The sequence below is a fragment of the Arvicanthis niloticus genome, chromosome 30, assembly GCF_011762505.2.
Source record: "Arvicanthis niloticus isolate mArvNil1 chromosome 30, mArvNil1.pat.X, whole genome shotgun sequence".
Lineage (NCBI taxonomy): Eukaryota > Metazoa > Chordata > Mammalia > Rodentia > Muridae > Arvicanthis > Arvicanthis niloticus.
Genome location: NC_133438.1, coordinates 7,985,584 through 8,101,615, shown reverse-complemented (window position 1 = coordinate 8,101,615; position 116,032 = coordinate 7,985,584). Strand labels below are relative to the sequence as shown.

Here is a 116,032-nt window from a genome sequence, read left to right as displayed (position 1 = left end):
AAAAAATGTCCGGGGCCAGATGGTTTCAGTGCAGAATTCTTTCAGACCTTCAAGGAAGACCTAATACCAATCCTCTTCAAGCTATTCCATCTAATAGAAAAAGAAGGAACACTAACAATTCATTCTATGAAGCTACCATTATGCTCATACCTAAACCACAGAAAGACGCAACAAAGAAAGAGAACTACAGACCAATCTCTCTTATGAATATTGATGCAAAAATGCTCAATAAAATTCTCACAAACCGAATCCAACAACACATCAAAACAATTATCCATCAAGATCAAGTAGGCTTTATGCCAGGAATGCAGGGATGATTCAATATTCGGATATCCATCAATGTAATCCACTACATAAATAAACTCAAAGAGAAAAACCACATGGTCATCTCACTAGACACTGAGAAAGCATTTGACAAAATTCAACATCCCTTCATGTTAAAAGTCTTGGAAAGATCAGGAATTCAAGGCCCATATGAAAACATAGTAAAAGCAATATACAGCAAGCCAGTAGCCAACATCAAACTAAATGGAGAGAAACTTGAAGCAATCCCACTAAGATCAGGGTCTAGACAAGGGTGCCCACTCTCTCTCTACCTATTCAATATAGTACTGGAAGTTTTATCTAGAGCAATTAGACAACAAAAGGAAGTCAAAGGGATACAGATAGGAAAGGAAGAAGTTAAAATTTCACTATTTGCAGATGATATGATAGTATACTTAAGTGAACCTAAAACTTCCACCAGAGAACTCCTAAGCCTGATAAACAACTTTAGCAATGTGGCTGGATATAAAATCAACTCAAACAAATCAGTAGCCTTCCTCTACTCAAAGGATAAACAGGCAGAGAAAGAAATAAGGGGAATGACACCCTTCACAATAGCCACAAATAAAATAAATTATCTTGAAGTGAATCTAACCAAACAAGTGAAAGATCTGTATGACAAGAACTTCAAGTCTCTGAAGAAAGAAATTGAAGAAGATCTCAGAAGATGGAAAGATCTCCCATGCTCCTGGATAGGCAGGATTAACTTAGTAAAAATGGCTATCCTGCCAAAAGCAATCTACAGATTCAATGCAATACCCATCAAAATTCCAAATCAATTCTTCATACAGATAGAAAGAGCAATTTACAAATTCATTTGGAATAACAAAAAACCTAGGATACCAAGAACTATCCTCAACAGTAAAGGAACCTCTGGGGGAATCACCATTCCGGACCTCAAACTGTACTACAGAGCAGTAGTGATAAAAACTGCATGGTATTGGTACAGAGACAGGCAGAAAGATCAGTGGAATAGAATTGAAGACCCAGAAATGAAGCTGCACACCTATGGTCACTTGATCTTTGACAAGGGAGCTAAATCCATCCAGTGGAAAAAAGGACAGCATTTTCAACAAGTGGTGCTGGCTCAACTGGAGGTCAGCATGTAGAAGAATGCAAATTAATCCATTCTTATCCCCTTGCACAAAGCTCAACTCCAAGTGGATAAAGGACCTTCACATAAAGCCAGATACACTGAAACTAATAAAAGATAAGTTGGGGAAGACCCTCGAATACCTAGGCACAGGGGAAAAGTTCCTGAACAGAACACCAATGGCTTATGCTCTAAGATCAAGAATCGACAAATGGGACCTCATCAAGTTGCAAAGCTTCTGTAAGGCAAAGGACACTGTCAACATGACAAAACGGCAACCAACAGATTGGGAAAAGATCATTACCAATCCTACATCCAATAGGGGGCTAATATCGAATATATACAAAGATCTCAAGAAATTAGACGCCAAACAACAAAATAACCCCATTAAAAATGGGGTACAGAGCTAAACAAAGAATTCTCAACTGAGGAAACTCGAATGGCTGAGAAGCACCTTAAGAAATGCTCAACATCCTTAGTCATCAGGGAAATGCAAATCAAAACAACACTGAGATACTACCTCACACCAGTCAGAATGCCTAAGATCAAAAACTCAGGTGATAGTAGATGCTGGCGAGGATGTGAAGAAAGAGGAACACTCCTGCATTGTTGGTGGTGTTGCAAACTGGTACAACCACTTTGGAAGTCAGTCTGGCGGTTCCTCAGAAAATTGGACATAGCACTACCTGAGGACCCAGCTATACCACTCCTGGGCATATACCCAAAAAATGCCCCAACAAATAACAAAGACATATGCTCCACTATGTTCATAGCAGCCTTATTTATAATAGCCAGAAGCTGGAAAGAACCCAGATGCCCTTCAACAGAGGAATGGATACAAAAAATGTGGTACATTTACACAATGGAATATTACTTAGCTATTAAAAATAATGAATTTGGAAGATTCTTAGGTAAATGGATGGAACTAGAAAATATCATCCTGAGTGAGGTAACCCAATCACAAAAGAACACACATGGTATTTACTCACTGATAAGCGGAGATTAGCCCAAAAATCTGAAACAACAAAGATTCAACTACCAGACAACATGAAGCTCATGAAGAAGAAAGAACAAGTGAGGATGCCTAGGTCTTTCTTAGAAGGAGTAACTAAATATCCAAGGGAGCAAATATGGAGACAAAGTGTGGGACAGAATCTGAAGGGGGGGGGTTGTAGGGAGACCATTCCATCTGGGTATTCATTCCATGGGCAGTCACCAAAAATAGACGCTGATAGGGATGTCAGGATGGGAAAGCTGACAGCAGCCTGATAAGGCTGTCTCCTTAGAGGTACCCCAGAGTCGGACATACCCAGAGACAGATACCCACAGCTGTCCATTAATCTGATCAAAGGTTCCCAATGGAGGAGTTAGAGAGTAAATTGAAGGAACCTTAAGGCCTGGTGGCCCCATGAGGAGAGCAACAATACCAACCAGCCAGAGCTCCCCAGGGTCTAAACCACCAGCCTAGGAGCACATAGGGAGAGACACATGACTCCAGCTGTATATGTAGGGGAGGATGGACCTGTTGGGCATAGGTGGGAGACAAGATCATTGGTACCCTGAAGGCTGAGCACTGAGGAGGGGGGGGAATCTGAGGGGGGGAGGGGGCCTGGGGGTAGGTGGGTAAACACCTTCATAGAGGCAGGAAGAGGGGGGATGGGATAAGGGGTTCCTGGGTGGTGGGGGAAATATGGTAAGGGGATAAAATTTGAAATGTAAATATTATATCCAATAAAAGAGGGGAAAAAATAGAAAAGCAGTTAGAACCAACATTCTTAATAAAATGTCAGCCCTCTTGAAAAAAAAACTATCTTGATACTAAAATTTGTTTTGAGAATTGTATATTGCAGAATGATCAGCCTTGGTGTATCTACTCAACAAGCAAGCTGGGCAGACCTGCTCAAACCTCTGAGGTCCGGGAATTCCATCTGGAGGCAGCAAAGACACAGCATCAGAGGATTATCAATTTCCTCTCCCCCCCCATTCCTCTTCTAATATCTCAACACCCATAATCAGCTTGAAGAAGCTAATGATGAGTCAGCGCCCCTATTCCCTGGGCATGGGGACTAAGGTGGTAAATGTTGGGCTGTTTCTCTAGGGAAAAGTAGTGGTTTTGTCAGAATAGAGAGGATTAGCTAGGGTTTATTGCATAGCCATAACCTAGTAGTAGAAATCTGTATAATTAATATCAAGATGAAGATATAAATTCTTAAATGGCACCAATTTACTTTGTTTACAAATTTTAAGGTTTTCATTGGCATGAGCTTCTTAGTGATATAAGAGTGAGATGAATATTGTTACTCTCATAGGCATTGTACCAGTATAACACAGTTAGGAATACAAAGCTTAGACCCAGTCCTTCTTTAACTTTTTTAACTGATTTGAGATGGTAAGCCTGTGAGTTAAGGGACTATAGCAAATTCATGACTTGGAGTTTATTATAAGGGTGTTCTCTATGTTTTATTTAGAAATAGCTGAGTGGAGTTAACAGGCAACAGTCCAGATTAGCTTACATGGATAGCTGGTTTTCAAAACATCAGAAATCCTTAGAATTGACATGACAAACATTTCAGTATTAATGTTCATTTTCATTAGAGACCTGTCTGCTCCGGACAGCTTCCTGTATTGAATTCTAAGAAGAAATTGAGCATCCTTGGAGTTACTCCAGTTGTGGTGAGACAGCCACTAGGCAAGAATTGCCACTTTCCTTCTACAGACAAATTACTGTCCAGAAAAGGACACACTTGCAGAATAGTCGACTGATTATATCTGCCTAGACAGAGTAATCAGCCCTTAATAATTCTGCAGCACTAAGGTCTGTCAGATGATCCTGGGCCAGAATGCAGAAGAACAGATGCTCCAACGTCTTGAAGTAGAGCGAGTGTCCAGGTGTTCAGAGGTCTCTACAAATTGGCTAAGTTTTAGAAACTATGATTTGTGCTTCCCACAATTATAGTTAACTCAGTCATTCTGGATTTCTGATGGCGTTGAAAACATATAGCTATTGACCTTAAGAGAAAAGATTTGAGTGGATGGTCGTCAGCTGACATTCATCCTAAAACCAGGTTCAGAACTAAATGTTTTAGTTAGAATAGATGACAGAGGAGCTGGTTAGTCAACAAAAGGATGGACTGGGTATTAGGACTATCCTGTACCTCACTGGTACAAATTGACATAATTATACTCTAATTTTATTTTGAGAGAAAAGTTTCATTTTAACAGGAAGGGTGATGTGTAGGAGGAGCTAAGGTAGGAGGAGTACTGAGAGGAAGAAAAGGAGTAAGAAGAGGAGAAGAAGAAAGAGAGGAGAAGCTAGGTGATGAAAGAGAGAAAGAGGGGATACAGGGAGCCAGATGTTCAAGTATCTCCACCAGTCAAAGATAGTTGTTATATCTAGGTTGGTAAGTGGGTTACACCTCTGATTGAACAATTCCAAACTTATAAAGCCTATGATTAACATTATTTTAAAAAAATGTATAAATGCAAAAAGGAAAAGGGGGCATGGGATAAGGGTTTCCTAAGGGGGGTGGGGGGAGTATGGGGAAAGGGGATGCCATCTGAAGTGCAAATAAAATATCTAATAAAAAAAAAGAAAAATCTGACATAACAGGTGAAACTAAAGGCAGTACTGAGCCTGGACTTTAATGTCAACCTCCTCAAAAGAAAACAGAGAAATTAACATTTTCTTGTAATTTAATATCTGAAAGTATAACTATCACATGATCCATGTATTTATCATATTATAAAGGAAGCATCTTTGTTCTTTCTTCAAGAATACATTGTCCTTCATTGCAATGATATGTTCCTATTTAGCCAGAATCCACTCATGGAATATATAATTGTGAATAAAACCTGAAAGCAAGTGTCAATAATTGTGGCTGAAGATGTAACCCAAGAATGTGTAGCACGTGTCTTACATTCCCACAACACTAGACACAACATTGTCTAACACTGAAAAAAATGAAGAAGAAATTCAAGGAAGGCCACATAGGCAGTTAATTTAGCCACCACACATTGGTCAATATCTGTACAGTAAAGTACTTGCCTAATATACATGTAATGATGAATTAAAGACCACTAAACCACAAAAATGGAGTGAAAAAATGAGATAGTAGATATTACCCAAATATATTTATATATTATACACAAGATGTGCTCAGATATTTATGTCAAGATATGTTGGAAATATATATATATATATATATGTTTCAAGCAAGACTAAGCACTTCTTTTCTCACTGATGCCCAGTCAGTAAATTACATTAGAGGATGGTGATCCAATGTCAGTCAAAAGAGTCAGAGACAGCCACCCACCACAATGTTAAGAGACACAAGTGAAGACTAAGCTGTATATTTGCTACAAATTTGGGTAAACTTAGGTCCAGCCACCGAATGCTCTTTGTTTAGTGGTTCAGTCTTTGTGAGCCCCAGGGAGAGTTGACTCCATAGGTCTCTTTGTGGTGTCCTTTACTCCACTGACTCCCAAAGTTTTATCCCACACTCCTCATAATCACCCAAAGTTCCACCCAATATTTACACATGGCTTTCTGCATCTGACTACCTATAGGAGGTAACTACTTTAGTCTTTTTTTCTCATGCTGGTAAGAATTACTGCTAGCATCAATCCTATATATTTTCTCTAGTATGGTCCAATCCAAGTCTCTAGCTAGTCTCAAAGATGCCCTTTACTGATTTCCATTTTTCATTCCCAGCCTTATCCAGCTTCTTCTTCCCCTAACACCTAGTTGCCCCCTCACACATCTTCACTCCATCTCCAATTCAGTTTCCTCTAATTTTCTAGGTCTGGAATAAGATATTATAGAAAATATTTTTATGTCATTGAGCTAGGGTTCTGTTTCTGCTTTTCATATAATTCATAGGTTTAGCTTTTGTATAGTGTCCCCGACTTCCTCAATATTTTTCATTACAAACATTGTAGATAAAATATTTTTGGACAGATGTTTAAAATTCTTATACTGTATTTCCAATGACTTAGATTCTACATTCCACTTCTTGTATAGTGTTCATGATGTTTTGTAGATACTGTTCCCTATTCTACATTTTCAAACATTTCTGGAATTCTCTCAATTTTTGTTGCTTTTGTTTTTTTCTATTTGCATTTTGAGGTCATGAACATTTTTACTCATTTTTTTCAATTATTTGTATTTTTTTGGTTTTAAGGGATTTATTTATATCATTTTGTCTGTCATTTTCTCTATTTTTGATGATGTATTTATTCCTTTTTTGCACTTTGTTATCTTTTATCTTCAAAAAATTAATTTTAGAGTCTTTTTGTGCTTCAAATTTGATGCAATATGCAGAGATTGTAGAAGAAAGATAGCTGGCCTCAATCTATGATATACTAAATTGGCTGACTTTGGTTGTGTTTTCACACAGGTGTGGAGGCATCACAGCTTGTGGTTATAATAATTCTAGGTGAAATTTTTGAAGCTCAGCTTCTTTTGTTTTAATTTTTGTTTGTTTGTTTTTGATTTTTTGATAGGTGTTTCAATTCATCCTTTTGTTTTCTCCCTGGTCTTCTGATTGGTGTGGCTTGCTGTTGCTCAAGGAATCTCCATTGTAGTTAGAGGCTGGATTTCTTGTGGCTGGCATGGCCTCATCTACAGCATGGGGTCTTCACCCAAACTCAGATCTGGGAAATGGTGATACAGAGACAGAGGAGTTTGGTTGAAGATGTGAAGGTGGAGGCACTGAGAAAGTGGAGTAGGAATATGGGCAGGCTTCCTATCTAGACTTCTGGTGCCCTGTGTATCCTCTGGGAGAGCAGGGAATTTCCCACAGGTAGAGCATATGATCGCTCCCAGATTCATGGGTCTTGTACACTGTGATATGAAGTGAAGAGGATTGGACATAGTATTTTTGAGTAGACACAGACAGTTTAGGAGGTCAATGGCAGGAATCTGGAGGTCAGTGTGGTCTTTGGTTCCACAGGAAGTTTATGCCACTGTTGGAGGCTTAGAATCTGTGAAGAGAAGTTAGGTCAGTAGGGATATGTTGGGTGATTATCTACAGAGTGAAAGAGTAGGGGAGTTAGGCTTAAAGTGGCAAATCTGGACTTCTGGTTACTTGCATAGTCTCTGGTAGACTTTTGATTTGGCCATGTAAATTTGTGGGGGTTTGTCACTTGTGCTTTATATTGTAAGTAGTCATTTCATTACCTTTCACAATGTTTTTTTCAATGTTTATAAAACATGGCAAGAGTAAACACTTCTAACCTAGTAATTAACACAAACTAATTGAAAATTGTTTTAAAACACTGCCATATATCTGATAATGTTTCCAAGTTGCAACATGGGGCTGTGTTTTACCCTTGGTTATGAAAATGTCAGGTGAACTTTGCACAATGTGTCACATAATGACTTTCAAGTGTTTAGGGTAACTATAGCTTTTACTTTCCCATCCACCTCATGAAATCCAATCCCAATATCTCTTCTCTATCTCAGCAAGAAATGACCACGAGTAGCCTCCATTGTCTTTTCCTGGTCCTGTTGACAGTAGAATAATTAAGTCTACACCTTTTAACTTCTCTTTCCCTACTCATTGCTTTATCATAACCTTTAACTCCAGGAGACATTCTCTGAGAAAAAACAGGCCTGTTCATTCAATGAAGCATTAAAATGTACTCCAGATGTTCACTTCTCCTTTATCTCCTTCAAAAGCAATACCCTGGTCCTATCTTCAGCTCTGTGGGAAATCATCAGCCTCAGCTACACATCTCAACTTCTCCAGTGGATGGTACAAGTCTTCCTCTATCTTTTTTTTTTTTTTGCCACATGCATTTCTTTATCCCAAACAACTGAATAGAGAAGGTATTTCAATCGAATATTCAGGGTATTATGGCCAGAGAAGTAAATAAGCTCCAAACTGATTATCACTTTCCCTCCTTTCCTCTAAGTATAATTTTTCATTATCATTCTTAGCTTTGCAGCATTCCTTATAGTGTGGCCTTTCCTCTCTCTTTACTACCATTCTTAGAAGATTAATGCCGTCTTATTTCTCTAGTTACTTGAGCCCTTTAAACCCCCTTCACTCCTAAAGGTTAGCTACCATAACCTAAAAAGACATTTTTTTTTCAGAGATCTCTATGAACACTGTTGGATTTGCTGAACAATCATTCAAAGATAGAGAGCAACTAGAGGGTAAATTTAGGCCTCTTAGCAACAGGAGAGATCAGGAGTGAACCCTGACTGCCTCATTGAAGATCTTTTTATTTTTACACACAAGATTCTTTACCAAATTAGTTTCTCCACAACAAAACTTCTTATCTGGTATAGGGCTAACTTGTAAGATCCATCAGCTAAGTGATTTTCAGACACAGGACACTTCCTGGGATGCCAGGCCCCTCTCTTGAACTAAGGTATGCAAATGTTCTGAGAAACCTTCAGTTAAGTAGCCCCATATGATCTCAGATTATAATAACTGTCAAAAAGAAAGGCTACTTCAAAGTTTAGATGTCAACACTCTAGATTTCTGCCAAATATAGAGGATCTGCTATAACTCTGCAACAAGACATGCTTTTCAAGTTGGTAAAATTTTTCTACAATGTAATGTAAAGACAGGAACAAAAACAATTTTTGCAAAAAAATTAAAAGAATTAACAATGATTAGTCATTGCTATGTCTCAATATCAATGGTTTCAATACCTCAATAATAAAAAGACACAGAATAACAGACTGGATATGAAAATGGAATTCACCCTTTTATAGCAATGAATGAACATACCTCAGTGACAATATGGATATTATCTTTGGGTACAGTGTTGGAAAATGATATTCTAAGCAAATCTTACTAAGAAGAAAGTTAGTGTATTTACATCAATGTGAAACAAAATAGATTTCAAATAAGAACCCAACTGAAAGTATAAGGGTATATACTATGCACTTACCAAAAGATAAAAAAGCAAGATGTCTTTCAGTCTCTTCTTCTGTGTCTCCAAAACAGGGGCAACCTGGTTATTAAAAAATACTATAACAGTTTCTTTTTCTATGTGAAAATCTTTATTGAATATTTACATTTCACATGCCATCCCCTTTCCCCATTTCCCCTCCTTAGAAAACCCCTATTCCATGCCCCCTTTGCCCTTTTGCTTTTATACATTAAAAAAAATGTTAATCAAAGGCTTTATAAGTTTGGTAATGCTCAGTATTAATCAGAAGTGTAACCCAATACCAAACCTAGATATATCAACTAACTATCTTTGACTGGCGGGGACATGCAAACATCCACCTCCATGCCCCACCTCTTGTAACCTAGCTCTTCCTTTCCTTACTCCTTATCTTCCTCTCCCTACGCCTCCCACCTTAGCTTCTCCTACATATCACCCTTCCTGTTAAAATAAAACTTTTCTCTTAAAATACAATTAGAGCATAACTATACCAATTTGTGTCAGTAAGATACAAGATACTAATACCCAGTCTAAGGACTAATACCCAGTCTGTCATTTTGTTGACTAAACAGAACCTCTGTCGTCCCTTCTAAATAAAAGACTTAATTTTGAACCTGGCTTTTTTTTTTCTTGGCTTTCGAATGAATGTCAGCTGAAAACCTTCCTCTTAAATTTTTTCTCCCAAAGTAAATAGCCAGGATTGGCTATGAGACTATAAGTCTTCAACCCCATCAGAAATCCAGAATGACTGAGTTAACTAAAATTATGGGAAGCACAAAGCATAGCTTCTAAAACTTAGCCAAATTATAGAGACCACTGAGCACCTGGACAGTCCCTATACTACAAAATGTTGGAGCATTCGATCTTCAGCCTTCTGTCCCAGGATCATCTGACAGACCAAGTGATGCAGAATTATTAAGGGCTGATTACTCTGTCTTGGCAGATATAATCAGTCGACTATTCCACAAGTGTGTCCTTTTCTAGACAGTGATTTGTCTGTAGATGAAAAGAGGCAATTCTTGCCTAGTGGCTGTCTTACCACAACTGGGGTAACCCCAAAGATGCTCAATTTCTTCTTAGAATCCAAGACAGGAAGCTGTCAGGAGCAGACAGGTCTCTAATCAAAATAGACATTAATACACAAACGTTTGTAATGTCAATTTAATGGACTTCTGATGTTTTGAAAACCAACTATCCATGTAAGGGAATCTGGTCTATTGTTTGTTAACTCCTCTCAGCTAAATAAAATATAGAAAACACCCTAACAATAAACTTAGAACCATGAATTTGCCATAGGCTCTTAACTCACAGGCTAACCATCTCAAATCAGTTAAAAAAGTTAAAGAAGGACTGGGTCTAAGCCTTGTATTCCTAAATGTGTTATATAGGCACAATGCCTATGAGAGTAACAATATTAATCTCACTTTATATCAATAAGAAGCTCATACCAATGAAAACCTTAAATTTGAAATCAAAGTAAATTTAGTACCATTTAAGAAATTATAACTTCATCTTAATAACAATTATATATATATATATATATATATATATATATATATATATATATATATATATTTCTACGAATAGGTTATGGCTATGCAATAAATTCTAGCTAATCCTCCCTGTTCCAACAAAACCACTGCTTTTCCCTAGAAAGACAGCCCAATATTAACCACCTCAGTCCCCAAGCCCAGGGAATAGGGGCGCTGACTCTTCATTAACTTCTTCAAGCTGATTATTGGTGTTGAGATATTAGAAGAAGAGTGGGGGGAAGAGTAAACTGATAAGCCTCTGACACTGTGTCTTAACTACATCCAGCTGCAAATCCAGGACATCAGAGGTTTAAACAGGTCTGCTCAGCTCACTTGATGAGTAGATATACTGAGACTGTGTATTCTGCAATATACAATTCTCAAAACAAATTTTAGTATCAAGATAATTTTTTTGTTTGAATTGAGGGTGTGCTCCCTCCATTGTCTCATTCTTACCTCCCTGCTCTTGAAATTCCCCAACACTAGGGAATCTGAACTTTCAGGTATCAAGGCTGTCCACTTCCACTGATGCCTGGCAAGGCCACCCTCAACTACCTATACAGGTGGAGCCATGATTTCCTCCCTTTGTGTTCTGGAGATTTTAGAATGGCTACTCCAGCTTGTTTCTTAGGGCCTTTTGCTTGAAAAATTGTTTTCCAGCCTTTTACTTTAATGTAGAGTCTGTCTTTGTCACTGAGGTGGGTTTCCTGTATGCAGCAAAATGCTGGACCCTGTTTATTTATCCAGTCCCTTAGCCTATGTGTTTTAATTGGGAGATTGAGTCCATTGATGTTAAGAAATGTTAAGGAACAGTGATTGTTGCTTCTTGTTATTTAGAAAATATTTTCAAAATACAAATATTTTTTACTGCAAAAGTAAATCTAGATGTTGGTATAAAAAATCTAATGTTAAGGGAATGTATTGGAAATCATACTCTTTCAATGTAGTATATAATTTTGTAATTATGTAGTCTATAATTTTGATACAGATTACCGAATATCATTATACATGTCAGAATATGGAAAACATAGAGTCCATCCACAAGAGTCCATTCAATGATGAGTCCTTGTTCATTAATTCTAAAATATGTTCTTATCATTGAAGATGATAGCTTTAACTAGAGATCCTGCACTTGCTGTTCTTCATCTAGGCTAGTGGAATCACTTGGTGCTGTGAGAGAACTTACACAAACAATAGTGCCAGAATTCAGTTCATTACATTTATTTGTGGTCATGTGTGTGAATGTATAATCTTACTGCTTACTTCTATGTGGGGAGGCTACAGAAGGTGGCTATCATCCTTGCAGCCATCTTGAGCCATATACCCTGACCAGGGACTTGATTGCATTAGCCTACAACAGCTGAGCACACTCTGATAACATCTTGCTTTAGATACCCAGAATTTTCCCTTGGGTGTGTGAGACTAAAAGGTGTGTGACTTAAGGGCATGACTTAGAGATCAGATTTAGAGAGAAGACCTAAGGGCATGATTAAAGGCATGACTTAGAGGCATGGCTTAGAAGTGAGACATATAAAAGGCAAGAAGCATACAGAAGAGAAGAACAGAGAATCAGACACTTCAGAAGAGTACAACTTGGAGTACAACTTGGAAGTAGGAATTAGGCATTAGGTAGCAGGCACCTGGAAGAGAACTTAGAACTGGAAACTTGGAGAAAGAACTTGGAGGCACTAGGGACTAGGAACTCAAGACTTGGGACTTAGAGAAGAAGAGAGACTGAAGAATAAATAGGATTGACTCACACTCTGTCTAGTCTCCATTCCTCATGTCCGTCCTCACTGTCTCTCTTGCTGAACTCTGACCCGTGGACTGGAGCAGCTTGGGGCAGTGCAAGCTCTAACAGTTTAGCCCCCAAGGTTTTGGCAGTGTGGGTCCCAACATTGACAGAACAGTCTGAGACATTTTGCCCCCCAAACGTGGGGTAGTGCAGTTCTCAACATTTCTGGCCCCCAAACGTGGGCCAGCTCAGTTCTCAACACTTCTATGTTTCTGTGGTTCTTTATATCCATATATATATATATATATATGTATATATATATATATATATATACATATATATATATATATATATTCATACCTATATGTAGATATATTTGATACAGATATAGACATAGTGGGAAATACATAGAGATAGAGACAGAGATTGGTGGGTTATTTATAAGTAGTTTATCCTTTCTGTCAATCTATTTGTCTATGGCCTTTAATACAAATCTGTTTCCATTTCTTTCTGCATGCTGGATTTTGTCAATATGTATATTCCTATGCTTAAGTATTAATGCATGTTCCTGTGTGTTTTGTGTATGATTTTTTAATTTTTGCATGTTGGTTTATGTTTGGGATTATAAATTTTCTGTGTGTCAGTATAACACTTGTCAGTACATATCTGTGTCTACCTAAGAATATTCCTCTGTGTTTGTGTTTCTTTGTGTGTGTTCCTGAGTATATGTTTTGTGTATATCTGTTTCTGTTTGATGTTTAGATGCATATTTTGTCTATGTGTGTACCTTTATTTTCATATATGTGTTTGGGAATAATGATATATGTTTTGTAAATAAGTGTTTGTTTCTACTATGTGTGTTCTCTATATGGACGAAAGTTTCTCTATTTTATGTGTCTGCATGTTTCATATTACAAATATATATTTGCTGTATACATGCATGCTTGGTAATCTCGCCTTAGAGACTAAAATTAAAAGACCATCATAATTTTGTACATCCCTTTACTTAGAAATTTTTCACTTGTATCTTGCCAATAAATTTACCTTTAAGGTGAACTTGAATATATTTTCTTACTTTAAGAAAAAGAGTATCCTCTATAGTATGTTGCCTGTATTTCAGCTGTGTTCCTTTCTGAGGAAGACCCCCTTCACTAATCCTGTTGGAGACAGAGTGAATATGAACCGAAGAGACAAATTGAAGGACAAGTATGACATTTTCTACATTTGGAATTTCCCACAGGGTCTTGGACTTAAAGTTAAAATAGGAATGTTTGGTTCATATTTTTTAAATGGTTGACAGATACATTTATCTGAAAATATGATAGAGTGGGTAACAGAAAGTACACAGGTGAGTTCAGCCTAATTGTACTAATTTAAATTACACTGTCAATCGTGTGCAACAATCCTTCCTTGAAACTGGTGAAATGGAATTGATTGTCATGTGAGAAACTAATTAGCATCCTATAATATGTTTATTTTTCATGTTTTGTGTGATTTTTAGTAATTTATTAAGCATTCCCAACATTCATACAATGTATTTGTATCATACCAGAAACTGTTTCATGCCTTTACTATTAACGTAAGTATTTTAGACAACATATTTATATTATTTCCAGAAAAATGAGCAATATTCTATTATTCCCATTATTACCACTACATAGTTATTTCCAATCTTACGATGACCTTTTTAAAAGGATGTTTAAAGACTCTGGTTCTTTGTAAGGACAAAATAAATTCAGCATAACCAAGTCATAAATATTTATTGTATAATTTTAAGCCTGTTTAACCACTAGTCCTAAATTTCCAATACCTCTAACTAACCATAAATTGAGTGTTTATAACAAATTTAGATAGTATATGAAGTAGACATTGCTTTTTTTCTTGTTTTTTTTTTTCTGTTGTTCTTTGTATGGGTGTTTTGTCTGCATGTATATCTGTGCAACACCTGCATGTGTAGTATATATGGATAGGTGAAGAGTTATTTAAATCTCAGAGCATTTGCAAGACTTTCAACCTACTCAGTGAGTGTTAGAAATCAAACATGGGTCCTCTTCATGAGTAACATTTGTTCTTGAGAACTTGGCCATATTTTCATGCCTGAATCATAACTTCTAAAAAATAATGCTCATTAAAGAAAACATCTCTGTCCCCATTCATTCTTGCATATGTCATTTAAACAAAGAAGTCTGTACATAGTTGCCCTCTCTATATGTAGAGATATTGTTAGTAATAAAAATTTGCTTTTGAGGCAATTTGAAACTTAAATATCTCATATGCTTACTGTCTACAGCATAGGTATGAATTCTCATTTGATTAGCTTTAATGTGTCATATTCAAACTGCCCTGTTTCATTTGAAGTAATATCTCAGGTTGCTCAGATAGTATGAAATTCAAAGTTACTATTCTTCTGCAATGTGATTACGAATGCCATTTTTAGTGAAAAATATAAGCACTGAAAATTAAGTTACAGAACTGAGTATCTATTTAGAGGATAGAATTGAACACTTATATGTGTTCAAGCCAGGCCTCATATGGACCTTATAAACACATTAACTGGAAGAATATAGATTTTTAAAAATGTAAACAGTGTTCTACTTGTATATATTATAATCCTAATATCGAACCTAATAAATAAAAATGTGAAAACATCAAGGTATTATTTTAAACATTAGAATCATAGATTTAAATGAATGTATGTTCAAAGATATACTAAACAATAAGTCAAAGAATACTTGAAAGAATAAAAAACAAAAACAAACAAGAAACAAGAAACAAACAGAAAATAAACAAAGAGGGCAATAGTCACAACTTGGAGAATACAATGAAATGAAATTGTGAAAACTATAATATAATGAGAAACTTTTAAATTATTTTCTGGTAAATTATAAAATAATAGAATTTCAAATACACACACACGTTTGTGTGTGTGTGTGTGTGTGTGTGTGTGTGTATGTATGTATAGGAAAAACAGAATAAACCAAGTAAATATTTCACAAAAGGCATGCTCCAAGTTGAGGACAGTATGGCCAAATATGAAGAAAAAGGCATAACTTGTAGACAAATCAAACTCTGATAAAAATAAGAGAACAAGGAAAAAGGAAACTCATAGGAGAACAAGGAAGTATGATTAAAGGTTCAAATTTAAAGCCAATGGGAACTAGACAAAGAAGAACACACTCTAGGTACCAGCTGTCTATCAATAATATTCCAGCTGCACATATGCAAAATAATGTGGGAAGGGTAGACATCTGTCTAGTAGAAGCATATATATAGCAGCTTTGAAATAGCAAATACTCAGCTTTTGAAATAAAATAGTCCTTGACAAATTTTTCTTAAAATTTATTGTGGAGAAATGATCAGATATGAAGGCTGCAGGAGAGAACCTTATCCACAGAAAGTCTCGCTCTGAATTACAGTAGGTTCTACCAGCTTCAATCATTTTTAAATGTAGTTAATACTTTCATTCATCCATTCAATTTACATACTGATAAACATTTACAGACCCTTCTCTGCTCATACTCTTTCTCCTAACTTTCTCATTCACTACTTTTTTTTTCTTCAGAAAAGAGGAGCCCTCTAACCACTCCCCTCTGATAGGATATCAACATGTAAAATCAGCATGTTGTACAACAACTATGCACAGAGTTGTGTTGAACTATTGGAGTCATGTGAGGCAGTCCATTGGGGTAAAGTATCCCAGAGAAATGCAACAGAGTAAGACACATAACCTGGTATTGCTAAGAGTCCCAGAAGAAGGACAAGCTGTATAGTGGTAAAACAAAACAAAACAAAACAAAACCAACCAAAAAAAAACCCCAACAACACAAAAACCGTTTAGAGTGCCTAGGTCAGTACCATGCATTATTCATGATAGTTTGGTTCAGTCTCTGGGAGCCCTTATGGCTGATGATTGGTTGATTATGTAGGTTTTCTTCTGGTTTCCTTGACCTGTCTTGCTCCTACATTTCTTCTTTTCTCTCTTGCTCAAGAATCCAGGACCTCAAACTATTGTTTGGGTGTGGATCTCCATATCTGCATCCTTCAGTTCCTGAGGGATGCCTCTTTCATTATGGATATATTAGACTCTTTCTTTCAAGTATAACAGAATATTATTGCCAGCATCAGGAGTAATCTTTTTCTTATGGGAAGTCTCTCAACCTGGACCAGTAGTTGGTTAACTATTCCATCTTCCTCTCCTCAATCTTTGCTCCCAAACAGCTTTAAGCAGGATAAAATATAAGTCAAAGGTTTTGTGGATGGGACGTTATCTCAGTTCCTACCCTGGAAAACTTGCCTGATACTTGGTGATGGATATTATGATTTTCTATGTCCCTTTGCTAGGAGATTTATCTAAAGTTACCCTCATGTATTTCTGGGAGTTTCTATTGCCTTAGCTTTCTTATTCAACTGATACCACCCCTATACTAATAGTCTCTCCAAATATTATATACTCTACCCCCTCTATCTTTCCCATCTGTTCTCATCCGCACCCCACTCCTTTCAGTGCACAACCCCATTCACCAATGAGGTCTATGGTATTTCTCCTTTTCAGGGAAATACATTGTTTTAATATTGTACTATCTTTTCTACTTATGGTTTTTTTTTTTTTTGAAGATTTTAGCACAACATGGACATTCTTAAATGAGAACTATAAAAATTATGTCTTTCATGGAGGCGGATATTCACATGTCTCTGCCAGTCAAAGATAGTTGATATATCTAGATTGGGTATTAGGTTACACTTCTGATTGATATTGAGAATTACCAAACTTATAAAGCCTTTGGTTGACATTAAAAAAATTGTATAAAAGCAAAAAGGAGAAGGGGGTATGGGATAGGGGTTTTCTAGGGAGGGGAAATTGGGAAAGAGGATGGCATCTGAAATGTAAATAAAATATCCAATAAAAATAAATTAAAATGAAAAAAATAAAAAATTATGTCTTTCAAAAATTAAGAGATATAATTGCCAAATTAGTTACTATATCCAGTGAGTGCCTTTTTTATAACAAAAAAGGACAAAAAATTTTAAGGATGAACATAATTATAATAACTAATAACTGATAATTGAGTAATATGAAGTTCTTTAAAAAGAACTTCATTGTATATAAAAAAAGATGAACACAAGAGGTCAAAATAACATTATATACAAAATGCAAATACTTGACAGAACAACATCTGATAAAAAGGTACATATATTTAAATAACAATAACTGAACAATATTAGCAAATAATTTTAGAAGTATTTGAGTGTTAGTGGTTGTCTTCTCTAATCAAATATCACAGACAATGAATTTGGTATATTTTTTACCATAACATTTTTTTTTTGATTCCTTCAGAATTTCACATAATGCAGCCCAATTATTCTCAGTTCCCAGTTCTTCCATGTCTGCCTTGTCAGGACAGCACCCTTCAATAAATTAAAGTGAAAGAGTCCACATTCTGATATTTATGAACCCATAGAGCACGGCAAATTTCTGAGTCCTGCACTCAAAAGAGAACTTAATTGTTTCCTCCCAAAGTTCTTCAAGAATTCCCAAAGTGTGGCTAGCTAACATCAGATTCTTTACCATATATTTTAAGCATTCTTTGTTTCTTCCTGTTTATGCTGCTTCTCTTTATTGGATGGTGGAAAAAGTATAGGGGTGGGGATGGCAACAGTAGTTTTTACATAAAAATTTCTTATGCCTCCTTTGCATTTATGAATTTACAATCATTCAAATCAATGCAAAAGTTGTTTCCTAATATTTTAGAGCATCAGGAGCAAAGACAATTGGTTTCTACCTAGATTATAGTGTTAGCAGGGACAAAAACCTCAAACCTAAATGCATCAGGGCCACAAACACAGGCAAGGCCCTCCTGCTCAGTACAGTCAATGCATGTCAATACTGTTTCATGTTGCCATCCAGATCATGAGAATTCCCAAGTCATGTGCCACCAAAATCAACATAGATATTGGTGTAGTAAGATTGTGTATCAGACATAGCCATCAGAAGCAGCATGGATCCTGATATCCCCCTTGCCCCTTGTGGCAGTAAAGTTCACTCAGATCAGTGTGGCTCCAGGTGACAGCAGAACCCATGGACCACAACATGATTTAAGGTAACAACCCAATCTATGGGCATCCACATGGCCTTTTGTGGTGTCACAGTTCATGGATACCAATATAAATAGCATTGGCTGCAGCACCTCAGGTCTTGTGAAATTAGTGACCCCATATATCTGTAGAGATGTTGGTAAGAACACAAACCATAAATATCAGCAAAGACTCTGGGTGCCATAGGTGTACAGGCCCTGATTTGGACCTTGTTAGTAGTAATGTCCTAAAAGGCACCATGGCTAAAATAGCATAGACCACTCACATCAATATGGCCACTGGGGGAACAAATAGTTTATTAAAAATGATATTTTAATTATTTGTCCTGCAGAGGCTTGATGCCCCAGGAAAAGGAGATGATATAGGGTTTAGGTGGGAGAGAAATGATAGATGAAGGAGTACTATCTTTGAGGGAAAGGGGAGGCTAATGAAGAGCAGGGTTTAGAAAGAGGAGACTGGGAAGGTGTATAACATTTGAAATATAAACAAATAAAATGATTAACAACAAAAATAGACCTCTTATTATGGTCTCCTTGGGGGGGGGTAAAAATACTCCCTTATATACATGAATTGAGCACATCTTTAAAAATGGGAGGGGGAGCAACATAGTGAAATAGAACAGAAGAAACATAATTACTACATCATTGATCTTACAGATATGCCTGAAATAATTCTTGACTAAATATCTACCAATAGTTGTCAACAGCACAGGTAATAAATCAGCCTCTGTGCCCAAATGATTCTATTCCATGAATGCAAGTGTGATTATTCATATGCATATCAGCATGCCAGTTACATGTAAAACATCACACAAATAAACTAAAGGATAGAACTATACGGATGTTTAAAAAGACAAAATGACCCTCTGACAATCTAGAAGAACACATGTTGCAATAATGTAGATTTCTATGTCAAACCTATAAATGACATCGTACCACATGGACAGGAGAATCCTATAATTTCTATTAAAATCAGAAATGAGACCAAGTTTTTGTAGTGGCACTTGACTTTAATCTACATTGTTTGAATTATGAGTTAGGAGAATCTCTCTGTGTTTGTGGCCAGTCAGACATTTGCATTGATTCTGCTCAAAACCAGGCTGAAATGGATACTCTACATTAAATGAAATGAGTAGAATAAGGACAAGGAAACGCATGTTCTTAACTTGTCCTAAAAATTGTCTTTAAAACCTTAGTTAGTGTTAAAATGAATAACAAAAATAAATACAGTAAACACAGAAAAATTGTGTGCCCTGGACTATAAAGGTAGCTGGGATTACAAATACTCCAAAGGGAGACCTTTTTTCAACAAAGAAAAAAAAAAAAACAACCGAAAACGAAAGAGTTGTGGTTAACCATATTTCTAGAGAACATGAGATGAATCTGTGGATACTAGACTCTGTGATGGCAATAGGAACCTAACAAAAACAAGGGATGCAAATTCAGCATGCATATAGCAGCAAAACTCAAACGCAACATTTATATCCTCATTATGAGATTCTTTGTAAACTCACGATTTTCTTAATTTAGAAATACAGGAATTAACTTTAAGCAATCTATATCTTCCTTGTGTTTTCACATCATTTGCTGGCTCTGTAACACGTCTTCCTGCTCACTATACAGCAACTCACCACCAGCTAAGTACAAATGCAGTAAAGCTGGTCATATGCTGCTCTTGTCTGATTTCACTTAGTTTGTTGAGGTTTACTGTTCTAATGTTGTTGTGGTTATTTTGGTTATCTGATACTTGAGGCCTTATTTCCCCCTGTTATTTTATGTACTTTACTTCTAATTTGCTACTATGTTGAAGCTATTAAACAGCAACTATAAGCAAAGTGAGGAGAAAAATGTTGATTTGACTCAAGCTTTACTTTCAAGGGAAGAAAAGGTAGGGGTTAGGTAATGTGAGTGAAATATGGTCACTCAAAAAACTCTGTATACTGGCTTGTTCTGCTTGCTTTGTAATGTACCACTCGCTACAAACAACACTGCTCACAATGGTCTGGAGATTCCTACATCAATTAACATTTTAACATATGCCTCACATATTTGATGACAGGATAGTCTGACAGAGATAATTTCTCAACTCAATTAGGCTTCTCTGTGCCCTTACACTGTATTATGTCTCTCAGTGACAATAAACTAGAGTAACCATCTTGAAACCTCTGGAGTGTTTCACACATGATGCTAGTAGCTTTTCTTCCTTAATTTCTAGGAATTCATAAACAAATCAGCTTTTCCTCATTTTTCCCATATAATGATGTCTGTCATCATACAGTGCAGTAGATAACATCTGGTAATTTTGTTGGTGCATATCAAATTAGTTTACTAATATAACATGCTATCATATAATTATGTGAGACATATATAAAACTCCTATTAGCACAATATGTCTACTTTCCCTTAGATTCCTACTTCTGTGTGCAGTGCTGATTGTGGTCCTGCATTTAGAAAATCTGTGGAGGAAGGAATGGCAACATGCTATTTTCATTGCAAACCCTGTCCAGAAAATAAAATTTCTGATGAGACAAGTGAGTATGTCCTGCTAGAATAATTTCTTCAAATGTATTACCATCTTGCTCTCATGTTGGAATGCAGAGTGGTATAAAATCGAAATATAAAAATTAAATATATCTCAGTCTAGAGTTAGTCATATAGGAATACAATATTTTAAAATGTCTTATTAAGGACAAAAAATGTACCTATGTCTTTAAAACCTTAAAAATTATAATACATAGCATACTCTCAAGAAAATACACTCTGAAAATCAGTCTGGTGGTTCTTCAGAAAATTGGACATAGCATTACCTGAGGACCCAGCTATACCACTCCTGGGCACATACCCAGAAGATGCTCCAACATATAACAAAGACAAATGGTCCACTATGTTCAAAGCAGCCATATTTTTAATAGCTATAAGCTGGAAAGAACCCAGCTGTCCTTCAACAGAGAAATGGATACAGAAAACCTGGTACATTTACATAACAGAATATTACTCAGCTATTAAAAACATTGAATTTGAGAAATTCTTAGGTAAATGGTGGAGCTAGAAAATATCATCCTGAGTGAGGTAACCCAATCACAAAAGAACACACATGGTATGCACTCACTGATAATTGGATCATAGCCCCAAAGCTTGCAATATCTAAGATACAACTCACAGACCACATGAAGCTCATTAACAAAAAAGACCAAAGTGTGGGTGCTTTGGCCCTTCTTAGTGGGAGTAACAAAATACTAATGAAAGCAAATATGGAAACATAGCCTGGGACAGAAACTGAAGGAGGGGCCATCCAGAGACTGCTCTACCTAGGTATCCATCTCATGTGCAGTCACCAAAGGTAGACGCTGATATGGATGTCAGGAAGTGCATGCTGACAGGAGCCTGATCTAGCTGTCTCCTTAGAGGTCTGCCAGATCCTGAAATGTACAGAGGCAGATGCTCACAGCTAACCATTGAACTGATCATGGGGCTCCCAATGAAGGAGTGAGAAAGAAGACTGAATTTCCTGAAAGGGTTTGTGGCCCCATGGGGAGAGCAACAATACCAACCAACCAGAGACACCAGGGTCTAAACCACCACCCTGGGAGCACATAGGGAGGGACCCATGTCCCTTTATACATAGGGGAGGATGACATTGTCAGGCATAGGTGGGTGAGGAAGTCCTTGGTCTAGTGAAGGCTGGAAGCTCCAGTGTGGGAAAATTGATGGGTGGAAGGGTAGGAGTGGGAGGGTGGGTAGGGGTATATCCTCATAGAAGCAGGAAGAGACGGGATGCAACTGGGGGTTCTTAGGTGGGGAGGCATATGGGGAAAGGGGATTACATCTGAAATGTAAATAAAATATCCAATAAAAAAAAGAAAAAACAAGAAATCTTCCATGCCAGTGTACTCTAGACAAGATTTTTTAGTATTTAACGCTCTCTAAAATATATATAGATCATGAATTTTGAAAGCATTTATTTATTTTGCCTTGATATATGTGCTCTTACATATGCCTATGCATAAATAAGACATATGTATATGGGTAAGCAAATCTGAATCTTTTGTAAGATGAATGAAGAGAGCAAATAATAGCTTCTAAAATTATCAGATATTCAAGTGAGTATTTCCTTCTCTTAGAGGATATTTTGCATAATAAAAACATACTTTCTTACTTCAAAAATTCAATGTTACTTGAAATTTAGAAAACTAAGGATCAATCTTGACACATTCTCTGAAAATATGAGGGGTCCTCTATTCAGTGCTATTATACATAATGCCCAGTTAAAATTTACCACAATAGAAGACATTAAAATTGCTTTGTCCTGAAAAAAAAATAGCCACAAATTTCAAATGTCATTGGCACTAGCATAACCCATGTTAGTCAAAATAGTATTTAGTCAGGATGAAATAAATAAAAATGGCAGGCATGTAGTTTTTTCTGGTTCTTTTGTTGCTAAGCTATATAATTAAATTGACATCATAGGATATTTATTGGCAGTAAGATGGTTTAACAGTTAAATCTTTTCCCAAAACAATGTTGTTGTAGATTCATCTCCAGAATTCATGAAATAGTAGGAGACAACCCACTCCTACATATTACTTTTTAATATTCATGCATTGCTACATTAAACATACACAAATAATTTAACAAGGCTGGTTGGAGTCACATGATTTTGGTGTTGTGAATGGAACTCAAGAATTCTCCAAGAGCAATACATTCTGCTTACAACCAAGATGAATTTCTAAGCCCTCAAACAAATAAAATAATAGCAGCTCTCCACAAATCTATTGTTCCATGTAAAATATTTCTAATATTGAAAGAACATTATTCTTTATTGTAGTCATTCAATGACTCAGTGGATTGGGAATCAGTTTTTCTCTACAGAAAAGGTGGGAATTATGGAGCTTTTTACATTCCTTAATAGAGTCAGAGCCTTTCTATGAAAATGCCCAGGGATGTGGTGTTGCTACAATTATAAGAGGACAAAATGGAATGATTTTTAAAATTATTTTTGAAGTTACAAACATCAATATTATATTTGTATGAATTTCGGGTCTCATTCTCACACTTATGCTTGCCCTATATAAACCCAATCATTCTCAAGTTAATGATACCTTCTATTATTTTATATGTAAACTTGCTCATGAATATATACACCCATGATACATGATCACAAACATATAGCACAATAGAAAAAACTGTTACTTATTCCAAGGATGATCAACATTAAAAAATGGAATCATTTTTTTTTTTCATGTAGCAGTGACCTTCAATGAACTCTCAGCACACAGACTCATGTATTGTAATACTTCTCTATACTTAAATGACATATACTGTCAATAAAATTGCTGAAGCTGAACTAACAATACCTTCATTTCTCCATTAGATATGGATATCTGTGTCCAGTGTCCAGAGGACCAATATGCTAACACAGAGAAGAATCACTGTATTTCTAAAGCTGTTGTATTTCTGAGCTATGAAGTATCACTGGGGATGGCACATTCTTTAATCTCCTTGTGCTTCTCTACATTCACCATTGTAGTTCTTGTGGTCATTGTAAAAAAAAAATCTCTAAAGTTTGTGAGGGCAATCTATAGAAATTGCTTAATAAGGAGGAAGACACATATGCATGTCTTCTTGGAGAGTTTTAGCAGATTCCCTATATCTGGCAGGAATCCAGAGTGTTGACTTAGCCTTTCTTTTGTCACTGATTGTAATCTGAATCTTATGGAGCTACTCCAGGAAAGGTTTCTCAGAATCTTTGTATATCTTAGTCCAAGAGAAGAGCCTGGCAATCCAAGTAGTATCCTGTGGCTGAAATTTGATTAGGTGATAAGTCTTAAACATTGGCCCCTATATCAGATAAGAAGTTTTGTTATGCAAAAAGTAATTAGGTAAATAGTCTTGTGTGTAAAAATAAAAAGATCTTCAATGAGGCTGTCAGAGTTGACTCCTTCAGAACCTGATCTCTCCTGCTGCTGAGAAGTCTAAATTGACCCTCTAGTTGCTCTTTTTCATTAATTGATGGTTCTGTAAAACTCAACAGCACCAACAGTGTCCAAAGAGATTTCTAATAAAAATATCTTTTAGGTATTGGTATCTGACCTTAATAATGAAGATAAACTAAGAAGGGGTTTTAAAGGGATCAGGAAGGGAGCAAAAAAGAGAGATTAGCATTCTTAGAATGGGAATGGGGAGTGAGGAAAGGCCACACAATAAGGTCTGGTGCAAAGCTTAGAATGATAGTGGGAAATTAGACTGAGAAGGATGGAGGGAAAGGTTATGATCAAGTTTCAACCTGTTTCTATGGCCATAATTATTCCAGGCCTCTTCCGTGTCCCCTTCGCCCACGAAAGAGACACGTGAGGCAGTGTTCGGGTGGTTACTACAGCGAGGCTTTATTCTTGTATCAGCAGAAGCGGAAAGACCCCAAGCCTGGGAAAGGCACTGCTATATATACCCTAGAGTGGTGTGTTCACTTCTGATTGGTTGTTCACTCATTACCCATATTATGCCCCGAGATGGGCAGTGACTTTGGCACGCTTTTGCCTTTTGCACCTGTGCAGTTAGTTGTTTACTTGTGGGAGCACAGGATGCCAGTGCCATCTTGTAATGGCGGATGCTATCACTGCTAACCGTGGCTCCCTACACATAATGTCTTGAGGATTCCCTGGGAATATCTGCTTTTTACAGTTGGGTATAATAAGAAAAATTATGTGGGGAAAAACTTGGGAGAAAAATTGTGTCAACCACTAGAGAATTTGAGATGTGTGGCTGAGGCTGTTGATTTGCCACAGAGCTGTAGAGAGGACCAGAAAGTTATTTTTGAAGAAGGTGAAGGAGATATTAACATCTGGAGGGTATTTTTATGCTTCTTTTGCTGGACTAGTCTATCTGTTCTCAGAGAATGTCTCCTGGTGTTTTGGGCAATGATAAAACAATGAGTAAAAAAATAGAAATTAAGAAGTACAGACTTAATTATTCTACTGTCAACAGGACCAGGGGAAGAGAATGGAGGCCACACATGGTCATATTTTACTGAAATTGAGAAGTGATTTTGGAATTGGGTTTAATGGACTGGATGGGAAAGTAAAATTTATAGTGAACCTAAATACTTGCCAGTCATCATAGGACACCTTGTGCAAAGTACACTTGCTGTGTTTTTATAATCAAGGATGAAACACAGCCCCATGTTGCAACTTGATAACATTGTTAGAAATATGGCAGAGATTTTAAATGCTAAATTTTCAATTACTTTGTGGTAATCACCATGTCAGAAGTGCTCACGGTTGCCACTTTTTTGAACACTGTGTAAACAGTATGGAACATAAGAAAATGACTACTTACAACATAGAGCACCAGTGACAAACCAACATAAATCTACATGGTCAAATCAAGGATCAACCAGAGACCATGCAAGTAAGCAGAAGTCCAGATTTGCCATTGCAAGACTAACTCCCCTACTTTTCACTCTGTAGGTGATCACCTAACTTATCTCTATTTACCTACCTTCTCTTCATGTATCTAAGCCTCCAGCAGTGGCATAGAAGCCTTAAGGTTCCAGATACCACACTGGCCTCCAGTATTCCTATCATGGACCTCCCAAACTAGCTCTGTGTCCAACCACAAAGATTACCTTCAATCTTCTCCATTTCACATCACAGTGTGCAAGCCCAATGAATCTGGGAGGGACTTTCTGATCTACTTGTGGGAGATTCATTGATCCTCCAGAGAATAAACAGGGACCAGAAATCCAGGTAGAAAGCCTGACCATGTTCTTACTTCACTATCTCAGTGCTCACATCATCACAACTATAACCAAATACTTCCATTTCTGTATCATCATTTTCCAGTTCTTGAGCTTGGTGAAGACCCCATTATGTACACAATGCCATGCCAGCCACAAGAAATTCAGCCTGTAACTAGAATTGAGATCCCTTGTGCAAAAACAAGTCACATTAATCAGAAGAACAAAAAGAATACAAAAGGATGAAACGAAACATCTATCAAAAAGGTTGAAAAAAAAACAAAACAAAACAAGCTTTGACAATTTCACTGAGACATAACTACTAACTAAGATGCTTCTATACCATATGAAAACAAAACCAAAGTCAGGCAAGGTAATATGTCATAGCTTGAGGTCAGCTATCTTTCTTCTACAATCTTCCAATAATTTATCACATGTGCAAAACAAAAAGTCCTTGAAATCAATTTTATGAAAATAAACATGCTCAAAGGGTAAAAAATAATAACCATATCATCAAATAATAGAGAAAAAGACACACAAAATTAAAAAGAAATGAATAATTCCCTTAAAGAAAACCAAAACAAATACAAGCAAAGAATTGAAAAAAATGAATAAAAATGTTCATGATCTCAAAATTCAAATAGTAAACACAAAGAAAATAAAAACTGAGAGAGTTTAAAAAATGTTTAAAAATCTAGCATAAGAAACAATATTTACAAAGCATCACAAACACTATACAAGAAATGGAAAGCAGAATCTAAGTCATTAAATATATAGTAGAAGAATTAAAAAGATCTTTCAAAAAATTAATCTACAAAGTTTGTAACACAAAACACTGAGAAAGTCTGAGACACTATAAAAGGACCAAACCTATGAATTACAAAAATAGCAGAAAGAGAAGAATTCTAGCTCAATGGTATAAAAATATTCTCACCAAAATGACAGAAGAACCTATTCCAAACCTAGAAATATAGAGGCAAATGAGTTGGAGACTGAGTGAAGATGTGTATAGAGATCTAACCATGTATAGGGGAATGGAGGAGTTGGAGAAGTCTGAGAGTGAGAACTGAAATTAATATGGGGCATCTTGAGACTAGCTGGAGACCTACGTTGGACAATGCTATAGAGAATATATAGAATGGATCCTAGCAGAAATTTCAACCAGCATGAGATAGAGAGACAGAATTGGTTACTTCCTGTTGCTAGTCCAGACTTCAAGTTAAAAAAAAGGTGTTATCAACCCACCTATAAAACTTTCAACCCCAAGTTTTTACTACCTAAAAGATTCATGGAGATGATTATGAAGCCAAAACAGAGATCACAGCCAAACAATGACTGTCTAACATGAGGTCAATCCAATCAGAGTGAACCAACCCTTGACACTATTAATGATACTCTTCTATGCTTCAGACAGAGAATGTAGCACAATTGTCTCTTGAGAGGCTTCATCCAACAGCAGCTGGAAGCAGATGTAGAAATCTATATCTAAACATCATGTGGAGTTTTGGGGATCTAGGGAGGAGTGCAGGATAGAATTGAAGGAGTCAGTGGGGTCAAGGATACAACCAAAACACCTACATAGTCAAGTATACTAGGAGTTCACAGAAACTGAACCACCAAACAAGGAGATTCAGTGGCTGGACCTAAGTTCACCCACATTTGTAACAGATATGCATCTTAGTCTTTACCTGTGTCTCCTAATAATGTAGTGGGTAGCTGTTTCTGACTCTTTTGACTGCCATTGCATCATTATCTCCTAATGTAACTTACTGATTTGGTATCAATGGGAAAAGAAGTGGTTAGTCCTGCTAGGACTAGATGTCACAACATGGGGTGGTACCCAAAAAATCTTCCTTTTGTTGAGAAGTAAAGTAGTGATAGTAGGAGGAATTTCTAAGGGCAAAACTGAGAGGAGAGGAGAAAGGGGGAATGTGACTAGAATGTAATGTGAATTAAAATAAATTAATAAATTATGGATATAAAATAAAAAATAATTTTTATCCTCATACTGTACTTTGTTTATGGTTTTACCTCCATCTAATCCATTCAGTCTCTTCCAACACTCACTTTTATCTGGATTCACCAAATTCAGATTATATAATTATATCTCTTTTTAGAAAACAATCTGGCTTCTGTTGGATAATAATATATATTAATATAAAATATAGTAAAACAAATAAATATTGACTTATATGAACTGGGAAAAAACATTGGGAAATGACTCCACGAGTAGGCATGAAAGTCAGACTTTTATATGCTCACACTACCAGAAATATAATTAAGAACTCTAATCTTAAAGCCAAAATATATATGCAAAGAACCTTTTGATCAAAATGAGAAAAGAACAATATTTCACATTAAAGAAATAAGAGTTGAGGAGAGAGCCATGACAAAAAAAAATTGAGACACAGACCTTCAGTTGACTTCATTTTCTGTTTTAAGTGTTTACTTGGCATGCAGTCTATCCTGATTGAGAATCCTTAAAATAAACTAAATTTTGATTGGCAAGTGGCTATTAATTAAAGATTCCTTGTAGTTTATTAATGGGGCATGTTTGCACTTCTAATTTCAGTGCTAGGACCCATGGGGACAGACCAATGTAGGCTCCTTATCAGTTGTTTCTGTATCTGTGTTTCTATTGTGTATTATTTCTGTTGACATAGAAAGCCTTGTTTCCTTGGTGACCTAAATCACTTCTGATTCTCTCAATTTCTCTACTTCCTTTTCCATCATCTTTTCTAAAGATGGGAGGGAGATATTTTAAGGAGACATCACTTTTAGATTTAAGATTCTCACTCTGAGAATTCTGTCTGGGTGTAAATGTCAGGGTTTTTCCCTTCTGCTACAGAAGAAAGATTTTCTGATGATGGCTAAGCAAGGAATTGTTTTATGATTATAACATAATGTTATTAAAATTATGTCATTGTTATTTTTTACAAAAGAAATAGCATTTGTTTTCAGTGATACTTGGTCTACCTATTCTCTACTTTTGGTCACAAAAGCAGTGTTTAGTTGAGTTCAATCTCATGGAGTGGGTGTTTCCACCAGTCAGATATTCATTGGTTACTTACTCCTCCAACAAATTTTGTGCAGCCTGTACCCTAGCAATCTTGTACACAGGACACTATTGTATATCAATAGTTTATATGTTGGCATTTTCATTTCTCTTTTGCTAATATGCACTGTACCTTCCAATACAAAAATACTGGAATACCTGGTGAAAGCTCTGATAAGGTACCATGTCATTAAGTTCTGTAGGTGTTGTCTTTATCGATGATGCGCTGCAATACCTTTGGCAATATCTTACTATGGTGTCCATTCATCCAAAAACTTAATTAGATGTAACCCATTCACTATAATAGAAGAATTACTTGTTTAGCTCTGTACCCCATTTTTGATAGGATTATTTGGTTGTCTGTAGTATAATTTCTTGAGTTCTTTGTATATCTTGGATATTAGCCCTTTATCGGATATAGGATTGCTTAAGAATTGTATATTGCAGAATACAAAGCCTTGGTGTATCTACTCATCAAGCAAACTGAGCAGACCTGCTCAAACCTCTGATGTTCTGGAATTCCATCTGGATGCAATGAAGACACAGCATCAGAGGCTTATCAACTTACTCTTCCCCCCACCCCTCTTCTAATATCTCAACACCTGTAACCAGCTTGAAGAAGTTAATGAAGAGTTAGTGCCCCTATTCCCTGGGCTTGGGGACTAAGGTAGTTAATATCGGTCTGTCTTTCTAGGGAAAAGTAGTGGTTTTGTTGGAACAGGGAGGATTAGCTAGGACTTATTACATAGCCATAACCTATTGGTAGAAATTTGTATAATTAGTATCAAAATGAAGTTATAATTTCTTAAATTATAACTAAATTTATACTAAATTTACTTTGATTTCAAATTTAAGGTTTTCATTGGTACAAGCTTCTTATTGATATAAAAAGTGACATGAATATTGACACTTTCAAGGGCATTGTGCCTGTATAACACATTTAGGAATACAAGGCTTAGACCCAGTCCTTCTTTAACTTTTTTAACTGATTTGAGATGGTTAGCCTGTGAGTTAAGTGACTATAGCAAATTCATGGCTTAGAGTTTATTGTTAGGGTGCTTTCCATATTTTATTTAGAAATTGATGAGAGGAGTTAACAGACAACAGTCCAGGTTACCTTACATGGATAGTTGGTTTTCAAAATGTCAGAAGTCCATAGAATTGACGTTACACAATTTCTATATTAATGTTCATTTTGATTAAAGACCTGTCTGCTCCTGACAGCTTCCTGTCTTGGATTCTAAGAAGAAATTGAGCATCTTTGGAGTTACTCCAGTTGTGGAAAGACAACCACTAGGCAAGAATTGCCACTTTCCATCTACAGACATATTACTGTCCAGAAAAGGACAAACTTGCAGAATAGTTGACTGATTATATCTGCCTAGACAGAGTAATTAGGCCTCAATAATTCTGCATCACTAAGGTTTGTCAGATGATCCTGGGCCAGAAGGCTGAAGATTTGATGTTCCAACGTTGTGTAGTATAGGGACTGTCCAGGTGTTCAGCGGTCTCTATAAATTGGCTAAGCCTTAGAAGCTATGCTTTGTGCTTCCCATAATTTCAGTTAACTCAGTCATTCTGGATTTCCTACGGGGTTGAAAACCTATAGTCTCATAGCCAATCCTGGCTATTTACTTTGAGAGAAAAGATCTGAGTGGATGGTTTTAAGCTGGCATTCATTCTAAAGCCAAGAAAAAAAGCCAGGTTCAGAACTAAGTGTCTTATTTAGCAGAGATGACAGAAATTCTGGTTAGTCAACAAAATGATGAACTGGGTATTAGGACTATCTTGTACCTCACTGGTACAAATAGGCATAATTAGGCTCTAATTGTGTTTTGAGAGAAAAGCTTTATTTTAACAGGAAGGGTGATATGTAGGAGGAGCTAAGGTGGTAGGAGTACTGAGAGGAAGAGAAGGAATAGGGAGAAGAGGAGAAGAAGGAGAGGAGAAGCTAGTTGATGAGAGAGAAAAAGAGAGAGTAAGAGATGGGGGGCATGGAGGCAGATGTTCACGTGTCTCCACCAGTTAAAGATAGTTGATATATCTAGGTTGGTTGTTGGTTTACACTTCTGATTGAGCATTGGCAAACTTATAAAGCCTTTGATTAACATTTTTAAAAAATTGTATAAAAGCAAAAAGGAAAAGGGGGTATGGTATAGGGGTTTTCTAGGGAGGGGAAATGGGGAAAGGGGATGGCATCTGAAATGTAAATAAGATATCCAATAAAAATGAAATGAGCACACAAATTTAGCATTTTTTCTGAATCCTGTTGAATATTTAAAATGCAAGAGGATATAGAAGGAGCTTGTTGAATGGAATGTAAATAAAAAAATAGTTAAAATTGAAAAATTCATATCAACATTCATAGCATATGAATTCATAGCATTGAACCAAAGAAAATGAAATTCTAACTATATAGGAGAGTATTATTAATGTATTTAAAATTATTATAAATGATGAGTTTAATAAAAATGAAAATATATGCAAGTACATTGTGATTCTGTTTTGATCTGGATAGTTTTGGATACAGCAGGATTCAGGACATTTCTATGTTTGTCATAATTTTTAACTCTCAAGACAATGTAAGTATTAGATATTCTGTGCTTGTCAGTGCTGTAGCACTGTTCATACTGCATTTTCAGTGGATAAAAAAATGCTTTAAACATGATGCTGCTTTTCACTCTCTGTGGAATTGTGACACAATGGCCAGTATGTAACCATGACCTCATATCTCACAAATCCTACTTGAACCATTAATGCATGTCTCATTGTAGATCATATAACAAAATCCATTGACATTATTTAAGGTGTTTACATAAACAGATTTTGAGCCATTCCTGGGAAAAATTTTCACAAAGCGGAATCTTTCCAGAGACTATAATTTCCACAAACATGTGTGATGTCATTTACCTAGCTATAAAATTATCATATATATTTATCAACCACTTTTTTGCATGCACTGTGGACTTCAGATGAGGCTTCCCAGGAGATGGTGTCAATGATTCCTCCAGGGGTGATGAAACTCCTCTAAAATAGGAAATATGATTACATATGTAGCATCTCCCTGGACAACTTTGAAAATAGTACATGGTGATATATTGGTACCTGTTTGATTTTCTGATATGTTTGGCACTTCATAATCCATATTGCCCAAATTCAGAGCAGGAAAAATATGTACACCATGGTTTTATTTTTCTTGCTCCTGAACATTCCACTTCTTGAGGCTAATTTTATTAATCCCAGGTGCTTTTGGAGAATGAAGCAGGATGAAGACAATGATGCAAACCTGGATACAGGTTGTACCTTCTTTATTTTACCAGTAAGACGGCCTGTGGAGAAAGAGTATTTCAGTCATATTTCGAATATCCAGTAAGTGCTTTCATGTTTTCCAGGTATAAGTCATCACGTATATTTTCCAACACTACTGAGGATGAAGAGCAAAGCAAAGCTTGAGATGTTTGTACTTTATTTGAACCTGCAAAAAAGAAATAGCTAAAAATTATATTAGAGTCTTAATTATATATTACCACTTTAATTTTTTTAAAGTGGTAATATATAATTTTTTTTGCACAGAGTATGTTTAATTCTTTCAGCCTCACAATTACAGGGCTATAAGCTAAGCAAACATGGACCTTTATCTACCATGTAAACCTTTGTCCTAGACAGTTTCCTGGCCACAGTATCCAATAGTATCTTATCATAAGATCCTTATAAATTTTCTATGACTTTATCCATTTATGCAAATGGCCATAAAGTCAGGTGATGGTCCTTTTATCAGAGTGTAGTTTCTAGTGCATGTGCTGGGGACATTAATGTTCCAGACACACTTGGCTGTGTGGAGCTTTCATATAGATATCAGTTATTTTCTTAAATTTTCTCTATGTTGTGGCTGTTTATGTACTGAGGATGCAACAAAAATTTAACTAAGATATCTGTCCCCTGGGAGCTTCATATTTTGATCTATAAAACTTCACTTGAGTTTAAGGTCTTAAAATGTCACGTTCTTTACTCTTTCTTAGAAGCAAAGTGTGGACCTGAAGTGATACATTGCATTCATTGAAAAGTGATATAATTACTAAGAGTGGTGACATCTCAATTATGAAAGATGACATTGCATGAAAAGTTCAAGGTTTTATGAACTTACAGCTTCCTTTGTCATCTCAACCACATTGCACAGATTATTTTGATCTTTACAGGGTGGCACAGTACAATCCAGTGCAGAATTGTCCATTTTTTAGATTGCAAATTATATCTGTAAATATCTTTCAATTATAAACACTGTAACCTTTTGCAGAACACATACTGAAAACCACAAATATGCCCTGGCTTTGGCCTTTTCCATATATGAAATCAACAGGAACCCTGATCTTTTGCCAAATATCTCTCTAGTTTTTGCATTCTCTGAAGACACTTGTAATTGGGAATCCCAGTTAAATAATCTCATTCATAGGAGTTTAAAAATGGATGATGCTCGCCCTAATTATACGTGTAAAGAACTCAACCAGTGTCCAATGGCAGTTACAGAACTAAGATTGGCAACAACTCTTAAACTTCATGTAATCCTAAACAACTTTATATCTCAGCAGGTAAGGCTTCTCAGTTTTCTGTCTCTCACTCTGTCTCTCTGTCTCTGTGTGTTTGTGTTTGTGTGTGTGTGTGTGTGTGTGTGTGTGTGTGTGAGAGAGAGAGAGAGAGAGAGAGAGAGAGAGAGAGAGAGAGAGAGAGAGAGAGTATTGGAAGCAGGATGGAAATTCAATCATGAAATCATATATTTGTTAGTGCCAGCATGACCTTCCTAGGCCTGGGGCTTCTTATGTAGATCCTGAGTACTATTCAGAGACATGATGGAGCTCCACATTTCCTTATATCAAATAGAGATGAAGGAGGGAATAAAAGATAGATGAAATTTCTAGAATGTGCAGAAAAATGTGTTATCAAGTTCTAGGAATTCATTGTACCTCATGCTTCTACCTGTGTTCTAGTTTCTTCATGTTACTTATGGACCGTTTCATCCTGTCTTGAGTGATAATGAAAAATTTCCTCATCTATATCAGATGTCCTCTGATGATAGAGCTCTAGCCCTTGCTCTGGTCTCCTTCATAATTCATTTCAGTTGGAACTGGGTAGGCTTGGCTGTCTCAGACAATGATCAAGGTATCCAATTTCTCTCTTATTTGGGAGAAGAGATGGAAAAAAGTACAGTCTGCTTTGCCTTTATCAACATGATTCCAGTCAATATGCATTTATACATGTCAAGAGCTGAGATGTATTACAACCAAATCATGACATCATCAACAAATGTTGTTATCATTTATGGTGACACAGACAGTACTTTAGCTGTGAGCTTTAGAATGTGGGAATCTCAAGGCATACATAGAATATGGCTCACCACCTCAAAATGGGCTGCTATTCCTAGTAAGAAAGACTTCACATTTGATAACTTATATGGGACTTTTGCTTTTGGACAACACCACAGTGAGATTTCTGGTTTTAAAAATTTTGTCCAGACATTGAACCCTTTAAAATACTCAGATGAATTTCTGGTAAAGCTGGAATGGATGCACTCAAACTGTGAAGCTTCTATGTGTAAGACACTGAAAAATTGCTCATACAATTACTCTTCAGAATGGCTAAAGATGCATACTTTTGACATGGCCTTCACTGAATGGAGTTATGACATATACAATGCTGTGTATGCTTTTGCTCATGCACTCCATAAGATGACTTTTCAACAGTTTGATACTCTGCCCAATGACATGTTCACAGAAAACAACTATAGGTGCAAAAAGGTAGTGCTTCTACTGTTAGATGATGCTTATAGTTATCAATGACATAGTTTTAAAAGACTGTAAAATGCCCAAAAAAAGTATACTAGAAAATTTTTCCAAAATACAAATACTTTTACAGAGAAAGTAAATTCAGATATTAGTATAAAAAGTCTAATATTAAGGGACTGGATTAGAAGTCACAATGTTTGAATATAGTCTGTAATTTTGACACAGATTACCTGAATATCATCATACATATTATAATATGGAAAACATAGAGTCCATCTATAAGAGTCCACTCAATAATGAGTTCTTGTTTGTTAATTCAAAATTATCTTCTTATCAGTAAAGGGGATAGCTTTATTAGAGATCCCAAACTTGCTATTTCTAATCTATGCTGTAGAATTACTTCATGCTGTGAGAGTACTTACACAAAAAGTAGTGATAGAATTAAGTTCATTACATTCATTTGTGATCATGTGTGTGAAAGTATATTTCTTACTGCTTACTTGTATGTTTCTGTGTTTCTTTATATCTGTCTTAATATCTATACCTATATGTAGGTATATATGATACAGATACAGATATAGTGGGAAGTATGTAGAGATAGAGAGAGAGATTGATGGGTAATTTAAAAGTAGTTTTCCCTTCTGTCTATCTATCTGTCTATGGCTGTTAATACCAGTTTGTCTGTTTTCATTTTTTTTCTGCATGCTGTATTTTGTCAATATGTATATTCCTATGCATAATTATCAATGAATATGCCTGTGTGTTTTGTTTCTGTTCTTTCAATTTTTTGCCTGTTTGTTTACATTTGGGATTATAGATTTTTCCTGTAGCAGTGTAACACTGTATGGGTGTCAGTACATGTCTGTGTCTACCTAAGAATATTCCTCTGTGTGAGTTTCTGTGAGTGTGTACCTGAGTATGTTTTATGTATATTTGTGTCTGTTTGATATTTAGATGCATATTTTGTCTGTGGGTGTGTAACTGTATTTTCACATGTGTGTTTGGGAATATAGGTGTATATTTGTGTAAATAAGTGTGTAGTTCTAATATGTGTGTTCTCTACATAAACAAAATTCACTCCATTTTATGTGTCTGAATGTTTCATATTGCAAATACATATTTGCTGTCTACATGCATGCTTGGTAATCTGGTCTTAGAGAACTAAAATTAAAAGAACATCATAATTTTGTACATCACTTTACTTTCATTGAAAAATTTCACTTGCATCTTGCCAATAAATTTGCCTTTAAAATAAATATGAATATATTTTCTTACTTTAAGATAAAGAGTATCTACTATAGTATATTGCCTGTATTTTAGCTGTGTTCCATTCTGAGGAAGACCCCCTTCACCAATCCTGTTGGAGACAGAGTGAATATGAACCAAAGAGTCAAACTGAAGGATGAGTATGACATTTTCTACATTTGGAATTTCCCACAGGGTCTTGGACTTAAAGTTAAAATAGGAATGTTTAGTTCATATTTTTCAAATGGTCAACAGATACATTTATCTGAAGATATGATAGAGTGGGTAACAGAAAGTACACAGGTGAGTTCAGCCTAATTGTACTAATTTAAATTACACTGTCAATCGTGTGCAACAATCCTTCCTTGAGACTTGTGAAATGGAATTGATTGTTATGTGAGAGACTAATTATTAGCATCCTATAATATGTTTATTTTTTTATGTTTTAGGTGATTTTTAGTAATTCAATGAGAATTTTCAACATGCATACAATGTATTTGTATCATATCAGAAACTGTTTCATGCCTTTAATATTAACTTAAGTATTTTAGACAACACTTTTATATTATTTCCAGTAAAATGAGCAATATTCTAATAGCCCCATTATTAACACTACATAGTTATTTTCAATCTTACAATGATCTTTTTACAAGGATGTTTAAAGACTCTGGTTCTTTGTAAGGACAGGGTAAATTCAGCATAACCAAGTCACCATTTTTTATTATATAATTTGTAAGCCTGTTTAACCATTAGTCCTAAATTTCAAAAAAAATCTGGCTAACCGTAAATTGAGATTTTATAATAAATTCAGATAGTATATGATGTAGGCATATCTTTTTTCTTGTTTTTTCTGTTGTTCTTTGTATGTGTGTTTTGTCTGCATGTATATCTGTGCAACACCTGCGTGTGTAGTATATATGGATAAGTGAAGAGTTATTTAAATCTCAGAGCATTTGCAAGACCTTCAACCAACTCAGTGAGTGTTAGAAATCAAACATGGGTCCTCTTCATGAGTAACATTTGTTCTTGAGAACTCGGCCATATTTTCATGCCTGAATCATAACTTTTAAAAAATAATGCTCATTAAAGAAAACATCTCTGGCCCCATTCATTCTTGCATATGTCATTTAAACAAAGTATTTTGTGCATAGTTGCCCTCTCTATATGTTGAGATATTGGTAGTAATAAAAATTTGCTTTTGAGGCAGTTTGAAACTTAAATATCTCATATGCTTGCTGTGTACAGAATAGGTATGAATTCTGATGTGATTAGTTCTAATGTGTCATATTCAAACTGCCCTGTTTCTTTTGAAGTAATACTTCAGTTTGCTCTGATAGTATGAAATTTAAAGTTACTATTCTTCCTCAATGTGATTAAGAATGCCATCTTTAAGGAAAAAATATAAACACTGAAAATGAAGTTATACAATTGAGTATCCGTTTAGAGGATAGAACTGAAGACTAAAGTGTGTTGTAACCAGGCATAATATGAACCTTATAAACATATTCACTGGAACAATATAGATTTTTAAAAATGCAAACAGTGTTCTACTTGTATATATTATAATCCTAATAGGGAATCTAAGAAATGAAAATGTGAAAATATCAAGGAAATATTCTAAACATTAGAATAGATTTAAGTGAATGTATGTTCAGAGATATACTAAACAATTAGTCAGAGAATGTTTATAAGAATAAAAAAAAAAAACAAAACAAAAAAGAAACAAGAAAACCAAAGGGGGCAGTAGTTACTGCTTGGATAATACAATAAAATGAAATTGTGAAAACTTTAATATAATGAGACACTGAGTGTGGAAATTACAAAGTGTTTCTGGTAAATTATAAAATGATAAAAGAATTTCAAACACACACATATTTAAAGAAAAAACAAGATAAACCAAATAAATATCTCACAAGAGGTATGCTCCACGTTGAGGAGAGTATGGCCAGACATGAAGAAAAAGGCATAATCTGTAGACATTTCAAACTATGACAAAAATAAAAGAACAAGGAAAACATGAAACTCATAGGAGAACAAGAAAGTATGATTAAAGGTTCAAATTTAAAACCAATGGGAACAATATAAATCTGGACACACCTTAGGTATCATTTGTCTATCAATTATATTCCAACTGCACATATACAAAATAACGTGGGAAGGGTAGACATCTGTCTCTTAGAAGCATATTAATAACAACTTCGAAGTAGCAAATACTCAGCTTTTGAAATGAAATAGTCCTTCACAAATTTTTCTTAAAATTTACTATGGAACAATGATCAGATATGAAGGCTGCAGGAGAGAACCTGATCCACAGAAAGTCTCGCTCTGAATAACAGTAGGTCCTACCAGCTTTAATCATTTTTAAATGTAGTTAATACATTAATTCATCAATTCAATTTATATACTGATAAACATTTACAGACACTCCTCTGATCCTACTCCTTCTCCTATCTTTTCTATCTAATATTCTTTCCTTCTTCAGAAAAGAGGGGCCTTCAAACCACTCCCCCAGATTGGATATGAACATGTAAAATCATGATCTTGTACAACAACTGTGCACAGAGTTGTGTTCTCTTATTGGAGTCAGGTGAGGCAGTCCATTAGGGGTTAAGTATCCCAGAGAAGGGCAACAGAGTAAGACACATAACCTGGTATTGCTCAGAGTCCCAGATAAACAACAAGCTGCACAGTGGTAGAACAAAACAAAACAACAACCAACAACAACAACAAGAAACAACTGTTTAGAGTGCCTAGGTCAGTACCCCATGCACTACTCATGGAGGTTGGTTCAGTGTCTGTGAGCCCTTATGGCTGACGATTGTTTGATTATGTAGGTTTTCTTCTGGTTTCCTTGATGTGTCTTGCTCCTATATTCCTTCTTTCTCCTATTGCTCAGGATTTCAGGAGCTCAACCTATTCTTTGGGTGTGGATCTCCACATCTGCTGTTCCTGAGTGATGCCTCTCTCATCATGATATGTTAGACTCTTGACTTCAAGTATAACAGAATATTATTGCCAGCATTGGGGGTAATCATTTTCTTATGGGATGTCTCTCAAGCTGGACCCAGAATTTGTTAACTATTCCATCTTCCTCTGCTCAGTCTTTACTCCCAAACATCTTTAAGTAGAATAAAGTATAAGACAAAGGTTATCTCATTTCCTGCCCTGGAGAACTTGCCTGGTGCATGGCGATGGATATTATAGCTCCCTATCCCCCTTTCCTAGGAGATTTATCTAAAGTTACCCTTATATATTTCTGGGAGTTTCTATTGCCTCAGCTTTCTTATTCAACTCAGACATGACACCCCTATACTAATAGTCTCTCCAAATATCACAAACTCTACCCACCTTCTATCATTTCCATGTATTCTCATCCTAATTCCCACTCCTTTTGGTGTATAGCCCCATTCACCAATGATGTCTATGGTATTTTCCCTTTTCAGGGAAATACATCATTTTAATCTTGTACTATCTTCTCTACTTATGGGGTTTTTTTTTGATGATTTTAGTATACAATGAACATTCTTAAATGAGAAGTATAAAAAGTATGTCTTTCAAAAATAAAGAAATATAATAGCCAATCTAGTTACTATATCCTTTGAGTCTCTTTTTTTCTAACAAAAGAAGACAAAAAATTTTCAGGATGAACATAATTATAATAACTAATAACTGATAAATAAGCACTATGAAGAACTTTAAAAGAACTCTACTGTATATAACAAAAGATGAACACAAGAGGTCAAAATAACATTATATAAAAAATTCAAATATTTGACAGAACAGATGCTAAAAATGTGTCACATATTAAAATAACAACAACTAAACAACATTAGCAAATAATATTAGTAGTAATTGAGTGTTAGTGCTTGTTGTCTCTAATCAAATATTATCTATGATGAGTTTGGTGTATTTTCTACCATAATTTTTTTTGATTCTTTCAGACTTTCACATACTGCAGCCTGATCATTCTCAATTCCCAGTTCTTTTATGTCTGCCTTGTCAGGACAGCATCCTTCAATAAATTAAGTGAGAAAGTCCATGTTCTGATATTTATGAACCCACTAGAGCACAGCAAAAATCTGAGTTCCTTCCCTAAAAGGAGAACTTAGTTGTTCCCTCCCAACGTCCCTCTGGAATTTCAAAACTGTGGCTAGCTAACATTAGATTCTTTACCATATATTTAAAGCATTCTTTTTCCCTCCCTGTTTATGCTGCTTCTCTTTCCTGGATGGTACGAAAATGGTAGGGGTGGGGATGTTAGTAGGAGTTTTTACAAAAAAACTTTCTCATGGCTCCTCTGCATCTATATTTTTACAATCAGTTAAATCAATGAAAAATCATTTCCTATCATTTTTAGAGCATCAGGAGCAAAGACAATGGGTTTCTACATAGATTATAGTGTTATCAGAGACAAAATCCTGGATCCTAAATGCATCAGGGCCACAGACACAGACAAGGCCCTCCTGCTCAGTACAGTCAATGCATATCATCATGGTTTCATGCTGCTGTCCAGATCATGAGAATTCCCAATTCTTCAGTTATAACATGTGCCACAAAAATGAACATAGACACTGGTGTAGTAGGATTGTGGATCAGACATAGCCATCAGAAGTAGCATGGATCCTGATATCCCCCTTGTCTCTTGTGGCAGTAAAGTTCACTCAGATCAGTATGGCTCCAGGTGACAGCAGAAGCAATTGACCGCAACATGATTTAAGGTAACAACCCAGTCTATGGGCATTCCCCTTAGCCTTTGGTGGTATCACAGTTCATTGATACCAATGTAGATAGCATTGGTTGAAGGACCTCAAGTCTAGACATGTACACTGTGAAATTAATGGTGCTATATAACTGTAGAGATGATGTGGTTAACAAACCACAAATATCAGCAAAGACTCTGGATGCCATAGGTCTACAGGCCTGATTAGGACCTTGCCAGTAGTAATTACCTAAAAGGCACCATGGCTAAAGGTAATATCATAGTCCACTCACATCAATATGGCCACTATGGAAACAAATATTTTATTTAAAATTGACATTTTAATTGTTTGTACTGCAGAGGCTTAATGCTCTAGGAAAGGGAAATGATAAAGGGTTTAGGTGGGAGAGGGATGATAGATGGGGGAGTACTCTCTTATAGGGAAAGGGGAGGCAGATGAGGAGCAGGGTTTAGAAAGAGGAGACTGGGAAGGGGCATAACATTTGAAATATAAACAAAGAAAATGATTAACAACAAAAATTAGACATCTTATTATGGTCTCCTTGGGGAATAAAAAATATTCCCTTATATATATGAATTGAGCACATCTTTAAAAATGGGAGGGGGAGCAATATAGTGAAATAGAACAGAAGAAACAAGAGGAGAGCAACAGTGCCAGCCAAACAGAGCTCCCTAGGGTCTAAACCACCAGCCTGGAAGCACAAAGGGAAGCACCCATGACTTCAGTTGTATACTTAGGAGAGGATGGCCTTGTTGGGAATGGGTGTGAGAGGAGATCCCTGGTCTCATGAAGGCTGAACACCGAGCAGGGAGGAATTTGAAGAAGGGAGCAGGGGTTGAGGGTAGGTGGGGGCACACTCTTGTGGAGGCAGGAGAAGGGATGGGATAAGGGGTTCCTGTGTGGTGGGGGGAATGGGGTGAGGGGATAAAATCTGAAATGTATTTTAAAGAAGTAAAAATTTAGAAAAATGTGAGGGGTAGCAACATAGTGAAATAGAACAGAAGAAAAAAAAATTACTACATCATTGATCTTAAAGATACGCCTGAAATAATTCTTGACTAAATATCTACCAATAGTTGTCAACAGCACAAGTAATAAATCAGCCTCTGCACCCAAATGACTTTATTCCATTAATGCAATTGTGATTAATCATATGCATGTCAAGCATGTCAGTTACATGTAAAACATCACACAAATAAACTAAAAAATAGAACTATATGAATGTTAAAAAAGACAAAAAGAACCTCTGACAATCTAGAAAAACACATGTTGCAATAATGCAGATTTCTACGTCAAACCTGTAAGTGATATGGTGCCACATGGACAAGAGAATCCTATAATTTTCAGTAAAATCAGAAATGAGACCAAGTTTTTGTAGTGGCAAACAACTTTAATCTATATTCTTTGAATTATGAATTAGGAGAATCTCTCTGCATTTTTGGCAAGTCAGACATTTGCATTGATTCTGCTCAAAACCAGGTGGAAATGGATACTCTACATTAAATGAAATGAGTAGAATAAGAACAAGGAACCCATGTTCTTAATGTGTCCTAAAAATAGTCTTTAAAATTTAGTTAGTGTTAAAATGAATAACAAAAAACAAATACAGTAAACAAAGAAAAATTGTGTGCCCTGATCTGTAAAGCTAGCTGAGTTCTAGAAATACTCTAAAGAGAGACCTTTTTTCAACAAAGAAATAAAAAGAAAGAGTTGTAGTTAACCATATGTCTAGAGAACATGAAATGAATCTGTGGATAATAGACTCTGTGATGGCAATAGGAACCTAACAAAACATGGGACACAATTTCAGCATGCATATAGCAGGAAAATTCAAATGCAACATATATATCCTTATTATGGGATTCCTTGTAAACTCAAGATTTTCTTTATTTCAGAAATACGTGAATTAACTTTAAGCAATCCATATCTTCCTTGTGTTTTCTGATTTCACTTAGTTTGTTGAGGTTTACTGTTCTAATGTTCTTGTGGTTATTTTGGTTATCTGATATTTGAGGCCGTATTTCCCTCTGTTATTTTATTCCCTTTACTTCTAATTTGCTACTATGTTGAAACTATTAAACAGTAACTATAAGCAAAGTGAGGAGAAAAATACTGATTTGACTCAAGGGTGACTTTCAGGGGAAGAGGTAGGGATCTAGATAATGTGAGTGAAATGTAGTTACTAAAAAACTCTGCATACTGGCCTGTTCTGCTTGTTTTCTAATGTACCACTGGCTACAAACAACACTGCTCACAATGGGTTGGGGATTCCTACATCAATTAACATTTTAACATATGCCTCACATATATGATGACAGGATAATCTGACAGAGATAATTTCTCAATTCAATAGGATTCTCTGTGCCTCTATACTGTATTATTTGTCTAGGTGATAATAATTAACTAGAGTAACCATCTTGTAATCTCTGTACTGCTTCACAAACAATGTTAACAGCTTTCCTTCCTTAATTTCTAGGAATTCAGAAACAAATCAACTTTTCCTCAATTATTCCATATAATGATGTCTGTCATAGTACAATGCAATAGATAAAATCTGGTAATTTTGTTGGTGCATATAAAATTAGTTTAGTAACATTACATACTACCATATAATTATGTAAGCTGTAAGTAAAAGTCTTATTAGCAGCATGTCTACTTTCCCTTAGATTCCTACTTCTGTGTGCAGTGTTGATTGTGGTCCTGGATTTAGAAAATCTGTGAAGGAAAGAATGGCAACATGCTGTTTTCATTGCAAACCCTGTCCAGACAATAAAATTTCTAATGAGACAAGTGAGTATATCCTGCTGGAATAATTTCTTCAAATGTATTATCATCTTGCTCTCATGTTGGAATGCAGAAGTGGTATAAAATTGAATTTAAAAATAAAATATATCTTAGTCCAAAGTTAGTCATTATAGAAATACAATAATTTAAAATATCTTTATAAAGGACAAAAAATTTACCTATATCTTTAAAACCTTGAAAAATAATAATAGATAGCATATTCTCAAGAAAATCGTTTGGTAAGAAATCTTCACTGTCAGTGTACTCTAGATAATATCTTTTCTAGTATTTAATGCTGTCTAATATGTCATGTCATTTAAAGATTCATGTCATGAATTTTTAAAGCATTTATTTATTTTGCCTTGATATCTGTGCACTTACATATGCCTATGCATAAATAAGACATACATGTATGGGTAAACAAATCTGAATCCTTTGTAAGATGAATGAAGAGAGCTAACAATAACTTGTAAAATTATCAGATATTCAAGTGAGTATTTCCATCTCTTAGAGGATTTTTGCATAATAAAAACATTATTTTTAAAAAATTCAATGTTACTTCAAATTTAGAAAACTGTAGATCAATTTTGGCACATTATCTGAAAACATGAGGGGTCTTCTACTCATTACTATTATATATAATGCCTTGTTAAAATTTACCACAAGAAAAAATATTAAAATTGCTTTGTCCTAAAAAAAATTAGCCAAAGATTTCAAATATCATTGGCACTAGCATAGACCATGTTAGTCAAAAAAAAATTTAGTCAGGATGAAATAAATACAAATGGCAGGCATGTTGTTTTTTCTGGTCCTTTTGTTGCCAAGCTATATAATTGAATTGACATCATAAGACATTTATTGGAAGTAAGATGCTTTAGCAGTTGAATCCTCTCCCAAAATGATGTTGTAGACTTATCATCAGAACTCATGAAATAGTAGGAGGCAACCAACTCCTACATATTACTTTGTAATATTCATTCAGTACTACATTAATCATACACAAAATAATTTAACAAGACTATTTTGGGGCACATGACCTTGGTGCTGTGAACCAAACTCAAGTATTCTCCAAGAGCAATACATTCTGCTATCAACCAAGATAAATTCCTAAGACCTTAAACAAATAAAACAATAATGGCTCTTCACAAATCCATTGTTCCATGTAAAATATTTCTAATCTTGGAAGAACATTATACTTTATTGCAGTCATTCAATGACCAAGTGGATTGGCAATCAGATTTTCTCTACACAAAAAGGTAGAAATTATGAAGCTTTTTACCTTCAGTAATAGATTTACAGCCTTTTTATGAAACGGTCTAGGGATATGGTGTTGCTACAATCATAAGAGGACAAAATGGAATGATTTTTAAAATTATTTTTGAAGTTACAAACAACATTATGTTTGTATGAATTTCAGGTCTCATTCTCACACTTATGCTTGCCCTATATAAACCCAATCATTCTCAAGTTAATTATACCTTCTGTTATTTTACATGTAAACATGCTCATGAATATATATACCTATAATATATGATCACAAACATATAGTACAATAGAAAAAATGCTTTACTTATCCCAAGGATGATCAACATTATAAAATGAAACCAATTATTTCATGTAGCAGTGAATGCATTCTCATGCATTTCAGGTAGCACCTTTAATGCATTCTCAGCACACAGACTCATGTATTGCAATACTTCTATATACTTAAATGTCATATACTGTCAATAAAGTTGCTAAAGCTGAGCTAACAATACCTTCATTTCTCCATTAGATGTGGATTTCTGTGTCCAGTGTCCAGAAGACCAATATGCTAACACAGAGAAGAATCACTGCATTGCTAAAGCTGTTGTATTTCTGAGCTATGAAGAACCACTGGGGATGGCACTTTCCTTAATCTCCTTGTGCTTCTCTGCATTCACCATTGTAGTTCTTGGGGTCATTGTAAAGCACCACAGTACTCCCATTGTTAAGGCCAATAATCGCACTCTCACCTACATCTTGCTTATCTCACTCATCTTTTGTTTCCTCTGCCCCTTGCTCTTCATTGGCCACCCAAACTCAGCCACCTGCATCCTGCAACAATTCACATTTGGAATTGTATTTACTGTTTCTGTTTCCACAGTGTTGGCCAAAACAATTACTGTCATTCTGGCATTCAAAGTCACAGCCTCACGAAGAATGATGAAGTACTTTCTTGTTTCACGGGTATCTAACTACATCATTCCCATCTGTACTCTAATTCAAGTGATTGTATGTGCAGTATGGCTGGGAACTTCTCCTCCTTCTGTGGATATTGATGCACAATCTGAGCATGGCCACATCATCATTGTTTGCCACAAGGGTTCAGTCAATGCCTTTTACTGTGTACTGGGATACTTGGCTTTCTTGGCCTTTGGGAGCTTCACTCTGGCTTTCTTTTCCAGAAAACTTCCTGGTACCTTTAATGAAGCCAAATCCATAACATTCAGCATGCTGGTGTTCTGTAGTGTCTGGGTCACTTTCATTCCTGTTTACCACAGCACCAAAGGCAAGATCATGGTGGCTGTGGAAATTTTCTCCACTTTGGCTTCCAGTGCAGGGATGCTGGGCTGCATCTTTGTTCCCAAATGTTACATAATATTGTTTAGACCAGACCAAAATACTTTTGAAGTGATTAGGGTGAAGTCATCTTCCCATTCTCTGATTTCATAAATTCTGAAAAATATATAATTGGTTTGTAATCACCATATATTGTGTTATATTGCCATCTCTATCTGGTTTTGGAATGACTCTCAATATTTGCTCTAATGATATTGCCTAACAAAACCATGTCTACTTGCATTCCAATTGTCTCCTATAATCCTCCTTAACTTTCTTTTTTTTTTCTTTTTAGAAGAAATTTTATTTTTTTATTTTTTATTAGATATTTTATTTACACTTCAGATGGCATCCCCTCTCCCCATTCCCCCCCACCCCCCTTAGGAAACCCCTATCCCATGCCCCCTTTTCCTTTTTGCATTTATACATTTTTTTTTAAAAATAATGTTAATCATAGGCTTTATAAGTTTGATATTGTTCAATCAGAGGTGTAACCCACTGACCAACCTAGATATAACAACTATCTTTGACTGGTGGAGATACATGAATATCTGCCTCCCTGTCTCTCCCCTCTTTCTCTCTTTTATCACCTAGCTTCTCCTCTCCTTCTTCTTCTCCTCTTCTTACTCCTTTTCTTCCTCTCAGTACTCCTCCTACCTTAACTCCTCCTACACATCACCCTTCCTGTTAAAATGAAACTTTTCTCTCAAAATACAATTAAAGCATAATTATGCCAATTTGCACCAGTGAGGTACAGGATACTCCTAATACCCAGTCCATCCTTTTGTTGACTAACCAGCTCCTCTGTCATCTATTCTAACTAAAACATTTAGTTCTGAACCTGGCTTTAGGATGAATGTCAGCTGACGACCATCCACTCAAATCTTTTCTCTTAAGGTAAATAGATATATGTTTTCAACCCCATCAGAAATCCAGAATGACTGAGTTAACTATAATTGTGGGAAGCACAAATCGTAGTTTCTAAAACTTAGCCAATTTATAGAGACCTCTGAACACCTGGACACTTGCTCTACTTCAAAACGTTGGAGCATCTGTTCTGCCTTCTGGCCCAGGATCATCTGACAGACCTTAGTGCTGCAGAATTATTAAGGGCTGATTACTCTGTCTAGGCAGATATAATCAGTCAACTATTCTGCAAGTGTGTCCTTTTATGGACAATAATTTGTCTGTAGAAGGAAAGTGGCAATTCTTGCCTAGTGGCTGTCTCACCACAACTGGAGTAACCTCCTTAACTTTCTTAAGCAATCTTCTTCTTTGAAAGAAGGAGATAATAGAATCTTGATCCACTCTAGTATTTAGAGGAGTTCATCTATGAGCCTAGAGGATAGAGGAATAATTTTATCAACAGGTTGTTAGGGTATATCTGAAGATAAACTGATGTCTCAGATATAATTCTGACCTGCTCTGGTAGAGAAACTGATTCTTATAGAAACCCAACATCTGTTGTTACCAAACACCTGTAACAAGAGCTACAAAAAACCAGATGCTCTCTTTTGGGCTCCATATTTACCTTAAGCTATTTATGAACATAATGAGATACACACACACACAAGTAACATTACATAAAATTTGAAAAGGTATGGAGAATGTTGTATAAACTTTGAAGTGGATGTCTGCTTTTTAATGTTCTCCTAATGTGGGAGAATTGGAACCTACAGAGAAATATCAGATATGGTTAAAGGAGACTCAGTTTATTTTCATATACTTTACATAAGAACACTCAACTTATATATATATACACTAGGCCTTTCCTTCAGTCTCTGCTCCTTTTTTGCCCATGCATTTTCTTTAGACATGAAACAATTATGGGTCAAAAAATTTGAAGATGGATGTGTGGCCCCATTCCACCCCTGGAAACCCTGTCTAATTACTAGAGGCAGTCTACTCAGGTTCCATCTCCACATTGTTGGGCATTTTGGCTAAGCTCATTCAAATTGAGTTCTGAAAGGCTCTCACATCTCAGATATATGGGACTTTCTAGAAGTCCCACCACCCTTTGCATACATGTTCCCCAGCTTCATATTTCTGTTCATTCTCCCTGCCCTCTGGGATTCTGTCCTATTTTCCCACATATCTGATCCTGTTTCCCTTTTCCACTCTCCCTCCAATGTCTCACACAAGCTCTTCAGTCTCACACTGCTGTCTCCCATAATGGTTTTGTTTCCCTTTCTAAGTAGGATTGAAGTATGCTGACTTGGGCTTTCCTTCTTCTTAAACTTCATATGGCCTGTGAGTTGTATCATGGAGCTTCTTTATATTCTGATAATATGTACTTTTAAGTGAGTTTATACCATGTATGTCCAATTAGGTCTGGGTTACCTTGCTCAGCATGTTTTCTAGTTCCATACATTTTCTGGCAAATGTCACACCCATGTCTTGGTTTTTAATAGCTGAATGGTATTACATTTTGTAATTGAACCAAAAGTTCTGTAGCCATTCTTCCATTGAGAGACATCTGTGTGGTTTCCAGTTTCTGTAAGTATTATGAATAAGTCTTCTATGAACAGGGTGACACATGTGTCCTTATAGTATACTCGATTTTCTTTTGGCTATGTGCCCAAGAGTGGTACAGCTAGGCCTTTAGGTAGAACTATTTCCAGTTTTCTGAAGAACAACCAGATTGATTTTGAGAGTGGTTCTACCAGTTTAAAATCCCACCAGAAATGGAGGAGTACTTCTCTTGCTCTTTATCCTAGCCAGATATTGCTGTCAATTGTGTTATCTTTAAAAATAACCTTAAAAGATAAAAAACCTTTAAATTTATGTAAAAATCAATCATACTTACTTCAAATGCTTTGAATGCTAAGAATCAGCAATTCGTATTAAATCATATCAGAAACCTGAGGGTAAAATGGGTATGAGAAATCAATCATCACTAGTCAGTCCCTGTTAGAGTTACATCAGACAGTGCTGCCATTTTTCTTGTCCTGAGACCTTTTAAATCCCTGGATTTACTGAAAAATATATGCCTTTCTGAACTTCATATTGTTCCCTTAGATTTTTTACACCAGAGCCAGTAGCAGAATCATTTATAACTGGCTTTAGTAACAAGTTTAGTTTTCCAAATGCTTTCTAAGTGTGGTGACTATTGGTGACAATCTACATCTCTAAGTTCTTTCCTTTAGTGGTGATTGGATCATTCCTGGGCTCCAGAAGCAATGCCTGAAAAAGATTAAGCAAGATTATTGTTAGTGCCAGAGATACTGCCCACTGATGTGTTGGAAGCCCATTTTGAGCATTCATCCAACTCTGAGATTAAGAGGGAAATGGTGAGATTAACCAGAGCAGAATTCCATAACAGCCTGAAATCTTCAGGACACATTCCTTGGGACCTTGCCTTAACCAAGATGTACTGATTGTATTTGTGCTAACTTGTAGGCCATATTCCATGAGTTCTAAGTCTATTTGTCCCTCCTCCTGCATGGCCCTGTGCAACTCTGGCCATCAACACTCTCTGCATTTGCCACATTACTCTGAAATAAAACATTGGTTACAATATTTCTATATTATATAGGAACTATCAGTAATGAAGAATTTATTGTTTAAATATCCCTGGTCCTAGGTTATAAATAGTAAATCTTTTGTAAAAATATTTTATTAGCAATCCCACTAAGATCAGGGACTAGGCAAGGCTGCCCACTCTCACCTTACCTATTCAATATAATACTGGAAGTCTTAGCTAGAGCAATTAGACAACAAAAGGAAGTCAAAGGAATACAGATAGGAAAGGAAGAAGTCAAAATTTCACTATTTGCAGATGATATGATAGTATACTTAAGTGAACCTAAAACTTCCACCAGAGAACTCCTAAACCTGATAAACAACTTTAGCAATGTGGCTGGATATAAAATCAACTCAAACAAATCAGTAGCCTTCCTCTACTCAAAGGATAAACAGGCAGAGAAAGAAATCAGGGAAATGACACCCTTCACAATAGCCACGAATAAAATAAATTATCTTGGAGTGAATCTAACCAAGCAAGTGAAAGATCTGTATGACAAGAACTTCAAGTCTCTGAAGAAAGAAATTGAAGAAGATCTCAGAAGATGGAAAGATCTCCCATGCTCCTGGATTGGCAGGATTAATTTAGTAAAAATGGCTATCCTGCCAAAAGCAATCTATAGATTCAATGCAATACCCATCAAAATTCCAAATCAATTCTTCATACAGATAGAAAGAGCAATTTACAAATTCATTTGGAATAACAAAAAACCTAGGATAGCGAGAACTATTCTCAACCATAAAAGAACCTCTGGGGGAATCACCATTCCGGACCTCAAACTGTACTACAGAGCAGTAGTGATAAAAACTGCTTGGTATTGGTACAGAGACAGAAAGGACGATCAATGGAACGGAATTGAAGACCCAGAAATGAACCCGCATACCTATGGTCACTTGATATTTGACAAGGGAGCTAAATTCATCCAGTGGAAAAAGGACAGCATTTTCAACAAGTGGTGCTGGCTCAACTGGAGGTCAACATGTAGAAGAATGCAAATTAATCCATTCTTATCCCCTTGCACAAAGCTCAATTCCAAGTGGATAAAGGACCTTCACATAAAGCCAGGTACACTGAAAATATTAGAAGAGAAGTTGGGGAAGACCCTCGAATACCTAGGCACAGGGGAAAAGTTCCTGAACAGAACACCAATGGCTTATGCTCTAAGATCAAGAATCGACGAATGGGACCTCATCAAATTGCAAAGCTTCTGTAAGGCAAAGGACACTGTCAACAAGACAAAACGGCAACCAACAGATTGGGAAAAGATCATTACCAATTCTACATCTGATAGGGGGCTAATATCGAATATTTACAAAGAACTCAAGAAATTAGATGCCAAACAACAAAATAACCCCATTAAAAATGGGGTACAGAGCTAAACAAAGAATTCTCAACTGAGGAAACTCGAATGGCTGAGAAACACCTCAAGAAATGCTCAACATCCTTAGTCATCAGGGATATTCAAAATAAAACAACACTGACATTCTACCTCACACCAGTCAGAATGGCTAAGATCAAAACTCAGGTGATAGTAGATGCTGGCGAGGATGTGAAGAAAGAGGAACACTCCTGCATTGTTGTTGGGGTTGCAAGCTGGTACAACCACTTTGGAAGTCAGTCTGGCGGTTCCTCAGAAAATTGGACATAGCACTACCTGAGGACCCAGCTATACCACTTCTGGGTATATACCCAGAAAATGCCTCAACAAATAACAAAGACATATGCTCCACTATGTTCATAGCAGCCCTATTTATAATAGCCAGAAGCTGGAAAGAACCCAGATGCCCTTCAACAGAGGAATGGATACAAAAAATGTGGTACATTTACACAATGGAATATTACTCAGCTATTAAAAATAATGAATTCAGAAATTCTTAGGTAAATGGATGGAACTAGAAAATATCATCCTGAGTGAGGTAACCCAATCACAAAAGAACACACATGGTATTTACTCACTGATAAGCGGAGATTAGCCCAAAAAATTTGAAACAACAAAGATTCAACTACCAGACGACATGAAGCTCATGAAGAAGAAAGAACAAGTGAGGATACCTAGGTCTTTCTTAGGAGGAGTAACTAAATAACCAAGGGAGCAAATATGGAGACAAAGTGTGGGTCAGAATCTGAAGGGGGGGTTGTAGGGAGACCATTGCGTCTGGGTATTCATTCCATAAGCAGTCACCAAAAATAGACGCTGATAGGGATGTCAGGATGGGAAAGCTGACAGCAGCTGGATAAGGCTGTCTCCTTAGAGGTCTCTCAGAGTCGGACATACCCAGAGACAGATACCCACAGCTATCCATTAATCTGATCAAAGTTCCCAATGGAGGAGTTAGAGAGTAAATTGAAGGAACCGTGAACCGTAAGCGCTGGTGGTCCCGTGAGGAAAGCAACAATACCAACCAGCCAGAGCTCCCCAGGGTCTAAACCACCAGCCTAGGAGCACATAGGGAGAGACACATGACTCCAGCTGTATATGTAGGGGAGGATGGCCCTGTTGGGCATAGGTGGGAGACAAGATAATTAGTACCCTGAAGGCTGAGCACTGAGGGGGGGGAATCTGAGGGTGGGGAGGGAGGCTGGGGGTAGGTGGGTAAACATCTCCATAGAGGCAGGAGGAGGGGGGATGGGATAAGGGGTTCCTGGGTGGTGGGGGAAATATGGTAAGGGGATAAAATTTGAAATGTAAATATTATATCCAATAAAAGAGGGGAAAAATAGAAAAGCGGTTAGAACCAACATTCTTAATAAAATGTCAGCCCTCTTCTAAAAAAAAAAAAACTATCTTGATACTAAAATTTGTTTTGAGAATTGTATATTGCAGAATGATCAGCCTTGGTTTATCTACTCAACAAGCAAGCTGGGCAGACCTGCTCAAACCTCTGAGGTCCATGAATTCCTTCTGGAGGCAGCGAAGACACAGCATCAGAGGATTATCAATTTGCTCTCCCCCCCACTCCTCTTCTAATATCTCAACACCCATAATCAGCTTGAAGAAGCTAATGATGAGTCAGCGCCCCTATTCCCTGGGCATGGGGACTAAGGTGGTAAATGTTGGGCTGTCTCTCTAGGGAAAAGTAGTGGTTTTGTCGGAATAGAGAGGATTAGCTAGGGTTTATTGCATAGCCATAACCTATTAGTAGAAATCTGTATAATTAATATCAAGATGAAGATATAAATTCTTAAATGGCACCAATTTACTTTGTTTACAAATTTTAAGGTTTTCATTGGCATGAGCTTCTTAGTGATATAAGAGTGAGATGAATATTGTTACTCTCATAGGCATTGTACCAGTATAACACACTTAGGAATACAAATTTAGACCCAGTCCTTCTTTAACTTTTTTAACTGATTTGAGATGGTCAGCCTGTGAGTTAAGGGACTATAGCAAATTCATGGCTTGGAGTTTATTATAAGGGTGTTCTCTATGTTTTATTTAGAAATAGCTGAGTGGAGTTAACAGGCAACAGTCCAGATTACCTTACATGGATAGCTGGTTTTCAAAACATCAGAAATCCTTAGAATTGACATGACAAACATTTCAGTATTAATGTTCATTTTCATTAGAGACCTGTCTGCTCCGGACAGCTTCCTATGTTAAATTCTAAGAAGAAATTGAGCATCCTTGGAGTTACTCCAGTTGTGGTGAGACAGCCACTAGGCAAGAATTGCCACTTTCCTTCTACAGACAAATTACTGTACAGAAAAGGACACACTTGCAGAATAGTCGACTGATTATATCTCCCTAGACAGAGTAATCAGCCTTAATAATTCTGCAGCACTAAGGTCTGTCAGATGATCCTGGGCCAGAAGGCAGAAGAACAGATGCTCCAACGTTTTGAAGTAGAGCGAGTGTCCAGGTGTTCAGAGGTCTCTATAAATTGGCTAAGTTTTAGAAGCTATGCTTTGTGCTTCCCACAATTATAGTCAAGTCAGTCATTCTGGATTTCTGACAGAGTTGAAAACTTATAGCTATTTACCTTGAGAGAAAACATCTGAGTGTATGGTCTTCAGCTGGCATTCATCCTAAAGCCATGTTCAGAACTAAATGTTTTAGTTAGGAGAGATGACTGAGGTGCTCGTAGGTCAACAAAAGGATGGACTGGGTATTAGGACTATCTTGTACCTCACTGGTACAAATTGGCATAATTATGCTCTAATTGTATTTTGAGAGAAAAGTTTCCTTTTAACAGGAAGGGTGATGTGTAGGAGGAGCTAAGGTGGGAGGAGTACTGAGAGGAAGAAAAGGAGTAAGAAGAGGAGAAGAAGAAGGGGAGGAGAAGCTAGGTGATGAAAGAGAGATAAAGGGAGGAGACAGGGAAGCAGATGTTCATGTATCTCCACCAGTCAAAGATAGTAGATATAGGTTGGGTAGTGGGTTACACCTCTGATTGAACAATACCAAACTTATAAAGCCTATGATTAACATTTTTTTAAAAATGTATAAATGCAAAAAGGAAAAGGGGGCATGGGATAGGGGTTTTCTAAGGGGGGGAATGGGGAAAGGGGATGGCATCTGAAGTGTAAATGAAAGATCTAATAAAAAAAAATAAATAAATATTTTATTAACTTTCCTCCTTAAAATTCTTTAATAATATGCATGTAGGCACTACAGAGTCAACAGTGACGATTTGAATCATAATACCTAGTATTGAGATAATTTTTAGCTGCCATGTGGATGCTGGGAACTGAACTCAGATCCTCTCAATGAATAGCCAGTTTCCTTAAGTGTCCTTCATTAGAACTCACTTGTACCTCAAAGTGTGTTGTCTGCATAATTGCATCTTTATATGACTGTTCTGAAAATGTGGGACCACTGAAGTAAACTCTAGTAAGTGAATGTTAACTTCTTCTCTAGTCATTCTTAATCTTTTCCACTAATATTTCTTCACACATGTACTCACACAAAAAAAAACTCATACAGTATATGATCTGAAACAACATTTGTGAAATTGTATTTTTATTTTGATTTTTATACTGTTCTTTTGGAAATACTAAGATGTCTTAGCATTTAACAACACATGCCCTTCTTGTTGAAAAACTAAGCTTGATTTCCAGCACCTGGATGTGCAAGAAAGCCTGCGGAGTCAAGCTTCAGCTGATGTGTTCTGTGATCCTGGATGCTTCAGAATACCTTGGGAGTTGAGCTACAAATGGAGTGTGTTCTGTGAGGGTTTGGATCCAGAGCAGAAGCTCTGCTCCATAAACTGTTGCAAACTGGAAGATGCACAGGTCCCTGGCTGTGAGGGAAACAGACAAATATTTCAATACACACACACACACACACACACACACACACACAAACACACTCACACACACACAATTTTTAGAAATTTACATTCTCTTCCTAGAGTTCGCTTTAATAGCTCAACATATTCTGCACAGTCATACAAAAATACAAGAATCTAGAAGATAAATCTTGAAAGACAAATGACTTCAAAGCAAAGGAAGTTAAGAAGACTGACTGTTCTTCAAGAGGACCTTACTTCACTTTTCAAAACCTACATGGCAGCTAGAAGTCATATCAAATACATGTATATAAATTTATATGCATATATATGCATGTGAAACTCTCATTAACATTCAAATACATATATGGTTAAGGAATGTTTGATCACTACCTTAGCTGTATGAAATACTTAATAATTCATATGAAAACTTTGGTGAATCAAGAACCAGAGATCTAGTTGTAGATTTACTTGGAAAATTTACAACTTTTATTGAAAATGTGTTTTCAGACAATATATATATAGATCAATAGTTAAATACAAACAATCAACTACTCATACATTTAAGAGATAAAAAGAAACAGAGAAAGAGAACTAAAGTGAGAACAAGAGAGAGAGAGTGAAAGAGAAAGAAAGAGAGGTAGAGAGAGAGATGTGGAGTGCATATGGGAAGTATTCAAGAAAATTAAAGAAAAATTATGTAGTTTTTTCTAACTTCTAAAGTAAAAAATGATTGAAAGAACAAAAGAAAGTTGAAAAACAAATAAGACATTTTAAGCATATTAACTCTTAATTATAGCAACAGTGACACAAAGTAGAATGGCTTTGCATGTGAGCATGAGGTGTAGGACTTTCAAACAAAATAAAACTGCCCAAGTCACCAAAGATAGATAGAACACTGACAAACAATGTCTAGACAGTCTCTAAAGAACCATGGAGATCATCAATGTGTCAGTAACTGTCCATTAGAAAAATCTAATTTGCATTTCCCTGATAACTGAGACATTGAACATTACTTTAGGTGTTTCTCAGACATTCACTATTCCTCAGTTGAGAATTCATGGTTTTTCTCTGTACCATACTTTGAATAAGTTTAATTGGTTGTCTGGAGTATAACTTGTTGAGTTCTTTGTATATTCTGGATAGTAGCCTTCTATCAGGTAGAGGGCTGGTAAAGTACTTTTCCCAATCTGTTGGTTGCTGTTTTGTCCTATTGACAGTGTCCTTTGCCTTATAGAAGCTTTGCAAGTTTATGAGGTCCCTTTTGTTGATTCTTGATTTTAGAGCATAAGACATTGATGTTCTGTTCAGGAAGTTTTATACCCATGTATCCAAAGCTCTTCCCTACTTTCTCACCTATTTGTTTCAGTGTATCTGGTTTTATGTGGAAGTCCTTGATTCACTTGGACTTGACCTTTTTACATGGAGATAAGAACATATCAATTTGCATTCTTCTACATGCTTACCTCCAGTTGAACCAACACCATTTGTTAAAAATGCAGTACTTTTTCTGCTAGATGGATGTAGCTTCTTTGTCAAAAGCAAGTGACCCTAGGAGTGTAAGTTCATTTCTGTGAGTTCAGTTCTGATTCTTTGATCTACCTGCCTGTTTATGTACCAATATCATACAGTCTTTATCATTATTGCTCTGTAATGCATCTTGAAGTCAGTGATGTTTATTTCCCAAGAATGTCTAATTTTGTTGAGAATAGTTTTCACTCTCCTGGGGTTCTTGTTATTCAAAATGAATTTGCAAATTGCTCTTTCAAACTCTAAAAAATTGAGTTGGAATTTTGATGGGGATTGCATTGAATCTGTAGATTACTGTTGCAAAGATGGCCATTTTTACTGTGTTAATCCTGCCAAACTATGAGCACTGGTGATTTGTTCATCTTCAGAGATCTTTGATTACATGCTTTCTTCAGAGACTCGAAGTTGTTGTCATACAGATCTTTCAGTTAGTTGATTAGAGTTACACCAAGCTATTTTATATTATTTGTGACTATTGTGAATGTTGTCATTTCCCTAATTTCTTTGTCAGTCTGTTTATACTTTGAATACAGGAAATCTATTTGTTTGAATTAATTTTATATCCTGCAGCTTTGTTGAAGTTTTTTTTTCCAGGTTCAGGAGTTCTCTGGTGAAATTTTTATCCTGAGATTCCCTCTCATAACAGTCAGAATGGCTAATATCAATAACTCAGGTGACAGCAGATTCTGGCAAGGATGTGAAGAAAGAGAAACACACCTCCATTGTTGGTAGAAGTGCATGCTGGTACCACCACTGTGGGAATCAGTCTGGTAGTTCCTCAGAAAACTGGACATAGTACTAAATGATGACAGACCTATACCACTCCTGGGCATATATACAAAAGATGCTATAACAGATAAAAAGGACACATGCAATACTATGTTCATAGCAGCCATATTTATAATAGGCAGAAGCTGGAAAGAACACAGACATCCTTCAACAAAAGAATGAATACAGAAAGTGGGGTACATTTACTCAATGGAGTGCTACCTTGCTATTAAATCAATGACTTCATGAAGTTCCTATGCAAATGTGTGGGACTAGAAAATATCACCCAGAGTAACCCAATCACAAAAGAACATTCATGATATGTACTCACTGATAAGCAGATATTAGCCAAAATGCTCAGAATAACCACAATACAATTCATAGACTGTATGAAGCTCACAAAGAAAGTAAACCAAAGTGTAGATGCTTTCATCCTACTTAGAAGGGGCATCAAAATAATCATGGGAGGTAGTGTGTGAGTGAAAGTTAGGAGAAAGAGAGGAGGGGGAAGGAAAAAAGGGGGCCAGAATCAGGTAAAGAGAGATGGGGAGGAATACAGATGTTCAGGAAATTGTACAAAGATTTGTAGCAATGGGCGAGGGTAACTGGGGTAGCCCCCAGAAAGTCCCACAAGCCAGGAAAGCAAGAGGCTCCCAGGACCCAATGGGGATGACATTTGATGAAATATCCAATAAATGGGTAATTGAATCTATAGAGACAATATCCAGAGGTTAGGCACAGGCCTTGATTGAGAGATGGGTCCACACACCCTTTTTCAAAATTTTATCCTAGAATTGCTCCTGTCTATAAGAAATACAGGGATAAAGAGTGGAGAAGAGACTTAAGGAAAAGCCATCCAGAGATTGCCCCACATGGAGATCCAACCCATATTCAGACACCAAACCCATACATTATTGCTGATGCCAAGAAGTGCTTCATGACAGGATCTTGATATAGCTGTCTCCTTAGAGGCTCTACTAGACCCTGACCAATACAGATGTGGATGCTTGTTGCCAGCCATCAGCATAAGCATGGAGACCCCAATATAGGGCTTAAGGCAATGAATGTAGGAGCTGAAGGAAATTGTAACCCCATAGGAAAAACAACAATATCAATAACCATACCTCTCCAGAGTTACCAGAGACTAAACCATTAACCAAAATGTACACCTTGATGGGCCCATAGCTCCAGATGCATTTGTATCAGAGGATGATCCTATTTGGTCCTGTGAAGGCTTAATTCCTCATTTTAGGGGAGTGCTAGGACAGTGATGTGGTAGATCATGGGTGAGTAAAGAGCACTCTCATAGAAGCAGGGTGAGGAGTGTGGGACGTGGGATTTGCAAGGTGGGGGAACTGGTAAAAAGAATAACATTTAAAATGTAAATAAATAAAATATCTAATAAAAATTCATTACAAAGCTCTATGTGCATATATTGATTCTTGGATTTGAAAACTGAGACTGGTCTGGATGTCATAATTTTTAAATGACTGTTCCTGTGCATGTTTCCATGTGATAAAGTAGAAAAATAGGGTGTAACTTCATAGAAGAGTGATCTTTAGGTATATTTCATTGAAACTCCTCAGGTATAGAGTCATAACATACACAGAATATGAGGCCTAAATAAAAAGTTAAGTGCATTCTACTTAAAAATCATTGTGAAATATGCATTAGTGAAAATGGAAAGACAATAGGAGATACAAGATGATTTAAACAATAACAGCAACCTTGAAGTTACTCTTGCATGATTTTGTCTGTATGGAACACAATGCAGAGGTCTGAAGTTACATTATATTGATATGAATAAACACTGATAATGGAGCCTGTGACTGAAAGTTAATAATGGACAGGTGTAATTATGCTGTCTTCTCTCAGTTTCCAGGGATATAATTTTAATATTCACTGGAGCAAAACTCCAATACTATCTAGACTCATTGAAGGTGGAAAATAGTTCCCCTTAAAAATCAAACAGCAATTTCTTTTGGTTTTGTAGAGGAGTGTGGGAATAGAGGAAATAAAACTCTTCAAGTTCTGCCTATCTCAGTGATTATATTCAATTTGTGATGAAATTCACATGAGAAATATGAATGTATTTATGGGATATTTATAATAAAGTTGAAAGAGTTTTTATATAGGCCTCCACATTGCAGCAATGAAGAGAGCACAATTTTTAGGTTGTATCCTTTCTTGTGTTACTTTTGCCTCATTCTTTAAAAGCATCTGTCTTCAAGGAAACTCAACATGAAGAAGTAAATGATCACCAGAATGAAGAAGAAAAATAAAGTGAGTATCTTCATTTGCATACTGAGCTCTAAGCCTGGTATAAAATGCTGTAGATTCAGAACATCATATCAAATATATGCCCCTGTTTTTTTAAATTGTTTTGTAACCACCAGTCATTGTAGAGTTTACTTACAAATCTAAGATTGTTTTCTTTTCAGCTTGCTCTACTCTTCTACTGGAATATGTGACCATCTTTTCATTGCAATTTGCCTCTGAAATTCATTATTGTGGTAAAAACTGTAAGTTGAAAAATATACTGGAAGACATCAAGAACTCCTGTGCTATCACATCAGTTATGTACCTGGAAATTGATGGCCCTCTGGAAAAGCATCATTAGGCAATGCTGTACCAGGCCTATGCCAACAAGTTGTGTGTGTGTGTGTGTGTGTGTGTGTGTGTGTGTGTGTATGTGTGTGTGTGTGTGTGTGTGTGTGTGTGTGTGTGTGTGTGAACACCTTTAGATATGATGTCAGCGCAATGTAACAGAATCTCTACAGTTAGAGGTAAAGGTAAAGTTTTGTAAGTATCTGTGACAATAACTCGTGTAGAATCACAGCATTTTCTATTCAAATTAAAGTTTGAAAAGTATTGGCCTCATGTGTCCACTATATTCCATTGACAAAGCAGTGTGGCAAATGTTACACTAGTCACTGTGACCAAGTAAACAACCAGTACCTCTGGTCTCTTGTGTTGGGCTCCATTAGTCAAGCTGAATAGAGAAATTTCCTGCCTCCTCCTGAGTTCAGAAACCCTAAGTCTGCCACTATCCATGAGAAATTAAGCTGAGAGTTTCAGCTATTAAACATTAACTTCTCTGAAATTTGTTTCCACAAATTGATATTGACTGATGCCAGATTTCTCTGACTTAACACAGCATTCCATGAATTGCTTCAACTTATCACAGAACAGAGTTGTGACTAAGATTCAGAATTATTTAAATGGAAAGAAAATTTGAGACCTATATAAATGGCTAATTTTTCTCATAATATAGACTTAAAATAATTGTTTTTCATAGTCATGGTGTTATTATTGTTAAATATTTTAACATAAAAATTAGAAATTATATGATTTCAATGTTAGAACAGAATGAAAATAAACATAATCCTTTCTCTGTTCTGAGTCACAGCAAGTACATGGACTTTTCTCCACATACGTATGCATATGTCAGTTAAAAATTAATAGATATACAAAGCATGGTGGTATATGATTTTAACCTCCATAATTTAGAGACCAGAGAACAAAAAGATCAATAAGTTCTAGACCATGTGTATATGTATATATACACATGTGTGCGTGTGTGTGTGTGTGTCTGTGCGTGTGTGTGTGTGTGCGTGTGTGTGTGTGTATCTGCGTGTGTGTGTTTGGATGTCTCTATTCACCACTAGATGAAAGGACACTATGATGAATTACATTCTTATGTGATCCATTTAACTTTGATAAAAGATAAAAATGTTTCATTATTTTTTTTGTTTTTATTTAAATTAGAATGAGCTAATTCCAGGATAGGCAAAGCTATACAGAAATACCCTGTCTTAAAAGAACTTCTGAATACAACTTTAATACTTTAGTACATCAACATATCAAGAAAAATATATACTGTTCCAAATTAAGAGACATCATGTACATTATAAAAATTAAATATCTAGATTTTACTAGAAATGTCTTAAAGATTGGTTTGAAAGAAAGGACAGAGTTTTGGGTTTCCAAAAGCTTATTTCATTAATTTTTTTGCTTTTGTTAAAATTAGAATTTATTTCATACACTTTATTCTGATTAAACTTTCTCATCTTTCTACTCCTCTCATTCTGTTCCCAAATACCCTCCCATCCAGATCTATTCCCTTTCAGTCTCCCATTATAAAACAGGATATAAAAGTGTGAAGACATTTCTGAGATGATCCCAGTTCACTCTGTGACATATCAGGTACAAGGAAATAAATAGATGGTGTTATGAAGGGAGGTGAAGAAATGAGAAAATAAGTGGTAGAAAAGTGGGAGACTATGGAATGTCAAATGCTTTCTGCACTGTGAAAAGAGGCACAACTGAAGAGGTGAAGGTATTTGCTATGATTGCCTCTTTCAAAATGGTACATTACAATGTCAAACAAAAAAGGTAGAAAAATGCAAGAGTAAGTGGCCATATGCCTTTCTCCTTTGAGAAAATCACATACTGTGCCAGCTATTCTGACTTAGACAGCTGCAAGCTAGGCACTGAAAAAAGTGTGATATCTGCACAGTGAAGATCCCCAACTGATATGACTTATCCTGATGTGTTTACTTCTCATCATTCCACCATTTGTTAATCTCTCTAGGTTTTTGAAGTGTCTATTCTCCACTAGACGCCAGGACAGTATGATGAATTACATTCTTATGTGTTTCATTTAACTTTGAATGGGAATTTATTGCATTTTAATTGTTGATTAAGTGAATATTTAGTAATCCTACTTTTCAGAAGAAGATGTCATTGTTCAGCTGATCCATACTGTCAGAATAAACTCAGAGATTTACCTACCATTATGTAGCAAATGTGGGCTATAGACCCAACAATGAGTAAGTATGTGATTGAAATTGGGAGAGCAAGATGCAGAATGGTTTGTTCACCATGAAGAAATGTAGACCTGGAGATTGGAGTGTAGAAAGAATAGCCTGCTTTGAGTAGTCTGTCCTGCCCCTGAGGACAAATAATGGCCTGGATCTTGTTGCTCCCAAGAGCCATGGTGAATCCAAGCTTCTGCATATGTAGGTATCTGTGTGAATACACTTTTCCCATGATATTAACAAAAGCTAAATGAACATCCCTGGTATGAGCCTTGTGGTCATTCTGATGTCTCAGGGCTGAGTAGAACAAGTGGTACTGTCCTGGACAGCATGGGAGAAACAGCCCCCAGGAGACTTGTTTCTGCTTCTAACAAGTTGCAGTATTCAGAGGAGAGGGTCCTCCTGTATCTCTTCTTGGTATCCCAGTAGAACTGGCCCTAATGGCAATGAAACTTATGAGCCAGGCACTAGAACATGATATCTAGAGAGGTGGCCCTGCCAGTTCCTCAATTTTGCCCTCATCATAATTCTGAAGGGAGAATTTTATGAAATCAAAGTGTATAGGTCTATGTGTAATATCTCGCCATGGGACAATGTTTGTTCACATCTGAGCAGGGGAGTGCTTCCCTGATGATTGCTGAAAAAAGTACTGACCTATGGACTTAGCAGAATGTAACTATAAGTCATTTTGATCACTAATTTACTTTTTAAAGACCAATAATATGTGGTTTATCTTAGGTCTCTGGAATATCAACTGTCTGGTTCTTTATCATTTAAGCAGTATAAAACATGGGTTCCTGTTGTGGGTGATATTTAAAAAAAAAGGTGGCATTCAATCTGGATTTTCTTAATCAGTTCCCTACTAGCCTAGGCCTGGGGGCACAAGAGGTGGCAAGAGTACCTCCTCTGCTCAACTTAGGCAGTCAGCTCAGATGGCCAGAGACCCAGCCCTGCCACCCATGAGATGCCAGCGTGGGAGATATCTCTGCCAATCTTCCAAACTGTCTCCACAAGGCTTAGCTGTGCCCAGACCATCCTGCCATCCACGTGGTACCCAGTATGAATAAAACTCTAATGCTTAAAAATTAATCAAAGGTTTTATATGTTTGGTAATGTTCAATAATAATATACCCATACAATTAGAGGTGTTTCCCAATTAGCTAACCTAAATATAAGCTTTTACACATGACTACTCTCCATACCTGTGTGGCTCTTTCTACTCCTACATTTCTGCTCTCTCCCCCTTGACTTGCTCCTCCTCTTCCTTTTCTTCATCATCATGTTACTCCTCCCACCTTAGCTCCTCCTACAGGTGCCATGGATAGATCATCAGATCATTGAGTAAGTATATTTTGCAGTCAGGAGACCATTGTAGATAACAGATTTTAGGGCTGGTTTGAATAATACATTTTAATTTTCCTAGTCTGCATATTATATCCTGTATCAAAGGCACTAGACTTTTGAGGTAATTGTTCTGTGTAGGAACCAGCTGGACTTCCCATGTTCAATACTGTAATTGGGTGACATCTTCACCAATAGGGACTTTCTGTCAGTTTGTGGAGAGCAACTTGTTTTATGGTAAACAGCTTAGATTGTTGAAGAAATTCCATGGGAACAGTTTAGAAAATAGTTCAATTGCATATAAGCCAAATTCATTTTCAAAAGCTTCATTTGATGACAAGAGATGACTCATTGCATACCTGTCTTTCTCCTTATTAAGCAATTTCTATATAATTGCCCTCACAAATTTCGGGATTTTCCACAATTATTGTCAAGTCTACTTACCTTCCCCATCTTGATATTTTCCTCCATTTTTGTCTTCTCTTTTCTCCCATTCTACCGCTAAAATCTACTTTATTTACCCCTCCAACTGAAATCCACTGTAAGTTAGTTTATTTTACAATATCTCCCTTATTTGGTTTTACTGATTGCATCTTGTGTATCATTTGTTTAATGGCTAAGATCTGTAGTCAAGTCAATGCATACCCACTCAGGATGATTCATTTCTAAGTCTATAATGCTTCACTTTGTAAATACCACATTTTCTTAGTAAATTCTTCTGTTGGAGGGCTTCTATGTTGTTTCAAAATTTGAGATATTATAAAATAAGCAGCAGTAAATAGGGCTGAGCAAATTTCCTAGAAGTAAGATGAAGCATCATTTGGGGATATGTGTTGTTTAGCAGGATCTGAGATCGACTGAATCCCATCAATTGTTTACGAACATCCACATTGATTTTCATAGTATCCATATACTTTTCCACTCCCCCTATTGATGGATACAAGTTCCTCTGATTTCATGTCCTCTCCCATGTGACCTCATTCTTTTGTTCTTGATGTGAGTACTACTGGCAGTTACAAGAAGTAGTTTTAATTTTCATTTCTCTGATGTCTGAGGATGCTGAACATTTCTATTTCATTGAACAAAGATTCCTCTCTCATACTATACTTTGCAAACCACAGCTCCCCCTGTCTCAATTGCTTCTATCTGCACCACACCTTTTCCTACAGATCCAGTATGCCTCCTTTACTTGGAAAACTGCAGGCATCCAAAAGACAATAAACAGTGCAAAAGAGCATGTAAAAAGATGAGGCAAACAATATTTCTTTACATGTTGGGAGCCGCAGTGAGCGCGTGAGCATTCGCCATTCCAAGATGGTGTGGGCATCCTGTCCTCCCACTAGTAAACAACTGACTGCGCAGGTGCAAAAGGCAAAAAGCGCGTCAAAGTCACTGCCCATCCTGGGGCGTATTATGGGTAATGAGTGAACAACCAATCAGAAGTGTAGGGTGTATATAAGCAGTGCCTTTTCCAGTCTTTCCATCTTTCCACTTCTGCTTATACAAGAAGTAAAGCCTCATTGTAGTAACCACCCGAACACTGCCTCACATGTCTTTTTCGTGGGCGAAGGGGACACAGAGGGTCTCGGAACATTTACATGTTTCTCAACCATTTGAGATTCTACTTTTTGGAATTACCTGTGTAGATTTATAATCCATTTTGTAAATTGGATTATTTGTTTTTATTTGATAACTAGTCTCTTGAGTGTTTCATATATTTTGTGAAAATAAATCCTTTATCAGATATGGAGTTGCTAAAAATACTCTTATATTCTGTAGACTGCTGGGGGTTTTTGAATGATACAGTGTTTTCCCTTAAAGAAGACTTTCTGTTATATGAGGCCTCATTTATTAATTGTTGCTATTAAATACCTGCACATATGTTATTCTATTCAGAAAGTATTCATTGGTTCCAGTGAGTTCAATGTCATTCCTCACTTTCTCTATCATCAGGTTCAGGTACCTTGCTTTATGTAGAGAATTTTCAGAAATGTAGCCTTGAGTTTTTATGCAGAGTGATCAGTATGGATCTACTTTTCATCATTCTACATTCAGACAACAAATTTCAAAAGTACCAATATTTGAAGATGCTCTCTATACTCAAGTGTGTATTTCTGGCTATGTTATCAAGGGATCAAGCATCCATAGGTGTGTAGATGGATATGGTAGTCTTTAGTTTGATTGCATTGATCAGCTGGTTTATTCATGCAAATATTATGTTTTTATTATTGCAACTTTGTAGTACAATATGAAGTCCAGAATTGTGAGACATTCAGGATTTCTTTTCCTGTTGTATATTTTATTAGAAATTCTGGATTTTGTTTGTTTGTTTTATTTTTTATATGTAGTTGATTACTTTTCTTTTGAGATTCTTGGAGTATTGAATTGAAATACCTTTTCTCATGGTAATGTCTAACTTTGTATTTTCTGTTTGAATTCATAACTTTACCATATTCAAAAACCTTACATTATCTTTTGTTTCTTTTTTGTTTGTATTTTATTTTTATAAAACAGTTTTATTCATATACTTCCCATGATTGTTTGACATTTCCAGGATTTCTTTAATGATTTTTTAATGATTAAGATATTTAAAGATTCAGATAATATGTAATGTTTGTAAATTCTGTTTTGAAGTTGTGTTCCTGTGCTTTATCTATATGAAAATATTCAAGGACTTCTGTGTTTGGGTTGCTGTGCTCAATCTGTGACCTATTATTCTGGTAATATTTTACTGTGTTTTTTCCCCACTAGTATGCTGGTATATGATTAAAAAAATAGAGTTCTTTGTGATATTTTTCTCTTTGTTTTTTTGATTGGGTACTTTTTCTTGGTTTCTGTTTGTCTTCTGGATTTTAAGATAACTCAATAAATGTTTGTTGTTGGAAAGAATATTTTCTGTTGTCATTATTGGTGAAGAAACTAGGTTTTCCAGTGAAAATCTTCTTATAAGTCCAGAACCTGAAACTCAGCAATGGGTTATAGGGTAGGTATCTGGAGATGCTCAAAGGATGGAGAGCTGAGTGTTCTACCTCTAGTTTAACCTTTTATGCCAGATTTTTCTTTCTTTTTTTGTAGTTTTTTTCCCACATATATATTGGATAATTTAGTTATTTACATTGGAAATTCTATTTCCTTCCACTCTTCTTCTCCAGAAACCCCCAATTTCATCCTCACCCCCCTGATTCTATGAGGGTGCTCACCCACCCACCCACTCCACACTCCCTCACTGACCTTCCCCTACAATGGGTCATCAAGCCTTCCCAGGACCAAGAGTCTCTCCTCCAACTGATATATGACAATGCCATCCTCTAAAACATATGCAGCCCGAGTCATGGGTTCCCCCATGTGTACTCTTTGGTTGGTGGTTTAGTTCCTGGGATCTCTGGGGCATCTGGTTGGTTGCTATTGTTGTTTCTTTGGGTTGCATACCCCTTCAGTTCTTTTATTCCTTTTTTTAACTCCTCTAATGATGGAGACCCTATGTGCAGACAATGATTGACTGTGAGCATCTGCCTGTGTATTTGCAAGGCTATGGCAGACCCTCTCAGGAGATAGCTATATTAAGGTCAGGTCAGCAAGCACTTCTTGAAATCCAAAATAGTGTCTGGGTTTGGTGTCTATATATGGGATGGATCCCCAAGTGGGGCAGTCTCTGGATGGCCTTTTCTTTAGTCTCTGTTCTATAATTTGTCTCTGTATTTCCTCCCTTCAGCATTTTGTTACCCCTTCTAAGAAGAACTGAAACATCCACACTTTGGTCTTCCTTCTTCTTGACCTTTATGTGGTCTGTGAATTGTATTTTGGGTATTCTGAGCTTTGGAGCTAATATCCACCTATCAGTGAGTGTATGCCATGTGTATTCTTTTGTGGCTGGGTTATCTTACTGAGGATATTTTTTAGTTCCATTCATTTGCCTAATAATTTCAAGAATTCATTATTTTTAGTAACTGAATAACACTCCATTGTGTAGATGTACACTTTCTGTATTCATTCTTCTGTTGAAGGACATTTGGGTTCTTTCCAGCTTCTGCCTATTATAAATAATGCTACTATGAACATAGTATTGCATGTGTCCTTGTTATATGTCAGAGCATCTTTTGGATATATGCCCAGGAATGATATAGGGCTGTCATCATATAGTACTATGTCCAGATTTCTGAAGAACTTCCAGGCTAATTCCCACAGTGCTGGTACCAGCTTGCACTTCCACCAACAATGGAGGAGTGTTCCTCTTTCTCACATCCTAGCCAGAATCTGCTGTCACCTGAGATTTTGGTATTAGCCATGTAGACTGATATAAGTGGGAATCTCAGGGTAAAAATTCGACCACAGAACTCCTGAACATGATGAAAAAAACTTCAGCAAATTTGCAGGATATAAAATTAACTCAATCAAATAGCTTTCCTCTAATCAAAGTATAAACAGACTAAGAAAGAAATTAGGGAAAGGACAACATTTAAAATAATCACAAGTAATGTAAAATATCTTGGTGCAACTCTAATCAAGCAAGTAAAAGATCTGTATGACAACAACTTCAAGTCTCTGAAGAAATAAATCAAAGATCTCCAAAGATGGATAAATAACCAATGCTCATGGATTGGCAGGATTAACTTAATAAAAATGTCCATATTTGCAAAAGCAAACTATGTAGAGTGAAAAATTATAAAGGCCATTTTACGAAATATATGTAGATTTTTCACCTTAGACCTGAGCAGGAAAAGTGCAGATTCCAGAATGCGGAACTGAAAATAAGATTTCAGGCCTTCACATTCCGGTGAAGGACATTGCCCCTGAATCAGAGGACACTTGCTGGATTACATTTCTCAAGCCTCAGGCAACGGGCCCACCTGTGTGTGGGGGGGGTGGGGGGAAAGGAAGACGCATTCCTGACCATAAAAAATACAAGCCATCTAGGTGGGGCTGTGACTGGAGGAAGTGAGAAACATTTTGTAATGATGGTATAGGGGACAGTGACTTGGTAAGACTACATTTTTGAGAAAAATGATTGTACTGAGTAATTTTCATGGCCATTAACTTTTCAGGGTGGGTTTCTCTGGAATGTTTCACTATTCTTATGTTATGTATCCTTGGCAACCCCCACCCCCTTCCCACTCCCCTGGTTTGTGGTTTTTCCCTTTAAAACCCTCCATGGACTGGATGTTGGGGTCGGACCCTACTCCTGCACAAGTACGTGGTCAGACCGCTGGCTGCCAGCTCTTTTCCCTAATAAACCTCTGCTGATTGCATCCAGGTATGGTTTCTTGTGATCTTTGGGTGGTCGTGATTTCCTGAGACTTGAGGAAGTGTCTCCCGAGTATGGGAGTCTTCAACTACAGATTCAATGCAATACCCATCAAAATTCCAACTCAATTTTTATAGAGTTGGAAAGAGCAATTTACCAATTCATTTTTGTATAACAAAAACTCCAGGAGAGTGAAAACTATTCTCAACAATAAAAGACCTTCTGGGAGAATCACCATCCCTGACTTCAAGCTTCATTACAGAGCAATAGTGATGAAAACTGCATAGTATTATTACAGAGACAGGTAGGTAGATCAAAGGAACAGAACTGAACACACAGAAATGAACCTACACTCCTAGGGTCACTTGTTTTTGACAAAGAAGCTACATTCTTCTAGTGGAAAAAGGAGAGCATTATTAACAAATGATGCTGGTTCAACTGGAGGTAAGCACTTAGAAGAATGCAAATTGGTATGTTTTTATCTCTATGTAAAAAGCTCAAGTCCAAGTGGATCAAGAACCTCCACATAAAACCAGATACACTGAAACAAATGAATGAGAAAGTGGGGAAGAGCCTCGAACAATGGGCATAGAGAAAACTTCCTGAACAGAACATCAATGGCTTATGCTCTAAAATCAAGAATCAACAAATGGGACCTCAGAAACTTGCAAAGCTTCTATAAGGCAAAGGACACTGTAAATAGGACAAAACAGCAACCAACAAATTGGGAAAAGTTCTTTACCAACCCTACACCTGATAGAGGGCTAATATCCAATATATACAAAGAAGTCAAGCAGTTAGACTCCAGACAACCAATTAAACCTATTAAAAGTGAGGTACAGAGTGAAACTAACAATTGTCAACTTAGGAATAGTGAATGGCTAATTAGAAGCACCTAAAAAAATGCTCAACATCTTAGTTATCAGGGAAATGCAAATTGGATTTTTCTAATGGACATTTACTGACACATTCATGATCTCCATGGTTCTTTAGAGACTGCCTAGGCATTGTTTGTCAGTGTTTCATCTATCTTTGGTGACTTAAACCATTTTATTTTGTTGGAAATACCTACACCTCATGCTCAGGTTCACAGACATTTTACTTTGGGTCATTGTTGCTATAAATAAGAATTAATATTTTTAAAATTTCTTATCTGATTTTCAACTCTCTTTTGTTCTTTCAATTATTTTGCTTGAGAAGTTATAATAAAACTACACAATTTTTCTTTAAGTTTTTTGAATAGCCCCCGTATGCACTTCACATTTCTCTCTTTCTCACAATCTTTCTCACAATATCTCACTCTCCCTAGCGTTTGCTTTCACTCCCTTTCTAGCTCTCTTACTCTCTTTGTTTGTCTTTTTCTCTCTCTTAAATTCATGTAGTTCATTGTTTTTATTTAACTCTTGATCTGCATATATTGTCTGAAAACACATTTTCAATAAAAGTTTTAAATTTTTCAAGTAAATCTACAGCTAGATCTCTGGTTCCTGATTCACCAGAGTTTTCATATGAATTATTACGTATTTTATACAGCTAATGTAGTGATCAAAGGTTCCCTAATCATATGTGTATTTGAATGTTAATGAGAATTTTGTATGCATATATATGCATATATATTTATGTACACGCATATGATATGACTTCTAGCTGCCATGTAGGTTTTGAAAAGTGAAGTTTCTCTCGAAGAACAGTCAGTCTTCTTAACTTCCCCTGCTTTGAAGTCATTTGTCCTTCAAGTTTTGTCTTCTAGATTCTTATATATTTGTATGACTGTGCAGAATATGTTGAGCTACTAAAGTGAATGCTAGGAAAAGAATGTAAATTTCTAAAAATTATGTGTGTGTCTGTGTTAAAATATGTGTGTGTTTCCATCCCAGCAAGAGACCTATGTACCTTCCAGTTTGAAAAATGCATGGTACAGAGCCCCAGTTCTGGATCCCAACCCTCACAGCACACATTCCAGTTGCAGCTCAAATACCAAGGTATTCTGACACATTCAGGATAATAGCCCACATACAAGCTGAAGCTTGACACCCCAGGCTTTCTTGCACATCCAGGATAACAGGGGAGACCCCCAAACCCCACCCAAGTACACAGCAGAACAGGACCCTGGGACCCCGGCACTCAGATACCCTGCTGAGGCAAAACTCAAATGCTTTCTGGTTGGCAAATTTTCCTAGAGCAGAGCCCCTGAACTGCTTCCAAACTCAAACACCCCACACCCCAGTTGCATGTCTATTCCCCAGAGGTTCTATTAAATTCAAGATTACAGGATCACATGTTCCCAGACTCACAAAAAGGACAGGCTCTAGTCAGAGACAGTGAGGCCAGAAAACACTAGAGATAACAAAATGATAAGACCCAAGCACAAGAACATAAGCAACAGAAAACAATACTACTTAGAAACATCAAAATTACATTCTCCCAAAACAGCAAGCCTGGGATACCACAACACACCTTTAAGGCACGATTTAGATCAAAAGTATCAGTTCATGAAGATGATAGAAGAACTGAGGGGGGGGTTGTAATCCCTAGGAAAAACAATATCAACCAACCAGACACCCAAGAGCTCCTAGGGACTAAATCACCAACCAAAGAGTACACATGCAGGGACCCATGGCTCCAGCCATATATGAAGCAGAGGATGGCCTTAGCAGACATCAATGAATGGACTCTACAAGAATCAGTTCCTCTACAAGAGCAGGGCATACATCTGAGACGTCAGATCATCTTCAGATATACTCTAACAACCTGTTGATAAAAATATTCATATTTTCTCTAGGCTCCTAGAATAACTCCTCTAAATCTTAGAGTGGATTAAGATTCTATTGTCTCCATCTTTAAAAAAGAATATTGTTTACGAACATTGAGGAAGAGTATAGGAGACAATTGGACTGCAAGTAGACATGGTGAAGAGTGAAAAATTATATATATATATATATATATATATACATATATATGTATGTATACACACACACAGATATATATATATATATATATATATATATATATATATATATATATATATATATATACTTTTTCACTCTTCACCATATATATATATATATATATTTGTCTTTAGGTTTTTCTTTAAAGTACATGGAAAACTTCACTCTGAAATGAGCCAAGAATGTAGATTGGCCAGTTCCAGAACCAGCTGCCCACAAGGAAAAAGATGTAAGTCATTTAGGTAGCCACCACAATGACACAATGACCGGGCAGGGCTTTGTTTAGAACAAGGGAGAAATAGTTAATGAGAAATAGTTGAGTAAAAGACAGGGTAGGGCACAGTGACATGGTAAAACTACATTTTTGAGAAGAATGAGTATACAGAGTGTTTTTCACATGACTTTGAATCATTTAGGATGGGTCCCTTTGGAATTTTCCACTATTTTTATGTTATGTATCCTTGACAACCCCTAATCCCCTCCTCACTCCCCTGGTTTGTGGTTTTCCTCTTTAAAAAGCCCCTTAGCCCACCACTCTGAGTCAAACTCACTCCTGCATGAGTGAGTAGTTTGACCGTTGGCTGCCAATTCTCCCTAATGTACCTCTGGTGATTGTATCCAGGTATGGTGTCTTGAGAGATTATGGGTGGCCGTGACTTCCCAAGACCTGAGTAAGGGTCCCCCGAGTTTGGGGGTCTTCAATGGTATTGTTAGGGTATATCGTTAGAGGAAATATTGAGAGTCCTTCCAAAACACCAGATAGGGATGGCAATATAACCCAATATATGTTGATTATGAACCAACTATATATTTTTCAGAATTTATGAAATCAGAGAATGGGAAGATGACTTCACCCTAATCATTTCAGAAGAATTTTGGTCTGGTCTAAACAATATTATGTAACATTTGGGAACAAAGATGCATCCCAGCATCCCTGCACTGGAAGCCAAAGTGGAGAAGATTTCCACAGCCACCATGATCTTGCCTTTGGTGCTGTGGTAAACAGGAATGAAAGTGACCCAGACACTACAGAACACCAGCATGCTGAATGTTATGGATTTGGCTTCATTAAAGGCACCAGGAAGGTTTCTGGAAAAAAAAGCCAGAGTGAAGCTCCCAAAGGCCAAGAAAGCCAAGTATCCTAGAACACAGTAAAAGGCATTGACTGAACCCTTGTGGCAAACAATGATGATGTGGCCATGCTCAGATTGTGCATCAATATCCACAGAAGGAGAAGTTCCCAGCCATACTGCACATACAATCACTTGAATTAGAGTACAGATGGGAATGATGTAGTTAGAGACTCGTGAAACAAGAAAGTACTTCATCATTCTTCGTGAGGCTGTGACTTTGAATGCCAGAATGACAGTAATTGTTTTGGCCAACACTGTGGAAACAGAAACAGTGAATACAACTCCAAATGTGAATTGTTGCAGGATGCAGGTGGCTGAGGTTGGATGGCCAATGAAGAGCAAGGGGCAGAGGAAACAAAAGATGAGTGAGATAAGCAAGATGTAGGTGAGAGTGCGATTATTGGCCTTAACAATGGGAGTACTGTGGTGCTTTACAATGACCCCAAGAACCACAATGGTGAATGCAGAGAAGCACAAGGAGATTAAGGAAAGTGCCATCCCCAGTGGTTCTTCATAGCTCAGAAATACAACAGCTTTAGGAATGCAGTGATTCTTCTCTGTGTTAGCATATTGGTCTTCTGGACACTGGACACAGAAATCCATATCTAATGGAGAAATGAAGGTATTGTTAGCTCAGCTTCAGCAATTTTATTGACAGTATATTACATTTAAGTATAGAGAAGTATTGCAATACATGAGTCTGTGTGCTGAGAATGCATTGAAGGTGCTACCTGAAATGCATGAGAATGTATTCACTGCCACATGAAATAATTGGTTTCATTTTATAATGTTGATCATACTTGGGATAAGTAAAGCAATTTTTTCTATTGTACTATATGTTTGTGATCATATATTATAGGTGTATATATTCATGAGCAAATTTACATATAAAATAACAGATGGTATCCTTAACTTGAGAATGATTGGGTTTATATAGGGCAAACATAAGTGTGAGAATGAGACCTGAAATTCATACAAACATTGTTGTTTGTAACTTTAAAAATAATTTTAAAAATTATTCCATTTTGTCCTCTTATGATTGTAGCAACACCACATTCCTCAGCCTTTTAATAAAAAGGCTGTAATTCTATAACTGAAGGTAAAAAGCTCCATAATTCCCACCTTTTTGTGTAGAGAAAATCTGATTGCCAATCTACTTGGTCATTGAATGACTGCAATAAAGTATAATGTTCTTCCAAGATTAGAAATATTTTACATGGAACAATGGATTTGTGGAGAGACGCTATTATTTTATTTGTTTAAAGGTTTAGGGATTTATCTTGGTTGATAGCAGAATGTATTGTTCTTGGAGAATACTTCAGCTTGGTTCCGAGCACCAAGGTCATGTGCCTCCAATGAACCTTGTTAAATTATTTTGTGTATATTTAATGTAGCACTGCATGAATATTACAAAGTAATCTGTAGGAGTTGGTTGCCTCTTATTATTTCATGAGTTCTGGAAATAAATATAAAACAACATTTTGGGCAAGGATTCAACTGCTAAACCATCTTACTTCCAATAAATGTCTTATGATGTCAATTCAATTATATAGCTTGGCAACAAAAAAATTAGAAAAAAACTATATGCCTCTCATTTGTATTTATTTCATCCTGACTAAATATTATTTTGACAAACATAGGTTATGCTAGTGCCAATGACATTTGAAATCTTTGGTAATTCTTTTCAGGGCAAAACAATTTTAATGTGTTCTATTGTGGTAAATTTTAAGTGGCCATTATGGATAATAGCAATGAAGAGAGGACCTCTCATATTTTCAGATAATGTGTCAAGATTGATCCTCATTTTCTAAATTTCAAGTAACATTAAATTTTTTGGAAAATAGATTGTTTTATTATGCAAAATTTCCTCTAAGAGAAGGAAATACTCACTCAAATATCTGATAATTTTACAAGTTATTGTTTGCTCTCTCCATTCATCTTACAAAGAATTCAGATTTGCTTACCCATACAAATATGTCTTATTTATGCATAGGCATATGTAAGGGCACATATATGAAGGCAAAATAGATAAATGCTTTAAAAATTCATTATATATATATATATATATATATATATATATATATATATATATATATCAAATACTAAAAAGAAAGTGTCCAGGGTACATTGACACTGAGGAACTCTTACCAAAACTATTTACTTAAGAATATGCTATCTATTATTATTTTTCAAGGTTTCAAATATATAGTTCAATTAGGTTTTTGTCCTTAATAATATATTTTAAAATATTGTATTCCTATAATGACTAGCTTTGGACTGAAACATATTTTATTTTTAAATTTCCATTTTATACTACTTCTGCTTTTCAACATGAGAGCAAGATGACAATACATTTGAAGAAATTATTCCAGCAGGATATACTCACTAGTCTCATTAGAAATTTCATTTTCTTGACAGGGTTTGCAATGAAAACAGCATGTTGCCATTCCTTCCTTCACAGATTTTCAAAATCCAGGACCACAATCAGCACTGCACACAGAAGTAGGAATCTAAGGGAAAGTAGATATATGGTGCCAATATGAGTTTTACTTATGTCTTACATAATTATATGGTAGCATGTAATATTACTAATCTAATTTTATATGCACCAACAAAATTACCGTATGTTATCTACTGCACTGTATGATGACAGACATCATTATATGGAAAAAATGAGGAAAAGTTGATTTGTTTCTGAATTCCTAGAAATTAAGGAAGAAAAGCTACTAGCATATGTGTGAAACACTCCAGAGGTTTCAAGTTGGTTACTCTAGTTTATTGTCATTGAGAGACATAATACAGTGTAAAGGCACAAAGAAGCCTAATTGAATTGAGAGATTATATCTGTCAGACTATCCTGTCATCATATTTGTGAGGCATATGTTAAAATGTTAATTGATGAAGGAATCTCCAACCCATTGTGAGCAGTGTTGTCTGTAACCAGTGGTACATTAGAAAACAAGCAGAACAAGCCAGTATGCAGAGTTTTTTGAGTGACTACGTTTCACTCACATTATCCAGATCCCTACCTTTTTTTCCCTTGAAAGTCACCCTTGAATGAAATCAACATTTTTTTCTTTTCACTTATAGCTTATAGCTGTTGTTTAATAGCTTCAATATAGTAGCAAATTAAAAGTAAAGAACATAAAATAACAGGGGGAAATAAGGCCTCAAGTATCAGATAACCAAAATAACCACAACAACATTAGAACAGTCAACCTCAACAAAGTGAAATTAGAAAACAGCAGCATATGACCAGCTTTACTGCATTTGTACTTAGCTGGTGGTGAGTTGCTGTATAGTGAGCAGGAAGAAGTGTTACAGAGCCTGCAAATGATGTGAAAACATGAGGAAGATTTAGATTGCTTAAAGTTAATTCCTGTATTTCTGAAATAAAGAAACTCTTGACTTTATAAGGAATCTTGTGATGAGGATATAAATGTTGCATTTGAATTTTCCTGCTATATTCTTGCTAAATTTGTATCCCTTGCTTTTGGTATGTTCCTATTGCCATCACAGAGTCTATTATCCACAGATTCATCTCATGTTCTCTAGAAATATGCTTAATTACAACTCTTTCTTTCTTTCTCTTTCTTTCTTTCTTTCTTTCTTTCTTTCTTTCTTTTTTTTTTTTTGAGAAAGGTTTCCCTTTGTAGTATTTCAAGATCTCAACTAGATGTATAGATCAGGGCACACAATTTTCTTTGTTTACTCTATTTATTTTTGTTATTCATTTTAACACTAATTAAGGTTTTAAACACTATTTTTACAAGTTAAGAACATGCGTTTCCTTGTCCTTATTCTACTCATTCTATTTAATGTAGAATATCCATTTCAGCCTGGTTTTGAGCAGAATCAGTGCAGGTGTGTGACTGGCCACAAATGGAGAGAGTTTTTCCTGACTCATAATTCAAAGAATGTAGATTAAAGTCAAGTGCCACTACAAAAACTTGGTCTCATTTCTGATTTTAATAGAAATTATAGTACAATGTCATCTATAGGTTTGACATAGAAATCTGCATTATTGCAACATGTATTCTCCCAGATTGTCAGAGGTTTTTTTTGTCTTTTTTAACATTCATATAGTTCTATTCTTTAGTTTATTTGTGTGATATTTTACATGTAACTGACATGCTGATATGCATATGATTAGTCTTGCATTCATAGAATAAAATCATTTGGGCACAGAGGCTGATTTTTTAATTGTGCCATTCACAACTATTTGTAGATATTTAGTCAAGAATTATTTCTGGCATGTCTGTAAAGATCAATTACATAGTAATTATGTTTCTTCTCTTATATTTCACAATGTTGCTCTTCTTCCCATTTTTAAAGGTGTAGCTTGTTCAAGTATATAATGGAGTATTTTTAACATGCCAAGGAGGACACAAAGGGATGTCTATTTTTTGGTTGTTAATCATTTTATTTGTGTATATTTCAAATGTTATGCCACTTCCCAGTCTTCTCTTTCTATACCCTGCTACTCATCTGCCTCCCCTTTTCCTATAAGAGAGTACTTCTCCATCTATCATCCGTCTCCTACCTAAACCCTTTATCATCTCCCTTTCCTGCGGCATCAAGCCTTTGCAGGACAAATGAGTAAAATTTCAATTTTTAATAAACTATTTGTTCCCCAAGTGGCCATATTGATTTCAGTGGACTATGCTATTATCTTTAGTATGGTGCCTTTTAGGTCATTACTACTACCAAGGTCCAAATCAGAGCCTGTAGTCCTATGGCTCTGAGAGTCTTTGCTCATATTTGAGGTTTTTCTTCTTACTAATGTCTCTACAGGTATATGAGGTCACTAATTTCACAATGTACATTTCTAGACCTGAGGTTCTGCAACCAATGCTATCTGTATTGGTATCCATGAACTGTAATACCATCAAAGGCCATGTGGATGCCCTTAGACTGGGTTGTTACCTTACATCATGTTGTAGTCCATGTGTTCTACTGTCACTTGGAGGATACAGATCAGAGTGAACTTTACTGCTCCTGATGGCTATGTCTGATCCATAATCCTAATACACCAGTGTCTATGTTGATTTTCATGGCACATGTTATAACTGAAGACTTCATATTCTCATGATCAGGATGACAGCATAAAACAGTGTTGACATGCATTGACTGTACAGAGCAGGAGGGCCTTGTCTGTTTGTGGCCCTGATGCATTTAAGGATCCAGGTTTTTGTCTTTGCTAACACTATAATCTATGTAGAACCAGCCCTATTATCTTTGCTCCTGATGCTCTAAAAATTATAGGAAACAAATTTTGCATTGATTTGAATGATTGTAAATTCATAGATGCAAAGGAGGCATAAGAAAGTTTATTTACTCTCCTGGATCTGTGGCCTGGTCCAGACCTGCACCCATCCACTCCTGTGTGGACACTGGACTCCTCGCAAGACAATCTAGAAGGTCCACTGAACCCAGAGTGATAGATTGTCCACTGAATCCAGAGCAGCAGAGGTACTACTGAACCCAGAGTGGCAGAGGAACAACTGAACTCAGAGCAACAGACAACATATCCCGAGACATCCTAGAGGAACCACTGCACTCAGAGCAGTGGGCACCTGATCCTGAGACATCCTAGAGGAGACACTGCACCCAGAACAGAAGACACCTAGCTGGTCTGCTACCTTGGAGGCACCATATTCTGAGGCATGCTAGAGGTACCGCTATACTCAGAGCAGCTGGAAAAGATCACAGAGACATCTGGACCCCGGGCAGATCAGACACAAGCAAGATAACTGGAAAGGCAGGCTTCATTCAAGTACAGGCAGCACAAGAGTTAACTAAATGGTGAAAGGCAAGGGCAAGAACATAAGCAACAGAATCCAAAGTTACATGGCATCATCAGAACCCAGTTCTCCCATCATAGCAAGCCCTGAACACCCTATCACACTGGAAAAGCAGGATTCAGAATTGAAATCACTTCTCATGATGATGATAGAGGACTTTAAGAAGGACATAAATAACACTCTTAAAGAATTTAAGGAGAACACTGGTAGACAGATAGAAGCCCTTAAACAGGCAACACAAAAATCCTTTAAGGAATTGCAAGAAAACACAACCAAACAGAAGATGGAATTAAACAAAACCATCCAAGATCTAAAAATGGAAGTAGAAACAATAAAGAAATCACATAGGGAGACTACCCTGGAGATAGAAAACCTAAAAAAAAAAAAAAAAAAAAGATCAGGAGTCATAGACACAAGTATCACCAACAGAATACAAGAGATAGGAGAGAGAATCTGATGTGCAGAAGATGCCATGGAAAACATTGACACAACTGTCAAAGAAAATGCAAAATGCAAAAAACTACTAAACCAAAACATACAAGAAATTCAAGACACAATGAGAAGGCCAAACCTAAGGATAATAGGTATAGATGAGGGTGAAGACTCCCAACTTAAAGGGCCAGTAAATATCCTCAACAAAATTATAGAGGAAAACTTCCCTAACCTAAAGAAAGAGATGTCCATAAATATACAAGAAGCCTACTGAACTCCAAATAGTTTAGACCAGAAAAGAAATACTTCCCGCCATATAATAGTCAAAACATCAAATGTACAAAACAAAGAAAAAATACTAAAAGCAGTAAGGGAAAAAGGCAAAGTAACATATAAAGGCAGACCTATAAGAATTACACCAGACTTCTCACCAGAGACCATAAAAGCCAGAAGATCCTGGACTGATATCATACAGACCCTAAGAGAACACAAATTCTAGCCCAGACTACTATACCCAGCAAAACTCTCAATCAATATTGATGGAGAAACCAAAATATTCCATGACAAATCCAAATTTACACAATATCTTACCACAAATCCACCACTTCAAATGATAATTGGTGGAAAACTCCAACACAAGGATGGAAACTACAATCTAGATAAAGCAAGAAAGCAATCTTCCAACAACCCTAAAAGAAGGTAGCTGCTAATAACAAAAATAACAGAAAACAACACTATTATTTTAAATGTCTCTTAATATCAATGGACTCAATTCTCCAATATAAAGACAAAGACTATCAGACTGGATACATAAACAGGACCCAACATTATGCATACAGGAAATGCACCTTTGCGAAAAAGACAGACTCTACCTCAGAGTAAAAGGTTGGAAAACAATCTTCCAAGAAAATGATCCCAAGAAACAAGCTGGAGTAGCGATTCTAATATCAAATAAAATCATTTTTCAATCAAAAGTAATCAAAAAAGATAAAGAAGGACACTTCATATTCATCAAAAGAAAAATGTACCAAGAGGGACTCGCAATTCTGAACATCTATGCCTCAAATGTAAGGGCACCCACATACATAAAAGAAACTTTATTAAAGCTTAAAGTATACATTGTACCTCACACAATAATAGTGGGAGATTTCAACTCCCCACTCTTAGCTATGGACAGATCATGGAAACAGAAACTAAACTGAGACACAATGAAACTCACAGAAGTTGTGAACCAATTGGACTTAACTGGCATCTATAGAACATTTCATCCTAAAACAAAAGAATATACCCTTTTCTCAGCACCTCATGGTACCTTCTCCAAAATATACCATATAATTGGTCAAAAAACAGGCCTCAACAGATAAAAAAAAGACTGAAATAATCCCTTGTACCCTATCAGGCCACCATGGACTAAGACTCGTCTTTGATATGGACAGAAACAATGGAAAGCCCACATACACATAAAAACTGAACAATGCTCTACTCAATTATACCTTGGTCAAGGAAGAAATAAAGAAAGAATTAAAGACTTTTTAGATTTAAATGAAAATGAGGACACATCACATCAAAACTTGTGGGACTCCATGAAAGCAGTACTAATAGAAAAACCCATAGCTCTAAGTGCCCACAAAAAGAAAATGGAAAGAGCATACATTAACAACTTGACAGGACACCTGAAACTGTTAGAACAAAAAGAAGCTAATATACCCAAGAGGAGTAAACTACAGGAAATAATCAAACTCAGGGTTGAAATCAACCAAGTTGAAACAGAAAGAACTATACAAAATACCAACAAAACCAGGAGCTGGTTCTTTGAGAAAATCAAAATAGACAAACCCTTAGCCAGACTAACCAAAGGGCGCAGAGACAGTACTCAAATTAATAAAATCAGAACAGAAAAGGGAGACATAACAACAGAAACTGAGGAAATTAAAAAAAAATCATCAGATCCTACTACAAAGGCCTATACTCAACAAAATTGGAAAATCTGGATGAAATGGACAATTTTCTAGATAGATACCATGTACCAAAGTTAAACGAGGAGCAGATAAACCATCTAAACAGTCGCATAATCCCAAAAGAAATAGAACCAGTCATTAAAAATCTCCCCACCAAAAAAACTCAGGGGCCGTATAATTTTAATGCAGAATTCTATCAGACCCTCCAGGAAGACCTAATACCAATTCTCTTTACACTATTACACAGAATAGAAACAGAAGGACCAATACCCAATTCATTCTATGAAGCTACAATTATGCTCATACCTTAGCCTCACAAAGACCCAACAAAGAAAGAGTACTACAGACCAATCTCTCTTATGAATATTGATGCAAAAATACTCAATAAAATTTTTGCAAACCAAATTTAAGAACACATCAAAGCAATCATTCATCATGATCAAGTAGGATTTTTCTCACGAATGCAAGGATGGTTCAATATTCAGAAATCCATCAATGTAACCCACTACATAAATAAACTCAAAGAAAAAAAAACACATGATCATCTCACTAGATGCTGAGAAAACATTTGACAAAATTCAACATCCCTTCATGTTAAAAATCTTAGAAAGATCAGGAATTCACGGTCCATACCTAAACATAGTAAAAGCAATATACAGCAAGCCAGTAGCCAACATCAAACTAAATGGAAAGAAACCTGAAGCAATCCCACTAAGATCAGGGACTAGACAAGGCTGACCACTCTCACCCTACCTATTCAATATAGTACTGGAAGTCCTAGCTTGAGTGATTAGATAACAAAAGGAAGTCAAAGGGATACAAATAGGAAAGGAAGAACTTAAAATTTCACTATTTGCAGATGATATGATAGTATACTTAAGTGGCCCTAAGATTTTCACAAGAGAACTCTTAAACCTGATAAGCAACTGCAGTAAAGTGGCTGGATATAAAATCAACTCAAACAAATCAGTAGCCATCCTATACTCAAAAGATAAACAGGCTGAGATAGAAATTAGGGAAATGACACCCTTCACAATAGTTACATACAATATAAAATATCTTGGAGTGAACCAAGCAAGAGAGAGATCTGTATGAAAAGAACTTCAAGTCTCTGAAGAAAGAAATAGAAGAAGTCTCAGAAGATGGAAAGATCTCCCATGCTCCTGGACTGGCAGGATTAATTTACTAAAAATGGCCATCTTGCCAAAAGCAATCTATAGATTCAATGCAATTCCTATCAAAATTCCAAATCAATTCTTTATAGAGATATAAAGAGAAATTTGCAAATGTATTTGGAACAAAAAAAAAAAGCTAGGATAGCGAGAACTATTCTCAACAATAAAAGAACCTCTGGGGGAATCACAGTCCCTGACCTCAAACTATACTAAAGGGCAATAGTAATAAAAACTGCATGGTATTGGTACAGAGACAGGCAGGAACTTCAATGGAATAGAATTGAGGATCCAGAAATGAGCCCACACACCTATGATCATTTGATCTTTCACAAAGGAGCTAAAACCATCCAGTGGAAAAAGGCCAGCATTTTCAACAAGTGGTGCTGGTTCAACTGGAGGTCAACATGTAGAAGGAGGCAAATCAATCCATTCTTATTTCCTTGTACAAAGCTCAAATCCAAGAGGATAAAAGACCTCCATATAAAACCAGATACACTGAAACTAATAGAAGAGAAGGTGGGGAGACCCTTGAATACCTAGGCACAGGGGAAAAGTTCCTGAACAGAACACCAAAGGCTTATGCTCTAAGATCAAGAATTGACAAATGGGACTTCATCAAATTGCAAAGCTTCTGTAAGGCAAAGGACACTGTCAATAAGACAAAACGGCAACCAACAGATTGGGAAAAGAACTTAACCAATCCTACATCCAATAGAGGGCTAATATCGAATATTTACAAAGAACTCAAGAAATTATACTCCAGAAAACCAAATAACCCTGTTAGAAATGGGGTACAGAGCTAAACAAAGAATTCTCAACAGAGGGAATTCAAATTGCCTAGAAGCACCTTAAGAAATGCTCAACATCATTAGTCATCAGGGAAATGAAAATCAAAACAACCCTGCGATACCACCTCACACCAGTCAGAATGGTTAAGATCAAAAACTCAGGTGATAGTAGATGCTGGCGAGGATGTGGAGAAAGAGGAACACTCCTCCATTGTTGGAGGGAATGCCTGCTGGTACAACCACTCTGGAAATCAGTTTGGCAGTTCCTCAGAAAACTGGACATAGCATTATCTGAGGATCCAGCTATACCACTCCTGGGCATATACCCAGAAGATGCTCCAACATATAACAAGGACATATGCTCCACTATGTTCATAGCAGCCTTATTTATAATAGCCAGAAGCTGGAAGGAACCAAGATGTCCCTCAACAGAGGAATGGAAACAAAAATTGTGGTACATTTACACAATGGAATATTTCTCAGCTATTAAAAATAATGAATTCAAGAAATTTTTAGGTAAATAGATGGGTCTAGAAATTATCATCCTGAGTTTGGTAATTTAATCACAAAGGAACACACATGGTATTTACTCACTGTTAAGTGGGTGTTAGCCCAAAAGCTTGGAATAGCGAAGACTCAACCCACAAACCACATGAAGCTCATGAAGAAGGAAGACCAAGAGGGGATGCCTCAGTTCTACTTAGAAAGAGTAAGTAAATACTTAAGGGAGCAAATATGGAAACAAAATATGGGACAGAAAGTGAAAGTGGGGCCATCTGGAGACCATTACAAATGGGTATCCATCCCATGTACAGTCATCTAAGCTAGACACTGATGTAGATGGCTGGAAGTGCATGCTGTCCATGATATACCTGTAACATGATATAGCTGTCTCCTTAGAGGTCTGTCAGAGACTGAAACATTCAGAGGATGATGCTCACAGCTAACCACTGATATGATCAAGGGTTTCCCAATGAAGAAGTTAGAAAGAAGACTAAAGGAGCAGAAAGTTTTTTGTACCCCAGGAGGAAAGCAACAATACCAAACAACCAGAGCCCCCCAGGGTCTAAACCACCAGCCTGGGAGCACATAGGGAAGGACCCATGACTCCAGCGGTAATATGTAGGGAAGGATGGCCTTGTTGGGCATAGGTGGGAGAGGAGATTCTTGGTTTCATGAAAAACAAACTCGGAGTGGGGGGGGGATGTGATGGTGGGGAGGGGGTATTGAGGCGGGGGTAGGTGGGAGCACAGCCTCATACGAACATGAGAAGGGGGGATGGGATAGGAGATTTCTGGGTGGTGGGAGGAAGTATGGTAAAGGGATAAAATCTGAAATGTAAATATAATACCCAATTTTAAAAAAAGATGAAAAAAAACAAAAAAAGAAAGAAAAAAAGGAGATTTAATAACAAAATGGAAAAATTTAGAAATTTAGGAGGCAGTTTACGTTAATGGAAACAACATCATAGAAAGAGAAAAATCACACTGTCATAGAAGCACAAGGAGGTGGGATGGGATAAGGGGTTCCTGGGTGGTGGGGGGAATGGGATAAGGAGATAAGATTTGAAATGTAAATATTATAACCAATTAAAAAAGGGAAAAAAAAGAAAAGTTGTTAGAACCAACATCTTTAATAAAATGTCACCCCTCTAAAAACATTATCTTGATACTAAAACTTGTTTTGAGAATTGTATATTGCAGAATACCCAGTCTTGGTGTATCTACTCATCAAGCAAACTGAGCAGACCTGCTCAAATCTCTGATGTCCTGGAGTTCTATCTGGATGCAGTGAAGACACAGCATCAGAGGCTTATCAATTTACTCTTCCCCCCACCCCTCTTCTAATACCTCAATGCCTGTAATCAGCTTGAAGAAGTTAATGAAGAGTCAGCACCCCTATTCCCTGGGCTTGGGGACTAAGGTGGTTAATATTAGGCTGTCTTTCTAGGGAAAACTAGTGGTTTTGGTGGAACAGGAAGGATTAGCTATGATTTATTGCATAACCATAACCTGTTGGTAGAAATCTGTATAATTAGTATCAAGATGAAGTTATAATTTCTTAAATGGTACTAAATTTGCTTTGATTTCAAATTTAAGGTTTTCATTGCTACAAGTTTCTTATTGATATAAAAGTGAAATGAATATTGATACTCTCATGGGCATTGTGCCTGTATAACACATTTAGGAATACAAGGCTTAGACCCAGTCCTTCTTTAACTTTTTTAACTGATTTGAGATGGTTAGCCTGTGAGTTAAGGGACTATAGCAAATTCATGGCTTTGAGTTTATTGTTAGGGTGTTTTCTATGTTTTATTTAGAAATAGCTGAGAGGAGTTAACAGACAACAGTCCATGTTACCTTACATGGATAGTTGTTTTTCAAAATGTCAGAAGTCCATAGAATTGATGTTACAAACATTTCTATATTAATGTTCATTTTGATTAGAGACCTCTCTGCTCCTGACAGCTTCCTGTCGTGGATTCTAAGAAGAAATTGATGATCTTTGGAGTTAGGAGCAGAGAAGATTTTGTAAATGTTTATCAGTATGTAAATTGAATGGATGATTTAAAGTATTAACTACATTTAAAAGTTATTGAAGCTGGTAGAACCTACTGTAATTCAGAGGGAGACTTTCTGTGGATCAGGTTCTCTCCTGCAGCCTTCATATCTGATCATTTCTCCACAATAAATTTTAAGAAAAATTTGTCAAGGAGTATTTCATTTCAAAAGCTGAGTATTTGCTATTTCAAAGTTGTTATTTATATGCTTCTAAGAAACAGATGTCTACCCTTCCCACATTATTTTGGATATGTGAAGCTGGAATATAATTGATAGACAGCTGGTACCTAGACTGTGCTCTTCTTTGTCTTGTTCCCATTGGCTTTAAATTTGAACCTTTAATCATACTTTCTTGTTCACCTATGAGTTTCATATTTCCTTGTTCTTTTATTTTTGTCATAGTTTGAAATGTCTACAGATTATGCCTTTTTCTTCATATCTGGCCATACTGTCCTCAACTAGGAGCATGATTTTTGTGAGATATTGATTTGGTTTATTTTGGTTTTCATATGTGTGTGTGTGTTTGCAATTCTTTCATTATTTTATAATTTAACAAAAATCCTTTGTAATTTACACACTCAGTATCTCATTATATTAAAGTTTTCACAATTTCATTTTCTTGTATTCTCCAAGCAGTGAGTATTGCCCTCTTTGTATTTGTTTGTTTGTTTGTTTTTTGTTTGTTTGGGTTTTTTGGTTTTTTATTCTTATAACCATTCATAATTTCACTTAAATTTATGATTCTAATGTTTAGAATATTACCTTGATGTCTTCAAATTTTTATTTATTTAATTCCACATTGGGATTATAATATATACAAGGAGAACACTGTTTGCATTTTTAAAAATCTATATTGTTCCAGTGAATGTGTTTATAAGGTTCATATTAGGCCTGGTTAAAACAAACATAAGTTTTCAGTTCTATCCTCTAAATGGATACTCAGTTCTATAATCTTATTTTCAGTGCTTATATTTTTTCTCTAAAGATGGCATTCTTAATCACATTGAGCAAGATTAGTAACTTTAAATTTTATACTATCAGAGCAAGCTGAAATATTACTTCAAATGAAACAGGGCACTTTAAATATGACACATTAAAACTAATCACATAAGAATTTATGCCTATGCTATACATATCAATAATAAGAAATATTTAAGTTTCAAATTACCTCAAAAGCAAATTTTTATTACTACCAATATCTCTACATATAGAGAAGGCAACTATGCACAGACTTCTTTGTTTAAATAATATATTCAAGAACCAATGGGTCCAGAGATGTTTTCCTTAGTGAGCATTATCTTTTAAAAGTTATGATTCAGGCATAGAGACAAAGTCAAGTTCTCAAGAACAAATCTTACTCATGAAGAGGACCCATGTTTTATTTCTAACACTCACTGAGTGTGATGATGGTCTTGCAAATGCTCTGATTTTTAAATAACTCTTCAGCTATCCATACATACTACATACACAGGTGTTGCACAGATATACATGGAGATGAAACACCCATACAAACAACAACCAAAAAATCAAGAAAAAAATCAAAGGTCTACTTCATAGAGTATGTAAATTTGTTATAAAATGTCAATGTATGTTTAGCTAAAGGTTTTGGAAATTTAGGACTTAAAAATTACATAATTATATAATAGGCTTAAAAATTACATAATAAAAATTGATGACTTTGTTAGGCTAAATTTTCTTTGTCCTTACAAAGAATCAGAGTCTTTAAACATACTTTAAAAGGGAAGATTGGAAATAACTATGTAGTGGTAACAATGGGACTAATAGAACATTACCCATTTTACTGGAAATAATATAAAATGTTATTTAAAATATTTAAGTTAATATTAAAGTCATGAAACAGTTTCTGATATGATACAAATACATTCTATGAATGTTAGAAATCCTCAATGAATTACTAAAAAATCACTTAAAACATGAAAAAATGAACATATTATAAGATGCTAACAATTAGTCTCTCACATGACGATCAATTCCATTTCACCAGTTTCAAGGAAGGATGGATGCACACAGTTGACAGTGTAATTTAAATTAGTACAATTAGGCTGAACTCACCTGTGTACTTTCTGTTACCCACTCTATCATATCTTCAAATAAATGTATCTGTCGACCATTTGAAAAATATGAACTAAACATTCCTATTTTAACTTTAAGTCCAAGACCCTGTGGGAAATTCCAAATGTAGAAAATGTCATACTCATCCTTCAGTTTTTCTCTTTGGTTCATATTCACTCTGTCTCCAACAGGATTAGTGAAGGGGGTCTTCCTCAGAAAGGAACACAGCTGAAATACAGGCAACATATTATAGATGATACTCTTTTTCTTAAAGTGAGAAAATATATTTATGTCCATTTTAAAGGCAAATTTATTGACAAGATGTAAGTGCAAATTTTCAATGGAAGTAAAAGGATATACAAAATTATGATGTTCTTTTAATTTTAGTTTTCTAAGAGTAGATTTCCAAACATGCCTTTAGGCAGAAAATACATATTTGCAATATGAAACATGCAGAAACAAAAAACAGAGAGACTTTCATCCATATAGAGAATACACAAAGTAGAATCATACACTTATTTACAAAAACATACACCTATATTCACAAACACACATAATGAAAATACAGATACACACACAGGAAAATATTCATCTAAACATCAAACAGACACAGATACACACAAAACATATACTTACATACACACACAAAGAAACACACGCACAGAGGAATATTCTTAGGTAGACACAGACATGTACTGACACCCACGCAGTGTTACACTGACACAGAAAAATTTTACCATTCCAAATATAAACAAACAGGCAAAAAATTGAAAGAACATACACAAAACACACAGGAACATGCATTGATAATTATGCATAGGAATATACATATTGACAAAATCCAGCATTCAGAAAGAAATGGAAACAGACAGATTTGTATTAACTGCCATAGACAGATTGGTAGATAAAAGGGAAAAACTACTTATAAATAACCAATCAATCTCTCTCTATCTGTATCTCTATGTATTTCCATATATATAGATATAGATATAGATATAGATATAGATATAGATATAGATATAGATATAGATATAGATATAGATTTTCACGTGAATATAAAGAAACACAGAAACATACAAATAAGCACTAAGAATTACTCATTCCCACACATGATCACAAAATAATGTAATGAACTGACTTTTTTGTGTATGTTCTTTCACAGCACCAAGTGATTCTACTAGCATGTGTAGTATGAAGAACAGCAAGTGTAGGATCTCTAGTTAAAGATATCCTCTTCAAAGATAAGAACATATTTAAGAATTAATGAACAAGGACTCATCATTGAGTGGACTGTTGTAGATGGACTCTATATTTTCCATATTATAATATGTATGATGAAATTCAGTTAATCTATATCAAAATTACAGAATACATTTAAACATTATGACTTCTAATCCATTCCCTTAACATTAGATTTTTTATACCAATATCTAGAATTACTTTCTCAGTAAAAATATTTGTATTTGGCAAATTTTTCTAGAACAGTTGTTTTGGGCATCTTACAGTCTTTTAAAACTATGGCATTGATAATTATAAGCATCACCTAACAGTAGAAACTCTACCTTTTTGCACCTATAGTTGTTTTCTTTGAAATTGTTTTTGGGAAAAGTATCAAACTGTTGAAAAGTCACCTCATGGAGTGCATGAGCAAAAGCATACACAGCATTGTATAAGTCATAACTCCATTCAGTGAAGGCCATGTCAAAAGTATGCATCATTAGCCATTCTGAAGAGTAATTGGATGGGCAATTTTTCAGTGTCTTACACACAGAAGCTTCACAGTTATACTGCATCCATTCTAGCTTTACCAGAAATTCATCTGAGTATTTGAAAGGGTTCAGTGTCTGGACAAAATTTTTAAAACCAGAAATCTCACTATGGTGTTGTCCAAAAGCAAAAGTCCCAGATAGGTTATCAAATGTGAAGTCTTTCTTACTGGGAGTGACATCCCACTTTGAGGTGGTGACCCATATTTTCTGTATGCCTTGAGATTCCCACATTCTAAAGCTCACAGCTAAAGTACTGTCTGTGTCACCATAAATGATAACAACATTTGATGATGATGTCTTGATTTGATTGTAATACATTTCAGCTCTTGACATGTATAAATGCATATTGACTGGAATCATATTGATAAAGGCAAAGCAGACTGTACTTTTTTCCATCTCTTCTCCCAAATAAGAGAGAAATTGGATACCTTGATCATTGTCTGAGATGGCCAACCCTACCCAGTTCCAATTAAAATGAGTTATGAAGGAGATCAGAGCAAGGGCTAGAGATCTATCATCAGAGGACATCTGATATAGATGAGGAAATTTTTCCTTATCACTCAAGACAGGATGAAATGTTCCATAAGTAACATGAAGTAACTAGAAGACAGGTAGAAGCATAATGTACAATGAATTCTTAGAACTTGAAAACACATTTTTCTGCACATTCTAGAAATTTCATCTATCTCTTACTTCTTCCCTCATCTCTATTTTATATAAGGAAATGTGAAAGCTCCATCATGTTTCTGAATAGTACTCATGATCTACATAAATAACCCAGGCCTAGGAAGGTCATGCTGGCACCAACAAATGTAAGATTTCATGATTGAATTTCCATCCTGCTTCCAACACACACACACACACACACACACACACACACACACACACACACACAGAGAGAGAGAGAGAGAGAGAGAGAGAGAGAGAGAGAGAGAGAGAGACAGAGAGACAGAGAGACAGAGAGACAGAGAGACAGAGAGACAGAGAGACAGAGAGAGAGACCTTACCTGCTGAGATATGAAGTTGTTTAGGATTGCATGAAGTTTAAGAGTTGTTGCCAAATTTAGTCCTGTAACTGCCATTGGACACTTGTTGAATTCTTTACACATATAATTAGGAAGAATATCACGTATTTTTAAACTCTTACGAATGACACTATTTAATTGGGATTCCCAATTACAAGTGTCTTTGGAGAATTCAAATATTAGAGAGATATTTGGCAAAAGATCAGGGTTCCTGTTGATTTCATATATGGAAAAAGCCAAAGCCAGAGCATATTTGTGGTTTTCAGTATGTGTTCTGTAAAAGATTACAGTGTTTATAATTGAAAAATATTTATGAATATAATTTGCAGTCTAAAAATGGACAGTCCTGCACTGGATTGTACTGAGCCACCATGTAAAATTTGAAATGATCTGTATAATGTGGTTGAGATGACAAAAGAAGCTGAAAGTTCATAAGACCTTGAAATTTTCATGAAAGGCCATCTTTCATAATTGAGATGTCACCACTATTAGTAATTATATCTCTTTTCAATGAATGAAATGTATCATGTAGAGTCCACATTTTGCTTCTTTATTCTAAACAGAGAGTAAAGAACTGGAATTTTTAAGACCTTAAACTCAAGTGACGTTTTATAGATCAAAATATGAAGCTCCCAGTGGATAGATCTCTTAGTTAAATTTTTGTTGCAGCCTCAATACATAAACAACCACCACATGGAGAAAATTTTAAAAAGTAACTGCATGATGTTCATGTGTCTCCACCAGTCAAAGATAGTTTTTATATCTAGGTTGGGTATTGGGTTATGCTTCTGATTGAGCATTACCAAACTTATAAATCCTTTGATTAACATTTAAAAAATTGTATAAAAGCAAAAAGGAAAGGGGGGCATGTGACAGGGTTTTTCTAGGGAGGGGAAATGGGGAAAGGGGATAGCATCTTAAATGTAAATAAAATATTAAATAAAAATTTTAAAAAAGTAACTGCATATCTATATGAAACTTCTGCACAGCTAGGTGTGTCTGGAACATTAATGGCCCTAGCACATGCACTAGAAACTTCACTGTGATGAAAGGACCATCAGCTGACTCTATGGCCATTTGCCTAAATACACTTAGGATACAGTCATAGAAAATTAATAAAGATCTCTTGATAAGATACTATTTGATATTGTGGTAGGAAAACTTTCTAGGACAAAGATTTATATGGTATAGATAAAGGTCCAGGTTTGTCTTAGTGCTTAGTTTATGGCCCTGTAATTGTGAGGCTGAAAGAAATAAATATACTCTGTGCAAAATTGAAGTGGTAATATATCATTAAGACTCTAATATAATTTGAAGCTCTTTGTATTTTGCAGGTACAAGAACAAAAGTCTCAAAGCTTTACTCTGCTGTTCATTATAAGTAGTCATGGGAAATATTCATGATGACCTATACATGGAAAACACAAAAGCACTTACTGTATATTGAAAATATTACGAAAATACTCTTTTTCCACAGGCCATTTGACTGATGCAATAAAGAAAGTACAACCTGTTTCTGGGTTTGCATTTTGTCTTCATTCTGCTTCATTCTCCAGAAGCACCTGGATGAATAAAATCAGCCACAAGAAGTGGAATGTTCAGGAGCAAGAAAAGTAAAATCGTGGTGTACATATTTTTTTTTGCTCTGAATCTGGGCAATATGGATTGTGAAGTGCCAAATAGATCAGGAAATCAAACAGGCACCAATATATCCCTATGTACACAGTTGCCAAAGGGGATGCTACATATGTATTCATATTTCCTATTTTAGATGTGTTTAATCACCCCTGGAGGAATCATTAACACTATCTCCTGAGAAGCTTCATCTGATGTCCACAGTGCATATGAAAAAATGGTTGATAAATATAGTTATGAGGATTGTATAGCTAGGTAAATGACATCACGTATGTTTGTGGAAATTATGGTCCCTGGAAAGATTCCACTTTGTGAAAATTTGGTCCCAGGACTGGCTCAAAATCTGTTTATGTAATGCCAAAAATTATGTAAATGGATTTTGTTAGTTGGTCTACCATGCATTAATGGTTCAAGTAGCAATTGTGAAATCTGAGGTCATGGATACACACTGGCCATTGTGTCACAAATCCCCAGAGAGGGAAAAGCAGTCTTATGTTTAGACCATTTGGTATCCACTGAAAATGCAGTACGAACAATGCTACAACATAGACAGGCACAAAATATCTAAATATAATCTGTAGTTATATTGTCTTGAGAATTAGAATCATCACAAATATAGAAATGTCCTGAATTCTACTCTAGCCAAAACTATACAGATCATAACAGAATCACAATTTACTTGCATATATATTTATTTTTATTGAACTCTTTATTTATCATAATTTTAAATACATTAATAATATACTCCTGTATGGTTAGAATATAATTTTCTTTCAATATACGGTATGAAGGTTGTTATGAACTTTTTCAATTTTAAATATTTTATTTATTTAATTTCTGGTCAACAAGCTCCTCTACATCCTATTGCATTTTAAATATTCAATAAGATTCAGAAAGAATGCTGAATTTGTGTGCTCATTGCAAATGCTACATAAGGCCTAGTACTCATATTCCCACTGACTATCAATGATAAGTTAATCTGAATATTTAATTTCTAAAGAATGATCTTCAAACCTGACCCTCAGTTCTCACCAATCAATACCTTGTTCAAACTCATTTCTTCTAGTTCATATTTTATTTTCTACATTGATTATGCTAATTTGTGTTCCAGCAGTTGCTGTGAAGAATTCTTACAATTAGTATATTAGAAACAAATAGTGTCATCCAGTTTGTACTTGTGCCTAAAGCAGAGCAGCTGCTTTGGATCCCAACGAACCCACACACATCCCAGTTGCAGCTCAACTCACCATGTGTTCTGAAACATCCAGGATCACAGGTAGTAATTCGATCCCCATCATAATACCTGGCATAACTTGGATCTCAAAAACACCAAGACATAGATACCCCACCCAACAAGAGACCTGTGCACCTTCTGTATTCCACATTTGTCTGGAGCAGAGTCTCTGCTCTTGATGCTCACCCAACCATATCATATCTCAGTTGTAGCTCATTTCCCCAGGAGTTCTGACACATCTGGGATCACAGAATCATAGGATCACAGGCTCACAGAAGGAACAGGCTACAGTCAGAGAAAGTGAATCCAGTTAACACCAGTGATAACCAGATGAAAAGAAGAAAGCAAAGGAACATAAGCAAGAGAAACCAATAATACTTGGCAACATCAAAACCTCAGCATCATGGCACCACAGCAAGCCATGATACCACCACATATCTGTAAAGCAAAAATTAAGATCTAAAATCTCTTTTCATGAAGATGATAGAGGAATTTAAGAAAGAAATGTTGTTAGAACCAAAATTTTTAATAAAATGTCAGCCCTCTAAAAAATTATCTTGATACTAATACTTGTTTTGAGAATTGTATATTGCAGAATACACAGCCTTGGTGTATCTACTCATCAAGCAAACTGAACAGACCTGCTCATATCTCAGATGTCCTGGAATTCCATCTGGATGCAGTGAAGACACAGCATCAAAGGCTTATCAATTTGCTCTTCCCCCCACCTCTCTTCTAATATCTCAATGCCCATAATCAGCTTGAAGAAGTTAATGAAGATTCAGTGCCCCTATTCCCTGGGCTTGGGGACTAAGGTGGTAAATATCGGTCTGTCTTTCTAGGGAAAAGTAGTGGTTTTGGTGGAACAGGGAGGATTAGCTAGGATTTATTGCATAGCCATAACCTGTTGGTAGAAATCTGTATAATTAGTATCAAGATGAAGTTATAATTTCTTAAATGGTACTAAATTTACTTTGATTTCATATTTAAGGTTTTCATTGGTACGAGCTTCTTATTGATATAAAAGTGAGATGAATATTGATACTCTCATGTGTTATACATTGTGCCTGTATAACACATTTAGGAATACAAGGCTTAGACCCAGTCCTTCTTTAACTTTTTTAACTGATTTGAGATGATTAGCCTGTGAGTTAAGGGACTATAGCAAATTCATGGCTTTGAGTTTATTGTTAGGATGTTTTCTATATTTTATTTAGAAGTAGTTGAGAGGAATTAACAGACAACAGTCCAGGTTACCTTACATGGATAGTTCATTTTCAAAATCTCAGAAGTTCATAGAATTGACATTGCAAACATTTCTATATTAATGTTCATTTTGTTTAGGGACCTGTCTGCTCCTGACAGCTTCCTGTTGTGGATTCTAAGAAGAAATTGAGCATCTTTGGAGTTATTCCAGTTGTAGGGAGACAGCCACTAGGCAAGAATTACCTCTTTCTATCTACAGACAAATTACTGTCCATAAAAGGACACACTTGCAGAATAGTCGACTGATTATATCTGCCTAGACAGAGTAGTCAGCCCTCGATAATTCTGCATCACTAAGGTCTGTCAGATGATCCTGGGCCAGAAGGCTGAAGATTTGATGCTCCAATGTTGTGTAGTATAGGGAATATCCAGGTGTTCAGTGGTCTCTATAAATTGGCTAAGTTTTAGAAGCTATGCTTTGTGTTTCCCATAATTTCAGTTAACTCAGTCATTCTGGATTTCTGATGGGGTTGAAAACTTGTAGTCTCATAGCCAATCCTGGCTATTTATTTTGAGAGAAAAGATCTGAGTGGATGGTTTTCAGCTGACATTTATTCTAAAGCCAAGAAAAAAGTCAGGTTCAGAACTAAGTGTTTTAGTTAGGAGAGATGACAGAGGTTCTGGTTAGTCAACAAAATGATGGACTCAATATTAGGACTATCTTGTACTTCACTGATACAAATAGGCATAATTATGCTTTAATTGTATTTTGAGAGAAAAGTTTTATTTTAACAGGAAGGGTGATACATAGGAGGAACTAAGGTGGAAGGAGTACTGAGAGGAAGAGAAGTAATAAGGAGAGGAGAAGAAGAAGGAGAGGAGAAGCTAGTTGATGAGAGAGAAAGAGAGAGAAGGGGGGGCACAAAGGCAGATGTTCACGAGTCTCTACCAGTCAAAGAAAGTTGATATATCTAGGTTGGGTATTGGGTTACACTTCTGATTGAGCATTACCAAACTTATAAAGCATTTGATTAACATTTTAAAAAATTGTATAAAATCAAAAAGGAAAAGGGGGCATTGGATAGGGGTTTTCTACGGAGGGGAAATGGGGAAAGGGAATGGCATCTGAAATGTAAATAAAATATCTAATATAAAAGGAAAAAAAGAATGACATAAATAACTCCTATATAGAAATACAGAAAAACACAGGTAAAAAAGTAGAAGCCATTAAATAGGAAACAAATACATTCCTTAAAGCAATATAGGAGAACAAAATTAAACAGGTAAAGAAATTGAACAAAACTATCCTGGATTTAAAAATGGAAATAGAAACATTAAAGAAAACAAAAAAGGGAGACAATCATGGAGATTGAAACCTGTGAAATAGAGGAGAGTCTCATATAGAAGCATCACCAACAGAATACAAGAGAAAGAAGAAAGAATCTCATGTAGAAAATACCACAGAAGATATCAACACAACAGTAAAGGAAAATACAAATGCAAACAGCTCTCAACTCAAAACAGTCAAAAAATCTGGGACACAAAAACAAGACCAAACCTAAGAATATTAAATATAAAAGAGAATAAGATTCCCTACCCAACAGGCCAGCAAATATCTTCAAGAAGATTATAGATGAAAACTTCCCTAACCTAAATAATGAGATTCCCTTGAACATATAAAAAGCCTACAGATCATTGAACAGATGGGAAAGAAAAAGAAATTCCTCCCATCACATAACAAATAAAACACTAAGTACACAAAACAACAAAAGAATATTGAAAGGGATAAGGGAAAAATGTCAAGTGACATATAAAGGCAGACCTATCAGAATTACACCAGTCTTTTCAACAGGGACTGTAAAAGACAGAAGACTTTGAGCTGATGTCATACGGACCCTAAGAGAACAAAAATGCCAGCAAAGGCTAATATATCCAGCAAAATACTCAATTAACTTATGTGTAGAGCTAAATTATTCCAAGATGAAACTAAGTTTAAACAATATCTTTCCACTAATCCAGCCCTACAAGGGAAAATAGAAGGAAAAATCCAACACAATGAGGAAAACTACATCCAAGTAACTGAAAGAAATTAGTCTTTTCACAGCAAACTCAAAAGAAGAGAAATGCACTAACATAATTCCAACTATAACAACAAAATAAAAGGAAACAAGAATCATTATACTCTAATATGTCTCAATATCAATTCACTCAGTTTCCCAATAAAAAGCATAGGCTAAGATATTGGATATGTAAACAGTTACCCAGCATTTTGCTGCATACAGAAAAAATATCCTCAGTAATAAAGACAAACACTACCTCAAAGTAGAAGGCTGAAAAACAATTTCCAAGCAAATGGTTCCAAAAAACAAGCTGCAGTACCCATTTTAATACCCAATAAAATAGATTTTCAACCAAAAGTTATCAAAAAGTTCCAGATGGACATTATAAACTCATCAAAGGAAAAATCCACCAAGATGAACTCTCAATTCTGAACCCCTATGCCCCCAATGCAATGTCATCTACATTTGTAAAAGAAACATTACTAAAGCTCAATGCACACATTGATCCTAAGACTCTAATAGTGGGTTATTTCAATGCCCCACTCTCACCAATGGAACAATCATGGAAACAGAAACTAAACAGGGACACAGTGAAACTAAAAGAAGTTATGGTCCAATTGGGTTTAACAGATATCTATAGAGCATTTCACACTAAAACAATAGAATATACCTTCTTCTTAGGACCTCATGGTACCTTCTCAAAAATCAACCATATACTTGGACTCAAAACAAACCCCAACAGATACAAGAAAACTGAATTAATGTCATGTACACTATTGGACCACAATAGACTTAGGTTGGTATTTAATAACAAAAGCAACAGAAATTTGACATACACACAGAAGCTGACCAAGTAACTACTCAATGATAAGTTGGTCAGGGAAGAAATAAAAATAGAAATAAAGACTTTTTCAAATTTAATAAAAATAAAGGCAGAGCATATGCAAAATTACAGGACAAAATGAAAGCAGTGCTAAGAGGAAAACTCATAACCCTGAGGGCCGCCATAAAGAAAATGAAAACATCATACATTAGCAGATTATCAGCACATCTGAAAGCTCTAGAACAAAGAGAGGCAAACACATGCAAGAGGAGTAGAGGGCAGAAAATAATAGAACTCAAGGCTGCAATCAACCTAGTAGAAACAAGAGAAGAATACAATGAATCAAAAATCTAGGAGCTATTTCTTTGAGAAAATCAACAAGGTTGATAAATTTTAGCCAAGATTCCTAGAGGGCACAGAGTCAGTGTCCACATTAACAAAATCAGGAATGAAGGGAGACATAACAGAAACTGAGGCAATTAAACAAAAATCAGATCCTACTACAAAAGTACATATTCAACAACCTGTAAAATCAATATGAAATGGATGATTTTCTAGACAAATCCCAGAGACCAAAGATAAAGCAGGGTCCAGTCAAACATTCAAACATTCCCATTTACCTAAGGAAATAGAAACAATCATTGCATGTCAGGACAGGATGATTTTAGTACAGAATTCTATCAGACCCTTAAAGAAGACCCAACACCAATACTTTACACACAATTCCACAAAATAGTAACATAAGAAACATTACCCAATTATTTCTACGAAACCACAAATATACTTCTACCTAAACCACAAAAAGAACCAACAAAGAAAGAGAACTTGAGAACAATTTCTTTTAAAAATATAGATGCAAACATACTCAATACAATTCTAGGTACCAGAATCCAAGAACACATCAAAATGTTCATTTACCATGATCAACTAGGCTTCATCGCAGAAATGCAAGGATGATTCAATATACAAAAATCCATCAATATAATCTACTATATAAGCAAACTAAAAGGAAAAAAACACATAATCATCTCTTTAGACACTTAAAAATCCTTTGAAAATATACAACAATCATTCATGTTAAAAGTATTGAAGAGATCAGGAATTCAAGGTTCACTCATAAATAGAATAAAAGCAATATACAGCAAACTAATAGCCAATATCAAACCAACTGGAGAGAAACTCAAAGCAAACACATTAAAATTACGGAGTAGACAAAGCTGCCCATTATCTCCCTACCTATTCAATATATTACTTGAAGTCCTAGCCAGAGTAATAAGACAACAAAAGGAGATCAATGGAAAACAAATTGGGTAGGATAAAATCAAGATATCCATATTTGCAAATGTTATGATAGTATACATAAGCAACCCCCAAAATCCTACCAGCGTGTTTCTACAGCTTGTGAACAACTTCAGCAATATGGCTGGATATAAAATTAACACTAACAAATCTGTAGCCTTCCTCTACTCAGAGGTATCTCAAGGTTGTTTTGATTTGCATTTCCCTGATGACTAAGGATGCTGAGCATTTCTTAAGGTGCTTTTTAGCCATTCAAATTTCCTCAGTTGAGAATTCTTTGTTTAGCTCTGTACCCCATTTTTAATAGAGTTATTTGCTTATCTGGAGTATAATTTCTTGAGTTCTTTGTATATATTGGATATTAGCCCTCTATCAGATGTAGGATTGGTAATGATCTTTCCCCAATCTGTTGGTTGCTGTTTTGTCTTATTGACAGTGTATTTTCCCCTACAGAAGTTTTGCAATTTGATGAGGTCCCATTTGTCGATTCTTGATCTTAGAGCATAAGCCATTGATGTTCTGTTTAGGAACTTTTCCCCTGTGCCTAGGTATTCGAGGGTCTTCCCCACCTTCTCTTCTATTAGTTTCAGTGTATATGGTGTTATGTGACAGTCCTTTATCCACTTGCACTTGAGCTTTGAACAAGGAGATAAAAATGGATTGATTTGCATCCTTCTACATGCTGACCTCCAGTTGAGCCAGCACCATTTGTTGAAAATGGTTTTCCATTGGATGTTTTTCCATTGGATGGTTTTAGCTGTTTTGTTAAAGATCAAGTGACCATAGGCGTGTGGGTTCATTTCTGAATCTTCAATTCTATTTCATTGATCTTCCTGCCTTTCTCTGTACCAATACCATGCAGTTTTTATCACTACTGCTCTGTAGTACAGTTTGAGGTCAGGGATGGTGATTCCCCCAGAAGTTCCTTTTATTTTTGAGAATGGTTCTCACTATCCTGGTTTTTTTTTTATTCCAAATGAATTTGCAAATTGCTCTTTATGTCTCTATGAAGAATTGATTTGGAATTTTGATAGGGATTGCATTGAATCTATAGATTGCTTTTGGCAAGATGGCCATTTTTACTAAGTTAATCCTGCCAATCCAGGAGCATGGGAGATCTTTCTATCTTCTGAGATCTTCTTCAATTTCAGAGACTTGAGGTTCTGGTCATACAGATCTTTCACTTGTTTGGTTAGATTCTCTCCAAGGTATTTTATATTGTTTGTAACTATTGTGAAGGGTGTCATTTCCCTAATTTCTTTCTCAGCCTGTTTATCCATTGAGTAGAAGAAGGCTACTGATTTGTTTGAGTTAATTTTATATCTAGCCACTTTGCTGAAGTTATTTAGCAGGTTAGCACTTCTCTGGTGGAAGTTGTTGGGTCACTTAAGTATACTATCATATCATTTATAAATAGTGGTATTTTGATTTCTTCCTTCCCAATTTGTATATGTGTTTTAGGCTCTTCCCCACTTACTTTTCCATTAGTTTCAGAGTATCTGATTTTATGTGGTGGTTCTTGATCCACTTGAACTTGAACTTGAGCTTTCTACAAAGAGATAAGAATGCTTACTGCCAGTTGAAACAACAGCATTTGTTGAAAAAGCTGTCTTTTTTCCACTGTATGGTTTTAGCTCCTTTGCCAAAGATCAAGTGACCATAAATTTGTGGATTCATTTCTGGGTTTTCAATTCTATTCCATTGATCTACCTGGCTGTTTCTGTACCAATACCATACAGGTTTTTATCACTATTGCTTTGTAATATCGCTTGAGGTCAGGGATAGTTATTCCCCTAGAATTTCTTTTATTGTAAAAAATAGTTTTTGCTATCCTGGGTGTTTGATTACTCTAAATAAATTAACAATTTTTTTTCTAACCCTGAACAATTGAGTTGGAATTTTAATGAGGATTCCATTGAACCTGTAGCTTGTTTTTGGCAAGATGGCCATTTTTACTATATTAATCCTGTCAATCCGTGATCATGGGAAATCTTTCCATCTTCTGAGATCTTTGATTTCTTTCTTCAGTGACTTGAAGTTCTTGTCATACAGATCTTTCACTTTCATGGAGAGACTCAAACCTATATATTTTATATCAATTACTACTATTGTGAAGGGTGTCGTTTCCCTAATTTCTTTCTCAGTCTGTTTATCCTTTGAGTAGAGGAAGGCTACTGACTTGTTTGAGTTAATTTTATATCCAGCCACTTTGCTGAAGTTGTTTATCAGGTTTAGGAGTTCTCTGGTGGAAGTTTTAGGGTCACTTAAGTATACTATCATATTATCTTCAAATAGTGATATTTTGACTTCTTTCTGCCCAATTTGTATCCCTTTGTCCTCCTTTTGTTGGCTAATAGTTCTTGCTAGAACATTGAGTACTATATTGAATAGGTAGGGAGAGAGTGAGCAGCCTTGTCTAGTCCCTGAATGTTGGATTACTTCAAGTTTCTATCCATTTGGTTTAAGGTTGGCTACTGCTTTGCTCTATATTGCTTTTACTATGATTCTGTCTGTGCCTTGAATTTCTGATCTTTCCAAGATTTCTAACATGAAAAGGTGTTGAATTTTGTCAAGTGCTTTTTCTGCATCTAATGAGATGATGATCTAGAGGTTTTTTTTTTTTTTTTTAGTTTGTTTATATAGTGAAATATATTGCTGGATTTTCATATATTGAACTATCCTTGCATCCCTGGAATGAAGCTTATCTGATCATCATGAATGATCATTTTGTGTTCTTTTATTTTATTTTATTTTATTTTATTTTGGTTTTTCAAGACAGGGTTTCTCTGTGTAGCCCTGGCTGTCCTGGAACTCACTCTGTAGACCAGGCTGGCCTCAAACTCAGAAATCTGCCTGCCTCTGCCTCCCAAGTGCTGGGATTAAAGGCGTGCACCACCACTACCCAGCGTGTTCTTTTATTTTGTACGGGAGAATTTTATTGAGTATTTTTGCATTGATATTCATAAGGGAAATTGGTCTAAAGTTCTCTTTCTTTGTTGAGTCTTTGTGTGGTTTGGGTATAAGCCTAATTTTGGCTTCATAAAACAAATCGGGTAGTGTTTTTTCTGTTTCTATTTCTTGGAAGAGCTTAAAGAGTATTGGTATTACGTCTTCTTTGATGATTTGCTAAAATTGTGCACTAAAACCATCTGGTCCTTGGCTTTTATTTGGTAGAGGAATTTTAATGACTGCTGCTATTTTTTTAGGGGTTATGAGACTGTTTAGATAGTTTATTGGATGCTGATTTAGCTTTGGCACTTTGTATATGTCTAGAAAACTGTCCATTTCATCAAGTTTCAAATTTTTTGTTGTGTATAGGCTTTTATAGTAGGATTTGATGATTATTTAAATTTCCTCAGTTTCTGTTGTTATGACTCCTTATTATGTCTGATTTTAATCATCTGAATACTGTCTCTGTGCCCTCTGGTTTGTCTAGCTAAGGATTTACTTATCTTATTAATTTTCTTAAAGTACTGGATCCTAGTTTCGTTTATTTTTTATATACTTCTATTCATTTTTACTTGGTTGATTTCCTGTTGTCTACTCCCCTTTGATGTATTTGCTTCTTTTTGTTCTAGAGCTTTCAGTGAGATGTCAAGCAGCTAGTGTAATATAGTTGTTATTCCAATGGCATTAAAGCAAAATTATGGCTGGTATGATGGCTCAGAAATTAAATCATTTTCCAGTAACTTTGATAAACCTAGTTTATCCTAAGAACCAATAAAACAGTAGGAGGCACCCAAGTCCTAGCTCTTGTTTACTCATAGCAATTGCATTCTGCATAAAATGTACACACAAGTAATTTAACAAAGTATAATAAAGGTATAGGCATCTGTGAAATGGGCACTGAGAATTGAGCTCAGGGCTTCACTAAGAACTACACATTCTCTTCTGAGCTGAGCCAACTTTCTATGGTCATAAACATGATAAAAATAACATAATCCAATAAATGCATGTTTCTGTGTAAAAAATAATTCAAATATTGGGAGAAACATTTCTTTCAATAATTAGTCAATGATTCAGTGCAATGAAAATCATATGTTCTACATTTAGAATGGTGAGGATTACAATATATGAAAGGGGTATGATTGAGTAACATGAATATTCCTAATTGGTACTCTTGCTATAATATCTAGGTTTATCTTTTTATAAAATGTATATAAATCTTTTTTCATGCTTGATTATACTCACTGAGTACCAGTCTCATAGATATGGCAATTTTGGAAGAAGAAAAGTGTTGTCTGCTCTCACTTGTTGTCAAGTCAATATGAAGTGATATTTAGAGTAAAATATGTACACAAGTGTTTCCCTTAAGTGATAGGGTTAATGCATTTTTATGAAAAAATGTTAAGAGTACAAAGTACATACTGTTAGATTCATAGAAAACTAAGATGTTTTGTAGTTTTTAAGCATTATTGTTATATTCTTAATAACATTCACCTCTCCCATTCCCCCTCTTCATTTTTCACAAACACTGTTACTCTCAGACTCATGAGCTCCTTTTTTACTTTTATATATAAACACACTTATTAGCATATACACACACTACTGATCCCACTTAGGGTAGATTCATTGGTGATGTTTTTTGGTTGGCAAATATAAACTAGAAAAACTATCACATGTCTTGTCCCAATAGAAGACAGTTTTTCTCATGGGACTGCATTCATCTAAGAGAAAAAGACCTCAGGAAAAACTGAATCCAAGATACCTGTGATTTCAAATACACTCAGCAAAAATATCCTTAGCAAATTTAGTGTCTGAAAATTCACTAATGTAAGTGATTTCAGCATAGCATCTATAATGTACTACACTATATGTGCTTTGTGGTATATAATAAATAATCTCATCATTCTCTATATTAATAGCTGTGGTTTATAGCATATTTTTGAAGCACTATAACAGTCTCAAAGTTAAGGCCAATGACTGCACTCTAACCTACATCTTGCTCATCTCACTCATTTCTTTTTAGTTTTCTCTACCTCTTGCTCTTCATTGGCCATCCAAACTCAGCCACCTCTATCTAAAAGCAAATCACATTTGAAAGTTTATTTACAGAGGTTAAACTGGGAAATGGGTGAGGGGAACTCCAGATTTGATTAGTGTCAAATGTATGAGAGCTGGTAGAACTTTGGGGACTTCTGCAAGAGGTGGCATGATTCTGTATGACTAAGGGGTCCACCACATCAGTTTTTGATGAGGGAGACAGACCTTGTTGTCTGTCCTGATTATTCATTGTTCATCATTGACAATGGGTGCATATAACTTACTCAGAGAGGACCAGAGGTTAAATACATTTTGCAGGAAAGAATGTCCAGGATGGAAAGTTTATTGGCTAAACTTTCAGGCCAGCCTAACTAAATACCTCTGTGTTATGAGACTAGTGGTCATGATCTCCATGTGGAGTGTTGTGGTCACATGATCCAGGAAAAGAACTGAGTGAGGAGCAGATAAAAGCCAACTGATCTCAAAAATGAAAATACTGGGGTTTCTAAATCCATTTAACATTTTCAGTCATTTTCTGGTGACATGGTTCCACTTGCCTGACATATAGCCAAAACATGCATGGTGGTAGTCCTCACTAATCAGCTTTCATTAAAAACCATGTCATCCAGCCAAAAAGAAAACAGAGAAATACTGAAGTTACCAAATGGAACAGACCAAATGCACATAACAGATATTTACACTATCTTCCACAAAACATACATAGTTAATATTGTTCTCTGCTTCTTATAAAGTTTTGTCAAAAGTTGACCAAATACTAAGATACAAAGATATAAATACTAATACATACAAGGAAATTGAAAAAAACAGCTTCATTGTATCCTATCAGTTATAATGGACTACAGCTATATATAAACATATATATTAACATCTGAACAAATGCAAACTCATGGAAACTGACTTATTCCCCTCAAAATCAAAAATGGATCAAGACAAAAATAAAGAAATGAGAAGCATTTTTAAATTCAAAGATAACGATTACACAGCATATACAAAGTCATTGTGTTGTGAGTAATATTTAAAAAGCAGCCCATGGTCCTGCTCTTTTCTGAGCAGCTGGCATGCTCCTGACTAGAAGTGGCCAAAGGCCAAGAGTGGCAGCATGCTCCCACTGCTGCTTGGTCACACCATCGTTTGGGCCAGCCAGAAGCACTGGCCCTGGCACCCACAAGATGCCAACATGATGTCTGGCTCTGCCTATCCACTATGCTGTCCACAATGCTTGGGTGAATCCAAACCATACCACTATGTCCAAGGTACTGGTGAAAATGTGACACTTAATGCTTAATTGTTTTCCAATATTTATATATTTGGAAATGTTATATTAACAAGATAAATGTCCACACAATTAGAGTTGTTACCCAATTCCTAAACTTAGATACAAATTGTTACTCAGGACTGTTCTTGATCCACCCATAGTTCTCCATGGCTGCTACCTCTTTCCTCTCTCCTCCTAGCTCCTCCCCTTTCTTTCCTTTTCCCTCCTCACAACTCTTCACTTCACCCATCTCTCATACAGCCCAATCACTGAGCTTTATACAAAAGTAGTGGAAAGATAATCTGCTACATCATTGGTCATCATTGTGATAGCCATTGAAAGACGTAAGTTCATCAGGGCTGTAGTTCCAAATTTCTTTAATCTTAGTATGTGAGAAGCAGAAGTAAGAGAATATCTGTAATTTCGAGGCTAGCCTAGTCTACAAAACTAGCTCTAGAAAAGCCAAGGCTACATACCAAACTCTTTTTCATTAAACAAGCAAACCAAAAAAAAAAAAAAAAAAAAAGACACAGTCACAGCACATTAAAAAAACATAAAATTAAACAAGAGAAGTGACTTCACAGTACTTATTTAAGAACACCCCCAAAAGCTTTAGAATAAAAAAATAAACACACACAAGAAGAGAAGACAGAAAATCATAATCAAACTGTGAGATCAAATCAATGAAATAAAAACAAAGATATTAAAAAAGAATATAAATGAAATAAGAAATAAAATCAACATGATCATGAAATATTCCAAATAAATGGAATGTGGAAAGATGATATTCAAATTATAAAATAAAAAATGAAATGGTGGGGTTAAGTATAGACACAATGAAATTTCAGATAGTCAGAGAAACACTTTAAAACCCTCTACTGCACCAAATATAAAATTCAAAAAACATGGGGAATTTCCTGAACACATATCACTTATTAAAGTTAAATAAAGGGAAATTAGCAGCTTACACTATACTTTAACCAAGAGTGTAAAGGAAAAACTCACTAAAATTTTTACAATACCCCCAAAAGTATCAGCAACAAAAAAAATTATGACAGAATACTTTCAGATATACAACAATATAACACCATTATTCTTATATTATCCCAAACAAGATAAACAGAGAAAACACCGTTCAATTATGAAATGACAGTCACCATAATATCCAAGGAACAGAAAGACCTAACCAAGAAAGACATTTGTAGACTAATTGCTCTTATGAAATTTGATAAAACATAATCAACAAAATTTTTTGTGAAGTGCATCTGCAAACAAATCAATATATCAACTATGATAATAAGGTAGACTTTATCACAGAGAAGCAAGGAAGGTAACATACACAGAAGTCAATAGATGAATGTCTTTATGTATATATGTATTCACACATGTTTTTACATGAAGCAAGTAGGAGAGGTATTTTTAAAAAATTAAAATGACTTAAAGAATTAGAGTATGGGGAGTCATTTGAAGCTATTGGGAAAAAACAGAAGAAAGTATCACATTTTTCTTATAAATTCAACACACAGGTCATAAATTGAGAAAGAGACTGGTTGAACTGAGGAATGGAATGAGTACTAACATGAAGAAGTAATGTGCCTGACAGATGGCAAAACTGACAGAGTACAGGCTACATATCTGTGGATGTGTCATAATGAACATATTTGGTACATTCATTTAAAATTAAATGATTATTCCATGCAGACAAAACTGGATACAATGCTGAATCTGAACGATTGGAAATTTCATTTGAACTCATGCAAGACTATTATTTTGTGCTTTACCATGAAAAAGTATTCATCTAACATCTCTCTACATGCATACCTATCCTCCTGGGACAGTGATTCTGGTTCATGGACATAAAAAATGTTGTTACTTAAATTTACAGAAAAAAAATGAAGAAAAGAAAACAAGCCCTACTATGCTTCATCTGAAATTCTAATTTATGACATATTTAAATATACAACAAAGAATTGCTTCTATTTGTGCTGCTTTCTCTGCAGTCCATACATATAGACAGAGACTCATCATGCCACAATTATCAGTAGACTGTCCTACTGGAACTGCAGGATCTAAAATATAGTCAATATTAGACGACTAAGAAAATTTTATGAGAAGAGTTTGTGTGTAAATTAAACACATGTTCACTTGACACTTAGTATTTGCTTCTAAAATAATTATGTAAGACTTCTTCACAGCAACAAAAAAATTAAAAATTAAAATTAGCAAAATCAGTATAGAAAATCAAAGACTAGAAGAAACTAGTTGAAACAAGGTATTGATCTGTGAGAACTGAGGGTCAGCTTTAAAAATAGTATGTTAGAACTCAAATATTCTCCTTAGTTTCTCATTGATAACAATTGGGAATAAGAGTGCTAGCTTTTATATAGTGTTTAAAATGAAGCAGACAGGTCTAGCATTCCCTCTGAATCATGATGAATATTGAAAAACTAATATTTTGTATATACATAAATTGTGGTTCTCAGATGTTCTGGATAGTTTTGAATATAGCAGGATTCGGAATATTTCTGGATTTGTCATTTTTGATTCTAAAGACAATGTAAGCAGATTTTTTGTTTAGATATTCTGTACCTATCACTGCTGTAGGATTGACCATTCTGCATTCTCAGTGATATCAAATGCTCTCACCATGAGGGTACTTATGTCTGCCACACTCTTTGTGTCAAAGGGCCAGTGTGTAACTATTGCATCAGACTTTCTGAGTCATTTCTAAAACATTAAGGCATGTCTCATGGTAGATCAACTAACACAATCTATTGATATTATGTGAGCTATTCACATGAACTGATTTTGAATCAGTACTGGGACCAAATTTTCACAAAGTAGAATATTTCCAGGGACCTTAATTTCAACAAATATGTGTGATGTCATCCATCAAGCTTCATCTTAGTGATCTATATTTATCAACAAAGATTATCACATGCAGAGGAGACACAAAATGAAGCTCCTCAGGAGAGAATGTAAAAGATTCCTCTAGGGGTGAAGAATCACCTGTAAAAAAGAAAACATGAATACAGATGTGGCATCTCTGTTGGACACAATAATAATAGTACATATAGATATATTGGTACCTGTTTGATTTGCTGATCTGTGTGGCTTTTCACAATCCATACTGCCCACGCTCAGAGACAAAAAAATATGTTCACCTTGATTTTACTCTTATTGCTCCTGAGCATTCCATTTCTTGTGACTGATTTTATTTATCCCAGGTGCTTTTGGGGTATGAAGCAGAATGAATATGAGAGTAAAAACCTGGGAAGAGGTTGTGTCTTCTTTATTGGAGTAGTAAAATGGCCTGTGGAGAAAGAATATTTCAGTCATATTTTGGATATACAGTAAGTGCTTTTGTATTTTCCATGTAAATGTCATCATGAATGTTTCCTGAGACTATTGAGGATGAAAACCAAGGCAGTGCTATGAGTCTTTTGTTCTATTTTATCAACCCACAAAACAAGAAAATAACCTCCAAATTCTATTAAATACTTAATGTTGTATTAGCACTTAAAATTTACCCAGGATATATTTTTCCATCATCCTCAAAATTAGAAGGATACAAACTGAACAATAAAAGAATTCTTGTCCTTTAGCTACTACATATAACCCTCTACTTGACAGTTTCCATAGCAGAGTAAACAACGGTATCTTACTGAAAGAATCTGCATAAATTTTCTATGAGTTTTTCCTTCCTGTGTTTAGGCAAATGGCCATATAATCTACTGGTCTTCCTTCCATCAGAGTGCAGTTTCTAGTGCATGTGGTGGGGCCATAAGTGTTTAATACTCACATATCTGTGCAGACGTTTCATATTGATATTCAGATACTTTCCTAAATTTCTTCCACGTACTCTCCATTTATGTACTGAAGCTGCATCAAGAATTGATGTAAGAGATCTGTCTTCTGTGACCTTCATATTTAGATCTATACAGATTGACTGGCTTTTAGATCTTACAAAGAAAAGTTTTTTTACTCTCTCTGTTGAATAAATTAAGAATTTACTGACTACAAAAATATGGTTGCATACCATATTTTTATAATTTAAAATATAATTTATATTTTTATAATTTAAATTTTATCACTTTGATAAGTGATATTATTACTAATAATGGTGACAAGTTACTTCCCTTATCACTATCCAGGGTGACAACTATGGTGTATAATAGTTGGTAATATTAGAGAATAAGAATAAAGGTGTTACCTACAAGCTCAAGCTTCTATTACTTAAGGAACATGTGTCTTCTCTCTTTAAATATCTGTTATTTAATATGGCATTTTCCATATTTAGCACTTAGGTATATTTTTTTCAGTAATTTTACAAAGTATACTTGCATATTTTAGCTGTGAGTGCACTATCTACATTTTGCTTATGTGGACTTATGATAATATTTTTTCACATGCAGCCCTTTAGACCACAAAGCAGCTCTGATCACTCAAGTACTTTATGTCTCTTAATATCTACTGTGAAGGAATTTGTGTTTGATTTTTACAAGTATTAGACACAAATTTTCATACTCTGCAATTGAAATTTTTAAAGGGACTTTTTTCTGTCTATTCATGAAGAATATTCTAAAATGTATTGTATTTCTATAAAAAGATACCACAAATGTATAGTTTCTGACTGGAATACAGGTATTTAACACTTAGTAAAAAATTAATAATGAAGTAACATATTTGATCTTTATCACTCAGATTATTTGAAATAATTTTGAATACACAACAGTTATAATTCTTTTCAAAAAGATAAACAAAATAGCATTATTACATTACAACAGAATTTTAGAAAGAAAGAGCATTTAAGGTAAGGATGAATAAGGATATATATATATCCGTAATGAAAATTAATTTTAACTTTATGAGCCAATATTATTATAGAAGACTGCTGTGAACTCAAAAGTCATACATTCTCTGTCTTAGCCAACAGAGTCAAGTTCATAAAAATACCATAAACTTAATGGCACACACATACCAGGTACTTTACATATTTCTCACTAATTTCAAATAAATATGTGAATATTTTTACCATTTGGTCAAAGCATTTGATGATTATTTACCTTCTTAGCAAACATTAAAAATGAGAAGGAAAAACTCTCTGTGAGAACATGAAAATGAACATTTAAAGCTTGTTTGAGCTTCTAGTTTCTTTTACTATCTCAAGCAAAGTACACAGGTCATTTCAATCCTTAAGAAGTGGGGGCAATACAATCCAGTGCAGGATTGTCCTTGTATTGAATGCAAATGACATGTGTGAATTCTTGTTCTTATAAACCATGTAACCTTTTACAGAACACATACTGAAAACCAAAAATATGCTCTGGCCTTGGCTTTTTCCATGAATGATATCAACAGGAACCCTGATCTTTTGCCAAATATGTCTCTAGTATTTAAATTCTCAAAAAGCAATTGTAATTGGAAATCCCTACCCAAAATTATACATTTGTCTTTACAAAATCATGAAATTCTCCCTAATTATAACTGTAAAGAAGACATGAATTGTGGAGTGGCACTTACAGGACTAAATTGGTCAGCAACTGTTACATTTCATATAATTGCAAAGAATTTCATATTTCGGCAAGTAAGTGTGTATATATTTGTGTTTGTTTGTGTGTGTTTTTGTGTGTGTGTCTGTGTGTGTGTGTGTGACTGTATTGGGTAAATGGTAGAAATTCATGAAATTAAATATCTCTTGGTACCACCATATCCTTACTAAACCTGAGTCAATGTGTGTGTGTGTGTGTGTGTGTGTGTTTTAATGGGCCCTAATCCAAGTCTTGATGGAACTTCTGCTTGTTCTTATATGATACAGTAATGAGGATAAAAATAATAGCTAGCTGAGATTTCTATAAATCTGCAGAAAAATGTGTTTATAAGTTCTTAGAAATACATTTTACATCATCCTGCTTCCTGTGTTCTAGTTCCTTCATCTTACTTACGGATCCTTTCATCCTGTCCTGAGTGATCAGGAAAAATTGTCCTATTTATATCAGATGGCCTCTGAGGATACATCTCTAGCCATTGCCCTGGTCTCTTTCATAATTTATTTCAGGTGGAACTGGGTAGGGTTGGCCATTTCAGACAATGATAAAGGTATCCAATTTCTTTCCTATTTGAGAAGAGAGATGGAAAAAAATACAGTCTGCTTTGCTTTTGTCAGCATGATACCAGTCAATATGCATTTATACAGAAAAAGAGCCAAAGTGCATTACAACCAAATCATGAAATCATCCACAAATGTTGTCATCATTTATGGTGACACAGACAGTTCTTTAGCTGTGAGCTTTAGAATGTGGAAATCTCTAAGAATAAAGAGAATATGGATCACCACCTCACAGTGGGATGTCACTCCTAGTAAGAAAGACTTGACATTTGATAACATATGGGGGACTCTTGCTTTTGGACACAACCATGGTGAAATTTCTGGTTTTAAAAATTTTGTCCAGACATTGAAACCTTTCAAATACTCAGATGAATATCTGGTAAAGATGGAATGGATGTACTTTAATTGTAATGTCTCAGCATCTATATGTAAGACACTGAAGAACTGCACATCCCATCACTCATTGGAATGGTTAATTGAACATTCTTTTGGCATGGCCTTTAATGAAGGGAGTTATGACATATACAATGCTGTGTATGCTTTTGCCCATACCCTCCATCAAGTGACTTTTCAACAGGTTGATAATATTCCTACTGGCAATGGAAAAGAACAAAATTATGACTGCAAAAAGGTTGGGCTTCTTGCATTATATGATATTTCATGTTATCAATGCCTTTGAGTCACCTAGATGCTCAAACCAAGTGTACTAGAAAATATTTTCCAAAATAGAATATTTTATGATCATTTTTCCTGGTGTTCATGTTAATCTATATGTTTGTATAAAACTCTCATATACAGGGATTGAAATCAAAGGCAGAATTTGTTGATACAGCACTGTGACTTTCTTACAGATTTCCCAAATATCCCATGTTCTATTACTGAAAACATATTCAGTCCTTCTCCATGAACCCACTCAATGATGAATCCTTGTTCATTAATTCTCAAATATGTTATAATTACTGTAGGGAAATGTTTTAACTAGAGATCTAAACTTATGCTCTTCCCACTGTAGGTTAGGAACATTACTTGGTGGTCTGAGAGTCTTTAATATACAGGAATAGCACTATAATTCAGTTTTCTACAATCTTGTGTGCTTATGGGTATAAATGTATATCTCTTCCTGGATATGTGTATGTTTCTGTGTCTCTTATATCTGTGTTTATACCCATATCTACATCCCATATTCCCATATCTATATATCTATATACCTATATACATATTCCCATATATATATGTATATATATATATACATATATATATGAGTGAGAGTTAACATTTGCAGTTAACAATAATTTTTCTATGTTCCAATTACTTTGTGAATGGTTGCTTTTGTCTAAGTGTATATTCCTGTGTACATTTATCAATGCATGTGACTACATGTGCCTGTGTTTTGTGTATGTTCTTTCATTTATGTATTTCTGTTTTGCTTTGTCTGTGTGTTTTTGTATGAGAGCATAAATTTGTCTGTGTGCCAGTTACTTTGTGTGTGTGTGTGTGTGTGTGTTTCTTTTTGCATGTTCTTGCAGATGCTTTTGTGTGTGTGTGGCTGGGTAATTGTTTTATGTGTTTTTGTCTTTAACTTTTTTGATGGAAATTGTCTCTGTGTATATTTGTAATTTCTAATATGAGTATAGGCATGTACTTGTACATTTATGTGTACTTCTGCTATGTGTATATCTCTACAAGGATATAAGTCTCTCTCAGTTTGTTGTGTTTGTATATTCTATATTGTAAATATATGTTTGATATCTGCATGCATATTTGTGCTTGTTTGATAATCTCTTAGAGATCTAAAATTACAGAAACATAATTTTGTTTGTCCTATTACTTTCACTGGGATTTTTCACCTGCATACTGTAAATAAAATTGCCTTTAAAATGAAATAACAATATATTTTGTTATTATAAGGAAAAAATGTGTACTCTATAGTTTGCTGCCTGTCTTTCAGCTGTGTTCCTCTCTGAGAAAGACCTACTTCACTAATCCTGTTGGAGACAGAGTGAATATGAACCAAAGAAACAAACTGCCAGGAAACTATGACATTTACTACATTTGGAATTTTCCACAGGGACTTGGACTCAAAGTGAAAATAGGAATGTTTAGTCCCTATTTTCAAAATGGTCAACAGCTACATTTATCTGAAGATATGATAGAGTGGGCAACAGGAAGCACACAGGTGTGTTTGTCTTAACTGTACTAATTTAAGTTACACAGCAGTAAATCATGTCAAGTGTGTGTATCCAACCTTCCTCAAAACTAGTGAAATGAAATGGATTGTCATGTGAGGGACCAATTTCTAGCCTCTTAATCTATGTTCTTTTCAATTTTTTAGATGAGTTTTCAGTAATTCACTGAGAATTTCTAACATATGTACAATGTGTCTATATAATATCAGAATCTGTTTCTTGCCTTTAACACTAAAATAAAATGTTTTTTAAATGATATTATTTCCAGTAAAGTGAGCAATTTTCTATTAGTTCTATTCTAACTATTACAGAGTGATTTTCAGTCTTATGTTGAACCTCTTAAAAAAAATCCTAAAAAAAGCCTTCCTGTTCATTTTACTTTTTGTTTTTTTTCACATTTATCAATCATAAAATCTAAATTTTAATAATCACACTTCATATACAAATCTTAACAAGGAAAACTGCCACAATCTAAGAGCATGATAATTATGACTTACTTTTTCCAGCTTCTCTTATATCATATCTAGAAGGGAAAAAAATGACAGCAAAACAAACGACCAAAATCTAAACAACAACCCAATACCTAAACAAACCCAAAATCAGCCAAAGAAAAAGCTATACAGTTGAGGTGTTTGTTTACAGACCTTATATTTTTAAATATAATGACATATTAATGGAATTTAGATGCTGAGTAGACAGAAAAATGTTAGACATGCACAGAATATCTGTAACAAGTAGGGTATGATTCTACAATATCCAAAAATCATGGGTCATTTGGTTTTTTTTATTAGATATTTTATTTACACTTCAGATGGCATCCCCTTTCCCCATTCCACCCCCCCCCATCCCATGCCCCCTTTTCCTTTTTCCATTTATACATTTTTTAAAAATAATGTTAATCATAGGCTTTGTAAGTTTGGAATTGTTCAATCAGAGGTGTAACCCACTGACCAACCTAGATATATCAACTATCTTTGACTGGTGGAGATACTTGAACATCTGCCTCCCTGTTTCCCCCCTCTTTCTCTCTTTCATCAACATTACAGAGTGATTTTCAGTCTTATGTTGAACCTCTTCAAAAAATCCTAAAAAAAAAAAAAACTTCCTGTTCGTTTTAAATGCGATATATTTAAGTAACTGATTTTATTATGTAATTTTAAAGGCTGTTTACCAACTAGTCATAAATTACCAACACCTCTAGCTAACCGTATAATAATATTTTATGACAATTTTAGCTATGTTATGGACTATATATTGTTTTTACTGTTTTTCTTATTATGGGTATGAGTGGTTTTTCTGCATGTATATTTGTGCAACACCTGCATGTATGGTATTTATGAATGGCTGGAGAGCTGTTCAAATCTCAAAGTATTTGCAAGAGCTCCATGCCACTCAGTGGGTGCTGCAAATCAAATCTGTGTCCTCTTTACTGGTAGCAATTTTTCTTAAGAGCTGAGCCATGTCTGCAGCCCTGATTCATACCTTGTAAAAGATAATGTTGACTAAAGGAAACACTTCAGCCCCGTTAATTCCTGCATAAACATTCAAACAAACAGGGATGTGCGTAATTTCCTTCTCAGTGTGGGGAGGAGTTGGTAGTAATAAAAACACGCCTTTGAGGGAATTTGAAATGAAATCTCTCTGATGCACGACAGGTATATTATAGCTACGAATTCTGACGTGCTCGGTTTAATACGTCATATTCATATTACTCCACCCAAAAGTTGTTTAAATGTCTTCAGGATTGATACAAAGTGACTCTCAGTTTGCTCAGACAGTACAAAATTATAGCAGATATTTTTTACGCGATGTAATAAAGAAAACCATTCTTAGTAAAAAAAAAAAATCATAAAAGCTGAAAGTTTAGTTACAGCATTACATGCCCATAATAGGAGAGCATTGAAATCACTTGTGATTTCTAAACAGGCCTTACTTGAGCCTTACAAACCTTACAAACATGTCCACTGATAGACTATAGACATTTTTTTAAAAAGTAACCAGTGTTCTATTCACAAATATCTTAATCCGAATGTGGAAACTAATAAATGAAAACATAAAAATATCATGGCAGTATGTTTTCAAACCTTAGAGTCACACACTTAATTGAGTGTATATTCAATGTTACACTAAAGAAAGAATGAAAGAATGATTATAAGATTGTTTTAAAAAAGCAAAGAGGAAAGTAGCCTTTTCTGGGAGAATACAGTGAAAATATTAATACTTTATTACAGTAAGACACTGAGTAAGTATATGACAAAGACATTCCATAAGGTTACAACATAATAGATGAATTTCAAACTAAAATGCAAACTGCAAAAAAAAAAAAAAAAAACAGTTATCTCAGTGAAAAGACTCACAATATGAATGCCCCAAGTTGAGGAGAGAATGGAAAGACTTAAAAACAAGGCACAAGTATTAGAAACTTCAAATGATGACAAAGAAAACACTACAAGAAAAAATGAAAAGCAGTGACAGGATAGCATGCTTAATAGATCTTATTAAACCTATGGTAACAAGACAAGGAAGGAC

At 35.6% G+C, this 116,032-nt stretch overlaps 3 protein-coding genes across 3 annotated transcripts in view; 2 read left to right on the top strand and 1 right to left on the bottom strand.

Moving 5' to 3' along the window:
* The first annotated feature begins 32,640 nt into the window (after positions 1 to 32,640).
* On the top strand, positions 32,641 to 46,689 carry LOC143440673 (vomeronasal type-2 receptor 116-like). The gene is made up of 6 exons (XM_076927455.1): positions 32,641 to 32,837; positions 33,763 to 34,054; positions 34,451 to 35,257; positions 36,566 to 36,793; positions 43,878 to 44,001; positions 45,770 to 46,689. The coding sequence occupies exons 1-6, from the start codon at positions 32,641 to 32,643 to the stop codon at positions 46,687 to 46,689; spliced, it is 2,568 nt and encodes an 855-aa protein (XP_076783570.1).
* A 26,107-nt stretch (positions 46,690 to 72,796) lies between these two features.
* On the bottom strand, positions 72,797 to 92,324 carry LOC143440672 (vomeronasal type-2 receptor 116-like). Its single transcript, XM_076927454.1, is given in 8 exon segments — positions 72,797 to 73,713; positions 75,495 to 75,618; positions 87,900 to 88,127; positions 89,462 to 90,268; positions 90,676 to 90,967; positions 92,130 to 92,220; positions 92,223 to 92,261; positions 92,264 to 92,324. Coding segments are annotated over 8 exon segments (2,559 nt in total).
* Positions 92,325 to 108,364: 16,040 nt separating this feature from the next.
* The window catches only part of LOC143440671 (vomeronasal type-2 receptor 116-like), a 14,725-nt gene continuing 7,057 nt past the window's right edge, over positions 108,365 to 116,032 (top strand). The window contains exons 1-4 of the mRNA XM_076927453.1: positions 108,365 to 108,561; positions 110,507 to 110,795; positions 111,136 to 111,948; positions 113,266 to 113,493. Coding sequence (XP_076783568.1) covers positions 108,365 to 108,561; positions 110,507 to 110,795; positions 111,136 to 111,948; positions 113,266 to 113,493 — 1,527 coding nt within the window. The remainder of the gene's footprint in view (positions 108,562 to 110,506; positions 110,796 to 111,135; positions 111,949 to 113,265; positions 113,494 to 116,032) is intronic.

What these genes read in the sequence shown, in the direction of transcription:
- LOC143440673 (XM_076927455.1), top strand. Translation starts at nt 32,641, where the DNA reads ATGTACACCATGGTTTTATTTTTCTTGCTCCTGAACATTCCACTTCTT. An exon ending in AGTCATATTTCGAATATCCA is followed by an intron (nt 32,838 to 33,762) that starts GTAAGTGCTTTC and finishes AACCTTTTGCAG; the next exon opens with AACACATACTGAAAACCACA. An exon ending in ACAACTTTATATCTCAGCAG is followed by an intron (nt 34,055 to 34,450) that starts GTAAGGCTTCTC and finishes CCTGTGTTCTAG; the next exon opens with TTTCTTCATGTTACTTATGG.